Genomic DNA, 108995 nt, shown 5'->3' with positions numbered 1-108995 from the left:
TGATCTCTCTGTCTCTCTCGTGCTATTTTGTAAAAAAAAAAAAAAAAAAAAAAAACAACACCAAATGCAGCAAGTGAACATGGCAGTAAACAGGGTTTTAGAACTCGTGACTTAGATCTTGCTCTACTTCTGTCTGGGTAAGGTATAGTGTCCTTTTTAAACAAATATGAACTCACTTTGAAAATTTTAAGGCCACTTTTATCAGAAATAACTAATCATACTGGAGTTTTCCTACTCTTGTATTAATGTAAGTCTATTCATAAAGTGAGAAGTGTACTGTTTTTAGAAACATGGAACACTGCAGTTGTCAGTGTGGCCAAGTGCACAGAAAAAGCTTTAAGCCTTTTTTAGCCTTCATAACCTCTGAACTGCCCCTAGCTGTAGTTATTACATTGTGTTGGGTGGAAGTTATTTGCAAGTTGACTGGCTCTTTAGTTTTTGTTGTTGTTGCTGCTAGCTTCGCTTAAGGGAACCACTGATATTTATAAATGTATCTGAAGGTACAGTTTATATTGAAGAAGCAACTTAAGTAGTTTTAGAAACGAATGGAAGAATGCAATCATTGGTTCAGTTCTCTGTTATGTATAATGCATGATCTACTCTGACGTGAATTTGCTGCTGTCAGTGTCTGTAGCCATTACAGCAATTCTGACTGTTCAACTGTTCTTGACGTTGCAGTGGACTAAAGAGGATGGACATAGAACTGCCACCTCTGCTGTCCCTAACCTGTTTGTTCCGTTGAACACTAATCCAAAGGAGGTCCAAGAAATGAGGAACAAGGTTTGTAATAGCAGTATTTTTTTTTATTTGTTTGTTTGTTTTGGTCATCATTACGTGAAGTAACATACTTCTGAAGTAGCATACTTCTAATGAACTAACTTACTTCCCTGTAAGGGAATTTGGGGGGTTAGATAAGACAACTTTGGTATTGCCTCCCCCTTTATAACTAGATACTGAAACAGTTCCTAAATTTTCTGAACTCATCTTGGAAAAAGCTGGTATTACTTGTCCACTATGTGAAGACTTCCATTGTCATGTTTTGTTACTGTCAGACCAGTTGCTAGATGCCTCTGAAACAACCACCACCATGTTTATGGTAGTCATTTTATTCTCTAAAGCCACCCTTTTACGTGAGTGATCTGTTTTGACTTCATGAGTTGAAATTGTGGCATAGATGAAGTCTACCAGCCTATCTCTGTATTGTGTTTTATTATATTACGATATGCTGTGATTGTTGCGAAAACTTTTTTGTCCTGTGGAGCTGCATGTCATTCTCTTCGAAATGACCTAGCAAGTAATTTTCCAGTCTCCAAATTTCAGATCTTCTCGTCACCAGTCTTCCAATGGGAAAGCCTTGAATACATAGAATTTTTTTTTCCACTTCATTTCTTTTAAAGTGTAAAATAAGCACCGGCATCTTGTTAATGCTTAACTTGTTCTTGGTTGTTTTGCTGACTTCTAACTCATGGCCATATGGAACACGGGAGTTAGCCATAATGCTATGACACAGGAAAGTCTGTGTAGCGTTACTGACAGGAATACTAATTTGTGCTAAAAACTTGTATAAAGCTGACAGAGCTTTTGCTTTTCCTGACTCAGCACTGTAAATTAATGATCACTTGAAATGAGCAGTCTGGTGAAATTGCCGAGCACTTTCTTGGTGTTTGAAACACAAACATTGCTGTATTAAAAATGAAGTGGCTAAAAGGAGAGAAGTAAAACTTTACAACTTCTTGCTCTCCTCATGACAATAAGGGCACTAAATGACAACAAATATATTTTGAATTAGTTGTTATGAATTCTTTGCCATTGCAGGATATCTAATTTAAATAGATAATACCTAGATTTAAATACCCATTTTCTGTTCCTATCTTCAGTTTTGGAAGATCTGGGGGTATTTAGAAAGCAAAAAAAGAAGTTTGAATACTCTCAGAAGAGTGTCAGTTTGTGTAGGTAAATATTTTTATGCCCTTCTAAGAATATGGGCCTGATTGGATGCAAAAAATGGAACGTTATACAATGTTACAGTAAGCTTGGTAGGAAGATGAGATTATAGGTTTCTGTCACTAGTCTGTTATAACACAAAGGACAGATTGGGTACAACAGACTTATAAAAATCACCTCTGCAATTCTCTTCTCTCCTTGCTTTTTTCCACAAATTGGATTTGTCTGTTACCTGATCTCTACAGTTTTACTATAAGCCAGTACCAAAAAGTGAGGGACAGTACAGACTGGTTCACTCACCCTTTCAAATTAAAAAAAAAAAAAAAAAAAAAAAAAAAAAAAATTAAGTACATCTTAAATTTTTTTTTTGTGTTGTTTATGTGACTGTATTCTGCTGCTTTCCTTTACAGATCCGGGAGCAAAACTTACAAGATATTAAAACTGCAGGCCCTCAGTCACAGGTTCTTTCTGGTGTAGTTGTGGACAGGAGTCTTGTACAGGTGAGAGTATAAAATGCCTAAAACCATTAGCTTAATCTGTGATGTCCTCTGCTTTCACCTAATGTGTCCCTATAAAATTATTCTTTAATTGGCAGAGGGTAACTGTTTATAAGGTAAGTCTTAGAGGTAACACTATTGTCTTTGCAAGAGTGCTCAGGATCAGAAATTTAAGAGGCTTCCGTCATGTAGCTTAAGCATGTCTGTGGAGGATGCTTTTTTTTTTGTCTGAATGTAATGCATGAAATTCAGAAGGCTTATTTATATGGATTTAGATTCTTGTTCATAAGTAGTTGGGCTTTGTGATAGCTTTTTTTTGTTTGTTTGTTTTCCAAGTTTATGTATCTGTTTAAGTATGAATACTGGCCACAGCAGGCTTACTGTGGGGCAGTAGTGTTGTGTGTTAAATATTATGGTAATACATTTGAGGAGCAGTTTGCAGAAGAAAAACCTATTATACATCAATAAAACTTCAGAGCAGTATATCTGGATATACTACAGATACTAGCTACGAATCATAGCTCAAAATAAAGTACGACTTAGAGCTATGCAGTTATTCTGTTAAACACACCTGAAAGACTTTAAAGCTCTATATATCCGAGTGCTTTAACTGCCTCCGATATGCGTTTTATGATACACTTTGAAAAGTTTAACAAGTTTTATCGTGACCATAGCATTACTTATGTTGGGGGTCATATTGTGTGCATGTCAATTCATTGTCATTGCAATTTTATCTACCAGTTACTGTTTCTTTGCATGTTTTTAGCAAGTGCATAATGCTCTTGGTTGATGTTTTAAAGCCCGGGCTCGGTTTGCTCTGTTTACTCAATTTACTGTTGCAGGATGCTCCCCTCTCAGACTGTACGGAATCTATTGAAGGGCTCGATCTCACAGAGCAGGCCTTTAGTCCCGCTAAATCTCTGTCTGTTAGAAAGGTACTGCCCTGTCATACTGCTCTAAATACTGTTGTTCACCCTTCATTTTACCTCTTCCTTACCCTGTGACCTCTTCCCTCTGTTAGCTAATGATTTGGCTATAAAAGAAAGAAAAAAATAGATGGATCTCCAAATTATGTATTTGTGATTATACAAGCAGTTAAATTACCCCATTAAAGTACATTGTAAGGATTTTCTTTTACCTTGTCTGTAGAAGCTGATGAGGAAACACTTTTGATATTAAGCTGTTGATTAGGTTCTGCATGTAGTGGGTTTCTTTTCGCATGCTATTAGTATTAAATTACTCTAATTTGAGATCCATCTGGAGTTAGCTTAATGTCAGTTTAATTACATCAGTGTAATTCCGAAGATATCCACATGCTCAGCGTGTGCAATGTCACACTGTTAAGCTTTGATCCTGCATTTTGTTTCCTTAAAACTTCCTCCGATAAAGGTTGATCTACAAGATGACTGAGTAATGCCCCACACATCTAAAATGCATTGGCATACTTGTGCTTAATGCAATATACCTTAAATACAGAATAAATTCAAGAAATGCTTGTATGGTTGTCCTTTGAAGCTGAGTAAACAGGTACAGTTTGCATAGTGGAAACGCTCTGTCCTTAGTTGGTTTTGTCTCCCAGGTTTTGGAGGAGTTTCTTAGAGGTGATCTAACACAAGCGCAGTGCAAGCTGTGCTTGATAAGCATCACTGTCTGATCTGCTGCAATGTTTGATCTAACAGATTCTTAAATCTCTGTGCCTAACATCTTATCAGAATAGTTTTCCCATCAAAAAACAGAATAATTTGATTTACATCATTGCTGCAAAACTCATGACTTTATAACATTTTCTAGTGTAATCAGTCGGTTTGTATTATTGATAGATGCATCATACCGAGAATTCGATTAAGTTGTTTTTCAGATTACAGTTTATTTTTCCTCTCAGAATATCGATAAAACAATAGAATTATTTCCAGGTTTAAGAGGAAAAGTAAAACAAAAAATCTTCATGGTAGTGCCTGCCCCTTATTCGGGCAGCTTCTCTGCTTGATAACAATACCTTTTGAAGTGAAAATTATTTTTATGATAGGCATCCATTGGTTAGCACAACAGTTTGTTTCATCAGGGACATGCGTGGTATCTTTCCAGTATTACTTTTGAAAAATGGCATCATCTTTCTATAAAACTAGTCAAATATTTTAAATGGATTTTTGTAAGTGTCAAGGAACTAACGAAAGGCCTAAAGGTTATGATATTGCCTAGTAGTGTAATGGCAGGGTTTAGACATCATTTGGATGTCTTTCTGCTTTGGGGTGTCATTAAAGTGCTTTCCTCCTGAAATACTGTCTAAAATTATATCAGAATGTCAGTTACAGTAGGAGCGGCCAATTTCATTCTTTCTTATCTATGTATGTATTACAACCTGAATGTTTAATAAAGAATTTCCTGGTGGGGGCGGGATTTAGAAAGATGATGCTGAAATTTAGTTGCATATTGTAGAACAAAGGAAATATAAGCAAAGTTATGATGCCCACGTAAACCTCACAAGGAATGAAGCTGTAAGGAGACCTATACACCAAAGACTTAAGGACTTCTAGGTAGCAGATAATTAGAAGTCTTCAGCTGACATTTTCTTAGACACTCAATTACAATTAAAGTAAAAAAGTTCCATCTAATTGCAGTAAGTCTTAAAATGTATTATGTTTTCAACTAACATTGAGATTGTTATTAAATACTAATTCACACTATTTCAGATGGAAAAAATCCTATTTGTGTTTTGTATGCATGTAATGCTTTGAGTTTCTTGTGCCTATGCTGCATTAGTAAATTCTCCGTTTTGCCTTGTCATTTGCTTTTTCCATGTTCTGAGAAGTCCTGGCCATGTTGCAACACGAACTCCTTATGCATCATGAAACTCTATTCATGTTACAGACTTGGTTAAGTAAGATTCTTTGCTGAACCAAGAGGGAATGCTTGTTATTCTTACCAATAACAATTCTGCAATCTGATTAAAATGTATGTAAATTTTCATCCAGTGCAGGGGATTGTCTGTTTCGTGTCTATTCCTTCGAAATGAAAACTCTGTGGCTTTGCTCTTCATGAAAAGCCTCCAAGCTCTGTCCCAGAGGGAGGTGGCACTGTGTTTTAGTGGTGACTTCTACATGAACAGGCCTTTAAGAATCTTGGCTTTTTGGAGAAAAGCACTGCGTTAACATCAGATTGTATTACGTGTGATTGTTAACTTTGAAGTTAGACAGCTATGAACATGCTGTCTGATTGAGAGAAATTGGCATGTATAAAGGGCTAATTCTGCTCTGTCGCTGAGAACAAGAAGATGAAGTGCTTGCCTGTTGCATAATAGCCACCTCAGAGTAGGTTTGATTTTGTCTCTGAAAGCAAGATTTCGTGGAGAAATTGCAAAAAGACTTGGTAATCTAAAACTTCCAGGTAGGCTATGTGAACTTCCAAGGCTAGAATGAAGGTATATTGTATATCGTTAGCCATAATTGACTTTCCTTTCTTGGATTTCTTGGATCTTTCTGGGAGAGTGTGCTCCTACAGAATTCTCAGGAGTGAAAACATTCTGTTCTTGGATATAACTTATCTGCTGTTTCTTCTGGAGGAGAAAATGTTGATATTCAAATCTTTACATGAGCAATCAAGCTTCTGTCATGGAAAATAATACTAGAATCAGCATAATCCAGATTAATTCACTACAACACTAGTTTTCTGCATGTCATCCTTTGTTGCCTTGCTTGATGTGAAAGTTTCAGTCCTTCTATATGGAAATCTATTCCTTCTCTACAGGCTCTTCTAACATTGGAAGCAACTCCAGACCAATTTTCTTGTTCAGTTTTTCTGAATGTTCATAGGAATCTCCAAATAACATGGACAGGCTAATAGCTCTGCAAAGTCTGTCTACTTCAGTGTCACATATAAAGATCTAAAATATGTCTTCTGTTATCAGATAGTCCTTTGTATTCCCTTTCCTTCTTTCCTGTTGGTCTCTTAACTTTCTGTTGTATGTTTTTATTAAAATTCTTGGAAGACTGCTCTGTAGCCAATTTGTGAAGTAATGCATCCCTTCTACTTGGATTTAGTGATGTGCATTGCAAAACTTAAGTTACTACATGGATTTACTTTCTCTATTAAATTGAGTTCTCTGCTCTTACAATTTTCATTTCTGGCATTTGAACTGATCATATATTGTTGATAACTGATCAAAACTGGATGAGTTAATCTGAAAACACATTTCAGCAGATGATGCCTTTCCTGGTGTCTTACCTAATTCTGCTTTTAGAATCCAAAAACACAAGTGCTCTTCGTTCACCATACGTTATCTAATTTCTGTTGTTGCCTGATCTTTTCCAGTATTATTTCTGTTGGTTCAAAGATACTCAGCTAGTACAAATACTGTTGGCATTGTATTTTTTTTAAGCGAAAGTGACAAACTCAATGCGCTGCTTTTATTCCCAGCAGTTTAAAAAAAAATGCATTTAAAGAAGAATAGACAATACCAGTGTATTGATCATCTTGCAGCAAGGTGCACATTTTGCTGTTTGTTGTTACTACTCAATCAATAGGCATGCAGCAAAACTTGGTTTCATGTGAGAGCTGTGCTACCCAGTCATTTTGGGTTTGGGTTTATCTTGCAGACTAGGTTCAAAGACATTTAAATGTTTGAGGGATACCAGCGTGCACTGTGTGTCTTGTTCCTTCTCTGTTGGCTTTTGTAATTTTAGAAAACTCTAGAAACTTAATGCCTGAGATCGGTGCTTTACAAGCCCATTACTTACCACTGAGTGTCATGGTTAAATCTATGTACGTAGTTTGGAGGGTGGGCAAGAAATAAGGGGGGAAATCTAAAATTACCATGGGCACCAATTTTCAGCCACTATTGAAAACTCAGACCTGTTTTGGGGGATGCTTTATGATTTTGACAAAACAGTTAAGATTTGTACAGATGATGATGTTCTGTGACTTACTTTAATGTGTTATCCTGTGATAAAAGCCATAGCTATCAAGTATGTTTTTTTTTTTTTTTCCCTGGCATTAAGACAGCTGGTGCTTAATGAAATGCGTTGAGAACAGGCTTTTGACATTCTACTAATACTGTGTGTCTGATACAAGAGTTCTTCCTCTTATTTTATGGAGTAAGGGAGGCAATTTGTAATATTTTGTTTCTCTCCTGCTGTTACCTTCAGGATCTTACAGCGGAGAGTTGTTATGCTGTTTGTTCTTCCGTACTTCTTACTGGCTGACGTTTGCTTTCTGAAGAGAAGCACGGATTCTGCCAACAAGCTGTGCTTATTTCCCTGGGTTGTACCACACCACATTTCTGGAGCTCTCCACAAGGCTTTCAGAAATACCTAGCTGTTCTTGTCTAGCACCTTTTTGGTACTGACAGTTTGTCCTAAGTGCTGTTAGCATCCTGAGGAGTTCTCTGCCTCATTTCACCTTCAGTTCTGCAGTAAAGATCTCACGCTTGTCCATTAAGTGTGCACATGGAATGCTCGTTTCTTCTTTCAGGTGCTATTTATTTCTGAACTCTGCATTCTCATGATTTAAGTATTGATACAAATAACATTTGAATGTGAAAGTGACTTAAGCAAATCAGCCCATGCTTCTTTGGTAATGGCATTCAGGTACCTCTTTTCAATAACAAAGACGTTTCAGACTTCACAAGGACAGGAGGCACAGACCACATGTCAGTCATTTCCAAACTAGTACCACATAAACGAGACTTGCGTATATCCACTGGAAAGACAAATGCTTAAACAAGTCACCTGAAAGATACAACAGCTACCCAGGCAAGCATCTTCTGTACCTGAGATGACGAAAAGCCAATGGCTTTAGTCTTTGCTGTACGGTTAGAGAAGACAAATGTAAAACCTTTCTATTAGAGAATCGCTGATGCAGCTGCTTTTGTCCATTATAATTTACTGTACATAGAATTGCTAACATTTTATTTTTGTTGGTATAACATTTTATGTGGCTTTTATGACCAATGTTATAGATGTAAATATGCTAACTCATAAAAATGACAGTTAAGCTTAGTTACTTAAAAATTGCTTGTAGTTAAGTTAATCTGGTGTACGCAGAACACTTACAAGATGGCTTTTTACTCTAACATCTGTTAGATGTTATGTAGTAGCTAGCAGAAATGGCTTTTCTCTTATTTAAAAAATAAAAACCAACCTATGAGCTGAGTCCTGTTAACTTCTACAGGTATTTTGTACCCAGATTGCCATGCAATTGGGCCTAGTATCCTGTTTCTTTTGTGGGGAGAAAAAGAAACGCGATACTTCTGTGAATTCAGCTAGACTGGCTGCTGTTTGATTTACTGCTTTGATGGTGGATAGTCCCTGGTGGAAACACTGATGTGTCTGTACGAGTAATTGATGAGACCTATTTTCTCCTTAATATTAACCTGATGTAGATTTAAAACTAAATTCTACTATAGGATTTTTTTTAATTACTAATCTAAAAGAAAGTAAGTGTAACATTTTTCAGGATATCTTTTTGTTTTGTTTTCAGTTGCTTTGTAGCCGCTGTACTTCTCAGGGTTCCGCGAGTTACTGCTGAGTTGCAGATGTATCTTAATTTTCTTTCGTCAGGGCGAACTGGTGACTGCATCAAAGGCAATAATTGAGAAAGAATATCAACCAAAAGTCATAGTGAGCACAACAGGACCAAATCCCTTCAATAAACTCACTGATCGAGAACTGGAAGAATACCGCAAAGAAGTAGAAAGGAAGCAGAAGGGGCCAGAAGGTTGGTTGTTCTGTGTGTTGTTTTTTTGCTGTAATAGACTTCAATAAAAGCAAGCGTGCTACTAATTGGAATGCGAGTTACCTGCAAAGGCCGTAGGTTATTTTGCTTGTGTTCCAGTTTTTTCCAGTGTGAATTAGGAATTTGACAAGAATGTTGGAGATAGGGAGGGCAATCCAAGTGCTGTAGAGTATTCTGTAAAATGCATTGAGTTCATTTGAAAAAAATATCCTGAGGTGTTCAGTATGGCCAGTTAATGCTCTTATTAGGAAGCTGAAAGCTTAAAACTTCAGTCATAAAAGTGTTTAGGTACTGCAGAGTATCCCAGGTTGTTCTGCTGTGTTTTCCTTAGCACTAGAGATCATCTGGGGTGAGAGAGAGATGTTGCTTTTTAGTAACAAAACTGCATTTTTCTAACTCACTGAAACCTCTGGATTTGAGAACTTTGGGAAGATAACAAAATTTGATTGCTACTTGGAAATGGCACATCAGGGAGACTTCCCAAGAAAAAGACTTTCTAAATTATCATAGAATTAGGAGAGAATCTCTGTAAAACTTTACAGAAGTAGGGCAGGATAACTACTTCAGATGCAGTAAAGTTTTACAGGATAATACTTCCAACACTTACAATTCATCTGTGGTTAAGGTTTGAATTGAATGGTGCAGGAACTGTATGATGCAGGAACTAGAAGTGCGGTTTCTTTTGCACTGTGTGCTCCCTGCTGCTGCTTCTTGATAAGACAATGTAGGAACCACTGGAGACTGTATATGTTCAGTTACGCAAGTTTTGAAGTGTCTGGGGGACTGGGATACCGTGCTGTCATGCCTGTATAACTGCATACCGTTATTTTCTCGGTAACATTGCTACATCCGTCTTAGATAAGATAGCAAAATATGGAGAGACTGTGTTAGTGAGACAGACTCCAGCTGGGGAACAGAGTGCTTTGCTTAGAAATCAGAACATCAGTGAGCAAAACACTTCTCATAAAAAAATCTCTGGATTTGAAAGGCAGGTCAAAAACCTTTCAAGGAACAGATATGAAGACTTTACAGGATCGTGACGCATCATCAGTGTCTAAATCTTTAGATAACACTCAGTTTGCTGCTGCACGGGTTTCTTGTCAGACCATGCAGCCAGTCATCACACATCTTAACCGAGAAGAGCCAGCTGGGCAGAAGTCCTCCCAAAAGGAATTTCATACTGCAGTGATCAAAGCGTTAAGGTCCAATCCCGACCTTTTGACTGAGGCCTCAGAATATGGTACAGTTGCACTTGCAATCTAAGGAACAAACTCTGTCTTCATCGTTTGGAGATTCTGTCAGTTGACTCCTATCTGTGGGACTGATTTAACTGTTTAATTGTCTAGATGAACTGTCTGGAACAATGATTCTGTGTTGTTCCTGATGTATGGTGTACCCTATTAATTATTCCTTTGCATCTAGGGCTATTTAAACCTGGAAGCAAGGGGGACCTTCCTTACTAATAGCAAATATGCAAACCACTGTGAAATCTGTTTTGAATCATTCAATTACTGCATGTTTCTCTGATCAGCTGTGCAGTCTTTCATTCTTTTCTTTTTGTATGCAATTTTATTTACCCTGAATTTCAGGAAAACAATTCAAAGCAAGCAAAAGAGCATTAGCTTGTGTTGGTCTGATAGCACACACCCCTCCCCCCATTTATTTGTATCTTCCTTTTGATTTTTCTCACAACTTTTCTTAGGACAATATTCTGTCCTAGCTCATAAACCATTATATTATTCATATACTTTTAGTTATAAAAACAAAAAATACAGAACAGCACAACTGTGACTTGAACAGTGTTGTTAATACCAAGCTGTCACTTAAATTTCTTTTGCTTGTTTTGATATTATTTAATACCCTGGCAGAATTTTGATTCAGAAAAATGTGTTCAGATTTCCTGTGTTTGAAGCAAAAGGACACTTGTCTTTTCCCATGCTGAAGCATTTTGTCCGTCTCTTTAATTTCTGTTTGTCTACACCTGCAGAACCTTCAGAAGATGGCAGACAACAGAAAGAGCGAAGTCCCCCTGATCACACTTCAGCGCGCACTCCTCCCAGCACACCAATTAAAGTAGAGGAAGGTATGTTCTTCTGATTTGGGGGCCGGGGAAGCCAGTAACTGCATCATTAGTGACTGACGCATGAAAATATATGTGCTAGTATCTAATAAAGGTAAATTATTTCTTGTATTCTGTTTTTATACTACCTAAAATATACTACTCTGAACTGTGTGATAGGAGTTCTGTTTACAATAATAAAGAAGTGTGCATTAATATAAAGACAAATTTTCATCTCTTCAGAATTGCCTTGTCATCTCTTGGTGTTTCTCAAGTGATTTACTTGTTTGTGCACTTTCTGCAAGAAAGACTTGTCCTTATGAAATGAAACGTCTGATGGTGAACCAGATACTAATTAGTTGCTTTGGTAAATCTCCTTCACTGATTGCACATTTCTTAAACATTATTGTACTTGGATTACACCTCAGTAAATGTTTACCAACTCAACTTCAGTCTTAGTTTCATTGTTTGCTAATCTGACATGGTAATTTTGATTAAAATGAGACAGGGCTGGGAGAGTCTATGATTTCCTCAGAAGAAAAAAAAAAATCTTGAACAGGTGTAATCTAATTTTTGTCTTGTTTCCTTTACCTTGTACATTGGATATATCACTCGTCTGTTAGTCTTCCATTCACTACTTCATCTCATTCTGTTTCTATAAGAATGGTTGCAACCATTCTTCTAATTTAACACAATGGCTGTGATGAATGCATAGATTCTCTATTTGTGCTTTTTTCTTCTTGTGGCTGCGTTACAAACAGGAGATGGATATGCTAAAGAGTACCTGTTACCATAGTAAGTATCATTCCATACTCTGACCTGCTTATGTGCTTTGCTTCACTCTTGCTTCTTTGTTTACTAATTTTTTTTGTTGTACTGCGCTTTTTAAAAGGCAGGCTTTTTCAGTTGAGACACTGATTTCCGTAGTTCTTGATTTCATGAAACTCTAGGTAGTTACAGATTATATGTTAAAATGCTTTCCCCCTTTGAAAGAGACTGCAGAAGTGACATTGTGTGTTTCCATATCTGTGTCTGACTCCTTATAGTTTCAAAAGGGATAGTCTGAAGTTGTCCTTCAGCTATAGCTGAAACAGGTCTGGGAGTTTCTGCCCCAACAGTTCGCTGCTGCCTGCACAGTTTATACTTGGTGATGAAAGTTCCTAATCTATTCCAGTTCAAAAATGATACCAGTGATGTAGATCTGAACTAATCCAGCACACACCTACACGGAAGTGGAAATGGAATTAATCCTGTTACATGTAAGCTGTAGGGAAACTCAAATTCCAGCCAAGGAGTGACAGCGAGTACTTGGTGGCAGCAACTTCCGCAGCTGTTTCAGCCAGATCTGCAGGGCTACATCAGATTATACTTTAAAGTAATAAGGATGTTTGGCCCACTCCATTTGTATGTCCTGTTGTATCTGAAAGCCAGTGTTTTTGTCGTAGATGTAAACATCAGATTATATCATAAACAACTGTGATAATACTAATAAGGTTCTAAAATCTGAAAATTCTTCTATGCTGAGAACTCTGTTCCACAAACTCATATGGGTATAAACTTGACAGGACAAATGTACAATGCTTATTTTAGAGACTTGAGTAGTTGAAAATGCACATCATGACAACTCTGACTGGCAGGAGTTCTGCTGAATGACAGTGTTCTCTGTATACAACCACCTCTCAGTTTTTTTCCTCATATTCTTTCTGTTAAAGTGTAGCTGAAGTCAGAAGTGTTTTATGTTTGAGTTATAGCCTAGTTTGTATCTTTGTCCATATGTTTAAAAAACAAGCAAGTAAAAAAACCATAAACCTTTGTTTTCGTAAATAATGTTAATTGTAAACACAAGTATTAATGTTACTTTTCAAAGCTCTCTTATGCCACAATATATTTTATATACATAAATATATATATATTATATATTATATATATTATATATATTATATATATATATATAAAGGGAGAGCATGGATGTAGACTTAATTATTCTGAAGGGAGGGAAAAAAACAGCATGAAACTTTCTGAGGTACTGTTGAATTATTAAACTGTAAATAGTTTTTTTGCAGCAAGATATAATTTGAAACCTTCTGGGCTACATTACGGAAATCCATCAAGTAAAATAACAAGCCTTTTACGTATTGTATGCTTTTTAGTCTAATATAGAATTCGTTAATCTCCATAATTCTGTAAAATATTGCTCTTAGTGAGCTAGATAAACAGACTTTTGTTCCATTCTGTCTTAATGTTAATCTCTTCAGTAGAGATGAAGGTAATTTGACAAACTGGGAAGGGTTGCAGTAAGTTTAAAATAAACTTGTTTTAAAATAATAATAATAAATCTGACCAACAGACAAATACGGTGCCTGTTCTAAAACCAACCCTGCTAATGTTCTCGATTAATTCCTGAAAAAGTAAAATCCAAACCAAAAAGAGTGTAGTGGTAGTGAAGAGCTGTAGGTAGTACTTGTTATGTGTATATATATGATGGACATTTGTACTGGTTAATCTAGAGCTTTAGGAGGCAGCTCGTAATGTACATAATTGCTTTCTCTTTTTTACTCTGTTTTAAATCCTGCCTGCATTATAACTTTAAAACTTCTAACTTGTGCATTCTCTGTGTTTGGAACTGAATACTAGTGTGTTTTGTTTATTTAACATATTAGATGTTTGTGGTGCTCTAGGCAGAACATGTTGGTTTCCTACCAGGTATTCACAGAACAGCCCTGTAAAGATATTACAGGATAGTAAGTCCCATGTGGCAGAAATAAAGTCACTGTCCTTTCCATAAGAAAAATTGGGAAGTATCCAGTATTTTCTCTAAGTTCTTGTGAAAGCTGTCAGTGTTTTGGAGGGAAAAAAAAGATTTTAACTTTTAAAAGGGGAAAACATAGATGCAAAACGTAGATGCCTTTCTTTTGTGCCTAACAATGAGTATGGCCTCGATTTTGTTCTAAATTCCTCCTTACCTAACATCAGTGGAGATATATTTGACACAGCTAAGGAGATACTTCTCAGCTTCAGTGCAGTGTTGAAAAATGCAGGGAACTTGAAAAGTGATCATTGTTGTGTATGTATGCACAAAAGAGCTTTCAACAGAACATCTCTAAAGCATAGTGGTGAATGAGAAAGGTGTTACAATTTGAGAGTAGTGGTAAAATTCACCTTTGGACATTAAGTTGCCACTGAATTTTTGATGGTCCATTTTTCTGGGGTGAGATTTGCTGTATTGCATAACCTGCTGAGCTTATTTAATTTGATAAACTACATGGATTTTACTTATAAGAATCCGTAATATATATATTCATATATCTTGCAAAAGAAGTGAAGCCTTTGTGATGGGAAATGATATTCAGAAACTACGTGTGTTAGACCTCATGCAAGAACATTATGGAAATCCATGTTTTGCAATTAAAAATTGGCAAGCCAGTGGTTTAGAAATTAATGGATTTGCATATATCAGCTACAAATCAGCACTTTCTTTTAAACCTGCTGGGATAAAACTGAAAAATTAATCAAGATTCTGAATGTCGTGGTGCTCTCTTCAATGCCAATGAAAACTGTAAGTTTAATTCCTGCTTACTCTACTAAGATCTCACGTTGCCTGCAAGTGATGCACACTAAACATAAGAGAAATCTAAACAGTTGCTTTCTCACTGGCTTACACCCACAGAATGGAATTGAGCTTTATCTCTTCTGTGGTAAGAATCCCAAAAACAAACAAAACTTTTGAATATCTTATTTCTATCTCTGCTGAAAGCTAAAGAAGGATAGACCTATTACAAAGGCTTTTATGCAAAGTAAATACTTTAGTTTATTTTATAGAGTGCACTTACCATCGACTTGCTTGGCTCTCCCTGCCCGAGGGACACGAGTGAACTAACTGGGTCATTATCTGTCCGTCCATTAGAGACACAGCAGGACCAGACTTACAAAGATGACAGTGATGCTGCAACTTTCAAGCAAACCCTCCCAGATCTCACCCCTGACGAGCCTTCAGAAGCACTCAGCTTCCCTCCCTTAGGAAAGGAGGAAGGGAGATGTGATGAAGAAGTGCCCAAAAGCCAAACGGAATCACCTGCAGTGGAAAATAAGGAACCCCAGTCTCAACCTGCTGAAGAGCCGGTAACACCGACAGCTGAGGAGGGGACAGCAGCTGATGCAGGTAGTGATGAATCTCCAGGAAAGTCCCCATCAAAAAAGAAAAAGAAGTTTCGCACTCCTTCCTTCCTGAAGAAGAGTAAAAAGAAGAGTGACTCCTAAAGGCCAAACACACTGCAGAAACACTGTCATATTTTAAAATTCATTAACCACTAGAATGTACCAGATTGTACTGAGTGTTTTGTCTTATTATGTAAATGAATGCAACAAGTAATCCAACCAGCCCCTCGAGTTATGGCTTGATTGTTTAAGGTTATAACCAGAAATTAACATCTGAAAAGGTGCTAATCCTGTGTTTTCAGCAGCTACCGCAGATCTGATCCCTACTTTCTAATCAAATACCAATGATTTCCACGCAGAAGTCATTGAACCACTATTTATACTTTAAAGCCCACACCGCTTTACAGGAGAATAAGTTTTCACAATTAAAAATGCAACACAAATTGCTTACCACAAGAAGCTTTCTCTTTAAATATTCTGCTCAGAGTCCCAAGTAAATTTCTTCTTAAATGTTGACTTCTAGAGAGGATGCTTTTGCAGTGGTGTTTTCAAGGGGATGTCTTGAACTGACACGTAGGCTTCTGCAATCTTGTGATTACAGATCATGTTTTAGTAAAGCTTTAAGACTATCCATGCCTCCTCTCTTCTGACTATTGTAACGAAATGAAGGTGTGTTTCACTTTATTTTACGTCTGGCACTTGAAATCATCTTTGTCTAGGAGGACTGAAATAACTGGCGTGTTCCACTCGTGTGCGTTGAAGGAGCCCAGCCTTTCCAGTGAGTACAGCTTGGGGGAAATCTGTCTTTCAGTTTTTGCCTCCCTAGGAATCAGTCATATGGTAACTGGGCTGTTAGAAAAGGTTAAAGTGACTCTGCCAGAAGCTTTCCAGCTGGTGATATGAAGCCTGGGCAGCTGTATTTTAGGCCTTAGCACGGGTTTATTGCACCTGCTTAAAAATACCTTGGGTGCACATGCAAACCTGTTGCATATAAACCCTATTCGCGGCCTTTTGTGTTTATTCCTTACCATGATAAAAATGTAAATGTGTTACGCTATTGAACCTTCTTTTGATATTATTTTCACTTAAAAAAAAAAAAAAAAAACCAACACACACTGGCATTTCTTTATTTTTGTTGTTGTTGTTGCCAGCAGTAAAGTACAGAAATCCCAGCTAACCTTCTTAATGATGTATTTTCACAGATGTTTGCTATAAATGTTTGTTTAATATGTAGCATGGTAAAGAAAATCACTTTCACTACTGAATTACCTATTTTCCAGTTATTGCCATGCTTCTGTCTATCACTAATCGTAAAAATAGTTTCCAAATCTGATAGGTAAAGCTTGCAAGAATTCTCCAGAAACCGTACGTAACTTACCCCAGCCCCGGGCGGGGAAGGTTGTGAATCGTGTGCGGTTTCCAGTATTAGCATTTCTGGTTGTAACAGCAGAAACCACTGAAAACTCCTTCGTGTGCGGGAGAGGGAGATGCTTTGACGTGCAGTAAGGGTCAGTAACAGAACGTGGATGTTACCTTGTAGGATAATGTATTATTAACCATTGTGATTGGTAAAATAGCAGGAAATTAATGCCTTACAATTAATTCATGCAGTAGAAGCATCGAGTAAGAGGTGGGTTCAGCAGCTGGGTGCAGCTTCGGATCAGAAAGGCCTACATTAGGCCTGAGGCGTGGTGATGCCTTGGACTGGTTTCAGACAGTGAAGGGAAAACAGCTGAAATGGCAGAGCTGTAAGGCTTCAAGTGAGGGAAGAGGTTTGGAGGTAGTATCGAGTACCACGAGAAGTGTAACTTCACCTGTTCTGGGATGGGGAGAGGTAGGGCAGGAGTAGGAGCAGCAGGAATCACTGTGCGCGAGCCCCCTGAACAGTACTGTTTAGTCAGGACTGCATGGCACTAATGGCTTTGAGCTTGTACTTTAACCTTGTATGTCCTCTGTACACTAGGAAGCATACAATACTTATTTTGCTAAATTGTGTTTTATTGCAGGGTCGTAATTAAATTACTAATTGCTCTATGTTTCAGTTCATTAATGGAGTCCCTCCATTTATCTTGACCACATATGCAATGACTCTTAATTTCTAATTTTGTAGTTTGTTCTTTTAATTCTTTGTATTACAATATGAAATGTAGTCATGTATGGTATGGTTACACACTTTGGGGCAAAATAAAGTCCTGTATTTTTCTTTTTCTTGTATCATTAAGTTCTACTCACAAATAAAACTCTTTAAAAAAAAAAAAAGTCTCTTCCCCTTCTGCTTTCTAGTTTTATTCTACAGTGTTTAATTAGCTCTGTTTTCTGTTAACGATTAGTATGTTGATTAATGACTGATTTCATGTTTTCTCAGAAAAATACTTCAATTGGCTTCTGTAGGGCTTCCTTCCTAGCCATTCCACCTGAGCAGTAGGCTGGAGGGACACCAAAAAGCAGCAACAACCGGGTTTAGGCTGAAGGTCTGCCTGGGGGAAGGTGGCAGGGTCCTTTCCCCATAGCCCCTCCTGCCCCCTCTGCTGAGAAGCCTCCGCAGCCCTGCCTGGGAGTTCTCACCCTGTCGGCAGTGGTCGGCTCCTCGGGGAGGCTTTTGGCTCCTGCTGTGGAACTCCGGACTCCAATCTTGCTCAGCCAAGTAGCAGCAGTGATGTTTGGCTTGGATGAAGCAGTGACTACGTGTGTACAACGTAACGGTTTATTTGTAATGCAAAAGGACAGCGGTTGGTCATCAAAAACATACCGTACAGTATTAGAAGTACGAAACATCTCAGTTGTGTATTAAAAACAGTCCACCTGTGCCAAAGTACCAGTCAGGCTCAGGAAGCCTGTAGTGTGCTGCTTGTTTTGGGTTTGATTGTCGGGCTTTAAGGCAGTTGATGCAGCTTTTACGAGGTCCGCTGAGAACTTGTGCAGATCTCATGAGGTGTATAGAAACTTCCCGTTAGCCAGCTCTTGTAAATTTGTTGTCTGGTAACGCGAAAACCAGGCAGAACTCCTTTTTGTGGTGGCTTTGGGCAGTGGGGTTGCTCTGGCTCGTGCTCATGACCAAAGCAGATGAACAAAGAGCAGCGCTGTATGCACTGCAGGGGCATGGTTAACAGCACTGGGTGCTGAACTCTAACTTTGGGCTATGCCGCGCAGCACAGTGCTGCTGTACTGCCACTCTCAGCTGGCCCAGCTTTGTCCCATGATCTGAATACTTTACTGAGCTGCATGTTCTTGGTTTTTTTTTTCTTTTTTTCTGTTTGCAGAACTAGCCAAGCCAGCTGGGAGGCCACAGCCAACAGAATTCCTGGTGGAGGCTGCAAGAAATCTGAAATTTGCTGTTGCTGCATCTTTGCATCTGGCCTTCCAGAAGATCTTCCGCTTTGGCTACTGGAGTCAGGTAGCAAGAATCAGGTCTTGGGGAGATCTTAGAAGCTGGTGACAGTTCTGTGGTTACTTGCTACCTTTGTCTACTCCTCCTTTGTCTGCTGTTTTATAGAACCAAGTAAAATGAAGGGGATGAGGAAGAAAGCTCCACAGACAGTGAAGCAAACCTCTGCCCCTGCCAGCCAGTAGACTGAAAAGGAAACAAATTTGGTTCTTTAGCACAGTTGTCCATGCATATAAGTGAGCAGGCATTCATAGCTCCTGCTCTCCATAACAAAGGGAGAACACAGGTGTCGGTACAGCTAAAATCACTGACTTTTTACTGTATATCCTTGCACGTTACTATTAGCCACCTCCTGCTTGTATCACCGGTAATAGTTCTCTTCCAAGGGAACAGCATGTTAAAGGTGGTTATTTTACGCAGGATATGTTCATTCCTGCCAGTATAGAAACTGGGGAAGTTCCTATTCACTTATCCCACTTTAGTCACTTGGAAACTCTCTTAACTCTTTGCCCCAGCACTTCCTCCACGGCTGCTCATGCGAAACACAGGTAAATCTAATGCTGGGGGGCATGAAGGGCAGTACGAGTGCTGCACTCTGGAGCTGTTCTGCCATTTTGGTTTTGCTGTTAAGTCCAAAGCTAGTCTCTTCCTTCCCGGACGTTCCCTGCACACAGTGCCCTTGCTGAGGCACAGGGCAGTCGTTTGTGCCAGCGTGAGCCAGTTTGGCCTTTGGGTGCAGTGAGGAAATGGGTGCTGGCTGTGCTCAGAGTTAACTTTGCTCAGAGTTCAGGCTCTGGCGTGCTGCATGGCTGCTTCCCCCGAGGGCCACTGGTCACTGCCCCGAGCACCAGCAGCATCGGCCTTGTGTGCCTGCTTTAATCTGGTTTAGGAGTTGCAGGAGCTTTTAACGCAGGAGAGTTCTTTTCATGTATTGCAGATTATTGACCGTCCCTGCCTAATTTGTACAACATGGGGATGGAGCTTTGTGAGCTGTTAGAGCAAAGGAGCCCTTGATTGATCTCACTGACTTGTTTTCCCAGAGCCAGCCCTGGCACTGAGGTAGCCCCATGCAGCAGGCTGGGTTTCTTGCCAAAAAGGCTGAAACTAACCCCAGAAAAGGTAAGAGCTGCTGGTCAGCTGCTGGCTCCTGCTGCATGCCAGGGTGTTCCTCTGCCTGTGCAGCCACGTACTGGGATGGGTTAGTTTGATGCTGCTGAGATGCCTAAAGAATCAGGCACTACCTTTGGCTTAGCGTTATCTCCGCTCGTATGAACCTTTCAGTTCATCCACGAGGCTCCTGTTGATGCTAACGGGGCCCTCGCCCTGCCCTGGCCCTTGCCGTGCAGCTCTCGGGGGCATCTCCTTCTGCAAAGGCAGCTGTAGGGCTCTGAGCTGGGGGCTGGGGTTTCCCTTCCTGATCTCCTCCCCCCCTACCCAGGCTGTAGGCTCCCCCAGGGGCCTTGGCAAAAGGAGGAAGGCAGAAAGGCCCCGCTCACCTGTGGCTGACAGGATCGGGCCCAGGGCCCTGGCCAGAGCCCCCAGGCTCCTCAGGATCCCCATCACTCTTCCTTTTTGGCCCGCGGAACCTGTGAAGGCAGAGAGTCATTAACCAGGCTGCAGCGTTGTTCTGCCTGGGGCAGGGACAGCCTGAAGGGCAGGGCACTGCTGGGGCTCTTGGAGCCGGTTCTTTCGGCCGTACTGCTGCCCACGTGTCTGCCCCCCCTCTCATTTCACACTCACTGCCCAAGCTGTAGTTTTTTTCTCCCGCAACAAGGTAAATGTGACTGCGTCATTAAACACTCTTCAGAACTTGTCAAGCATGCGTGTGCATGGACAACACATAGCTCACCCCCCACACACACACCAAACAACACTTAACAAAGACCAAAAAAAAAAAACACAGAAAAAGGCTAAAACTTTACCATGTATAGAAGAGCTAAATCTGCTTCCCTAGATTTTAAAGTAGTTAATATTTTTCTGCTGTGGCACAGGCATGTAAAATAGAGGTACATGGATGCAAGTTTAAGTAAAAGCCACATAAAAGTGCTGGTTAAAAGGAGAGCCCTACTTTTTCCCCTCAGCAAGCGCTTGTAGTGCTGGCGGCCTTGGTAATGAACCAAAGCTAAAGAAGGAGCTGGCTTCCACGGGTGGCAGCTCAGCTACATCTGCCTTACAGGGTTACGTAGCAACCAGCACCACATCCAGCTCTTTTCCAGGGAATCAGGAAGAAATGACTTCACTGCTGGCAGATGGCTGGTGGCTCCTTCAGAGACCCAGGCTCTTCCTTGCTCGGTGGTGTTTGTGCTCTTTGCCCAGGAGCCTCACTTTTTACCTCCTATTCTTGATCCTCTTCATCATGACCAGCACGGTGGTTGCCTCAAGTTGACCCAGCGCATTGGAACAAACCAGGTTCCAGAGTACTTTCCTGTACTTCATTGTGGGATGCTTTAGAAGTTCTCAGGGTTGGGATATTGTCTTCCCAGCCCCAGGGGTCCTATCTAGAGTCCTATCTAGCTTTCTTTTGGTAAAAAGAAAGAGGCATTATGGACAAGCCGCAGCCACAGTGCCTAGTCCAGCATTCAGACCTGAGGCAGCCCTATGCCCCAGCTGTTCCTCCTGATGCATCACCAAACTTGAGGTCACTCCCACATTTGAGCCAAGTGCATACAAAGTCACTTTGCCCAGGGGCTGCCCCTCCAAGCAAGGACACTCACCATAGCCTGATACCACCGCAGACAAACATGGGATAACAATGGCAGCAGCTGGAAAAACACACAAAAGAGACTGTCAATGACCAACAGAGAGTTCAGCTAGAAGAGCAATCGCGAAAAACACGTGGCCCAAACTCATTACTACTGCAGAGAAGTATGCTGAGCTCTGGGGCACTGCACCAACAATGAATCATACCATTTAATCCAGTCCAATAACAAAAACATCCCCTCAAAGCCAACCTGCACGAAGAGCCATGTGCTCTGAGCAGGTGTTTCCCATTAGTGCCACTCGTTCCACGAGCCCAAGGGAGAGGGGTGGGTAGGGCAGATCAGCTCAGGGGCAGCTTTGCAGAGGCGGGGGAAAGGAAGCGCTCCCATTTCCACCAGGCAATGAGCTGCCGTACACGGAACCCCGCTGTCCCCATGCACAAGGCTTTACTCACAGATGAAAGAGGCAGCTTGAGAAATAAGACAGTTAAGTCCAGCAAGAGGTTACAACATTTTTTTAAACAAAAAAGCCAAGAGCTGCTCAGCAATCACTGCCCTCTTACTGCAACAGGGACCTTTTCTGCCAAGAGGGAAGTGCTTTCAGCATGCAAAGCAGAATCTTTTCTGGGAAGGGAAGGATGATTGGAGAGCAGGAATGATGGATTTGTTACCTTAACTGCAGGCGCCCTAATTCCTTGGGGAGGGAGAGAATGGGAAAAGAGGTCCCTCCTGAGGCATTTCTAGACGGCTTAGCTAGGGAAGAGCCAGCGTCTTCCACCCAAGTACACAGACTGGGAACTTTTAACTTAGAAGCACAGTAGGACAAACTGAATACCACCTCTCACGCCTCTTCAGCAAGTGGCTTTCAAAAGCAAGGCAAGCTGTAGGTAAGAGCTAGAGTCTGAAACCTGTCCAACACATGGCTGTTCCTAGGCAAGCAAGCTACTAAACAGATGCAGTTTGTGGTTGGGAGTTTACTCCTAAATCAGTCTGCATCGTGCAAAAGAGAAGTCTCCTTTCCTAATTAGCCTTATTTGAAGCTTCTCAGCAATAGCAGTACTGGGAATATCTGAAATCTTTTCTCAGATAGACGCTTTGGTATTGCCCCGTCACTGATGAATCCAAGTTCATTCAGAATTGTTTCCCAGAATAATGGCTTAAGTTGTCAGAGTACCGTTTATGTAAGCAGTTATGCATCTTTGAAAACCATCTGCACTCGTCAAAAGCAACGGGGAGTTTAGCTCCCTCCCTGAACGAGGAGCTTGCAATGCAAGAGAGCAGGGCAGTGTCCAGCCAGCACAGCCCTGAGCCACGACGTTCAGGACAAGGCCGATTTGCCCTCACTCTTGCTCAGCCTGAATCTTGCTCCAGCCCTCCACCTTAATATGGTGCAGCTCTCGTCAGCCTGTTGCCTAAGAAATAATGCAGCCACTTTTGAAATACAAAGAAATGTTCTCTTCTTTTTCTGAGATGAGCTATTTAGTGAATATGTTGCTTCTAAGGTCTGGTGATGGGGGGAAAAAAAACAAAACACGAGCTCCGCAGTGAGATGGGCCAACAGGAGCACTGGGGATGCTTCCAAATATCACCATGGCAACTTCCTTGGATACAAACAACACGAGGAAGCAACAGACACTATTCCTTCCAGTTTGTATAAACAGAAACATCAACTTCTGCTACTAATACCTTGAAATCAGAAGTGTGCCTTTCTTAGTTAATGAATAAATATGCAAAGAAAAATTATGTGTGCTTAGAATTCAGGGCGTTTTGACTAGCTCACCAAAGGAGTACAGCAACAGTCCAATACTCAGCAGGGTCACATTTGCAGCCCATCCAATTAACAGGAAAGCTGGAATCAGCAACATAATAGCCTGCAAAAATGAATGAGTCACACTGTTACATTTAAGCCAGACTTGTTAAAGCCTCACTCCAGGTGTCCTACCAGGTCTTTTCCCCTGATGGAATTAGGCTTAAACCAGGGCGTCCTTTCCTCCCAAGCAGACATTGCAAATTCATCTGGACGGCCACACATAAGCACAATTCACTTCTCTGTTCTCTCCATGCCACATGACTGCAGACCACATACGCACTGGAGTCACCTGTAACACAGGCGATAGTTCCACAGCTCATCTCCCAGCTGAGGAAAACATTGTTTTCGCAGTTCTCTCACGTGATCTGCTTTCTTTTCTGCCTCATTGTGTGTGGAACTGTCTAGAAATTTAGTTTCATCTCTTTATCTTGTGAGCTAGCACAAGAGATCAAAAAGCTTGTGTGCTACAGCTCCTTTAATTTTTCACAGCAGCACTGCCTGATTCTAAGGGTTGTGTCAAACCCTCTTGAGCTTTTGGAGCCCGTGTTTTCGGAGCCAAGAAGAAAAAATGGAGGAATTCACTAGGAAAAAAAAAGAAAAAGTTATTGCTCTATTCAAAGGGCCTGGATTTCAGCTCCCCTGTGATCTCTCCCTCACACACATTTTTTTTTTCTGTGAAAACCGATCAGTTAAGACCTGCTGCACGGTTTTAATTCCACTCCCACAAAATGCCTCATTTTGAAAACTCGGTGATTAATGACACACTGTAACCACTACGCTAAGAGAAGCCACATTTGCCATACAATCCAGATCCATAAACAAATTGCCAGAATCACCGCAGCGAAAGGAAGAATTCCCACAAAAGCCACTCAAGCCACATGCATCTGCAGAAAACATGCCCAGGGGCCTGCAGGTTTCGGCAGGGAGCACGTGGGTGTGTACGAGAAGCAACTGGACAGTTAAACTAAATGAGTATTTCACAGTAACTACACTTCCCTGTGCAGGAAAGAGGAAAGAATATAGAGATTCACAGGGTGAACCACAGTTTGCATAAACTGCAGTGCAGTGACAGCGAACACAGAGAAAGATGATGCAGAGGACAGAGCAGCACTAGTGCAGCAGTGTGTTTTCTTAGGGAAATGCTTCCCCTGTGACACAACAAACACATCGTTAGCTTTTGCCTGCCAGGGAGCCGGGTGGAGATGATTTCCCTAGCAGAAATAACTTTCAAGAAAAGCCGGGTCAGTTCACCAGGCTGCAGTGCGATTTGCCACTGTTGAAATCACACTGGCCTCAAAATAACGCATAATAAATTGATGGAGGCTTTAGCTGTCCAAGCAGACGTGTTACCAAGCAGCAAGAGAAGTTCAGAAATGCTGGAAACCTGCTGTCTTTAGTTCCACACACAAACGTAAGTGACAAGACACATCTACTTGTCCCACAGCCATATAAGCTGCGTGAGCCATTCCCTGTCATCTCAGTGCAGTACCATCATCTCTACGATGAAAGAGGCAAACAAAGCAAAGAAATGCACACTTCTGTCAGAGAAACTTCTGCCTGTATGTCGGTAAATGCTGTTGTAATATGGAAGACCACAAGTTGTAGACTAGAGGAAGAATTCTGTTTACCCCTGCCCACCACTGAAATGAGACAGAATTTTCTTTTGATCCGACAAGTACAGCTATAGCCTCCAACCACCGCTTATTGCTCTTCAGACTGAATATATCAGATTTAAGGGGGGAAAGAAAACAAAGATTTTTATATTTTTTTTTTTTTTACCCTTTTTACAGCTCTGATTTCATTTCCTGGCTTGATTCGGCGAGCATAACCTCCCTGGATCGCAGCCATTGTTATTCCAATAAAGAAAAACATCTTGCCCTGCTGCATGCTATAAGGGAGGCAAAAACACAAGTTACAAAGTCATGCACAGAGCATTCCAACCTGGGATGCGCAGGTCCAGTGTAGACCCTTTCCTGAGCAAGAGAGAAAATGCCTTTAGATGCTCACGTGAGCAGTGCAAGTTCTTAATACGTGGACATTAATTTCCACGACAGGCAAACGGAAAGAAGATGAACCCATTACTCAGAGACAGGGTGGCTGCTGGCAAATACTGCAGTGGTCTCTAGACTGCTGCGATGTAGCTGAGTTGTTCCTAGGGTGGCCCACAAAGAGCCCACACGTTACCTCGTGCCATGGCAAATCCCTGCCCTACATGCAGGAGCCGTTGGTTTCCGAGGAATTGGCACAGGCACAGTGGTGATGAGGCACTGCACTGGGAAGCTTACACTCCTTCCACCCTGAAATATTTCAAGTGTCCCTTTCACCTCTTATCTACTGGACTATGTGGATGTTCTCAGCTAGAAGTTCTCACCTCTGTAACAAGCGTGTTTGACACACAGCCTGTACTGTCGGCATAAAGTCGAGTATCTCACTATGTGGCTATCCTGAAAGGACTGTGCAGAAGCAGGCTTAATGCACCAGAAGACCTTTCCTTGTTGCACACACATTAATTAAGCCACAAACTGTAATGAAAGACAGACATGAAGAGATGAGACAAAATCCTGAGAATCACTGAAAGGAAAGGACGCACATACGGAATCAAGCTGCAAGATCATGTTCCTGGCTGGGAATCTTCCTATGAGCTGGCAGGAAAAATATTTCAAGCTGAGCTTCTTTTAGTGGATTCTGTTCTTTCTGCTCTAGTGGTTGACTAGAGGAAATCAAACTCTCAGATGTAATGACTGTGCATCGTACGCAATGCAATCACATGGCTATCCCTCAATCCTTCGCCTTTTTTTTTGAGCCTCAAGATTTGTCTTGATACTGAAAAACTCTTCTGCGGAAGAAGAGAAAAGATTTTATGCTAAGCAATCAATACAACTAGCCCAGCTACAGATATTTCAGAAGCTTTAGTTTAATCTTGTGCATTGATTTTCTTTAGGTCTTAGAAGGCGTGCATTCAATGAGTATTTCCTGGGGTGAGAAGCGGTGTGCCTATTTTTTCTTAAATTCTTCCCACAAAGCCCAAGTGCAAATGAATGCAGTGGCTGTTTTTTGATTCTTACCAACTGATGTTAGTAATAGTCTTCAAGCCTCTTTCTTGAAAATAAAAGACCTTAAATTAAGCTTTTGGAAAATAGCCTAGATGAAATACATGACATGTATCTTTTAAGCATGCTGTACCTGCTGAACTGGAATCTCTGGTGAGTAAGAAAACTCAGCGTATACTCCAAACCAGAAAACAGGAAGAGGTACAGGAAATAAACCACGCCCAGCATTTTCAGATTCTGAAGATCTAAACAAAGAAAACACCACAAAAAAAAGGGGGGTGGGGAAGAGAGAAATATGGTGGTCTTTTTCAAGCATTGCTTTAAAATATAACAGCAACAGTTATATAATAGCAGTAGTTATAGCTGACATCAAATAACTGTACAGGGAAAAGGTCTTTCCTCAGATGCTCATTTTAAATAGAAACGTGGCAAGACATGCCATGAAATGGATTCTGCTCATTACCTTCCCTCTGGTGAGAAAAGAGCCCGGAAGACTGATCTTTCCCTGTGTCTTTGCGCTCTCACTCATCCAGTCCAGTCCCTATTCCTCACATTTGTACCCTCTGATTTCTTTATTTTTAATCAGTTCCTGTATTCAGTCTAATACCTTGCAATGTTGCTTTCAGGACTATATTGGCTAAAATACAGCATCCCTTCTTCTAGGCCATCTATGGTCTTTGATAGATAGTCTTACTTGTTTTTCTGTGAATGCACTGTTTAACATGTTTTCTCACGAGGCAAGTATTACCCCTTTCCTGATGCAACAGCAAGGATGATTAGTTGGTGGACCTGACAAATGTTGATTCATTTTCTACGGCTTAAATAATTTAATGTAGTGAAATGTCCGGCTCAAACCTTACATCTCCAAATCCTGAAACAAGAAATAAAATTCCAGTCTAAAATTTCTTGTTTTGCAGCTTGGACCTGTATATTAACATGTCCCTTACTTATGCCTTGAGCTGTCTTTTTAAATCACTTCACTTCCTGCAGCCAGTGCCTGAAGAATAAGCGAGTAGCAAGTCAGAAATCCTCAAAACACTAATGTCTAAAACCTGTTTTTTTCGGGAATATGAGGGTCAACATAAGTTTATAAATTAATAGGGTGGATTTTAAAAGAGTACTTTCTAAAAAGTACTGCTTCCAGAAGGGTGTGACTAAAATCTGCACTTAGAAACCATCCCCACATACAAAAGACATAACGTAATACAGAAAGCAAGTTAACACTTACTCTTCTCTGAAGGGGATTCCTTTCCTCGGGTGACTGCAGAGAACTGAAATAAGGCCAAAGGACTGAGCAAGTCAACGGCTGCCTGAAATCCAGATGTCACAGAGGAGACCTAATGACAGAAAGAGGTTTATTTAAAAAAACTCATGTAATTCCTACTGCAAGAAAATGACAGCAACAGTCAGAAGCGCTTCAATACCTACAAGCATTACCTGCGATGAAACAAGACCACTGGTATTGGGGTCTGAGCAACCCCCAGTAACATCCCAGACTTCCTGAACTGGCTCCAAGACTGTAACTAGAAGGTAAAGCACTGAAAGCAGTTTTCACTGAAAACAGATTCGTTCCTGGGTTGCTTGAAAAGCAGAAGCAGCTCATTCTGCACAGACTGAAGGTGGCTCGGTTTGGCTCCCTTTTTGCATCACCCCTCCTGTCCAATGAACATTTAGCGGGTAAGGAATGGCACACCTGCCTGCAGCCTCGTGGAAAGCTGGGGATTTGTGTGTGCTACAGGTCTGAGAGCAGTAGGTGCAGCAGCACATCAGGTGACAGCCTGGTGTGGTACTGGTGGTTCTTTTAGCCAGCCAGTGACACCTCCTGGGGAAGCAACGGAAAATACCATTTCTAGAGAGATTCCTTAGAGAGATTTCTAGAGAGATTCTACACACCCACATTGTGTGGCTTTTTAAGGGGAAAATTTATTTTGTAGCACTTCTGGTCCTCCTACTCCACACATCTCAACCTAATTATGCATCTGTTGACACCATCCCTGCTCTTCATCACCAGGAGCTTAGGAGGTGTTTTTTCATACATCTGTAGGGAATTAAATTTTTTAAAGTTGTTTATTATTATTCTAAAACATGAAAAGCAAATATATATATATATATATATACACACACACTGTGTAAATTCTTAAGGAAATGTTTCCTTTCAAAGTAGGAGAATTAAGGCTGTTACTTTGCAAGACAGTCACAAGAAGATATTAAGAGGGACTCAAGAATCCTAAATAATCGCATTTAGCATTTAATGCCCTCAAAGCACTGCACAGGCTTCATCTGATGCGCTTCCTCCTCATCCCAGCTGGGGAGGGACGAAGCTGCTGCCCCCTTCGATGCTGAGATTAAAGGGCAAATTACCAGCGGAACTTCACTTCAGCGCATGCCTCGAGGATACGTATGGACTGGGTTTAAAAAAAGCTGTAAACAAATCCACCTTTAAAATGGTATTAACACAACCTGGCTTGTTTTGACAGTCTTCTGAGCATCCAACAGCCCAGCTCTGGAGTCCGTTGGTCTCCCACCATCAGTCAGATCAATATACCAGGCTGTTTTACATAAAGCCACGAGGCTGCTGATCCACATAAAACAAACTGGGCTATTTGTTTCCCCTTCCACTGCATGTATTACAGAGGGTAAAAAGACACTCCCAAGAAGAAGTTTGCTCGTGCTTTTATGAGGTCTGTTAGAGGATTTCCTGAAGCTGGCTCATAGCAATCCTCAGTTCCTGTGTTTGTTGGCATGATGGTGTTTGTAGTGCAGCACACAGAAACTGGTAACAAGCAACTCTCTTCACGAATGTCTGCGAGTAATAAAAAAATCTGCAGTTTGTACCTGTTTTGAGTTATTCGTGTCAGACAGGGTGCCAAGCTGCTTTTGTACTAAAAGGCTGATTTTATTTATATAGAAATATATATTATTTTTTTTCTTTTAAACGTCTCCTACCTTTGCCCTAGAAGCAATGATCTAGAAATGACTTCACCCACTGATTGATGAAAAAAACATAGTAGAACTGATGAAAGCATTTCACCAGCCCCAAATAACAAAGCACACACTGCCCATTTCAGGGCATGTCACCAGCTATGTGGAGTTTAGATCCTCTTCAGGTTCAAAATCTACAATGTCGTGTTTACTCTTCGTGCTTATGACTTATTATTCAAAAATCGCTCAATTTCACTTCATAATCACCCAAAGCACCTTGAACATCAGACATTTCTCACAGTGTCTGTTTCCTGTTTTCCTCTAATGCAGAGAGATTAAGTAACAAGCCTTGAAGTCACGGAGTCTGTCCAAACCAGGAATGCAGCCTGGGCCTTCCAAGCTCCAGCACCAGCACTCAAACCAGACACCAGAGAACAAAGTTGTAAGACCCTCCCTTCAGCAAGCCAGCCTTGATCATAGCAAGCTCAGCTACAAATTGACTCAAACAATCTTAAGGGGGCTAGACTCTACTAGACGTGCTTCTATTCCTCCCTGCTACCAAGCAGGTCACAGCAGGAGCTGTTTTGGCAACTCACATAAGACCAGCGTCTCTGACAGGTAAAAGATAAAATGCTCCTGTCACTCTTCACCTAAAAAACTTAGGGAAGAGTTGAAAAAAGGGCAAAAAGGGTAGCAAAAACTCTGTTATCTTTGGATGAAAACTCATCCTTGCTCCCCCTGACCTCCTTACCTTCCCTTTTCTACAAGTTAGTTCCAACATAAATGAATGAAATACTTGCTCTTCTCTCGAGTCTCTTGGACTCAATGATCCCTGTGGGTCCCTTCCAACTTGGAATATTCTACGGCTCTCCAATGAAAAGGAAGACTGATAAAGAAACACGAATATCATGAGAACACAGCATGTTTCAAAGAACCAGATGTCCGATCCCGCTGACACACCTTCCTACCAGTTATCGTTATCATTTCCCCTTCTCACAGTTACGTCCTTCCAACATTTTCCACCACGATACTGCAGCAGCCCCTGCTCCAGCTCAGCCCAGCCAGGAGCCAGAGAGGCAGCCAGCACACCTGCCCTTACCCAGTTGTCTGGAGGCCAGGGAAACTGCTCCTCTTCCACTCCAAGTGGGAGAGATTACCCCAAAACCAAGCAAAGCAGCCTAACAAGAGCAATTAAAAATACCCTAGACCACACGAACTGTATGGGTCCACTACCTAAAGGCAAGCTGGAAGGAAACAGCACAAAAGCACTGATGCTGATCCCAATCATAAGCTCCAATGCCAGAAAAATCACCATCTCATCAGCAATTAAACAACTTGTCTACTTAACATGACCTCGAGAGGCACCTATAAACCTGCCTCACGCAACACCTACTGCTGCAGGGAGGCAGAGTCCCCCAGAGCAGGAAGAGAGCGCTTATTTTCTTATCACAGTTCAGTCACCTTGATGAGCACAGATTAGCTTATCTATCTTATTGGAAGAACTCCCAAGAGGATAATGAAAGGGGGAGGGTGTTGGTCAGGGATCGTACAGGAAGGCCCCAAAACCATTTATCCCTCCACAGCGAAGGTGGAATTGTTTTCAGAATACAGATTCACCCTGCAGCACTTCCTTACATAAACACGTTGCCATCACCCCAGAGTGCAGCTCTAACCAGGGACAGGATTTTATCTGGAATGCTTAGAAGCAGCCAAATAGGAAAGAGGAACAGATGACACATGCAAGAGCTGTAAAAAAATAAAAAAAATAAAGCTGTAGTGTTTGGGAACACACATAAGCAACCAATTCCACATCTGACACACCCTGCTGGGAAGCACTCAAGGAAGGTCTGAACCTTTGCCTGGCCAGGAGCGTCGCAGACAAGTTTCCTGAGCAGCATTTCTCTGTATCAGCTAGGTTTGGCTGTCCAGAGACTGAGCATGAGTCAACGTCTGGGTGCTGCTTAGAGGCAAAGGACGACAAGGAAGATCCAGTCCAGCTGAAAACCCGAAATCAAGTGTTTCATCCAGACACCTAGGACTGAATTCAGGCTCTCCCACACCACCAGTCTTCCAAGAGACTTTTTATCAGATAGAAATATCTTGGACAGTGTCTGATCACACGGTATTAAATCATGATGCTAATACGTGTGCTGCCCCACAAATCCTAACAGTTACTGGGATTTTAGACTTTTTCTCTCTGAGCTGTGCTGTCTTTCACAGATCTAAGAGTCATCGCTACTTTAGTGTTCACAATAATCAAGCACAGACAAAATAACAGTCAAAAAAAAAAATCTAACGTACTGGGCAACTGGAAGAAAATCCACGGCCTCTGGTGGATGTGCTTTTATGATTAGCTAAAAATCCTCTCTGGGGAGTCAAAATGATCAAAGCTCCCTCCCAGGTTTCCAAGAGTTATTGGAAAATTCACACTTAACACACCAAAGGCAGCAATTCATCATCACGCTAGCTATAAACAGTTCTCACGTTACCCTGGGCTAGGAGGTGGGGCCATCATACAACCACCTTGATATCAGCCTGAATAGTATGAAATCCTGGTCCCAGGAATGAGCTAAATTCTTGAGATATTGGCTCAGCCCCTTCTTCAATACTTCCACTATTTCAACAGTTCTCAGACCCTGTTTTTGCAAGGAAGACAGACCTTCAGATTGAGAGCTCATTTACCCGTTTTTCTTTGGGAAGTGTCTCCGGAAGCAGGAAGAAGATGAAAATTAAATCAGCCACAGCAAACGTGAGTGCTAACAATGCGGAATGACGATAGAAGACTTCTCCTTTCTCTGGCTCCATGGCTAGGTAAGCTCCAATCATGGGACCCAGGGTAAAACCAAGGGAGAAGGCAACACCAATCATTGCCTGCAACGATACAAATGCACGACACGTAGTTTTAGTCACCAGTCTGTTCAGGTAGCTCAGTTCTAAAGCAGTTTGGATTCCTGGCATTTGCCTTAAAGAAATGCAGACACATACACGACGTAACCAAAGAGCACTGAGTGTGAAAAACCTGTTATTTCCAAATATCCCATTTCATTTTCTGCCTATCCAGCAAAGCAGCAGTGACAAACTGCAACATGGTGAAGGGATATCTTAGGGATACTATTCCTTATACAATGATGAGTGAAAGGAAGTTGGGAAAGGGAATAACAAGTTTCACCTCAGGGATTGTTGAGCCAGCAGATCCTTCAGCCATAGAATAAACTTTTGTAGTGTAAAACTGTTTGGAGAAGACAGGACAGCACCATGGTAGGAATTCATAGTGATGTCTATAGCTTCTAAATTGCTTTGGTAATTTCAGTATTAAGGGATATATTTCTGATCGAGCAATATATTTCTGATAGAGGCTGAGAGGCTTCCCAGAACAACCTGAATGCAGTACAGGTACTAAAGAGGATTTATTAACTCGCTGTGAAACCAGCACAGAGGAAAAGAGGTAGAACCTGCACATAGGAGATGGGAGTTTAACAGAGAGAACATGGATTTGAATCATTTGTCTCAGTTTGGTTGCTTAACAATACAACAGTGCAGGATTTGGCTCATTTTCTTTAAGAAACATTCAAAGACATATACTCACACATGCAGGACCCAGAACTGTGCCATCCCAGAACACAATCCTCCTGCTTTTCAGTCTGTTTGCCTTTACCTTTAGCACTAAACTAAAGGAGGCCAGGACACACTCAGGTGTCCCAACTGACCCCCATCTCCAGCCCTGTTTCAGCCTGCCCAAGCAGCATTCTCTCAGACAATGCCCCAGCACACTTTGGGAACAGCACCAGTCAGGACTCTTCCCAGAAAGCAGAATGAACATGCCTACTCTGCTTTGGAAAAGAAGAGGGAGTTAAGCTGTATGGATATGAGCCCGAGCTACTTGCTCTCAAGCCCTAAAAATAAGCTATGACCCATTTTATTTCCTAGTGCTGTATGGCTATCCTCCTCCAGAAATATATCTTGTCTCACCAGGATTGTAATAAATTGTTTGGAAAATTCATTAGCGATCACTGTGAAATCCCCTCCCAAGACGCAGCTGCCCCGCACGGTGGTTTATAACTCTGTTAATAGAAGTTTGGGCCCCCAGGCTTTTTTTAAGATAAAAGATCTAACTGGCAATCCACAGGCAAAGCTCAGCCTGCAGGGTGTTTCCATCTGGTCTGCTGCCTTTTGGAAGAGGAAAGGGCAGCTGTTCAGCCCACTTGCTGCTCAGTCAGCCAAAGCCACATCCATCACCTGCTGAGCTCAGATCCTGAAGGCACTGCATCATCCAAGGAAGGCAGGGGCATGCTGGGCACTGCTGCTGCGCTGCCACAGCTTGGAAAGGTGAGAAAAAACAGTTGTCCTATAAGCGAGCTCCAGTTACCAAAACTGGGCCATTCTGAGATAAACGATCTTTCAGTTTCTCAGCTATTATCATCAGGATTAAAGTTAGCAGCAGGAGGAATGGTTTTACCAGTTAGGCAGGTAGCTTTTCAACCTCTAGGACATCTGCATTTCACTTGGAGGTGAAAGCCACTGACAAGGAAAGTGCGAGAGCTCGCCAGCAAAGCCGTCTGGCACATTTTCAAAAGCAAGGCAGTATAGGAGGTCGTGTTTTCACTTATCAATGAACACGCTGCTGAGGAAAATATTTGGAGCACCTGAAATCAATTAAAAGTTAGCCAGTAAACCCAAACATCTGCCCCACAGGTATAACTCACCATGCCCTTGCTCCGTGCTTTTGGAGAGTGCAAGTCAGCAATTACAGCTGTGGAGAGGCTGACGTTCCCTTTGCTTATTCCACCTATGATCCTGGAGAGGAGAAAAACGCTGAAGGACCTAGAGGCAGCCCATAGTGCGTAAGACGCCATCAAACCCATCTGCAGAAGAAAGAAAGGGTTCTTTATAAGGGGTGGGAAAGTTTTTCTTATTTCTGCCCATTTCGCTGCTAAACATTTGAGTTTCTTTTTCCGTTCTTCAACAGCTGCTCCAAAAACTATACGACAGAAATGCCTGAATATGCTGATACTGTGCTGTGTCCTGGACAGTGATATAAAAAAAAGTAGAACCAAATCCATAAGAACTTCATATATAATATAATGAAGTAGTGAGACTTAATAAAATAAAAAGTGTAAGAAAAGCTCAAAGGGAGCTAAATCAGCCCTGGGCACAAAACCACTTTTGTACATCCTGCTCCACTTGTTTCCAACAGAATTTTGAGTTCAAAATAAGAAGAATTCACACTTCTAGCCCTTTGATTTCATAATCAATCATAAGCACACATATATTTAGTTCACTTTCCACAGCCCAACAGAATAGCAGGCTTTGTACATCATTCACTGCCAAGTTCCACCATACTTTCACTGCTTCTGTAATTAGAACCCCATACTCTGACTAGCAACAGAGAAAACTTCTTGGGGAATGTTCATTTTCATAAGAAATCCGTCTTTTTTTCACTGCTACATAGCAATGTCTAACCAACGCCAGGCTCTGTGAAATAGGTCATGTAGCGATCAGCGCTCATTGGACACTTGGGGAATTAAAATTTACAGGGAGTAAATCCGTCATTTGTGAACTGTGCATCTGAACTCAGACTCTCCTTCACAGGGGTGAGGGACTTTGGAAAATCCCAGATAGGTATTTTGGTGCCTTCTATGTACAATTATGGAACCTCAGATTAAGCACTCAATTTCGGAAGCGTAGCCAAGTGACTTGGCAAGAAGCAGCCCACAACCATCACACCTGGAACACTCAATTTCCCAACCCTTTGTGCCAACCACAAGACCGTAGTGCCTTCAACTGTGCAGTGAGGTGACGTGACTGAAGTCAGCACGAGACATACCACTGTCAGCAAGATGACGGGCCTTCTGCCCCAGCAGTCTGACACAGCGCCAGTGAGGGGAGAGGAGAAAAACTGCAGGATGGAAAACATTGAGCCAATCAGACCTAAAAAAAAAAAAACCATACATAGATATCATTGCACTTGCTACTTTAATCTTAAATACAAAGCCAACCTGTTCCAGACCTACCAGTCTGTTAGGTCTGTTAAAAACACACAATGAAATGTAAAACAACAGCTATAAACAACAGCTTGTCTCTGAAACCAAACCACCCTCAAAACACCGATCTTGCAGGGTTATTTGACTGAGGAGGCAAAGGCACAGACAGGCCAGAGCAAAAGGGAGAAGCTGGATGGGTCACTGGTGACTTCACTGCTGAGAAGCTGTTTGAAACTCACTGGTTATAACGGCATGTAGTCAGTTTGGGAAACATTGGAGAATCTGCAAATGTTTTCTGTTCCTAAAGCAGAGGTAATACAGCCTCGAATAGTCACAGTTCTTTTAAGAATTTTTTGATTGTTTGAACCTGATTCTGTCAAATATAATTAGCTTTTCTTTCCTTCTTATCATGGAAAGAAGGACACGAGCACTGCTGTTTAGCGAGGCGCACTAAGAGGTAGGAGTGATTCCAACAGACTCCAAGAGTCTTTTGAAATCTGCCTCCAGCTTCTGTGATGTTTAATTCCTCTTTTCTCTTGCCATCTCTAGCTTCACACGCTCATTAATTTGCACTACACTCTCAACAAGCAGGCAGAAAAATGTCTTGCTGCCATAGTTTTTCCTCTAAAGGAAAAACTGGGTTATACATCTCAGATCATCCAGTTATCAAAGCTAAAACAGGCTGAGGAGACAGAGGCCAGAAGCACTGCTCCCATCGACTTTAAGGGAGGCAGAATATTGATACCAAACACCTTGGGGAGAAAAGTTCCTCATGATAGCTCAAAAGCCCACAAAAGCTGGTCCAGTTAAACATTGGTGTCCTCAGGGCCTCAGCATGAACAGGGCAGGTTTCTGCCCTGCACAGGCGGCAGTCTAAGCAAAGATGAAGGACAGCAGAAAATATCCTGCACCGGCCTCTGCTTAACATCCCAAGTGTAACGAACCTTTCCACTACAACCATTTAAGGTGCAACCAGAAAAGATGGGCTGAGACAGCAGTTGACTACAAATAAGATGGTTCCTCCATCCTCCCGGGCTCCCGCAGCCTTGGTCAGCTCTCCGGTGAGTTAACTCCACTCAACCTGGCAGCAAGCTAATCTAGGAAAAAGTGTTCTGCTGGTTTAGGAAATTAGGTGGATCACTAAGAGGAGCTGTCATCAGAGCCAGCAGAAGAGATGGAGTCAAATGTGGCAGATATCAGGTCAATGCAGCCACCTCGTCTACACCCTCACTGCCTGTGGATGTCAGGTAATTAGTGAACATCCCATCATTGCTCTATACCGCTCCTAAATGCTTTTCTCCAAGAGAGAAAGCAGCAAGGGACACCAGCTTCCTTCCTGAGCCAGTTTATTTGAAAGTTCCCAGTTACATATTATATTTTCTTTGAAGAGCAAAAGGGTCAGGTGGGCCCCTCTGGAAGGAGCAGGGAGATTTCTCCTTCCCCTTGAAAGCAACTGAGCCAAACCAAGGGATACAGCGCTCCCAGGGGTACAGGACACAGCAAGAAAAAGGAAAGGCAATGAATTGGACATGACTGGGAGCTCCCTGCCCCTTGTTTGAACAAATTCTGAGACTGTGAGGAGCCAGGAGCCAGGTCCCAGAGGAGACAGAAAGCGATTTCTGAGGGATTAAGGAAAACTGTTTCCTACCATTCAAAGCCAGTAATCCAACTGAAAACGAGCACTGGATTTCCTGCACTGCTCCTACTGGAGCTCACCCACACCAGAGTGTTCTAGTGACAGCAAATGCTTCTTGACCCTACAAGTCAGCAGCTCTACCGCGTTTAATAGGACTAATGAGATTTAGAAGCAGTGCTGCACTCTAGCTGCCCAGGGGGAGGTGGGAATTGAACTCACGAGCTCCTAATTCCAGTGTTCCCTACTGACTGGTCTCCAGTCACATACAGATCAATTGTGAGGGGAGAAGAATTTCTGTGACCGGGAGGGTAGAGCACAGCAGGCTCCTGACCCTCAGCTGGCAGTCTGACAATACGGAGCAGCAGGCCTGCATTTCTGAAGAACAAATTAGGATAATTCAGGTTAAAATGGACCTCTGGAAGGCACCTACTCCAACCTCCTGCTCACAGGGTCAACTCTGAGGTCAGACCAGAAAACGGTCAGGGTTTCATCTGGTCAGAGGCTGAAAACCTCTGAGAATGGAGACTACAAAACCTCTTATGCTCTTTGTATGTTTTTTATTTTTGTCAATTTCCCCATCATTCCTCACAACATTAGAAATAACTTGAAAGCAACGCAGATTTTGTTTCACCTGTTTAAATTCCGTACCTCCAAACAAGACACTGTTGTATTTCCGCTCGGGAGGCATCCCAACCATCACCGCAAACCAGTCCACGCCACGTTGCAACGACAAATACAATCCATCCTGCAAAACAGAGAGATGGGAAACAGAAGCAGGAAGAAAGTTGCTCTGCTTTATTTTCGAAGACAGCACCAGAGCTTAATGAACTAGACGTGATGTAAGATGATTCCTTCTCTCCTTATTCCCCCATCAAAAATTTCATAGAATCACAGAATGCTTTGGGTTGGAAGGGACCTTAAAGATCATCTAGTTCCAAGCTCCCCACCATTTCCTGGTTGACCAGTTAGGCTAAAAATAGCTTAAATTGGGAATGCTAACAAGCAACAGGTAATTGGGTGTATGTGTTTGGGTGGGTGGATGTCTGGATTAGATCTTTTTAAAACTATCAGGCCTGCTACTTGCTAAAACCAAGACTAAACAACAGTGGCACGTCCCGCATCCTTCACTTAATAAAGCAACCTGAGAGATGCTCTATCCCTCTGTGTACAGATAATTTAGACTGGGAGCGCCAGGGGCCTGTAGCTCCAGAAAAAAAAAGGTGGTGAGAAAAAAGAATGGTTCCAGAGAAGAGGAGGGGGACTTGAAAAGAAGGGGGCCCTATAAAAAGGGTGAAGATCCTGGTGATAGGAAATACTTTGGAAGTAAAAGATTCTGGAGGTCAGAGTCCGTGGTTAGGGTTAGAGACAGAGTAGGAGAAAAGACAAAGCCTACAGCTGCAGTTGGAGGCGGCCTGGGTTCTGACATAGAGGTGTGGGCTGAAAAAATAATTCTCCCCGACAACTTCTTCATCTTGTCTGGTAACACCTGAGAATGGCAACTGTGAGCAGCTGCACAGCTGGGAACCACCACGACCTTCTGCCCCGAGTTCCCAGAGCAGCAGCCACCTCCCTGCTAAGAACGGAAGTTGAAACCTGGTGAACGTGATGCTGGGGGTGGGAGCAAACAGGATTTCCCAGGAGGGAGGCCCCACAACCTCTCTGCAAAGCTTGTGCCAGGGCTCCATCACCTGCACAGCACAGAAGGGCTTCCTGAGGGGCAGAGGGAACCTCCTGTGCTCCAGTTTGTGCCCAGTGGCCCCCAGCACGTCCTGGTGCCTGGGGTTGTTCCTCCCCAGGTACAGGATTTTGCACCTCTCCTTGCTGAGCTTCATGAGATCCTTGTCAGCTCCCCCCTGCAGCCTGTCCAACAAATCCAGCCCTTAGCTATCTCTGGTGAATGAACTATAAAAAACCCTTAGGGATTTTTTGCTGGTACCACTGCCAGCAGCCAGATGACAAGGGTTAGATTTTGCGCACGATTTCCATTTAGAGCACAAAATGCATTTAGGCATCAGTGTCTAGTTCTTTGTTTATCAAGACTGGGGGAATCTAAGTTATCAGCTAGATACAAACACATATTTTTCTTCAGCCAGATCTTCTGTATCCCAGTTTTCAGAACTAAACCTCAGCTTCACAAAGCAACACACACATCATACATGAAAGCATCTTTTAGAGATGAAAGCAACTGCAGCACATGATCAAATAAAAAGGAAGAGACAGGGCCAGCAGAAGGTACGTACAAGGAACAGCCCCTAGGAAATAACTGAATTTTCCCCCAGAACAAATCCCTCACTTTAATGAAATAGCAAGAGGGAGGAACCTTATACAAGTTCACAAAAAAAAATCACTTTTCAAACAGTTTAAATGGGCTAGATGTTATTATTCTGCCTACAACTATTTGAGTTGCCCCGAGACAAGGGAGTTTTCTTCCACCCTCCCCTAAATACCTCATACCTAGCACTTCCAGCAGGCTGACCTCCTCTGTGACATACCTCAGTCCGGCTGTAATAATCAAGGATGGAAGGAAACAGCGGCAAGATGAGAGCGAATCCCAACAAGTCGATGAACAGTGCCAGGAAGACGATTGCAATAACACGATTGCTGTTCTGCTCTGGCTTGTCATTGACGGAGCTGCTGCTGGTTTCTCCCTCTCTCAGGGCCATGTTCACAAGTGCTTTGATTCTAAAAGATGACATTTATAGCCAGTTAACAGGAAGAATTTTGCAGGCCTTTCATAAAGGTATCTTGCTGATTCGTCTCACTTTCTGCAGACCTCAGAGCAATAAATGTAAGCTATGGCTTTATTAAGTTACCTCATTTTCAAAGGGAAGAGGGCCTCAACTATCTCTTCTTGGTTCTTAGCTCAACACCAAGTTTGCTCTCATAAAAAACAGACAATGAGGGCAATAAGATTACAAACTCTATTACAGGGGCATCCCAAATAAAGCAAAGAACTAAGAGGCCTTCAAAGTTTGTTAACATGCAAGTAAACTTCCCCAAAATGTTCAACCCAGTATTACAGTAAAACAGATAAGAAAGAGTGCTCGTTTTGATTATCCACATTCAAGTAACTACTTGAATGTGAGTACCTTCAATGTATACTGCAAACAACTACAGCAATATCACTTTTTTTTTTTTTTTTTTAAAAAAAAGGTAAACTACTTAACTATTGCAGGAATGCTGCCCTCAAGATAAATCCTGGAGGGCAACAACAACTCCAGAACAAAATTCTGAAACTTGATTTTTATTTTTTTTTCAATTTCTGGCTGACAGCCACCAATAGGGTTTATGAGCTGAGGAATCAAATGACTGAGGCAGCATTTTAGTTTGTCTGAAATATCAGAACTACTAAGAGGGAAGCTTTCTTTGATAATATTCCAAAACTGTCTTAAAGACCTTAATAAGGATGCAGGCCATATCACATTCAGTATTTAACAAATGAAGAAGTCAATCAACACTCTGCAAAACTTCCATTTCAACAGATATTAAAAACAAGGTGCAAAACACAAATCATGAATCTGCAAACTTCAGGTTTGTAAAACATTTTATCTCAGCCATAAAACAATGAAATCGTTTCCACTGCAAAAATCCCTGAACATATGTTACACTAAAAGAGTAAAAAGGGAACCAGAATTTCATCCAACTGAAAGTCATTCAGTACCAAAATATTCTTTGACTCTAATAAATCAGGACTGAAAACAGGACTAGATTTTTTTCAATATAAATTCTGTACTAGGTATGACATACCATATTACGTATACAAGGCACTGTGCATGTAAAATCATGCCAGACTAACTGAAGATCATAACACTTTGTTATGCTAAGCTATAAATTGCTTTGTTATGCCAAGTTATAAATATTTTCATGACATTTCTCTACTTGTGGATTAAGTTTACTAGTGCTGAAGCAGCATGAAAGTTCAAACATGATGAGGTAACCATGGAAGGGGGCCACCTGCAATCCATTTATTAAGCTGTTGGCATTATGCTTTTAAATCTGCCAGAGAACAGAAGGGTTTGGTTATGTTGAGGAGCCTTTTATTTAAAATGGTGTGTCCTCACCACTACAAATATTTAGCGTTTTTTGTTTACCCAAAGAATATAAGTGTATCTGGAACCCAGAGCAGCCATTTGTTTAGACAAGAAGTCCCTGGCCCTAGGTCTACCTAGCCACACATTTAGGGATGGGTTCATTATGGAAGTTTCTATCCTGTTTCTCTCACAATTTGGGTTTTATACCAAGGTAAACTTTATTCCAGGATTACTTACGCAGGGCAACATCCTTTATACCTCACTCCCGCTGCCGTTTCAGCTAGCGTGTGGCTTGAACCTCTTGATGCTAGCACTGACCTTTCAGCTAGCTCCAGTTTTGGCAATGTGGTTGCAGTTTCTCTTATGCAACATCCCAAAGCACTACATGTTTCTGCCTTTGTGCTCCATCGGTTTTGTTGTTCAAACCTCCCCATATTTTTCGTTAGGCAGGAAACCACGAAACATTTTATAGACCCTGGCACCCTGTCAGCAAAAACAAAACGCTTCACCTCCACCATGACATCTGAGTTCCGTGGGATGCGGTTTAAGCGGGGGGAGGTTTTGGGGTTTGGGGAAGTTGTTCCTTTGGACGTGAAGTTTCCCTGACCCCCTCGGCTCTGCCTCTCAGTGATTCCAGGCCCGTGTCCTGCTGGCTCCTGCCCTGGCCCTGTGATGACGCCCGGCATCGCTGCGCCTCTTGGGAAGCGCTGAGCGGCCCTGCCCTGCCCCACGAGCAGGGATGTGGGCTCTGGCAGCAGGGCGAGCTTCATCCTTCTGGTGTTTTCTTACCGGCGCTTCCTCCTTCTGAAATCGCCTAGGTCTGGCTTCACCTGCTTAAGCCTTGGGAAGGCTTCTCTGTCTCCTTAACAAAGTCTTGAATCAGGTTAAGAGCTGGATTTTCAGCCAGGAAAAAAAAAAATTAAATCAAATCTCAGATCAGAGAGGAAAGAGGGGCCTGCGAGAGAGAAAGGGGCGGCCGGGCAGGGCCGCGGCGGCGGAGGGCGAGGACCCGCCGTCCCTCCCCTCCTCCTCCTCGGCGGAGCCCCTGGGACCCGCACCCCGCTGAGGCGAAGCCGTGCCGGGCTCTGCCCGCCCCCCTGCCCTCCTCCCTCCGCCCTTCCCTCCCGTGCCGCCGGCAGGGCCGGCCCGGCGCCGGGCCACCTACCGGTCCTCACGGGGGGAGCCCTCCCGGAGCCGTCCCCTGGGGATGCTGCGGGGCTGCGGCTCCTGCCGGGCTCGCCCCGGCGGCCTTCCTCTTCCGGCAGGGGTTGGAGCCGCTCCCGAGGCCCCGCAGCGGGCGCCGCCGAGGAGGGAGCCCGCCTCCGGCCGCCCGCCTCCTGCCGCCCCGCTGAGGGGAGCCCGAGGGGCCGCCGCCATCTCCGTCGCAGCGCTGAGGGGAGGCGAGGGGGGCTGCCTGCCAACATCGAGGAGGGCGCCTGGCCGCGGTGGTGCTGAGGAGGAGCAGCACTTCAAGAGGCTCTTTGAGAGACCCAGAATAATAAAAGACTGCCCCAGCTCTAGTAAATTATGAGTTTTGCACTTAGGGGCGTCTTGTACTACACACTGTAGCAGTTCTTTCTCGTATCAAAGAGATATTTTTTTGTAGTGAGAATCATAGAATCATTAAGGTTGGAAAAGACCTCCAAGATCATCTTGTCCAACCATCCCCCTACCACCAGTATCACCCATTAAACCATGTCCCCAAGCACCAAGCACCTTTCCTTGAACACCCCCAGGGATGGTGACACCACCACCTCCCTGGGCAACCTGTTCCAATGCTTGACTACTCTTTCTGGGAAGAAATGTCTCCTCATTTCCAACCTGAACCTCCCCTGGTGCAATTTGAGGCCATTCCCTCTAGTCGTATCACTAGTTACCTGTGAGAAGAGGCCGACCCCCAGCTCCCCACACCTTCCTCTCAGGTAGCTGTAGAGAGCAATGAGGTCTCCCCTGAGCCTCCTCCCTCTTCTCCAGACTAAACAACCCCAGTTCCCTCAGCTGCTCCCCACAGGACTTGTGTTCCAGGCCCTTCACCAGCTTTGTAGCTCTTCTCTGGACACGTTTCAGGGCCTTGATGTCCTGGTACTGAGTGGCCCAAAACTGAACACAGTACTTGAGGTGTGGCCTTACCAGAGTTTAGTACAAGGGGATGATCACCTCCGTGGTCCTGCTGGCTACACTATTCCTGATACAAGCCAGGATGCCGTTGGCCTTCTTAACCACCTGGGCACACTGCTGGCTGTTGGTCGGCTGCATGGCATAGCACTGCATGGCGTTGTTGTGGCCAAAGTGCAGGACCCAGCACGTAGCCGTGTTGAACCTCATCCCATTGGCCTCTGCCCAACAACCCATCCTGTCCGGGTCCCTCTGCGGGGCCTTCGTACCCTCTGGCAAATCGACACCTCCCCTCACCTTGGTGTCATCTCCAGACTTACTGAGGGTGCACTCAATTCCCTCATCCAAATCATCAATGGAGATATTAAAGAGAACACACTCATTCTAAGAAGAGAGGAACGTTATTTCATTAGTTGCTACATAGCCATGTTGCACAGCAACAGTTAGTTGTGGCTTTGATAAACCCAAATTTTCTGGTATCTGACTAACAGAAAAAGGTAGCTGCAAAGTTCAGTTCCTTTTTGAAAAGAGATGTTCCTCAAACTAACTGCTCCTTTGAAATACGAGGTTTTGAACACAGAGTATGTGAACAAACTTGGTATTAATACCACTGTCTAATGCTGCATCTGGTGTCCAACCTGCCTAAATAGAATGTGTGTATATGGTTACAAGTGGACTGAAAGCATCCACCTTCATAGTTTTAAGTACTTAATGATTTAAAGCAAATTAGTACAGGTTTTGAAAGGCCTTCTTGTTCCCTTCCAGGTAATATAGTCTGGATGGTGGTGTGGACTTATTAACACACGCATGAGGACCTCATGTTTGATGACGTGTCTGCCACGGATTCCCCAACAGGTTAGATTTGGAGGAGCTTATCTAAATGTACCATCAGGATTATCATGCTAATTAGGTCAAATAGTGAGCTGCCATTCCCTTGTGTATGTGAGTATTTATGTACCTAGTTTGGTGGGAGGAAAGGAATTTGGTATGTATAGCACATATGCTGTAAATTTAAGGATTCTGTAAGGATCACTGCTGATTCAAGATTCTGTTTTAAGGTGCTCTGGGGTAAGTATGAATTATCATTCATTGTCTAGAAAATACACGTAGCATTCTGGCTCTGAACCACTGCATATAACTGAGAAGGAACCACCTGAATTCAGATATATTTCAAAGAACAAAAGCAAAACAAATGAAAAAAACACAACTGTTCCTGTTACTAAACCTATCAACCTGAAGATTTTCTGAGCACCGAGTCCAGCTGCGTTACTGCAGTCAGCCATGTCGCACAATCCTGCATGCAAGTACACAAAGGAAGCTGTTTCTAGAACAAGACAGGTCATTGGACAGCCCTATCTCATTGGAAGGCCATTCCAAAACCTTGCAAGTCTACTAGATAAGAACTTAGTTTTAGTTTTCAGACTTCATTTATTAATGTTGATTTTTTTCTTATGTCAGTCTTATTTTTATTTTTTTTATTTTTTCTCAAGTAATGCCTCTTTCACTCTGGATTTTACTTCTCTGTCACTAAAGAGCAATAGTATTAACATAAACATTAACAACTTAAAAGGATTTAATGCCATATGGGGTTTAGTTTTTTAAAATTGAAGTCTTCATCTTAGTTAATATTTTATACTCAGGCAATGTTCAGATTGCATGGAAAATTTTAGTTATCTACCCCAGACCTAACTTACTGGATAAAAACAGACAAATACCCCAAAACAAAACAAACAACCCCCCCTGACCCCCCCAATCCTTACAACTAACTAGTCATTTTAACTATGTAAGATGGCATAGCCAGTAGGTTTAGGATTGGAAAACTTCATTAGTCTTTTGTCTTAGAACAACTGACAAAATGAGGACGATCAGAAGTAGACACATGATTATCATGTCAATGAATAATACCCTTCTTAACACTGCATTCTCAGGGGACTGCTCAACGATTTCTCACATTGTGATAAATAAACGTAGAATATATCTGTTTGGCTTAGGCAACGAACATCAGAGAACAAAAGGAGCAAGTCTGTTGTGAAAATTTTGGCCCTGTAAGTAAATAGCACCTCACAGTCTCAGACTATGAGTAATACTATAACGGTTAAGTTGCCAAATGTTGTTTTTATTTTTCCCAAATGCCCAGAAAGAGGAAAGCAGCCCCAGCAGTTCCTATGGCTGAACAGGCTGCACTACTGAAGACATCGGCCTCTGTCCAGTAGGGCTGTAGGAGCTCAGGTTTTGTTTCACAGTAAACAATACGTGCTGAGCTTAGTGCAGCCCCGGTAACTCCGTACAGCAGAAGCTGATGGCAAAGAGTGACAGCTTACACAGAATATGGTTATAGCAAGGTAGATAACTTCTGCAAGACATGACTGAGAACATCAAAAACCACACTAACTTCCAGCTGACAACCAAAAGACCGAACTGATGATAAGGAAGCCTTTCATACTGTCTTGTTCTTGCTCAGTGGTTTTATTCTCACCCTGTTCTTTACAGTATTCAGTTTCAAGGTAGCTGTTCTCTGGGACAGCTGATGTTGACAGACAAATTACCTTGAACAGTCAGCTGAACTAAAGGCAGGATGGTAATTTTCCTTTTTTTTTTTGTGTCTCATGACTTGATTGTAGTTACAGAATAGTTTCTTTTTTTGAGCTAATTAGTAACAGATTTATAATTCATAACAGCTGTGTCACAAAGGGCCTCTAATGACAATTCCTGCTTTAAGAGCAACATTGCGACAAGAATGTAATGGTGAATGCAATTGTGCTCAAGAAACTTGATGAGAAAGGGTTTGGCTTTGTTGTCCAAATGCCCAGACCTTCTTACCACCTTCTATGGTACCAGGGCCCCGCATCTGCCCAGCCGTGGTAGACTATTGGACCTTACTGATCATTACAGAGGCAAGACAAGCTAACCCTGCATTCCTGTTCATGTAAAACACCACATGTTATGCACCACTATCAGTATCAGTTTTAATATATCATAAACCTGTGAGTAAATATTGACAGTCATTTGTAAAAGTGCATGCTGTGATTTTCATTCAGCAACTCAAACATATCTGGCATTCCATAGCTGTCCTGTGAATTTATCAGCTGAGGTTTCTTTGTCCTTTATCTTTTCTCCTCAGCATCCTAAAATATTCCTGCTCATTGTCCCAATAAATGTCCTCTTCCACAAACACCATCATCCCATCTTCTGTCTCTCCCGTATTTCTTTCTTCCCTCCCTTACTGAGGAATAAGCAGCTGCAAGTGGTATCAAAAAATCACCGCCCTGGGATCAAAATGCAGCTGTCAGCCTCTCTGTGATTCTAATACCCTGCTGGGCAAATCCTCTGAAGCTACTTACTGTTGGAAAAATAGTCAGATAAACTGTAATACTTTTTGTCAGTTTATTTGTGCCAAGGACAAATATACTAGGACTAAAACTGCGAACTGAAAATGCTGATTTATAGTATGAAATAAGAAGTTAGTTCCTTTCTCATTGTTTCAGTCTTAAGTTCTTGGCTTGAGCCAAGAAGTTTTGTTTTTAAAGATAAAGTTAATCTATTTTATTATTATCTTTTGCAAAGGAGGAAAGAAAAGCTCCATACTGTGCCAAATGGAAATAAAACAGGAGGCACACTAATCTGAGATCTCTTTGAAGTTTAGCTTTACTGATGTTGGAAAGGCTAACTGAAAATATATTTTGTTTTCAGAAGAGTGAATGGATTTCAAACGTAGAAATTTTACTTTTATGTGACATGACTAGCTCCCCCACTGGTACTTAGTATTCAGACTTTTAACACTTAATACAACTGGTTTTGTAAGCCAAAAAATCTGACGATATTCACACATTAATTACCTTGTTACAGTTGTACTGTATTTTCTTCACATAAAGTGCCTTTTTCTTTTTAAGGAACATACACAGGAAAACCTTTGACAAGTCTTGTCTTGCAAAGAGAGTTTTGTCATTAGTTTAATGTAAAGCTGGAGTGTTTCAACTCCTCCCATCCTAGTTTTAGTCCTGCTTCCAAGTCTCATTTGAAAAAAAAAAAAAAAAAAAACCCACCACCACGAACATCATGTTCTAAGCCAGCCTGAAACAAGCAGTCCTATCTGTTAAAACATTTACTGCCAGTGTTTGTGTCTTTCTTCATGAACAGTAGGGTAAGTGTTGCCATTTCTGAGTTGCGCATTGGCCAAAACATAGGAGATCAGATCTAAGAAGAGTGTTTGAAAATGGAAGGATACTTTTGTTTTTGTCTGTTTGCAAAGAACCTTGGCCAATTATTTCATTCGTTCTAAGATTTTCTTCGTAGTTTGTTCTTTACACTGAACATGGAACGTTACTCTGAAACGGGGTTTCATTTTTGTAAGTTTTGCAAGAAAATATTACAATTTTCTTCATTGCATAAAAGCTGTCACTGAGTTTATCAAATGGATTACCGTTTATCAACGGATGCCTCAATCTTAACCTAGTTTACACCAGCACCTTTGAATTGAAAAAAGAACATTACAAGTATTTATTGGCTCTACCCAAAGAGCAGATGTTTTCCTACAGTTGTGCTGGGCTCACGATTCTCAGTAATTCTCAGTAATTACACATAAGTGATAAAATAAGTGGAAGAGAATTAAAGATGTCACTGTCATCGTAAATCAGACTGTTATGTTTATGCTGAAACAGTGAACTGCCCTAGATTATTGAGAATTTCAGAGCTAAACGTGATCCCAAAATTACTGAAGACAAAAAATGGATGTACAACTTCAGCAAAGGACTTCTGCTTGAAAACCAATGCCGTTAGTCCACCAAAACCAAGAATTAGAGTATCCCAATGCTACAGACTAATTAAAATGTTACTGCTGAAGTTACAGGTATACTACCAGTACCTGAGCTGCTTGCAGTTATTATTAAAGAAATACCGAGGATTTTTGCTGTACATTTCTTTTTTATTCAAAATAGTCTAAAACTTGTTTACACACTCTTGAGAATTCTAATTATTTACCCAAATATACTGTTGCTAAAATAAACAGAAGCATACCACATACAAAAATGTTATTTTATTTTTTTTTCTTACGAAAACCTGTGGATTTATCCAATAAGCAGGTTCACTTTTTCAGACAGACCTGATGATGTTGTTTTCCTCAAAAGGAATACATCCAACCAACGCAACTAAAATCTGTGCAAAAGCCATAGAATTGGGTCATTTTATACGTCAGTAAAACCAAACTTTCTGTCCGTAGATAGTCCCAATTAATTCTTCATTTTTTTCCTTTTCATTGCTTTCCATTCACCCTCCTGTGTAGCAAGGCTACTAAGAAGCTCTTTCACTTTTCTCTTTCTGGCTGAATCTCTGTAAAGCAAACAATAAACATGTTAAATATTTCAGGGAGATTATATTAGGGAAAATAAGTAAGTACATTTAGACTGTAGTCATTAATTTATAAAAAGCCCCACAAATCTTAAATTTCACTGACATACACTTTACATAACAACTTTCTGCATATTCTTAACTAGCGAAATGAAACTGCGAAGTTGAAAGTTAATATAATCTCTGACAAAAATACCCGTTTTCCCTAAATTGCCAACTTTTATTTATTTAAAATTTTGTATTAATCGTTCTTGTCAGTCTCATCACACAGCAAAGAAATGGACAGAAGAACAACTCTTAAACTGGTGCTGAAGAAAAGGCTATATTACCTCTCCATGATTTCTGAAAGTTGCATTCTAGCCAGAAACTGGTTATCCTTCCGAATCTCACGAACAGCTCCCTTAAATTCACGTTTATGCTTGTGAATCAACCGCTTTCTTTCTTGCTCCTTCTTGTTGCTTCCCTGCTTTCTTCCAAACTCTAAACTGAAATGAAAATGTGTATATGTGAGCACAGAACACCCTACCAAAAAGGACTTTATGTATATAAGGAGTGAATTTTTGTCCAAACACTAATGGTATTTTTATTCCTGCATATTATGTAATCGACTTGCAAAATAAGGAGCTGCCTCAGAGAACATACTGGAAAAACGCTCACCAGACTTTCTAACCGCATGTCATCATCATGCAGATGACAAGCAGATAACATTTTCCAGAAAACAGATACGCTTCAATCCCCCCCATATGTAGCCTGCATTTTGTTAAGACTGAAAAGCTAACGCAGATAAATAAAAGATGTCTGGAGAAAGATGGAATCTCCCAATGTATCTTAAGTTTTTGCAGACTTCCTCTACAGACGAATTCTGAAGAAACGGTCTCATCAGTTAACTTGGTGATAAATGTGTATGGCAGAGGAGAGCTGTCCTCTTCAATTAGCAGAATAAGTAAGACGCAGTTATGCCCTTGTAGATAACAAACAGGCCTAAATGAGTCAGCAGCCAATATAAGGCAGACTTCCTGAATCAGAACACAGTTCTATTATCTACAAAAGGAAATTAGTGTTATTTAAATTTAATTCCAAACCAGAATATAAAAGTGCACATGATCACTGTAAGGTCTATAAAAAGAAGAAAGCTCCATGTTTTTTTGTCATTGCTACTGTTGAAAGGTAGAAAATTGCTTGCGAATGAGGAATGGGGCAATCGAGTATGCCTAAAGGAATGCTTAATCTGACATATTATTTGTTATGTTCCGTGATACAGAGTACAGGAGTATCTTGCCTGACCTACTGCACCCGTGAAACAACCCTCAAAATTTCACCACCCATCTTTACCTTTATATATTTCAGCATGATTTTTACAAACAACTCACTATTGTTCTTGAGACTGAAATGCTTTTACAGAGCACATGGTAAAACATCAGATAATAACAACCCCTTCTCAACTGGAAATTTATTAATTTTTAACTGATTATATGGGCAAGAGCTGATTTCCAGTGCTATTTTCTCCTCTCAAGATAATCTTTGCTCTATTTCTTAGAATTCCTCCTTCCTTCTTCTTTCCCTTCCTACCACCCAAGTAGCTGGTCCTTTGCAGTTTGTGCATAAAATGCAACACAGAAACAGTTAGCTGGTTTAAGTCCTGTTTTCCAAATCTGTTTAGTCTACTGAAAATCTCAATGTTTACATACACTTTTTCTTTCGCATACACTTTTTCTTTTGCACTAAGCATTGCTTTACTTACACTTTCACAATCTTAGGCGTATACTGTTTCAATGGCACTGGCTTCTTTTTCTCACAGACCAATGGAGTATAGTGCTTTGCTTTGTTCTCTAGCTCTTTCAGAGCACTGTGATACCATTCCTGAAAACGCAAATCAATTTACAACTTTAAAAGTGTTTCAGACACACCATAATTCACAACTTATGGTAAATTTAATCAAAAGTAATGTCCTCCCCACATGTTCGTTTTCCAAGTAAAATTATTGCTTTTCTTTAGGACATTGCTAACACTGAAATGCTGTAAGCCTTCCAGGCTGGATAATTTTTAAACACTTCAGCAATACTATTAAGATGGTAACATGGACAATAAGAAAGGTCTGCAAACAGTTTCACCTAACAGAGGAATAAGGAAGACTGAAGCCAGTTAAATTCAAGAGCCTGCCTTTCAGAGTCATTCTAAGGATGACTGTTAATTTTATTTTGATGATAAAAAAAAAATAGGCCATTTTGCATCACCTATATTACAAAATCTTGTTCTCTAAGGACATTTCATGATGCCTCTTTGAGGAGAGGACAATTCTGCTATATCCAGAAAAGACAGATTAAAAAGTATACTTAAAACTCATTGTTAGACAAATAAACAACTGACCTCACTTAAGTGAGGTAGCTGACCAGGTATATTTAGTTTAATTTTTCTGAGACAGTTACAAATACTATCTCATCGTCTTGGTACGTGTATTGGTTGTAGTAAGGTCTTACATCCTCATTACAAAAGTACAGGAGCAACTGGATGACCAGACTACTAGTCTTATAAATTAAGCCACAGAATGCTACATTATTACAGCTCAAAGTGCTATTCTCCTCAATTAGAGAGATAAGATATACAATGAAAAAGATATTTTCTTAATATTCTCCACTCTTCTTTGGTTTCTCCAAAGAAACATCATTACGATTTCTGAAGAACGATTAAGGCAAATGCTTGACCCTTGTGACCATCTCACTGATGCTTATACTTTTTGTTGTTGTTTAACCACAGATGAAGATCACTGAATTTATTAACGAACCAATCAAACCAATTATTTCATTCTTAATTTCATTCTTAAGGAACACCTACCTGCATTTTTTCAGGATATTCATTCACTGGCACATGTTGCGTAAGAAGTATTTTGACAGGATGCATTATTTCATGGAATGACGGTAAAGACTCATACAGAACTGCACATCTTTTAATGAGATCAAAACACAGGGCTAGACAAGATAACCTGTTGATGTACAAAAGAATATAAAAATTTCACTTGCAAAAATTGCACTGGATTTTCTAATAAAATTAATCAAATTAATTAAATTTGGCAGCATTAGCAGTGTCTATTATTAAGACTGCCTGACCCAGCCACTTACAAGGCTGTTCCTGGTTGTCAATTCAGACTAAAATTTCACTTTTACTGCAAGCAAATACCCAAGAAATCCATTAGCAACAAATCTTTATGTCAGCGCACAGAGCACAAGCCAATGCTGTGTCTGCTGCTTGAGTAACAGGTTTTTATACTGGTTCTAGAACCGTCACACTTCAAAACAGAATTAGTAATTTTTCTTTTTAAACTTCGTAACAAAATCCTTACTTATCCCTGAAGCAAGTTACGGTATAACAGATGCACAAATTAAAAAAAAAAAAAGAGGTCAGATGTGCTTAATGAACATATTTAATTGTAGTCTTTTCTAACTTTAGGATTTGATTACTTCAGTGTCTCTTCTAACATGATATTTGTATGTAAATACAGTATTTGCTTCAGAAGAGCATGACGGTTCAAAGTACTGAGCATGTCCTCTGTCTCTGCATCATTTCATCAGTCCACAGCTGTACAGAAAAGGAATGGAAGGGCTGAGCACTCCAACAAATGCTTTGTGTAATGTTCTGACAGAAGATTAATATTTCCTATGCATAAAAATAAAGCAGAACATCTCACTGCTCTTACTCTTACATACCTGATATGATTCACTTCTGTTCTGCTGGCTTCCTTTAATCTATTCACAATACTCAATGGCAAATTTTGCTTCTGCCAACTTTCCAAATCCTTCTTATCACACACCAAAAGCAGTTCTAAATTCTTCCCCATTGGTGTGAACGGATGCACTACAGTATAGCCTAATAACCAAGAATAATAATCATAAACAAATCAATTCTCAGCATTACGTCTGAAGAAGTTTTTAACCATGCTGCCTTAAAACAAAACAAACAAACAAAAACCACCTTTATCAGTACAAGGCTTTTCTAAAATAATGGACCACAGGCACAATCCTAAGTATGTACGGGGAGAGAGAAGACTAGAGAAGATGCCTGCCCTGTGGGGAACAGGATGGACACTTAAACTGCCAGTGAGGGTGAAGCATTGGATACGCTTAAGAGGAAAAGGCAAGGAACAGGACTTTCCATTGGAGTTATGAGTAGAAGACTTTGACCAGAAAGTGGGCAAGCAGCAGAGCAAGCACGAGAAGGGAAAGCTCCCAGTTACTGCACAGCGCTGAGCCTCTCCAGTGACCTCTTGGCAGGGACCCTCAGATGCATGCTGTAAAGTCCCCTCCCACTCCAGCTAAGCAGTTTTAAGATGTGAAGTAAATGCAGAATACACACTGGGGCTGGCATTACAGAAAAGACTTGAGAATCATTGTGCTAAATAAGCTGATCTGTGCAAATGGTACTTGCAGACCAATGTGAAAGAAATATTTGTGGAGTTTCATGTTTAAGGTAGAGTAATTTGCAGTCCCTGCGCTGGAGTTTTTTTTTTCCTTAAGTCCGGCAAGCTTACGGTTGAACTTACTTCAAAACTTTATTATTATCAGCTTTACTTGTGAGAGGACAGCATCTTTCATTACCAATTCCATTAGCTGAGGCTATCAACAAAGACAATTCTTTCCCACTCCCTCCCCCTTCAGCTTTTCTACTTTCTTTTTTTTTTTTTTTTTTTAAAGTCGAAACCAGGTCAAAACCTGTACTTCAGTCTTTTACGAAGTTCTATTCTCTATCGTTTCTCCACGTGAGAAATTCTCCATGTGAGAAATGGCCACACTTGCAAAATGAAATCAGAAAGAGTTCTATTTGCTAATGTTATGTATTGTCAAAATTGAACCCAAAGAAATTTGTGGTGTGATAGTATATCAGCATTCCAGAGAACTAGCTGTCAGCTCATTTTAAAATAGTCTGTGACGACGGCAAAACCATCACATTTATCAGCAACAGTTCCACCACAGATACTTAAAAACATGGTTGGATATTTAGTAACTTTAAAACATCAATATTGATTGAAAAACTCTCAGAAAGAGAATGCTGTGTCTCTAGCATATCTTTTATTGTGCTTTTCCTCACTGCTAACAGAAACCAACACCATGCAAATTTAAGTAGTGTAAAAACATTAGCAGAAATACAAAGGAAGTTAACAAAAAATAGTTAAATCATCAACCACTCCTAAATATTTTAAAGTAGTTCATCTGACTTAGAAAATGCTGTATGTCAACTGCACCCAAAACCTTTATAGAGCATATATTCCTAAGAGGGTAAACAAAGGATAAAATACTTTAAATGCTGTGTAATGCACCCACTCTAACCTCTTCCCACCTCTGAGAGTTCAGCTGTCGGTGTTCTGAGAATCCAGGGCTTTAGCTCTGATGCAGCCCAGCTGTGTAACTTTGGCTCACACTTCAGAGGAAACGGCTAAGCTGTGAGAAAGAGCTGGGTGAGTCTGCAGGGTACAGCCACACAAGATAATAAAGGTGAAACTGCAGCACTAAGCTTGTTGAGAAAGCGATCAGTCGTAGCTCAAGAATTCACAAGAAGAAAAGACTGTCAGCATGGAAAGGCATGAAAATCCTAAAGGACAAAAAAAGGGAGCTGCAAGACAGCTTAGTACCGCTGAAAACATACTGGAATGCTGCAGCAACAGAAGCCGAACCTTCCTCACCTAACTGATGACTACCCTAAGCACAAAGACTTCAGGTGATGAGCACAGTAATATTTAGCCTGTAGTTCATTAAATCCCAGATGTCTTCTGTGAGGATTTGCCAACAAATCATTGAATTTTTCACTTAAGAATATCCTGCCTGCAGTCTCCTCATGCATGCTGACACTCAGAGTGACCCAGGGATACTAGCACATGAATTAGTTCCTATGCTCTGACAAAGCTCTTCTAAGTGAATTTTTGTCACTAACCTTTTCAGTAAGAAGCGTCAGATCTGGAATAACTTTAAAGCTTGAAATGAGTCGCCACAGAAAAAAAAAATCATAGAAAGACAAAGACTGGCAATTAAAATCATATTGGTTAGCATATATGGCTAGCATATGGATCCCATTGAAAAGACAGCTTCATTCTCACTGTTGTCTGCACAGACTGCTAAGTTTGCAGTTATGTTACAGCACAGCCTAATCCTCTGCTTGGGGGGATAGCTGCCTTCTGTTAAACTACAATTCCTCGTCAAACACATAAAAAGGAAAAATACCAACTCAGTGTTATATTTCTCTCATTTATCTGGGTGATGTGGCTATTAGTGGATAAGGGAGGCTATTTGCAGGGTGCTCATTGGGAATCCCATAGGAACTGCAAATTTTAAGTGCAGTCCAATCACACAGACTACTTAGAACAACAATATTACCCAAATACTGCACTCTGGGCAATGCTACTTTATTTCCCATACTAACTTCAGTTCTTTCTTTCCTACCAACATTAGAGAATCTCATTCATAACAATATGTCTGAGAATCAAAGTTGTGGATGGCCAACCTAGCAGATGATTTTGGTCTTTTGTTCAAAATACTAAACTCAGTGTGAAAGATAATTATTTAATATAATACCTAATATAAAAAATAATTACTCATTTATTCTAAACAAACTCACCCTGGGCTTGCTTTTTAGGGAGCGATATGTGAAGTATTCCAACAAGAAAATTGATGAGTTCTGGTACAAATCTTCTGGAGAGAGAGATGTATTCCAGGAACAAACAGCATATAAATAAACCTTTAATAACATCTTGCAGTGTTGTGATGCGACACTATAAAAAAGAAAAGAAGAAGAAAGCACATCATGTTAATTAGTAAATGTCTATCCATCACAAATATAGCATCTCCCGCAAAGTAGAAATATTTAATAAGTTGTACACATTTAAGATCTGTAAAATGATACCCTTTGGACTTAAATGAAAACATACTGGCTTTCCCTTTCACACATGAAAAAGTATGTGCAGAAATGAGCAGAAAGTCTGTCAGAAGAGGTTTAGCCACTAGAAGGTGCTAAATCACAAACAATAAGTTCTTTTTACTTGTTTGTTTCTGCTATCTGACCTGTTCATGCATTTCAGTCCTACTTATGCCCCATATCCATTTCAGAAGCGAAAAAAAGAAACATCTGGCTGAAAGCAACTTGGGTCTGTGACAGTAACAGAACTAGCTCAAGACTTTCAAAGCATATAAACAGGACATTTGGATAGAAAAATTAGGACGTATTTTAACTGCACTGCAATGCACTGTGCTAGATAAGATTTTAAGGAAAATGAACACTGACGATTTTTAAGTACAGATCTCTCTTAAGTAGGACCAATTGCAATATAACTTATAGTTGGGGTCCTAGGAAGAAACAAGGAACAATATGCTGAGATTCAACATCACAGACATACCTTAGTAAGTAGCTGACTCATGTATATAAGAGCAGGAGTTACAACTGGATGCCAGAAGTCAGATGTTGGAAACAGTAGAGATGTAATTTTCAAATAAATAAGCTGACGGTATATAAAACAGAGTAAAAAGGCAAAATATAGTAAGACACAATTCCCAATTGATTTTACACATATCTAACTGTGATGTGTAAGTAACTGCCATGTAGTTGTCTAAAAACACTAAGACACACATCACTGAGAAACCTGATATGATACACAACCTATTTACTGCGACGACTGTTTAAGTTACATGAGAAAATGGACTATCCATTATATGTCTAACACTGCATTAGTTCAATGAGGCAGCTGGAGGAGCAACCAAGAACTATGCCCACCACGCTGACCATTTATGCCATGAGGAAATGTGATAAAGTTCTGCCCACCACAACCACACACTCTCATCTCACATAAAGAAACGAACAAGTGGCCACAGAGGACCTGTGACAAATCTCAACAGGTCCTCAGCACAGACAATTAAGTAACCAGGATCCTCAGGCACTAGCAGGTAACAAGTAGCAAACACAGCCAAGAGAACTAACCAGCAATTACGTACACTCTTACTGAAGGGAATGTCAGGGAGCTGTGAGTGACCTCCTGTCATGACTACAAGAATCTTAAACATCAGCCGCAGGGTAATTCTATAAATGCATCTAAGTGGACATTTACACAGTAAGCTAGACACAAGTCAAGTTTTATTGTTTCAGCTCTGTTTTCCTCTATTAAGTTTTTGTTGTAAATAAATATTCTCCTGAACTGTTTAGTTACTGAACACCCCTGATCAAATTAGATTAACTGTAGCCATGTGTAAAGTCTACTAACGCAACTGGTCTAAGGAACCTTCATTCAAACAAGTGCTTTGGCAACAAGACAGTGATGTAATTCTACCCTAAAACACAATGATGGCTTGAAACCTCAAAAAGTTCACTGAATGGAATGAAACTCAACAGTGCCACTGGTGTCTGGAGGGTGACAGTGATAAAGTAAAAAATTACAAGCTCTCTACAACACGTTTCCTGCAAAATGTAAAACATCCTGAATAAAGACTCTTCAAAAAAGAACTCAATATAAATGTTGTCCAAGCTGTAAGAACCAAGTCAGCCAAGTAAATCCTTCAGTCTATTTTCTTTCAATACCCTAAATCTACCATTAGGCAGCATTTCTCTCCCAGCTTGATGAAATAAAAACAAGTAGCTTCCTTAGGATTACTAACTTATGGTGGCTCTTTGAAACATTTTATTATAATAATCAAATACTCATTTTCCACATGCTCCACTTGTCAATTCCCTAACAGCCATTTACTTAGACACTGAAAAAGGAGTGTGTTCAAATTTAGCATGGCCACTGAAATTTTGAAATATTACTAATATAAGATGGAAAGGTCAGTCCCTTCACTTTGAGTCGTTAATTTAGCATCACTCATATCAATAGTACCAAACGTCGTATTTTATATCCAAACATTATTTCCCTGTTATTCTTGTGAACCTAGGAGACAGTGAACTCCTATGGAACACTTTTTAAATATTTGCACTTAACATAATTAAAGAAATCAGGACATAACTGACATCACTTTTTCCTAGAAATACCCATTGAAATGCCATCAGGAAAACAAAGAATGTTCTGCTACATAAACTGGAGCAGCAATTTTAAGATCTTTTCCCTTTATTAACATTGCTAAGTCACACTTCCACTCTGTAGAACGTTTTGTTATCTGCAGAGAGGCAATTTAAAATGTAAGAAACCTAAAAAGACATAGATGCTAATAACTTATTATATGCTTTGAAATGCAAAATTACATTTCCTATCATCTGGCATTTATTAGCATTTCTGTACTCATGTAAAGAGCAAGAGATTTTCTTAGCAGTAGGTGTTTGTTACCGTGTCTAAACCTGGAAATGTTGCACGGCCTTTGACTTCAATTGCTTCTTCCATGTCATGCGCGGCGTCTCGAAGGACAAACTTCATACTGCCACCGGCTGCCTCAGGAAACATCTGGCAGAGATTGTACAATGGCCTATTAACAAGAAATCTAAGTCACGATCAAGTTACACCACTGATCTTAACTAAAAATCTGATTTTTAACCACTTTTAGGAAGATTTCTTGTGTTCCATCTCTAACAATAACATATTCCCCAAAGCAAATTATTCTTAGAGAAAGAGCCACCCTGTATAGATTATTATAATAATACTTTTGGTTTACAGATGTATTTTCCATTGGGCTGTACAAGATGATCTCTGATTTGGTGGTTTCTAAATCTTAAATAAAAAATTAAGAAATTAAAAACTTTAAAATACACTCTCAAATCATTTGATACGATCAAAAAGGCGTATCTTTCTGAATCACCTAACTCTTCATTTTACTGTACAAAGGTAAACTGGCACATAATACTAGGCAGCTCTCTACTCAAAATACTCTCGGGCAATGTAAAGCACTTAAAAAGGCAGCAATGTAATTAACAAAATTGTTACTTAAAACGAGAAAAAAATACCCACAAAGTTAGGCCAGTTGCTGGCCCGTGGATGCTGCCTACAGGGAGGTGCAGGCAGGAGCCTGCATCTGCTTTTCAGTATTTTCGTTTGAAATGATTGTAGTGATATTAATAAATCCCTATTCTATAAAGCAATCAAAATGCGTTTAGACATTTTTACAAAGGCACAGCATGTGTGACTATCAGCAGGTCGGTGCTCTTGCTGATGAACGCAACAGAGCAATGCATGCTAAAGCTGCACATAAAAGATCTTTTAAAACTATTTATTTTTCAATATACTTTTTTTATTTCATGCTACATACAAATAATTCATTGAAAGAAAGTTGTCTAGCCTGCAAAGCCTAGCTAGGAATAACAGACTAGTTTTGGGTGGAAGGGAACTTTGGAGATCATCTTGAGGAAACCCCTGCTCCAAGCATGGCTAACTTCAAAGCTGCCCCAGGTTGCTTGCAGTTTTGTTGAGTTTTGTGAATCTTCAAGGGTGGAGATTCTACAGCCTCTCTGGGAAACCTGTTCTGATGTCCAACACCCTTGTTGTGAAGGATTTTTCCTTCCACCTAATTGGAATTTCCCTTGTTGCAACTTGTGTCCATTGACCCTCATGCTTTGCTGAATACCCCTGAGACAAATTTGGCTCTCTTTGTCCATTACATGTTTGAAGACAACAATACCAAATTGACTAATTCCTGCAAAATGCCTCTTTGGAACGTTTACATGGGCTTGCTTTAACACTCTTTATTTCCATTTTCCTCTAGTTCCAAACCTGAGTGAATTACAGAATGGAAACCCATGTAAGGTTGCACAGGCAACAGCGCACTGTCATTGCAAAGCTTGAAGTCCTTGATCAGCAGTATAAATAACTTCATATACAGAAGTTTGCATGCACACATGGTATATCATTTATTCACTAACCATGAAAAACATTTTACAGATCAAAAATTAATAAAAATCAAGAATTTGAAAATGTCTTGGTACAATTAATAGCTCAAAGAATACGTGAAGCAGAGTTAAAACACTAAAAAGCCAGAGAATCACCAGTTGCCTACGATCCCAAGAGAACTACTTGAAATAAACTACATTCAAAATGCCTCACCCTATGCAGCTTTTCTCCTAAAGCCATAATGTAGCAAAAGTCAACAGGATTTATTACTTACAGGATGAGTTTGTCAATTGCTTTGAGGTCTGGTAAATCCAGGTTTGCTAACTCCCCAATATAGTCCAAAAGGAAGCCAAACAGTTTCTGCAAGAAGCACAGCATGTTACAAATTATCAATGTTCTTTCACTGCAAGTATTTTTTAACAGCATAGGAAAACAGTGATACCAAACTCAGAAAACAAACACACGGTACATTGATTCTACTGCTATCCACAACATAGGAGCATATATATTTTATACTGCTTCCCGAATACTTACTAAAACTTACGCAGGAATTCAAAGTTAATTTCAAACCTTAAAATGCAAGACAAAACAAAACAAAACAAACAAACAAAAAACATACTTCCAACTTTGTTTTGTTTCCCACTGCAAGGCTTGGATGATTGCATTTCTGAATCCTTTCCAGAATAATAAGCTGTTGCTCTATTGTTCTTCCAGCCAATAAAGTCTTAAATTTCTCATAGGATTCGGGAACTACAATGTAAAAACAAAAATTGACCAGACGAAACCTCAAACTTTGGATATTTAATTAAAGTGATCATCTAATAAATTTCCAATTTGAAAGTGTTACTTTTAGAAAAAAAGGTACCATACAGTCTTTAAATAGTAACCTTTTAAACACTAATAACCTATCAATATGTATGTAACATAACCTATGAACATAAGTTAGAAAATAAGGTAAACATTTACCAACAATTAAGATTCAATTCATCCTGTATTTGCTGCTTAGGCTGAGCATAACGATGCTGACACCCACACAATGCATCAGAATTAAGCTTAAGCATACATTCAACCATAAATTTGCCATACTGCAATTAGCTCCATGGTTAATTCACATCTAACTAACTTTGGTATGAAAAGATATTAAAAAAACAAGAAACTTGCCACTGATGGAAAATAATTGTACAAAAAAAAAAAAAGACCTATTTTCAGTCTTCTGCATGAGTTAACATGCTATAAAGCATCCTAACTGGTTCCGTTTTTTGAGTTATTTTAATGTGACTATTTTCTGACTAAGACAAAATCTGAATGCTATTTAAAGGGTTTGTGTAATGTATGTTATCTCCTTTTGATGAAAAAAACCATGCATTTATGGAAGCTGTTTGAAAGATTGTTCAATCTTGTAATGGCTAATTTTGTTAGAGAAACCTATACTAGGACAAGAGCTAGTTGTATTAGCTACTTAATATTAATGAATGTTTTGTGTAATGCTTGGAACAACCCTACCTCCTTCCTCCTAGGCACAGACGCAAAAAGAGTCAAATTTCAAGTGTCTCCATTTAAAAATACTGCAATGTTATGTCACAAGGATTACACCTGAGAGTCCTGCTTCTCTAAGCATCTTCTCTGACGAAAATGCCAGTCCAAACACTAGAGAAGGAAACCTCTCCTCATGTAAATATAGATAACAGAATACTATTTAAGATTCCCTTATGCAAAACACTAGCATTTTGAATTGGATGCATTGCTGGCCTTCAGAAATGAGCACAGATCTTTCTGCTTTAACCCCCAATACGTATTTGTCAATTCTATGGCTGCTAGAAGCAGCAGAAACAGCTCTGGGGCAAAACAGATCCGTTTTCCACTGCTCACAGCATCATCAGTGCTAATCACTAAGAACAGGAGCTACTGACTCCTCTTGGAATAGTAGGAGATGGTTACAAAGCAAAATGTCATAGATGAGCAGGAATATTTAAGATCCTGCAGGAGAGAGAAAGAGACTGGTTATAAACCCCCTAAAGACAATATGGATCTCTGGGTCCGTCCTTTGCTTACCAGCAAATGTATAAGGAAGCTCTGCTTTGGCAGCTTCCATTTTTGGATTCAGTCCCTCCATATTCTGTGACTCATTTCCAGTTGTCTCATCTTTCTTCTCTTCTTTATTTCCTGCAGCTTCTTCTTCACTCTCAAGGTCAGATTCAAGATCAGAGTGGTTGTCTGCAGCAACATCCTCCTCATCTTCAGCAGCAGACTCTTCCTCACTTCGGTCATTCTCATTATCCTCCTTCCCACCTTCCTCTTCTTCCCCTTCCTCCTCCTCCTCTTCCTCCCCCTCCTCCTCCTCCTCCTGTTCTTTGTCCTCCTCTTCCTCTTCATTTTCAATATTGATTTTTCCATCCTGCCAGTAGAGAAAATAAGCCAGTTAAAACACTGATAAAGTAACAGCACTTTGCCAGAATCACCATGGAAAACTTTCATTAAAGGTCACCCTGACCAAGCAGCGAATGGCAGCCGTGCCAGCCAAGAAGGGATTTTAAGGAGAAAATGTGCATACAGGTATAAGAACAGTGGGGTATTTCCAAGGAGCTTAAAGGAACTTTAAGAGGTAATATCTGAGGACTAAAATAATCAGCAGGAAAGTAAAGAACACTAGCAGATGATATAAAAAAAAATTGAAGCATTCTTGGTTAGAAAATATATTTTTAAAATTACTTCGATGTATTAAAATAGTATATCAGATAAATAATTGTTCTCATCCTGATTTTCTTAATTATCAATTTAAATTCACATCCACAATTTGCATCCTCTGCTTTGAGGACAACAGCAATTCCCTTGCTACTCACATGTAAGAAAAGGATCAGTATGTGCACGTGCACCACAGCCACGGTGACTCTTACATCAGCTTTAAGGTTGTATTTGCTCTGCCACCTTAATCAGAGCAACTTCACGTGGAAAGGGTTCTTTCAGAAACTCACTCATTCTCAGGCTGAAATTCTGTGAAAACTGCACTGAATATAGTGCAAATTAAAAAATAAAAAAAGGGCTAGAAGGGCTAAGGCTCTCTCTTCAGCCCAGAAGCCTTCTAACAGTATTGAAGGGTACTTTGATAACAGCAGTACAGAGGGAAACGACTACTCCCCTCTCCTCCCCTCTACTCAACACTTCTGTAACCATATAGAATACAGCGTCCAGTTTTTCGGCCTTCAAATACAAGAAAGGTATTTATAAACTTCTGCAAGTTCAGCAGAAAGCCACCAAGATCATCACGGGGCTGGAGAACCCACACTTTGAGCAGAGGCTGAGGAACCCAGGCTTGTTCAGCCTGGAACCAAACAACGGCCTTCCAGTTCCTACAAGGGAGGTCACTGAAAAGGCAGACCAGAGGCCTTCACTGCAGTACATGGTGGAAGAAGGAGAAGCAACAGAAACAAGAAAGGTTCAAACTGATGATACAAAGAGAAATTTTTCCACAGTAGGGACAATCAGGCTGTCCACAAAGATTATGCAGCCTCTGTTCCTCGAGATTTTCAAGACAAGACTGGGTAAAGCCCTGAGCAACCTGGTGATTTCATAGCTGACCCTGCTTTGAGCAGGAAGTTGGACCAGAGTTCTCCAGAGGTCACTTCCAAACTAATTTTCCTACCTTCATTTCAGAATTCTGAGAAAGCTGAAATTTCAAATCTTACCTTGTAAGACAATAAACGTCTGTCATCTTTGTCCAGGATAAACCCGTCAGCTAGATCATCAGCTGACACGTGGCTGGGTTTCTTTTTAGTCTCTTGTTCATCTATTCCACGCATTCGACGTAGCCGATCTGCCTGTGTTTTAAGAGAAATACAATACACAGATGTGAGCCATCTAGATGAATCACGTCATTACACCAGAAGCGAAGCTCCCTCAAATACTACAGCTAAGAAAATCAGAGGAAAAAAAAAAGTTAACTAGCATTCTCCAACTACCCAATGAAAAGAAAAGGCAGTGACTTGACATACTATGGGCAAAAGCTGATGATAGCTTATTTTTATTGCAGAGTACGATCTGATAGCCTAATCCAATAATGTAAGTGATAACACTCACTTGGAAGGGTTTACATTGGGTTTACAAAAGTATTATGTTCTCACATTTTATTTATTTTTTATCTGCTTGGTTTATGAGACAATGCATCATTACTACGTAAGCTTCTAAAAGCAGTTTATGATTCTGCAGTGTTTATCTGTTTCCCCTATGTGCAACAAGTTTGCAGTAAACACAATCATGTCTTAGGATTTTAACATTACACTGAATTTGTAAATAGACTCAATGGGCAGTACCTGAAACATCCATTTTCAAAAGCATTTCTGCCTACAGAACCTGCCTTCTGTCTGCTACAGAATCTGCCTTCTGTATGACGGACAGCTAGACTGTCCGTCAAACAACAAGACAAGAACAGAAAAGAAAAAAATCTTCCTGTTCTGCTGTTAGCTACTGAGCTTTCTGAGGTAACATGAAGGTATCACATGCCTACAGTTTTAAATGTGTCCCTAGTATCCCAAAAGAAAAAGGAGAGAAACATTTCTTGACTAATTCACTCTTTCTAAAGGACTCAGAGCTCCACGTGGCAGAAGCAGCATGCAGCATTTCCCAAGAGAACCCTATTCCTATGCAAAGCAAAGCTATACGCATGCTACCACTGGGAGACTTGCGACACCAGAAGAAAGCAGAAAGTGACTTGGCTGTGCAGTAATTCTGTGCAACAAGGTATTTCCCCTTTCTGAAGGGCACCTCAACTCTGAATAATTTAAAACATTTATAGGCAATTCAAAGTGATACTGTATTTTTATTGAAGAAATATCAACTCATTTCATAAACCTCACTAGTCATGTACTAAGTTCTATGTTTTTTTCTTTTATATCAGATTGCAAACAAAACACAGAGATTTCCTGAATTCGTCCTCTGACGAACTGCAGTTTAGTACAGCCACTTTCAATCTAAGGTCAAGAAATGAATGTAAGTGGTCACTCCCAAAAGACAGGTTACAAAACAATCTAAAGCCATAAATGGTGTACCTCGAGCTTCTGGAGTCGCGCCTGCTCCTCTTTTGCCAATTCTTCTTCTGTCTTCATCCTTTCTGAAGGTTTTGCTTTCATCTCGAATCCAAGTTCTCGAACAATCATATCATATTCATCAGGCTAAAGAAATATTTATATAGTTGTTTATTAACTTAGTTTTATTATTCTGCTTTGCAGCCACCCCTCTGCCAGACATAACAACTAAAAAGTAAGACCTTTAAGAAATAAGGCAAAGACGATGTCCAGAGAAAGCCACAAGAACATTCAACTCAGTATTAACATAAGGAACAGAATGAATGATTGGACAGAAACTCTCCCCTCCATTTAAGTTACTCACAACTGAAAAATGTACAAATAGTATCATAAATGACAACTGGTTTACTTATTAAATGAAAAACTTCAAATATTTTTATTAGTAAAACACCATTTTCTCAAAGAGCAATTCGAATTAATAAATTCATAGTTTACATTTCTCTTTATAAATACTGTCAGACATGAGCTAAGTCTCTGCCATCTTATTAGTTACACAGATGTCTACCTCAAAGAAAACAAAAAGGGATGCTGATATTCAGTAAAGCTTAAGCAGCGTACATGGCAGAACAGTTACTAGCAGAGATTGTACTGGACTTATGAATACAGACTTCCTGACAGATGTTTAGATCTCTAAACCATACAGTGATATATACTAAAATTCAGTTCTACTGATTTTTCTTCCTACGTGCCTCTAGATGACTTTCTTCTATCCAACGTTAATGTTATAGAGCGTTACTAATTCACACTCTGCATCTCTGATAAATGTCAAATTGAGATTCATATGAAGCAAGGGAATCTAATTTTCCTTTTCAGCAAAGTACACTGACAAATTTTTTTGTCTAGTATATCACATTACCAACATACTGGAGTATTCAGCATATTACGAAGCATCTCAAAAATCAATACATCAAAATACAACCTTTTGATCCAGTATATTCTGTTCATTATTTACAATCAATTTTAACATAAGATCAGTTCATGAGTTCAATCTTTTGAAAAATGAATTCTACTGCCAGGGAACTAATAAAATATAATACAAAACGTGGACAAGAAAAAAAAACAGTGCAACACATTACAGTGCCTATTCTTAAATTTAAAAGTTTATTTCTCTTAGTATAATGTATCACTAAGAGAAAAAGTTTTGAGGCCATAACAAATTTATTCATTAGGTTAATATTTAAATTCCTTTTTTGTAAAGACAGTACCCAAATCACAACAAGGAAAATTTTGTTGTCAAATCAAAGTTGTTTTATCCAATAAACATTGCAAAGGCATTCAGACTAAGTCAACATTCTCAACAATTTTTATTCTTCAGGAAAATGTATTTGTCTTAATAACCTGCAGCTAACAGTGTTTGTTGTTCAACCTGCAACCTCTCTCACATTTAATATAAAATAAAAAGCAACTGGTAATTGCAAAAAGATAAATCATATAAATCCCTACATTTTTCCAGTTAACCAAACTGTCTTAAAACCGTAAACTCCCTTAGTGCGAACAGCAGGCAACATTTTATTTTGTGAAGTGATGAACTTGGCCTTACACATCAGACACTAGGACAGTCAAAACTACAAGTCATTAGAACAATAGACAGTAATCTAGCCAAAACCTTACCTTGGGTTTTTCTACCTCTTTGTCCTTTCTTTCTGACTTTGGCGTTTTGCGAGCCATAAGGGTTTGGATTTCTTTCCAGTCATTGTCAAGCTTTTCTGTGAGTTCTAATGCACTTTCTCTCTGACTTTGCCTCACTTGCTAGAAAAATAAAACACAAACGCAGCAGTTACGTTCAGCTGAACATGACAAAGCATTTAGAGCACAAAACCAAAATGCCGTCTCTAGCAAATAATTTAAAATATTAAGTATTTGAAAGGTAAAAACTCTCTGTGGCAGAAGCAGTACAGTTATACTGAATGCCACACAGGCTGCATACAGAAAACAAGTTATGTAAGTCAAGAGGAGAGATTTGGAGATACAAAAGAATGGTAGATATCCAATGCATTTCCTAAAACTTCGTCAAGGGCAGATGGACTTTATGCAAGGACCTCAGACTCTTTTCCTCAACAGCTATCTACCTTGCTTTCCAAGCCACTATTTTACTCTGCAAAGACAGAGATCACAATGCCTTCTTAACCATGCATAATTTATACATTAGGGCTAAAAACTCACCTTTTCTTGTTTAGATTTGGCTATCAACTCTTCTATGAGTTCCCTTCTAGATTTAGGTTTTTCCTCCTCTTCATCTTCCTGCCCACTTGATGCTTTTTTACGAAGGAGGCCTCCACCCCCTCCAAAGTGAGCAGCGGTTAACTCAGCTAGAAGAGAAAGTAAATTGTGAATCCTTTTCAAATCCATACATCAGTGCTGATGCTGCTGGGACAATATCTCCCTATTACTTGAGAATGGGAGCAATTGAAAGTATTTAATCATCCATGTACTATTCTCATCCCTATAAACAGCCATACCAAGACAGAGAGATGCTGGCCACATACCTCAGGCTGACAAACATTTTGTGTGAGATAGGAATATGTGTTTTTTCAACATCCAACTAGTAGTTAGGTGCAGAGATGCAAGAAAGCAACTTAAACTTCAGATGCTACCCAACACCCTCCAAATATTGGTAAAAATTGGTATTGGTTAATGCTGAAAAGCCCACAGATTAAAGAAGCTTGCCAGGAAGGTCGTTCCAGCTCAACCTCTGCTAAGATCCAGACAGCTGTTCCATGTGTGGTTAAGAAGTAATCAAAACTGGCTTAAACTTCCCAACCGATTACATAATACTCTTCCTCAGTGAAGGACAGTACAGAACAAATGATGAACACGTACCACCAACAAAAACAACAATGAAAAAAACAGAGCAGTGGGATATTAGCTGACATGTCCTACCTGACAACGTTCCTCTTTCTTCTGTGTCACTATCACTATCCACAATATCATTCAGTTTTTCAATTTCTGCCAAAGACTGGCCATAGTGAGTCAATTCTTCATCTTCATTAAGGTTATAGATATTTTTCTTTCCATAATTTTGCTAAGAATAGTAGAACAAACCAATTAAATAACAAAAGATTTCTAGCTTCAGGCAACAAATTAATAAAGACAGTACTTTCAATGCTAATTGAGGAGATTCTTACTCCAGTTCTCTGCTGTTTTAAGAACACTACCAGATCAATCTTTTCATTCAAATACCTTAAACCTTAACCGAGGGAGCACGACGCATCTCATACTAACGTAGAAATGAAGTAACTCAGAAAACTTAAGGAAGCTTAAGTTTTATCCGTATACCATTAACATCAACGATTCAGTATCACATTTCTGACCTAATGAACCTGACTATAACCTACAGAGAGCATGAGTAGACAATGATATTGCACTGTTCGATGTTCAACTCTGGAGACTGAGTATAATGAGGTGGAAATGCTGGTACTGCACATACACTGCACATTACAGAATGACAGCAGGTTACAGAGTTCCTCTAGTCAGCAAATGAAATGGCCGTTCTCCAGCAGTTATAGTGGAATCTCAAATTGTACTTGATGGTGGTTGCCTTTTTCTAAATCAATTCCCGAATCATAACAAGTCTACAACAAAGAAAACCAATCAATCAAATTAGAACTGGCTTTCTTCATAGAATTGTAGAATGGTTTGGGTTGAAAGGGACCTTGAAGGCCACCCAGTTCCCACCCCCCTGCCATGGGCAGGGACACCTGCCTCTAGCCCAGGCTGCCCAAAGCCCCATCCAGCCTGGCCTTGGGCACTTCCAGGGATGGGGCATCCACAGCTTCTCTGGGCAGCCCATGCCAGGGCCTCGCAACCCTCTGAGTGAAGATTTTCCTCCTTATATCTATCTAAATCTCCCCTCTTTTAAAGCCATTCCCCCTTATCCAACCACTGCACCCGCTGACAAAGAATCCCTCCGCAGCTTTCCTGTAGCCCCTTTTCGATATTGGAAGGCTGCTGTAAGGTCTCCCCAGAGCCTTCTCTCCAGGCTGAACAACCCCAACTCCCCCAGCTGGTCTTCATAGGAGAAATTCTTGCACATCAGTGCTCAAATGTCCTCAAATAAATTTCTGCTTTAGAATGTTGTCTTGCAAAACCAGAGAGATTTAATGGAAAATTCTGTATTCCCACGCGTGCGTTTTTTTTTTCCCTCTTAAGAGTTCCTAACATATAAATTATAAAATAGAAAGCATTAGCCTGCAAAACTCTCTGTTAAGGGCGATCCTACCAACCTGATTTTTTTTTTTTTCAAATTCCTGTTGCTATACTTTACCTGTCTTTCCAAAGTGAATCGTCTTATCATCTTTTCCTCTGGACTTATTGTAGTGTTATATTCACCAAAACGTTTATCTTTAAACACATTCGTCTTTTCTTTTTCTTTATATTCTTTCAGTAATGTTTGGGTACGCTAGAATAAAAAAAAGGAGATTAAATTAAAAAATGAAGAGAATAAATACTTCCAAAACCAAGGCAAGAAAGGCTCTAAAGTATCCTGGCAATATCATCTAGATGATAAGAACGCAGTGAAAGAGAAGTGAAAACTGAACAACGAAAAGAGATGAGAAGTTCATACGACATACTCAAGAGTCATTAACTACTCTTACAAGCTGCCTAGAAGAAAACAAAACATGGTACACTGTACTTCATTTTGTCACATACAAAAACTGAGCTTTGCTTCTGAAGAATTCTAATTTCAATCTGAAGCTTAGTATAAGAGAATAACATATTAAAGAAAGCAACAAAACCCCAGTGCCAGCTGAACCTCTTCTGGTCTTGTCATCTAAGACATAAAAAATGAAGAAAAAACAAAAGGGTACATACATTTAGTTCTCTGCTTTAGTGTTGAGCCCAGGGAGGTTATGCATCACAGAAGTAAAAGGAAGTTAGCAGACCTATATGAGCTTGTATGTGCCACACTTCTGGCACAAGTATGAAGACAGGTTTACTTTTCAGTGCCAGTGATCTAATTCATTACAAACATTTGATTTACCTCACTATTAAAACCCGAAGACCTTCGCATGTGACATTAAACGCTATTAAATTGTCTCAAATCTAGACAAATGGTAACGAGGACTGAAAGCTAAAATATAATTTCATGCTGAAATTACTACACAGTTCCTGAAGGAAGAAAATACTGGCTGTGCTTAGATTCAAAAAATCCGTGTTCATTTAGACCATGTTAACTGAATCTGATGGACAGGTATCTTTGCTACTGATAGTGCAATGAACTTGCAAGCTACTGCAGTGAAAAGGCTGAGTTTCCTGCGACAGGTTTCTGCAGCCCCACTGAGCATCCCGAACTCGCAGACACCCCCGTAACTGACAGCAGAAGCCAGGCTTCACTATGACAGTTCTACCTTCTGTTTACTTCCTACACAGAATACTTAAACGATCATGCAACTTTAACGCTGCTCAAGTCCATTAAAGTATCTTAATACCTTGGATATGGAAAAACACCTTTGTTTATAAATTATTTGACATCCTCTCTCATTGATTACTTTTATTCGTAAAACTTTATTTAATGCATCACCTCCCACAAGGCATGTAAAATCACAGTTTCCTTCTGCTGCACTATTTTTTAAAAGAACTTCTCTTTTCAGTACATGCTTCAAATTCTGTTTTGTTTTCATAACCAGATTCCATAGCCATATCAGAGAGAATCTCAGGGACAAACTTTTAAACTACAGTTTTTCAGTGTTAACAGAATCTACAGAAAATGTTACTTCTTTCCTGTTTTGTCTGCAGAGACAGATCAGAAACAGTTTCAGTGCTTCACTAAAGGATAGGGCAGATGGCTGGAATCGCAGATGCCTCGTATAAGACAGTATTTTCCCTTGCACAGCATGGATTTTGGTCAGGTAGCTAGTGATGCCAATAGAGAAAGAAGGGGAGAGTTTTAAAGGCATCACGGGTGGAAGACAAAAGATTTAATCTTCTGAAGTTGTATGAACACTCTTTTGAGATCAATGAGGACACAGCACTATTTTGCATCCTAATGTCCTTCTATAACATAACTATTTAACCACTGCCCAAAAAGCAATCAAGTTTTCCAAATCACTGGTAGTTTTTGCATGTCTACACAGTTCCCACTGCAGTAAGGCCCTACTCCTCTTCCAGGCTTTCACTACTACAATAATATTGCACCATTAAGAAACTTAAAATCCTGCAGCATCGAAATCTGACCGAGGTAACAAACACTCATAACTATCTGTTCCCTAGTCCAGTATTTGCATCCTGACCACATGTGCTGCTGTGTTCTGGTCCAGGGACATTTGAGAAGAGGCTCATTCCCACACACGTGATGAGGGCTTGCATCGATGAACCATGTGCAGTGCACTGGGGAGGGACATTTTGTCAGGCTCTCCATCGCCATCAGAGCAACGTGAGGAGAGATGAGGCAAGGTGAGGAACCACTTGTGCCACGCAGGACGGATTTACCTCTCACCTCCAGGCTTATTGCCTCTCCATCACAGCTGCTGTCCTTCCTCCCCAGTTTTGACCCCCTCTTACCTTCTTGATGGCCTTGGAGCGCGAGACGCCGGGCAGGCCCACGTCGTTCTTGGTCTTCCTGCCCAGGATGTCGAACTTCTGCCTGTTGACCTTCACCTCGAAGGGGTTGCTCCGTACCATGGCCATGGCTGACTCCGCGGAACCCTTGCCCCGGGTGGGCGCGGAGGCCTTAGGCCTCCTTTTCGCTGCCTTCCCCATTCTCGGGCAGGAGGGGGCTCAGAGGGGACAAACAGCTGGGCGGACAGACGGGCGGACAGACCTAGCAACCAAAATGGCGGCGGGGCAAAGCCCCCCTCAGCCCTCCCAGCCGCCCCCCCGACCAAATCGCGCGAGACTTCCCCCGGAAATCCCGCGAGATCCCCGGTGCGGCGCGGCGCTGCGAAGGGAGCCGCGCGGTGACCGCGCTCCCGCACCCCGCGTGCCCCCAGCGCCAGCCACGCACCGGCGGCGGCCCCGCGAGTCTCGCGAGAGCTTCCCCCAAGCGTCGCGAGACTTGCCGCCCTTCTTTCCTCCCGCTTTGCGATGACCCGCGGGGAGGTCGGGAGGGGGCCCCCGCGCGCACTACGAATCCCAGCATGCAAAGCGCGGCGGGGCGCACGGGAGACGCCGAGCTGGGCCGCGCGGGGGCTGCTGGGAGTTGTAGTTTCGGCGAGGGGGAAAGGCAGAGGCGGAGTTATCGGAGGAGGAGGAGAAGGGCGGCGAGCTATGGTCGGGGCGGGCGGGTGCTGCCTGCTCCTTGCCTCCGCCCTCGGGGAGGGGGAGGCCGGTGCCGGGCCGAGCAGCGGGTGATGATGGGGAAGAGGCGAGCGCAGCGCTGAGGGGCCGCGGGGCCGGATGAGCGGCGGCGCGGCGCTGGCGGGGCGGGAGGAGGAGGAAGAAGAAGACGGAGAAGGAGAAGAAGAGGGGGCGACGGAGGCTGCCCTGAGGGGAAGGAGCCCCCCCGACCATGGAGATCGAGAACATCGTGGCCAACACGGTGCTGCTGAAAGCCCGGGAGGGTGAGAGCTGAGGGGGGGAGGGAGGAAGAGGAGGGGAGGGCTGAGGGAGGAAGGGGGCCGGGGTGAGGGGAGGGAGAGGGGCCGAGCCCTGCTTCGCACCACGGAGGTTTTAGGACCCTTCTGCTGTCGGGCTGCTTCTGAGAGACTCGTCCGCCTGCGCCTGCAAAAGGGCCGAGGGACCTCAGGCTTCTGTGGAAGACCCCGACCCTTCGTCTGCCCGCAACGCCTGCCTCTGGGAAGCAGCCGCCTGAACCGTGCAGATGAGTTTTTCGTCACGTTGTGGGTTATTTCCATGGGGTCAAACCTGCCAGTTTATTCCCTAGAACATCTGGACCTGAAGATTCGTCTCCCACCTAACAAACGTCTGTAATAGATGCAAAATTCCACTTACTGCAACCATTTTAGTAGATACAAAACTTAACATAGCAAGCGATCATTGTTTACAAAAACCTCCTGAAATAAGATTATACTACTCCTTTTTCGCATATATAGCTTTCCATTAAACGGCCACTTGAAAGCCTCTCCAGTTTACCACTGTGCTCTGTGTGGAGTCTGTTTTTCAGCTACAAAATGCACAGATTCTTCTTGGATTGGATCCTGCTTTTCTTAATTGCCTTGAGAAGTCCCATTAGTTTAGTTGAGCTGTTTAAAGTGAGTAAGAACAACAGAATCTTCTCCTGTATGTTTTGCAAGTTCCTCCAACTCTAAATGGGTTTGGCACTTACGCCATATGTGTATCCAGTTAAGTTTGCCTTAAGCAGCAAGAGAGGAAAATCAACTTTCTGGCTTTGAAGTGGGGTTTAAAAACCAGAGCAGCGATCACAATTTGGGCTATTTCCCAACTTTAGCTGAAAAGACCACCTCAAACCGTAGGACATGTTTTGGCTGGTTTCACTGACAGTACATGTCTGTGGTGCTGCCTGGATTTGGAGTTTGCATTGAAGTGATCTGAGAAATGAAGGGAAAGTGGAATCTGGCTCAAAACTTTACTGTGCCCAAACGCTTACCACAAAGAGTGGAGTGGTAGTCTGGAAAAGCTTTTAAGTGGCTGCTTAATGTCAGGTTGCCTCTTTAGTTAAGGTTTCACTATGTTTAAAATAAATTACAGTGGTAGAACTGACCAAACAAGATATTTTAATGAACTAAATGAAAGTCTGACAGGAGAAGATCAGCTCTACCTGATGTGAAGCTTTAAAAAGTAGTGGTAATAAACTGTTACTCTTTTGTACCTTCAGATGGCCTGGGCTTTTTTAGTGTAAGCATGCCCAATAATGCCATTTCTGGCTTTAAAACCCCACTGGGAGAGGGACTTGTACCTTTTCAAGTCTTGTGCTTGGGGTAGTTTGCGCATCATGTTTTTCAGAATGCTCCCTAAAATGAAAGTAGTTTCTGTCTGTTGCATTGCCTTTGCTGGTCTGTCTGGCTTACTCCTGTTGGGACCATCCCATAAAATCCCTGTCCCAGCTCTCTTCTCATGTGCCTGGTGTGCTTTAAAGGAACAAAATTTGTAAAGACAGTATGTGAAGTAGTTTATTTTAGTGTAATGTATTCATCACTGAAAGGGCCTCACAACTGGGACAGAAAAGCAGATTTACAATTCTTTTTTCTTACCACTTCCATTTAGTCTTACTGTGTAGTGTATGGAGAGGTGCGAGGGAGTGAAAGAGTGCAGGATTACTGTTGCTCATGGAAGAAGGTGAAATCCTAAACTAGCATGGAATAACAGTTACCTGATTTTCATGTGCAGGTTTGAGGCATATCAGTAATTCTTTTTCCAGTTTCTCAGTGTATTGCAGATGTGAAAAGTGTTTACCTGTATAAATATATCAGTTGTATAAGCAAAAGTAGTGAGATGGAAAGTACTGAGCTCTTGTTTTATAGTTACCAGGGACATGCTGAAAGAAATTAATTTAGGCTTAATTGTGGTTTGCATGGTTCCCTGTCTAACTTGAGGTGCCTTCATGATGAAGATGATGGTAAGAAAAAATTGTATTCTTGAAAGCATCTTGCTAAGTCTTTTAGCCCTAGAGGTAACTTAGCTTCATTTTACAAATACAGAATGTGAATGAATGATGTCGTGTCCTTGCCCTCATCTGGTATGGCAGAGGCTTAATCAGAATTCAGAAATGCCTGGTAAATAGTGTCACTTCTAAAGAAAATTATAACTGAGCACTTAAACCAGACCTGACATTCAAAATTGTGATCCCAAATTTGTATTCCTCCGTTTCCTCTAATTTTAGGCAGTAATGTTTTTGCATGTGAATGTTGTTTGCATGTGCATATCATTAGGGTTTTGCATTTGTAGATGCACAGAATTAGCACCTCTTGGACAGCTAGGTGCATGTCTAGTGTCTAAAGCTGATCTTACATATATAAAGCTTGCTGCATGTAACTGGAGAGCCAGGAACTAATAAGTGTTCTTAGACAGAATGTAGTTTTTCTGCTACTTTCTCTGCTACAGAATAAAACCCAAGTGGTATGGCTGTCTGCCTTCGAGTTAACAGTCTTGCTGATAATTTGTTTCAGTAGAGGCACTAATCATCTAGTTCACTTGGTGTGATGATAAGGTTGGTTTATACAAGTTTGCTAGTCCCAGTTTTGAGGTCAGATCAACCCCCTGCTTTCCCCCAGCCTCCAAACTTCCAACTCTGTTTTGTTGCTGTTCTCTGAGAGGATTTTAAAAACGCTTCCATAAAATGAGTTATTTTAATAGAAGCCTCGCACTTTCCAATAATGGCTTGTAATAATATCTCTGCAGCAGCTACAACACTTCTTTATGCGAAGGAGGAAAGCTGTAAGAATTACTTAGCTCCTTTTAATGTGACCTTGTAAACAATCAGATCATCACACATGGGTGTTCGTGGTGGCTTGCAATGACTTTTGTAGGTACCTAGTGCCAGAAAATATTGTGATAATATAGAGTAAGTACGCTGTGGTGCTTTACAGCTGAAAGATTGAAGAGTCGGGAGCTGCAGTGGGAGTTTTCTCTTTCTTCTGCTTTTCCAGTTGACCTGCTTGTGCTGAGAGACTGTACTGCTTGTCCGCAGTGGGATTTGCCTCCAGGTGAAAATTGTAGTGCAAGGTGCTCTGGTATTCCCTGCCCCAGTTCCTTGGGATAAGTGGCCTGCGCTAATCCAGCACCCTTCCTCTTCTGCACACTTTGCTTTTTAAGGGTAATCTCTGTGAAAGAAAACTTCCTCTATAGGTCAGCCCAGTGGAGGAACAGCACAAGTGACTCAGTAGAAAAACAAGAGATTATAAAGCAAACCTGAAGTTGATTTTGTGAGCGCTGTAGTGCAGGAACTGAGATATAAAAACGGCTAAGTGATAGTGATGTGTGAACTGAGAGACAGGCAGTGAACAGCCTTGCAGTTTCATGATCTCCTTACTCAGGCTTCTCACATACAGGGATTTTTATGTGTAAAAGAATATAGCAATATAAATTTTAGTTTTGTACAAGAGCAGAGGAATTAACAAATTCATTTTTTCCTAGCAGAAACATTTTTAAAATTAGTATCTCTTAAAAATATTGAAGAATTTAACCCAGACATATGACCAAATAATAAATGTAAGCTAGGTTATTCTGAAAGAAATCTAAAAGTTCAGGAACAAAACTGCATTTTGTGTTTTATACTCGCTTTCCTCTTTATTTATATTGGTAGCTTCTGTTTTTCATAGCCATTTCAGTCACTCTCAATAAATCCTTTGAGCAGATGTAAGCTCCAAGTTCACTTTAGCATCCCACATGTAATCGGTGAGGTTTTGAAAGAAGTTCATCTCTGGATATTTTAAACTGCTTAAGAGCCTTCCTTTTTTCATTGCCTGAAGTAATATTCTCCAGAAATACTACCAAAGGGTAGGTCTGGAGGTCCTTTGAAGTCAATGGCAGTTCGCTCCAACTGGGGACCCGTGCCAAGAGCACATTTCAAACATACCTGCTCCATTTGCATCCACTTGCAAATGCATTCCTACTGCCCTGGCAGGAGCAGATTGCAAATGAGAACGGAGTCTGCTGGTAGGCATATAACGTGCTGCGTGCCGCGATTAGGTTAAGCTGAATTAAGATCATGCCTCAATCGGAAGCGGAGTTTCCCCCAAGCTCTTGGTTGTGTTGGTTCAAGCCGGTGGTTGCCGAAGGGGTCCGATGGTTTATAGGTCCAATTGGAAAGTAATCATGGGTACGTGGGTTGTTAAGGTGTTTGTTTTCCCCTGTGTTGTTGGGTGGTGGTTTTTTTTTTTTTTTTAATTCCAAAATTAGATTTCAGATGGATCAGCAAGCTCCTGTGCGTTTGGTAATTGTTCAGTGCAACCCGAGGATGGAGTTAGCAGGAACCTTTTGGTAACAGAATGCGATCGCAGTTTGGTTTCAGCTAATCTCGAAAGATACCTGCTTCAGAATTGAAACTTTGTTGGGGTAACACCTCACAAAAAATAGACAGTCCACTTAAATGGTGTGTTTGATCTGTGTAGGTCTAAAAGTAACTGAAATAATTCTGCAAGCAAAATTAACCCTACTTTTGCTTGCAGTAAAAGGTAACAACTCCATATAGTATTGGTGATGATACGTGGGCAAATATCCTGTAATGAGTGTGGTTGTAACTAGGAACAAGATCCGAAGGAGAGTGCTCAATTCACTGCAGCTTGGCTATCAAACTGAACTAAAATTGATAATTATTTAAGGAGTATGAATAAGTGGGAAACCAAGGCACACTCATACCCAGGATTGCACTCTTCAGAGTCCATTCACCGGCAGCAGATACAAATTTTAACGTGAGAGCGCTGCGAGTTTTTGCAGTTGCTGTTATTTTTGTCTGTTCTTCCCTTATTTGCCTCCTCTGTTCTGTTGCGCTCCCTTATTGCATTGTGTTTTAAATTGCTGTAAACTCATTGTGGCAGGAAGCATGTCTTCCTGTGTTTGTACAGAATTATGCACGATGTCTGCCTTTTTGTCCTTTATTTAATGAACTGTAAGAAGAATGCATGAGGGCATGTTGGAATCTAAATAATTACATTTACTAAATAAACACAACATGAGAGGCCTAGTTATTGATATACATTGCTGCTTTGCTGCTTTCTAATGTGGCAATTAGAGCTAGAGGCTTCACGATGTACGTTAAGGAGTTACGGTTCTTCCCTGTCTTCTACAGTGCGTGCCATCGTGATAAAGAACCCTTGTTCATCAAGGAGTTATCTGTAAACTTGGAGATTTCTTGCTTTTTTCTGTTGTTTCTTTCCTTGGTAAACCCTGCTTATTAAGCTGTTGTGAAAGACGTGCTATGGATGTTGCACTGTTTGACTGCAGGGTTAGTTTAATAAAATCTAGGTCAGATCAGCCTTTACTTGAGTCGATACAAGACTTTGATACCTCGTTGCTGAAGAAGTGCAGAAGCTGTTCAGCATAAAATCACAGATTCATTAAGGCTGGAAAAGATCTCCAAGATCATCTGGTCCAACCACCAGTATCGCCCACTAGACCATGTCCTTACACATATTTACTGGAATTGTATGTAGAGCTGAGGGGAAGAACCAGTAGCTCAAATGGTTGTAGCAGTGGGAACACTACGTGGTGGGGCACGTACACAACCTGCAAAAGTGTGCACAGAGACACGTGTGGTTTTTAACCGCTTCCAGTGCTACTGCTCTATCAGATGAGTGAGAGGACTCCAGGTTTACCTCGCTGAAGGCCCACTCTAGGCATCTGAATACTGGCAAGTGAGCAATATTATCTTTAAAACGCCATAAAAGTCTGTAATCTGTTGTAGTCTTCTAGGTGTTTGTGTACTGACCTCTTGCGCTTTTGCTTCTGCTGGTGTTCAGAAGCGCCTTGGCCGTTTTAATGCTGAAGGGTTAGGCGCCTACCTTGTGCTGAAACCTGGAACTTTCAGCTCCCTGTCTCTATATCTGTGTGGTGCATCTAAAACTCAGAAGGAGAATGGCGCTCTGTTCAACCTAGCTGTGAAGCTGTGACCAGGCTTGTGTTTCTTGACACCTCAGTTCCCAGAAGAACGTCTGGCTGGTGCCATGAAGAAGGGTGCAGGCACCCTGCAAAGTGCTACTGAGAGCTGTCTGGAATTGTAAGCATCATGAGTAAAGTGACGCTGGGTGTGAACTCGTCTCCTGGCCTGAAGTTAGCAGTAGTCTTTCACCACTTTGGAGTTTACTGTTATGATATATGGACCTGAGGAGTTAATTCTGTGGTGCTGTGTGCCTTGAAGGTGGATTTTGCATGGTCAAGGCATACCATGGTAGGTCATTACTTAGTGGACAATGCTTACAAACATCTTTGTACTGTAAGGCCATCACCGAGCTTGAATATTTTGATTTCTTGGTGAAAGGTTTCAATCCTTTTCATGAGTGGATTGAAGGAAAATGTGGCTGCGAGTAGGAGGAGCTCATGTGAGTTTAAAATTTTTTAGGAAACTTGTCTGCAACTTTTTCTGCTGTAGGATGGGTTTATTCTAAGACAGTGTATGTACCTGGATTATCCTTTTGCCTCTCCGTGTAGGTGATGTAGAGCTCCTGAATCAATCCTTTTGCATTTTGAAGTGAACCACTCGAATGACTTGTGCAGGAAAGGGCATGTGGTAGGTCCTTGTCTTGGTGCAGTTGGGCGCTTTCAGAGCTCGTCTGGGTGTGGTCTGGTATGAATTTCTCAGCCGGTATCTGATGATCTGCTTTGTGGACTCTGTTTTGCAAGAGTGATGTTGTAGCAATCGTGCACCCCTGGTGCTGCGCAGCTGCGTGCTTCTCAACCACAGGGGTGCACAGGCAGGGAAGCTGGGGCTCGGAGGTCACCGAGCAGCTCGGGAGCAGAATGTCAGTGACGGTATCAGCCCCTGAATCTGTGCACTCTGATTAACCAAAGACAGGATGATACTTCTCAGTATTTTCATTCGGTAGGACAGAAACCAAATTTTCTCTCTCTGTCTACCTTGAGGAAGACTGGCTAGCAATGTTCCTTCAACGTTGTGCTCAACGAAATGAACGTCGTGCTTCTTGTCCATAAGGGAGGTCACTGTGGCACTGGGCAGTCTGTCTGCTGGTTTGAAAAATATTGCAATCTGTGTAAATCTGTTTCCACGCCAGATTGCTTTGTTTTACCGCAGTAGTTTCTTTTTTTGCAATTATTTTTGTTTTTACTGATGAATAAGCCAGCCACTTTACGTGTTTACACATGTTGCTTTGAAGACTTTTTTTTTTTTTTTCAAGTTGGAAAATGAAAGCATCTTAACTTCCACATACCTGATTTTAGAACGTATTCTTTTAAGAGGCAAAAACATGTAAAGAGGCAAATGCTGAGATTCTAACTCTGAGAAGTAATTCGGGAAGGAGGAGAAGGTTCTTATGTACTTGAAACTGTAATTGCAGTGTTTCCTCATTGTCATGGTGGATTGCTGCATCCACCCTTCTTTTTATAAAAGATGAGTCGCTTCAACTTGCACATCGTTCTAGCCAACAATCACATCTGAAAGAGGTGAGAGTGGTAATTCATCTGAAACACACAGGTCAACCATAAAGCAGACTAGTCTAATGGCTTTATTGCTGCCGTGTTGGAAAGTAAGCCATTGGTCTTTCCACAAGAATTTTATCTCAAGTATTTTAGAATGAGATCCAGAACAGAAGCTCTGAAATCAATATTAAGACACTCTCACAAACCACAGCTGTTAGAATTTAATTTCATACTTGTTTTGAACTGCCTCAGAAATGGAAAAATATGCTTTTCTGCTGTTAGGGAATAATATGACAAATAAATTGTTCTCCATAACTTTTACCAGAAATGGCTAATTTATCTGTAAATTATGGAGCTCATACATCCTCTTCACATTATTGGGACATAAAGACCTTCTGTGCTTTCTCTTGGAATCTAAGAACAGGCAGTTCAGAGAACAAGAAAGCTTGATGATTTAGTTGATGCTTATGAGCATTTGATTCTTGTGTATCATTAATAAATTATGTAGCCTTTATTGAATTCTCTGAGATGGGAAATGCAACTGTATTAGAGTATGTGGTCTCTTGTAGAATGAAGTTCACAAAGGTCGCACAGGAGCCAACTTGCCAAATATTTGCAGCAAAATACAGCAGGTTGCCTTGAGCTGGTCTTGAAGTATGATGTACAAATCCTCATTTTTAGTGCTAATTTTTTCTTTTGCTGTGCTTTAGAAGATATATATCGCAGTTTGGTTTTACTTTTTTCATGCAACATTGTGGTGTAAATTTGGGTCAGTTTGTCGTTCGTGGTCTATGCTCGTTGTGCTGGGTCATGCACAAGAGTCGTTCTGAGCAGTTTCTGAAAGAAGAAATTTAACTTCAGTGGACCTTGCTGCTTAGAGTAAGTTTCAGTGGCATGGTTAAAAATAAGGTTGATGCTTCCGTCCAATGTTTTTCTTCACGTAACAATCTATTCTCAGTCCTTTTCTACTCAATGCACATGTGCAGGCTATCAATGTTTAGTATTCCTTGATTTTGTCGGTGTTCAGCTCTATAAGAAACACATCTCTTGGCTGTGTGTGGTTTTTTGTTTTTTTTTTCAAGTATATATTCACCTCTTTTTCTTAAACATCAAAAATATTTTGTTAATCTATTGGAAGATTGCTTTAATGATGCCGGTAATGTTAAAGCTTCACATATAGTTCTGCTACTGCATAAAGTAGGTGTTTCTGTTCTAAAGTATTTTGGAAGGTGGATGACCTACAAAGCAACGTGAGGAAATGTTGCTGTAGAAGGCTGTTAGGGAGTATGTATCAGTTCAAAGAGTCTCTGCAAGCCAGCTCTTTAAGGTTTTGTATTTCGTATTTGTTTACTTTTCTGCTGATAACTAGAGTTGAGAGTTTTGTTGCAGCAGCACAGTGAGACATCAGTGTTCCCATTAGCAAAGATCATTTAAATTTGATTAGAGCTAAGGTACGCTGAGCTGGAGCTGCTCTGGCAGCAGCTGTGGAACCCTTCAAGAAGACACAAGTTTGAGTGAAGTGTTCATTTAGATCTGTTTTATTATTCTGAAGGTGTTAGTTCCTTTCTCCCTAACAATTTTGTTCTGAAAGACCTAAGAGCACTGTTTGCTGCTTGGTTTCTATTCGGGTTACATAGGGTAACTCCCTTCCTCCCTCTCCCATTGTGGTTAACAGTATGCAGTGCTTTGATACAGTTAGAAAGTCTCTGTGCACTTTTGCTGCTGTTCTGTCATGTGGAAACGCATCTGGCCGTATCACTTAGTAAAATCTTCTTTTAAAATATTCCGCAGCACAGAAATTTCTCTTCCGCTGAAATGTTTTGCAATGAAAAAGAAATGTGTTCCTGTGTGTCCGTCCGTCTCTGCTTTTTCGATAAGTATGCAGGTCTTCTGCAAATGCAATTGGCTTCCTCAGGTCAAAGTGATGTGCTAAAATTCCATTTTTAACATAGAAAACGGAGCACTAGTGAATTTTTGCAAACCAATCTAAAAATATTGTAGCTTCTTTTAATCACTTCAATACAAGTACTAAAAACTGAAGCATTGAAAAGATCTGGACTCGACAACAATTAAGTTCTGTCTACTGTTATGTATCTTAACATAGCCTAGAATAAATAGCGTGTATTTGATCAGTGCCCACTCATTTATCCCTAGGGGTCTACTACTATTATCTCTACAGCCTTTAAAAACAAATAAACAACTTGATTATTCAAAAAATGCATTTAAAAACTTGATGTGTTTTGTTACTTGACTTTAATGCCTTCCATTCCTCACTGGTTGAGATGTAACTCCCAAATTTTTTTGGTTTCTGACTTTGCTGATGTTTCAGTTTTGTTTGCAGTTTTCAGAATTCCTAGATATTTGCCTTTTCTTTGCAGACAGATTCTGTATGCACAGCCAGAGCCAATGTTTGTGTTGCAAAGAAACTTTCTGCATTTTTAGTGTTTTGTATAAAAGTTTCTCTACATAAAGTTTGTTACTGATTTGGATATCCTTGTCGATGGATTTCTTTTTAGACGTGAAAAGCAGCCTGACAGATCTGTGCAGAAGTGACTTAATTTTATGCTGCTTGGAATCAGAGTTTATTTTGACGTGGTGTTGTGTTTTACATTGCTTTTTTGTTTTTCTTCTAGGCAAACGAAGTGGGCGTAGCAAAAAATGGAAAGAAATGCTGAAGTTGCCGCCTGTTAGTCATTGTGAAAGCATTAGATGCTCAATCGGTAGGTATCCTCTAGAGCAGTCTGTCTGATCCTTGAGAAGGAAGAGAGTAAGTTTGGTGCTGTTAAATGGAAGACTTCTATCTGCTCCGAATGCAGAGCATTTGGACCTTTAACATGACGGAGAATTTATGGGAAAGTAAATTTACAAGAAGATAGAAGCTGCATCGTAGCTCCTTATTTATTAAAGGAAACTGCTTCTGAAAGATAAATTTACAAAGCTATGAACTGGAAAAGAGAATCGTATTGTAAATTGAAAGGCATGGAAATAAATTTCCTTTTCTTTTTCTTAGTCTTGTAATCATTTTTTAGTCTTTTCTGTTGTTAGTCTATATTCCTTCTTTGCAAACAGTCGTGTTTGCATTGGTGTTGCTATTTCACAGTATTGTTGATTTCCAACCTCATCCTAAGTGAAACTTAACTAAATCATTCAATGTGCTTTTGGTTTTTATAAATGTGATAGTCTATCAGAGACAAATGTGACTGGAAGAGTGTGTTTCACTATTTATCAGGATGATTTCGATGATGTCTTTGTTAAACATGTTAACGTAAAATCTTGATGCTTTAGTGTTTTTTTCTGTCCCATTCTCAAATGGGAATAAGGATCTTGCTGTGGCAAAGATAAAAATAGAGATATTTACTTCTCATCTGTTTCTCAGAAAGAGATTATAACCAGCTTTGCGACAAACAGCCAATAGGAAGACTTCTCTTCAGGCAGTTTTGTGACTCCAGACCAGACTTGAAAAGATGCATTGAATTTCTGGACGCAGTGGTAAGCAGTGAGAAATGGGACATAGATATCCATAGGCAATAGCTTATACTCTTTTTTTTTTTTTTTTTTTTTTGAAAAAAAGTTTGAATTTTTGTATTAGTTTTGGCTGAGATGGAGTTGATGTATTTTCAGAGTAGCTTGTACGGTGCTGTGTTTTGGATTTGTGACCAAAGCATTGCTGATAACACCACTGTGTTAGCTATCGCTGAATAGTGCTTACACAGCATCAAGGCCTTCTCGTTTCTCACTCTGCACCGCCAGTGAGCAGGCTGGGGGGCACAAGAAGCTGGGAGGGGACACAGCTCGGATGGCTGATGCCAGCTGACAAAAGCTATATTCCATACAACATCTGAATCTGACTTTCTTGGTTTCCTCTTCAGCTAAACCACTCTTTCCTTTTTCTTGTATTAGCAGGTTTGTACTTGCCAGCTATAAAACTGTAACTTTTGATGGACGTCAATAAATTCTGGCTCTGCTTCTTAAAGGAAGATGTTTATTCTAAAATCTCTGCCATCTTGGCATGGTCAGAAGTATAAAAATGGCATGATGGGAATAAGAGAAATAATTCTAGAGAGACCATGCCATTTGTCTTCTGGAGCCTAAAAGAATTTGTTTACAAGGAGTATTACGTTACTCGGACTTGAAAATGTTATAAACATTTCAAAATGCTGCAACTGGCATGCAGGCTAGTCTAGCCCTAGGTTAACTGGCCCTAGGCTAATCACAGTGTGCTATTTAAAAACTACAGTGGAGATGGAAATTTAGGGAACTATGGAAGGAGGGAAAACAGATTCTAGAGAGCAAGGGAACAGGAAGTGTTTTGATACGTTTGCGTTTTGGTATCTAACTCTAAAGAATGAGGGGAAGGAGGAAGTGTGCCCACAGCCAAGTTTGGTAAAAATCCGTAAACTAAGCCCACAAGGGGAGGGGAAGAGTGATGGGAAGAGTAGGCAGGCACACACCAGGCCTTAGGAGAAGAGAATAAGAGCTCAGAGCATTTATTTCGTCCTTCTCTCTCGTAGTTAATTCAAGACCAGTAAGATATAGTCTGAAGCTGAGACTGCTGCCAAAACAACATTTTTTCTCATCCCACCCATTTTTTGTTCTAATTTATGTTCAAATGAACGAAGAAGAGAGAAGCAGGGTATTAGTGCTGCTTACACGCATGCTAAAATGCCATCTTAGAATGTGGGATGCTTCTGAAAGGTGCAGGGTGTAAGAAAGTACATGGGTTTATTGCTGTCTCTCCACCATTTCTCCATTCCCCCCATCGGCATATAAAGTAAGACACTCCGTCAGCTAAAAGGAACTTTTGGTGTGAAATGGAAAGTAGAATCGCCTTCTGTCTGTGGTCATGTGGTACCTGTTTTAATTTTGGGAATCCAGAACAATATTTTTACTTTATTGGAATAAATATATCTCGTCTGCATTCTGCATGGTGTTGCAGCTCAGAAGAATCAACAGTAGTGACCGTTTTTCTGTGGTTAATGAATCTTTGTGTAATTAGGCTTACTCTCCAGGTGCACTTCATCATACTCTTCTGACATGTAGGAGCTATTTCTAATACCAAATTTCACAGACCAATTTGGCAATGGTATATGTAGAATGAATCGAATGGAAATCCGTTTGGTAGAGTTAAATATCCTGAGGTGAATGCAAATGAGTTTTTGCTGAGCCAGACACAGCAGGGAGACCACTGACAATGGCAGATGTAGCATCATTGTTTACAATTTCTGTACGTTTTTATTCCCTAAGAGCTTATATAGAAAGTAGTAGAATCTTAAACAGCACAAAAGAGGAAAAAAAAATCGTGTGCCTGACTGTAAGACATAGGTGTCTTTGCAGATGTTATTTTTCAGGTGAAATTGTTTCTAAGAAGCTAGTGTCTTACACTAACCGAATATATTGAATTGTTTTAAAATATGCAACCTATAATGTTTTGTGGGTTGCGACACTCGTATGAGTTCTAAGAAGTCTGTCATAGTTGAAATAATCTGACATAAGAGATGATTTCATGATTTACTTTTTTTTAAACTTCCATTTGAAAAATCTTGGTGAAGAAGCACACTTGGGAATCATTGAAATGAGAAGACTCTGAAAAGCTAAGATAACTCTAATCTGAGTCTCATGATCCAAAAGCAAGCATGCTCCCTTGATCAAGGAAGTGAGATAAAAATATCCGCTATCTCTTCCAAATGGTTTGGGAGCTAGCCTGATTCTCCTTTCTGGACTGAACTTCAGCAAGCTTGTTCAAGTGTTTTTTTTTTTTTTTCCCATTTGTTCTTTTTACTTTTTCTGTAAGGTGGTGATGTGAAGGGGAAAGCTATGGCTGTGGAGTCTTTATATCAGGTTGTGCCGTATCATGTTGGCTTTTTTTTGTTTATTTTTGATTTGTTTTTATTTTAAATTGTAGACTTAATCCTTCTGAGAATAAACTTTCTGGCATAGAATGGCCATAGTGTCTTAAGAGCCTGACGTATTAACTTTAAGAGTTTTCTGATTCTCTTATATGAAGCAATGTGGTTTCAGCGTCATGATTACGTTAGGAGGCCAAAATCAAGGTGTTACAATGCTACTTCTGTCTACATGTTTTGAGCAGTAAGACTGGTAAGTTTTAACTCTTGCGAAGGTGTGACCTTAAAGTCTGGTGTCAGCTTGTGGCTTTACGGAAGACGAGTTGTGAAATCGTTGAATAAAACTAACAGAAAAATTAAAGCGAAGAATTAAAGTTATCCAATCATCCAGTGACTCATTTCACTAGCTGGGGACAAGGTTACTCAAGTATGAAAAAGAATGGGTGGCAACTCAAACTTCCCTCTTAACCTCAGTGAGTAACAGAGCTTAGCTGACAAGACTGTCTCTTAAACTTCCTTTTAAATACAATATCTGTGTAAAACGGTATGCCAACGGCATTGGCAGAGTTGAAAATGTTAAAAAGCGTTAAGTGCACTGCTGTGGTTGATTAACTTTTCTGACTTGGTAAGGTTGTTTGGTAGATGAAGAAGAGTTGTGTGCCATTAGACTGGTTGTTGTGGAATTAAAGTAGCAAAACCAATGGCTTGGAGTTGTTTATGGATTTGAGCACTGTGTTGAAGTGGTTGATACCATAATGTTTCAGCAGAAGATGTTGATGACGTTGCAGTGAGTCACTGTGGCTTAGCTGATTGATTGCAGGACTCGAGATGAAGGTTTCTGTAATTTCCAGTATTGTATGTTTGTTTGGCTCTTGAGCTGTCATTTTTATTTAATGGCTTGCTTTATAAAGGTATACAACTTCTTCTCTACTGATTAGATCGATTACTTGGAACTTCCTCTGAGGTTTTTAATGATTGTTGTCCTAATATGCCAGTGTTATTATGGGTGATGCAGTCCTCCATTCTGGAGGTCTGCCCTATATTCTTTGTTCCTGGGTGCATGCATTTACATTTTGAGATAGAAAATAAACTTTGGTTGAGTTGGCCCAGCTTACCAAGCTAACACAGGTTGCTGTTGGAGATTGTTCTATTCCAATTAATCTTTCCTCAGCTCCTGTGTTATCTTTAAGTGTCATAACTTCTGATGTCTGCTTCTAGATTATTCCTTAAAATTATTAATAGTAACCAGTCCGTGGAGCTTTTCAGTACCAGTGTGTTTGATGTTTTCTTTCCAAACATAGTTACTTCTGGAGCTCTATCAAACTGCCAGTTTTTTTTATCTGAAAAACACCAAATGTCACAGTGTTCTTTTTCTACATCTCAATCCATTTTTTACTAAGTCAAAAACTTCACAAGATGTTCTATCTACTCAGTTTTCTTATCTCAAGGAATGAAGAATGGTCAGTTTTAGATCTCATTTTTTTTCCAGTTAACACGGCCTTATAGAAAGTAGTAATTTTATTTCAGTCTTACCTAAAACTGTAATAAAAAAAGGGGGGGGATGATTTACTTAGCATCATGTGAAAGACTGGAGTGTTAAATATCTCTAACATAATTTAATTTTCAATTCTATTCCCCTAGGCTGAATATGAGGTATCTTCAGATGAAAAGCGTATAGACTGTGGCCTGAAAGTCTTAGAGACCTACTTCACTAATGGGGTAAATACATTGTACTGCAAGATATTGTCAAATGTGTTGTAAATTTCAGATACGCTAGACATTCAAGTTGTCACGATGTTTTTAGAAAACTGATGTTCAAACTTTGTCAGTCCAATTTTTGGCTTTCTGAAATGTGTACTGCCTTCTAAAATTGTGAAATTTACCTGCTTAAGCAGATATTTTGCTGTTAAAACTATTGTAATTGTGACTTACTCTCCTATGCTTTCAAATTAAAATACTGGTCTTAGGTAAAGATATATTTTTAAACAAATTTGTTTAGCCTCCAAGGAAGACTTATTAACAAAGAAACTCAGTCTGTTCTTTGATGTCTGACAGAAGCTTTTCAGTGAATATGTAATTACATATCTGCTTTGTATGAACAGACTCTCCTGCCTCTCTTACGTCAGTCACCCTGAAAAAGGCTTTACCCCATATGAATGTCTTTCAGCAGCCTTAAAAGCAGATAGACTCCAAGTTTGGAACATCTTCTCAGATAGTTTCTTTGGAACTACCATAAGTCATATGCCCTTTTGGCGAAAAAGAGATTTGTTTGGGCTGGTTTGAAATAATTTCCCAAACTGTGTGGGTGTTTCTTTCTCCTCCCTTCCATCCTGCCAAAGCAAGTAGATAATTTGCTCTTGTGGTAGTAGACCTATCGAAAGAAAAAGAAGGTTGTATTATTGCCAAATCTGTTTCCCAGGATATTGAAATAGAAATGCATTGAATGTTCTTTATGGGGAACAAATAGAAATTTTGTCTGAATCTGACTTCCGTAGTTTTCTCATTAGCCAAACCATTCTTTTCCTTTTCCCATAGTAGCTGGTTTTATTTTCAATTTAGAACTTTCACTCTATTAATTCAGAAAATTGTTTTCATTGTTGTCTTTTGTTTGTTTGTTTTAAATAATGTGAAGTCTGCAGCACACTTGCCAGAAATACCTCAGGAAACAGTAAATGAATGTAAAGCAAGACTGGAAAAGAACCCTTCTAAAGACCTTTTTGTGGACTGTACCAGGTAAGTTAAAAATGCGTACTGCTGTGTTTATGTATCTCAAGAGAAATTTATGCATTTGAGACAAATGAAAGGTGAAGTTATTACACCAAGAAATATTTGGTGTCTGACCTGAGTGTAGGTAAGATATTTGGAAAAGATTAATTGAAAAGACTAGGTTTCTCCTTCAGAAACTGTGCTTAACTTCTGCAGAACTTTCTCTTTAATGCTGTTTTTGCTGAAAATTGCATTATCTTCAGGTGGTTTAGCTGCTACCAAGTATTCTTTACATTAGAATGGTATTTCTTTATTATATTTTTAACTTTTGAGGGAGTTCTCCTCTGTGATAAAGGTACATACAAAATCTAAAATTAAGTTAAGGATTGGGACTTGAAAGGCTTGTGAATGCTGTTACACAATTTGTGGTTCTTGATAATGGGTTGAACTGAGGCCAACAGTTATATTCCACTAAGGTGGCCGGTTAGAAGATTGATCGTAGTAATTAACACAAACTCGTTTTGTTCAGAAGTCACGCAGTGATATTTCACACAGCTGCAGCAGGGAAGGCTTTTCTTGGAGGGACTGTACCTGTTTACAAGTGTTGCATGTCTTTCTAAAGCCTTCATGCGTCTAATACTACTGGTTTTTCAAGGCATGCTTGGTCATGTCGGAAGGCTTACAATATGTTTTGTCACTGCTTGGGTCATCTCCCTGGCAACAAAAATCGGCATAGTTTATAACCACCTGAGATTAGAAGATTGAAAGGGATGTGTGAGAACACCTAATAAAACATGTCTCAAATGGAAGAAGTTCTGTCTTGTAGTCATGCCCTTTCCTCCATCCAAAAAATACCTGAATACAGTTTGAGTGACTTCCTTGTTTTGTTTCACCTCGTTGTGTTTACTTTAAGGAGAATGATAAAGATGCATGGAGTTCAGGTTTGGATGTGTTATTTAGCATTCCAATTTCAAATCCTGGAATAAAACTTCACCTACCAGCTTCCAAAGAATGTATAAAAGCTTATAGATCCTTTCTTGTAAATACCTTTCAGAGGTCATATTTGTGGGGCCATAGTTACATTGCATAACTGCTGATAGGCCAATGTTTAGGGGTGCTCGAAGACAGTGAGAATACAATGGTCAAACTTTCTAGTTGCTGTAAGTAACAGTAGTTTGGCAGTCACTAGTGTTTTGGCAGGAACAGTTTTCTGTGGCAGCCACTCTGTGAGATATCTAGGCTAAAACCATTGTAAAGCACAATGACCGGGTTTTTCTGCCTACAATTTCATTGATTATGTTGATTTTAATAGATTGATCTGCTGCTTCATCAGTTTCTCAGTATAATTCTGACTGAGTTTATTTTCCTGTTGCTAGAATTGTCCATGAATACCTAAGCAGGAGACCTTTTGAAGCTTACCAAGAAAGTGTGTTTTTTTCCCGTTTTTTACAGTGGAAATGGCTGGAAAAGTAAGTGTATTTTTTTTATAATGTTTGTAGGATAATTTTGCTTTGCTTTGTGACCAGTTCTGCTTGTTAGGCTATAAATGCTGTAGAGCCCTAATGGATACCGTTGCTTATTTGAGAAATTGTGATCGGAAAGACAAGGTGTAAATGATCATGTTCATGGGATAGTGAGAGAGCCACTACTTTAACTGAAGTATCTGTTCAGGAGTCTTTATGTAGTGAATTTGTATTACGTAAATGCAAATTTATTATCATGTTTCTGTATGTTTGGCTGCCAAGTGTGCAGTGGGATAAAAGTCTTTCTTGGGAATTCTGTCAGTCTAGTTTTAAATGTAGTCTAATTAGTAGTTAATAAGTATGTTATAAAAGTAGATTAATCTGCTATGTGACTGGGTAACTAATCATTTTTTTCAAGGTGGTAGAGACAGATCTAGTAATTAAGACAGCTAGATTTTTCTTTATCAGAAAATAGTCTTTTGAATCAATACTAAATGAATGTCTAGACTTTTTCACAAGGTTGAAATTGGTACAAATTCATTCTTATTCAGTGCTTTTGGGAATTGTGATCACCTATTCAAGCATTAAGGTGTTTTGAGCATGAATTTTATAGTAAATTCTAATTACCCTGTGTCTCTGACTGAATTAGTAGCAAAAGCCAGGAAGAGAACTAGGGAAGTTACTCAAACAATTAAACCAAATGAACATCCATTTGCTGTATTGAGAACAAAGCTGCATTAACAGTGAATGCTCCTTAAAAAAAAAAAAAAACCTGCTCACCACCATGAAATAGCCCTGCCCTGATGCATGTTTAGCAGTATTTTAGCATAGAATGGCTGACGTATTTACTGCTTCCAGTTATCTCTTCCTCTTCCACTACATCAAAACCTAAACAATTTTTTAAATTGCTCTTGAATCACTGTTGCATATCACAACTCTCTTTTTTATTTGAAAAAGTGAAACAGCAAAGCAAAGAACAGTTTACCTTTTTTAATGCTGCATTGTAAGCATGATCTTGCTGAAAAGCAGCCTACATGTCAGCGTACTGCAACTAAGGAAGAAAACTGGAGGTAATAACTCGACTGCTGATGAGATCAGATAAGGCTCTAACCCTAAATGACACAGCTTTTTTTTTTTTCATGCTATTTTGAATATCTGGTGACCACATGAAGGGACCCATGGTTCTAATCAGTGCACCCCTCTCATTTTAAGTTCAGCTTATAATGCTGTCTTAATGAGGTCAAAGCAACTGTTATTCAGCCAGATGCCATTGAACAGGAAGGACAAAATGAGGACAGACCTCGGGGTGGGGAGGGATTACAAACTCTTATAATTCTTGTTACAGTAATTGTTTCTTTCTGTTAATCAGGCAGCCAGTAACCAAGCACACATTTAGGCATTACCGAGTACTAGGCAAAGGTGGATTTGGAGAGGTGAGTACAGAGGTATCTTACTGTAAGGTACTGCGTTAACCTTAAACTTTAATACAGAGGAAAAGCAGTTTTGTTTGTTCATTTACTTTTTTACTCTTGGCTCTAACAATCTACATTTTGACATCAGCTGGCAAACTGTCATCAGCCCAAAGTGCTTTCTTTTAATGTGTTATTACTGTAGATCATGCACAAAATTGGAGAAAACTTCCCCTGACTATGACAATAGTTGCTTCTGTTTAGAATTTTTACTTGGCATTGAGAACATAGTTTTGTTTCTACTTAATAATTACATAGTGTATTCATAAATTTTATGTGAAAATCCCTATATTTATTTCATTCCGTTTATAATTCACTGTTCTGTTTTTTAAATCTTTCAACTGTATCCCTGTATTGAAGGGAAAGGAGGGTTACAAAATTACAGAAGGCGTTAGTCCTCTGTCCTGCTTTTCTAGATACATACTGTTATCACAGTTGGGTGTTTCACCAATACAAGACCTGCAGTTTTACTGAACTATTCAATCCCAGCAAACGTGCCTTGGCTCCTATATAGTGTTGTTTCACTTCTGTTATAGCTTTTGTGACACTCTTAAGTTGTTCTGTGGGTGAAAGTGCTGTTTTGATACTTACAGGCCTTCATTTTCTGAGATCATTCAAGAGTTTGGGGAAAAAAAAGGAGGATACATATATTTTAAGAAAAACAAAACTTTATGTGAAACTAGTGTCTCTGACGCACCTTCTCTCTTTTTAGGTGTGTGCCTGTCAAGTACGGGCAACAGGAAAAATGTATGCATGTAAGAAGCTAGAAAAAAAGAGAATAAAGAAGAGGAAAGGTGAATCAATGGCTCTAAATGAAAAAAGAATTCTGGAAAAAGTGAATAGTAGGTTTGTAGTAAGTATCTAGTTCTGATCTTGTTCTCGTGAGTTTGTCTTGCATTGTTTGCTTCATTTCAGTCTTTTCCAGGAGCTTTTGGCATAAGATATTTTCTAATTGATTTAGAGAATGTGTGACAGATAAGATAAATGATTGATAGAGTAACTAGTATGCTTTATGTGATTATTAGTAGTTCAGTGCAGAAAGTTTTTATACCCAGTATTGAATTAGTTTTAGTCTGCCTGTTAAATTTAGCATTATATTACATTGTATTAAAATTGTTTTTCTTTGAATGTGCTTTGAATTCCACTTTAAAACTCCAAATGCACTTTTAAAGCATTTACCTGAAACTGAAGGAAATAAAACTGTGGTGTTCTTCCAGCCCCATCACCACTTCATTCCAAATACAGCGAGAAGAAAGACTATAAGGAGCTGTACTAAATCTTTACTGTTGGCAAATTCTAAGCCAGCCAAATAAGCAGTTATTTGAAAGAAATGGAATAGAAATTACACATTTGTTCTTAAATATTTTTTTTAGTTTCTGTAGCGTAGGGCAGCTTTGAGCCTTGTGTAAGCTCAGGAAGATGTTTTAGCAATGCATAACTGCTGAGGTATTAATAAAATAAGGTATACATGTATGTTATTTTATAAAGTGTAGTATAGATAACATGCAGCTGAGGGTTCTCATCAATAAATCTGTTGTCTGGATGGGGCTCTATGGGTATCTAAACAGATATGTTGCTAAACTGCTGCATGTGGTGATACAGGGTTTGTTTATACATGCAAGCTAGTCTGGATTCCTTTGTCTTGAAGTACTTTACTCCAGGAAGATTAACATGGTAGGGTTGCTCAAGGTGTAACCTTACTGGACAAGAAAAAATTCTCCGCTTTGCTGGTTTCTGTTTTTTATTTTTTTTTTTTCCTCCAATGAATTCATATATTGCTTATGTTGGAAAGAGGAGCTGTGAATTGTATTGGAGTTTACGAGCAAATAATGGTCATCTTCTCCTCCATCCCCTTTTCAGGTTAGTTTATCCTATACATATGAGACGAAAGATGCCCTGTGTTTAGTACTAACCATAATGAATGGAGGGGATTTGAAATTTCACATATATAACATGGGAAATCCTGGCTTTGATGAAGAAAGGGCTATTTTCTATGCTGCAGAACTGTGCTGTGGTCTGGAGGATTTACAGAAGGAGAGAATTGTTTACAGGTGAGTATCATCTTTAGTACCAGCTCATACCTTGATATTTCCATGTCTTTTTGGCATTAAACATATGAATTGTTTTCTATTAAAGCATACTTGTATTCAAACTTATAGTGAAAGAAGTAAAAAAAAATCTAGTTGTTTTTTCACCACGTGTCCCTTAAAATTATTGCTCTTATTTGTCTTCTTACTGTTTATTCTGGTCTAGGTACTTGCTGAATTCTAAAACATTTTTTAAAAAAGTTTCAAGATTTGTTTGCAAACTGATAGAAAATCATGATTTGCAAAGCAAATTGATTAGCAATTCAAATAAATAAGTAAGCTTTAGGAAAATGTATTTGCATTCCTGTCCACTCTGATGTAGATGTTCACAGAAGACTGAAGTCCTTTGCTGCGTTGCTCATTACACCTGTGTCAGTCATAATCTTGCATAGCTTCCATATAGTGAGTCTTAGACATTTTCCATCCTCTGTGTGGAAGTCTAACATACCCACACAGCAGTCAGTCTCAGACATCAGCAGAACCACAGAGTAAATTGGACTTACACATTGTTCCCTAAAGAGTTTGGCCAATCTTGTGATGATATGCAGTGTGTTTTCGTGTGTGTGTAGGAGGGAAGCAAGGATAAATTGAAGAGGCATGTTTTCACTCATTATTCTCACATGGATCAGCTACAAGTATGTAATTTCTTGCTTTCCAAGTGAAAACAAATGTGATGCTTTAAAAACAAAAACAAAACCCACAGCCCTTGTGTTCAAGTTCAACTTGTTAGCTATTTGCATACTAGATCTTCAAGCACGTATGTTAAATCCTAGTGTTATCTGAAATTCCAGACTTCAGAGTGGTCATGGTGTCTAGATCTGTCCTTTTTTGTTCTGTTATTTCATCAGTTTCCAATTATTGGGAGTTTTTATGGCCTGCAACATAAACGTGGCTTGTGAGCAAGCAAAAAGGTAGTTTCACAACCAACTCGTGAGTAAAATTGCATCTTAATGAAAAAAATGGGAATTATTTTTAGTTCTCTGTTCATAATGAAATGATGGACCAAGAGTCAGTGCACGTGCTAGTACCAGAATAATGTGTATGCTCAGGGTGAAAAAGAAGGAGCTTAAATTTAATCATAATACCTGAAGACGTTATGACATTATTTAAACAACTCAGTAAAGGACATACTAAGGGAGTTACTGCCCACTAAATAAATGAATGAAAGGAGACTCTAATTATACCATGTCAACTCAGCTGCGCTTGAGGACTAAAACTAGAAAATGTTTGGATAATTTTACAGTCTCAGTAAACTTACTTTTGGCCCTGCTCTTATTAATAAAGAATTTCCTGATGATCTGATTTTTTTTTTTTCCATATGTATTTCTTCTTGTATAATGTATTTAGGAGCATAGTTTTACATTTTCCATTTTTACAGTCAAGAAGCCAAAAAAGGTGGTCGTAGAAGTATTCAGGGTGTCACTGCTTACAGTGATATGTTACATGATCAAAATTGTCTGTCAAGCATCTTAAAGGAAGTGCATTTAGGAATCAATACAGTGACAATGTATGATTAATGAACCAGAAAGACTGGAAGAGTTGTCCATAATTATTTTACTCTCACCAAAGAAGTTTTGCTGGCAACCTGCAGTAATAATGTTTTTGTGGGGAACAGGACAACCTGAAATACGTCTTCACTATTTCTACAATTTATTTTTCCTAATTGTGATAACTAATATTTTTCATTTTCTGGAGCAAGAAGATACAGAAGGAAGGTTCTTTGTCTCTTGCTGACATTTAAAAAGTATTCAGTACTGAAAGGACCACTGAATTTCCAAAACCAAAGCTAGTTCTTATTGTTGCCCTATCCCAAGAACTATTACAACTCTTCCCGGTGGAAGGGACTGAGCCAGGTTACGTGTTCAGTAGCAGCTTGTGAAACTATCTGTAACTTGCCGTATGTTGCTGACATTAGAAAAAACAAGCAAACAGACAGGAACGAGTAGTGGAGTTGTTCTTCCGTCTGCTGCACAAAACGTTTGATATGTAGATCAAAATCAGGATTCGCATGGAACAGGGTGGGGAACAAATACTACCTCCTTTCTTAAAGGGACTTCGGTGCTGCAGTTTTACTGCCGGAGTTACCTGTCTCTGCAAGGGTGGTAGTGGTTTTTTTTATTAAATAAGCTGTTGTGAGATCTAGATTTGGCTCTCAAACTCATGTAGGTGCCCAAAGCTCCACTGCTCAATGTGCCTGCAAGGCCAAGATCGCCTGTTGAATACACAGTGTATAAACAAAATAGCTCCTTGCCCATCTCCTGCTTTTGCTTCAGAGCAGACACCTTTACACTGAAAGCCCTTGAAGGATTTCATTCAGTGCTGTTCAGTGACTGCACTGAGTTCCAGTCCCTACATGAAGCACTTCTTCATCAGAGAACCCTTGAATTAGCAGACGATGGTAATAATTCCAGATAATCTTGAGAGTATTACATTTATTTCACATCTTTGTATCAAGACATTTTCAGTGCAGGAGGGCTGCTGTAAGCTATAGCAAAAATAGACCACTGCATGCCTAGTCCAATTAAAAAAGGATATATTTTTAAATCTATTTTTTAAATGAACCTCTTAATTTGGGGGGGGGATTCGAATATCCCATAACATGTTTGTTTTTTTCTTTTGTCCTTAAAGGAAACGTTTACAAGATGTCTATAAAGTGCACAATTGCAACACAGCAAATTAATTGCTCTTTTACTCTTTCTTGAGTCTTGCTAACACTTAATAGCTAAGGAATGTTTCATGTGAAACTTCTGTTCCCAGGAAAAAAAGTAGCAGAGACTCTTAGTAGAAAGTTGATTGCAAACAGTCCTATCTAGATGCAAGTGCCTAGCAAGCTTTAGAAGCTGCATGTCCAAAATAAAGGAATTGAGTTTGAATGGATGATGCTTAAGTGTATGCTTTTAGTTCTCTTTGTTGATGTTCTGCCACCATGGGATGAAATGGGGCACCAAATTGCAGCAAGTACTGACTCGTCTTGCTGGTGTGGGTTTGCATGGCTAATTGCTCAGGAGAAAGGCCTTCCACTTGTGAGCACAAACTTGGTTGTAAGATGGTGGTTTTTCATATCAGGATTTTAGTGTTGTGTTTCTCTCATCCGTGAAATTGTTTTCTTTTATTTATTTTTTTTAGCATAAATGGGATAAAGAGTTGGGAAACTCAACAGTTCTGTGGTTAAACTGTTTGTATTACAGGTCCTCAACGTTACAACTTTTTTGTATACAGGTGAAAGCTGGAAAAATACCTTTTATCAGAGCCATTATAAGAAGTCCTGTATTGCCTCAGTTACCGTTCATGATGGCCGATAACTTTACCTCTATATAATTCATATTTTTTTTCTGTTTAATTTGTAGAGACCTGAAACCTGAGAATATACTCCTTGATGACTGTGGTAAGTAAAAATTTTAAATTTGGAAATCAGGAATTACAAAACTAATTAACGCTGTGCCAGAAATCAAAGGAATTAAATGGCATCTTCATAACAGGGGGGACCTGACTGACAAATGTTAATATTCTAACGTGTTTTAATTAGTAAATAAATAGATAAATAAAAACAACAAAAAAAAAAAACCTGTCCATGCTTTTTAGAGAGTATGAGAAAATAATGTGGCTGCGGAAGAGGAGAACAACACATAATGTTGCAGGGGTCAGTTTCGCACCTCAGAATGACTTTGTTTCCCTTTTACTCCTCCTCTTCCCTCCCTCTTTATGTAATTTGGCTAAAACTTTTGCATGGCTTTGTTCTACTTTTACATGGATTTGTTCTTTGTTTGTCTTTTCATCTTTTCCTATGAAAATGTAAATTGTTAGAAGCAGTGCCAGAATTACACTTAATAAGTAAAATATAATATTAAGTAATAAAGAGGAAAAATCCTGAGGCATGAGTGTTTGTTTTAATACTTAACTAAAACAGAGGGTTTGATGGTTACTGGTGTAGATTTGGCTCAGGAGAATAAAGGAAGTAAAGAAAAATATGAAGAAATGTTTTTTTTTTTTTAATTTTTCTTCCAAAAGCCAAATTAATTTTCTATAATGGCTTTGTATTAAATCTATCAGAATCTTTTGAATTCACTGTAGAACACGTGCAGCAATCACCTTCTTCTAAGCTATGGATGAATATTACCAGTTTGTTCATGTAATTGCTGAGTATTAAAGGAAACTTTGCTTTTGGAGTCACTAGCACAAAGCTTAACTTATTTTTTTTAAAGTCAGCATGTTCTGACTGATAAAATTCTTATTTAAAAAAAAAAAAAAGCTTATGAGAAGTCACTTTGCAAGAGCTAAAGCTTTGCTAGACGTCAAATGCATTCTTTAATTTTTCTCTCCAGCAATGTCTTGCAAAAGCAGGTTTCTTTGAGAAAAATGTAGCCTTACAGTACTTCACGAGAATGTTTTCTCTGTGCCAGGGATATTCTGATCTTGTTCCAGAGAGCAGAGGGGACTAATTAGAAAATCACTTCAGGAGCTCAGATAGTGCACTTGACAAGGGGTTCATCAGATGTCAGGGAAAAGAAGAGCATCTGCATGTATTTAAAATAGCATTTGCTGCTCAAGAGCATGTAGTTATTTCTAACCAACATAAAAAGTGACACTTAACTTTTCTCTCCCTCTCTCCCTCTCTCCCTCTCTCCCTCTCTCCCTCTCTCCCTCTCTCCCTCTCTCCCTCTCTCCCTCTCTCCCTCTCTCCCTCTCTCCCTCTCTCCCTCTCTCCCTGATTAACTAGCACATGTAAATAAGAAATGGATATGCTAATATCTAGCACAGATGCTGCTGAGCTTTTTGAATGACAAAATATTTGCAAGGAACTGTGTCAAATATTTGAATAGGCTACCCAGAGAGGCGATGCAGTATCCACTTCAGAAGACTTTTTTCTAGAAACAGATTTTTTTAACAAAAATTTGGAGCAGACTCTGCTTTATCTGGAGGAGGGTGTGCTAGAGACCTGAAGTCCTTTTCATCCTGAATTATTCTGTGAATCTGTGATGGTTCTGTGAATAACACTGTCCCTGACAACGTATGTAGTATTAGAAATGTATTGGGATTTTTGTTGTTGCTTTCACCCCTAGATCTTTCTACTACAGTTGAAGAGCAATTTTCAGTTTGAAGATTCAGTGGACAACGAACTTGTCCTTTTTTCTATCTAGCCTTTTGTATTTTTAGTAAGAAAATAGGTTTTGTATTTTCAAATTAGAACAATATCAATACAATTCTTGCTTTGAATCGCCATAAATCATTTTCTGTTGAGTCTGTCCAGCAAAGAGCTGTATCTGTTCATGGAGATGTGAGGGAGAGTGGGGTGAACTTGTTTCCTTTGCCCTTCCTTTTTTATTTTTATATTTATTGCTCTTTCCCCGTCTGAGCAATATTGTCCATGACAAATCACAGTTCTCCATAAGTCTGCTTTTACATTAGAGGTACTAGTGTAAATGGCACGCATAATAGGAGAGGCGGTTAACTTGAGTTAGCTTAAATTTGGCTGATAAATTGAAATAAACGCTGAAGTTTTCTGCATTAGACTGAGTCATGGGAAGGGGAAATCCTAATAATGAATTGGCATGTTATAGGTAATTCTAAGTAGATTTGGTTGGGCAACTTTTCTTTTTGGGTAGGAGTGGGGATAGCAATCCCGATTACTTGCACTCAGCATTACTAGGGTACTTTGTTAGAGGAAAACCTGATGTTTCAGTAGAGGCTATAGCTTTGTTATATTCGGAATAAATGGAGAAAATTCTGATGTTTTGTTAGGAAGTGAGAAAGCTAGGTGTTTGTGTGTGGGAACACAGCATGGAAAAATACAAGTATCTATTACGTAGATACAGAACTCAAAATAAGCAGTAATAATTTCTTTGATACTAGAGTTGCAGCCTATGCCAAAACTAGGAACAGAGTACTTGACAATATCTTTGTGTGTGTGTGTGTATGACCTTCAGGAAATGAGTTAGATCTCTACCTCTCTTCCTTTACGTGTTTTTAATTAAAAAAAAAAAAAAGGCTGTGGGAGGGACAAATAAATCACTCCTTTCTAGTTAAAGAAACTTAATGCTATGAGATATATGAATGTTTTGATATTTTGGGTATCTTTTTATGAGGTATGCAAGAGAAATTTGTTTTTAAACACGATTATATTTTATTATTTGGTGACCATATTTAATGTCTTTTAACATGAACAGGACACATTAGAATTTCAGATCTTGGATTAGCTGTGCAGATTCCAGAAGGAGAAACAGTCCGAGGACGGGTTGGGACCGTTGGTTACATGGGTATGTGAAATATCCTTTGCTAGTTATGTTTTACCAGCAAGTTGGGTTAAACTTCTGCAAAAATATGAATGACTTGTACGAAGAACTATATTGTAACTGGGAAGAAAGGTCACAGTACATAGTGGAAAATGTTAGTAGTCAGTTATAAGCCTTCCAGTAAACTTGAAGAATTAACTTCGGAAATTCTAACTTTAGGTCGAAGAGAGCACTTAATTTCTTCTGAACTTAAGCATTAAAAAACTTAGATGCTTCTCTTGGATACACATAGAGTCCTCACCATAGAAATTAATATTTCTTCAGAGTACAAAGGAGTTGCTTAGAAACTTTTTGCACAGAGTCAAAAGAGTACCTGAGGGTTTTTCAGTATTTAACGAATTAAATTGTCATGGTTTTTGTTTGTTTTGTTTTGTAGCTCCAGAAGTGCTCAAAAACGAAAAGTATACATTCAGTCCAGATTGGTGGGGTCTTGGGTGCTTGATTTATGAAATGATTGAAGGACACTCGCCATTTAGGAAGCATAAGGAAAGGGTCAAACGGGATGAGATTGACCGGAGAGTAAAGGAAGACCAAGAAACATATTCAGACAAGTTCTCTGAGGAGGCAAAATCCATCTGCAGGATGGTGGGTGAAGAGATATAGAGGTTTGAAAATTAAATTTCTAATTCTTTTTAAGAGATGAACTGCTTTATTTTAAAGTCTTCTATTGAAGAAGACTTTTTATTTTTTTAAAGCTGGTTTAGTGTGGAATAAGAGTTCTTAAATCTTTTTCTGGTTCAGATGGACATTTCTGGTGCTCTGTGAGTTGCTTGTTTATCAGACTTTGAGAATTCAGAACTTTTTTTTCAAGACAAAGGGAGACTGCGTAAATGGATTCCTCATTCATGTGAATGAAAAAATGCAGCACCTCTTAGACCACACGATTATGTGACGGAGCAAAATAACATCTTCAACTTTGATACTGTATGGGGAGAAATGGCAGAGTAGTATAATAGTTTCCTTGCCTACAAGGAGTCCCTACAAGACAGCAGCTTTTTTTTTGTCTTCTGTGTTCTTAAAGTTAGTAAGAATCGCACCTATGCAGAAAGCTTCAAAAGTTTTCTCTACTAGTTTATGCAAAATGGGTAAATTACTTAGCCCATTGAAAAAAAAAAACAAAAAAAAAACAAAACGTAAATCTGTATTTCCTGAAAGTAACATCAACTACAAAAGCCTGGCATCAATTAAAATAAATAAATAAATATATGTATATATATGTGTGTGTGTGTGTGTGTATATGTATATATATATATATATATATATATATATATAAAAAACTTTGGGTCTAATCTTGATTACCAGGATAAGTGAGTCTTTTTTCTTTTTTTTTTTTTTTTTTGTCTTCTGAAAATCTTTTTGCTCCTGGAATGCTGTAGTTTGGATTTCCAGTTCATTTTGATACCACAATAAGGTTCACCTTATAAAAGGCCAAGTAAAAAAAAATACAGATTTTTTTCTTTAAATTTTGAGATGATATCACTAGATCAGCTTTTTTTATTCATATCTTTGCAGTTACTTGCGAAAAATCCAGGTGAACGACTGGGCTGCACTGAAAATGGAGCTGCTGTTGTAAAACAACACCCTATTTTCAAGAATATTAACTTCAAGAGACTGGAAGCTAACATGTTGGAGCCTCCATTCTTGCCAGATGTAAGTAGGTGAGACAGATTTGATTAGTATCTAAAAAAGGCATGAACTGTCATAATTCTGTGTCAGTAATCATGTGAACTCCAGCGAAACCTTTAAAGTTGTTTACATTGGCAGAAGAATGTCATTATGTAGCTGTTGATGGCTAGTTGTTTTGTGGCATTTTATCTGAGATTACCACTACTGTAAATTGTTTTCTATGGCAATGTGGAGCTTTGTAGCTGATTTCTTAGCCCTGAAAACTCTACTTTCCTATATCAGATGCTGAATAAATAAAGATTAGCTTTGAGGAAATTACTTTGGAGTTGAAAGGAAGGTAACAGAGGACAAGTGAATTATGACAACCAGTAAGAAAGTCAGAGATGCTGCATCCTCTTTCTGTTTTCAATATTCCTGTTGTGTTATTTGCAGGATGGATGGAACTTCTGAGGTGCATTATGACGAGATTATTTAAGTTTCTGCATTTCCATTATGTGTATAGTGTAGTTTGGTGATCACCAATGTTAATAAAGTAAAATATAAAATTGCAGATATTTCATGCCCCTCTCTGCTCTCCTGGGTGGGGGGGAAAGAAAAAAAAATACTTAATGAAGCAATCTTGTCTTGTACTGCAGCCACGCGCCGTGTATTGTAAAGATGTTCTGGACATAGAGCAGTTCTCAACAGTAAAAGGAGTGAACCTGGATACTACAGATGATGACTTCTATTCCAAGTTTGTTACGGGTTGTGTCTCAATCCCTTGGCAAAATGAGGTATTGTATATTTCATAGAAGATTTTCTTTAGCACAGAAAATTTGAAGACTTAGTAAGGGATATAATCATGATATTTACTTTTGTGGAATATGAAGAAGTTTTTCCTTTAGACTTGTTTGCTTAGAGACTTTGGAAAAAGTTTTTTTCCGAAAACATTAATAAATTACTAAAAATGGAAGAACTCACATAAATTTGCATAAAATAAAGTCTGGCATCTTGTCATCATGCTTGCAGCTTACGGAACGGTATTCAGCATCAGCATCACCATACCTTCCTTGTTCTGTCATATGTTATGGAGTATTGCAGTTCATGCCCAAATGTCACTAGAGTATCCAAGTGACATAGTAATATAGAACTGCAGGTTTACCTTTTCTAAGGTTTCAAAACAAACTATTCAGCATCAGTCAACTCAGACTTTCTATTAAGGTTCTTTGATCTGACTAATGAATGAGCAGTCTGGGATTCTGTGTAGATAATTTCTCCTACTCAGTCAAGTTTATTAATAACGTTCAGTTCATGCTATAAAGGTATTTCTTAGGCTCGGTTGCTCCTGAAATGAGCTGAACAAACAAAGAAAACCAAGTATGTAACAATACAGAAAGCAACTCCACTTCTCGTTCTAAAAACTGCTTATTGCACTATAGGCAGAAGTGCCTTCCCAAAGTGAAGGAGCATCACGGGGTTTACCTGCATATTGGTGGGGTTTTAGTTTTCTGGGTGCTAAAGGTGAGTGCTCAAGGTGAGTGTAGACTGTGCCTTCCTTCCTGTAGGTCTGCAAATGGTGTTTTGGTAGCAAGTAGCTAGGAGTACCCAGTCAGAGTAAATAGATGATAAATGGGACATGTCTGAGAGGCTTGTATGGATACCTAATTTATTTCATGTCTTTCAAAGATGATTGAAACAGGATGCTTTGAAGATATTAATGCATTTGAAACTGATGGTACTGTGTCACCAGACAGAGAGAGGTCTCCTAAACCAAAGAGAGGCTTCTTTCACAGACTTTTTAGTGGAGAGGTAAGGGTATTTCTTTTCTTTGATAAAATTACCAGTGAGACCTTAACAGCTATTCACCTATAGCATTTAAAAAAAAATGTGATAGGAAAAACAGGTTTTCCCTGAATACTGAAACTAATGAAACCTGGCTTATTGTGACTTTGCCCCTCACTGCATTTCAGAAACTATAGCAGTCTATAACTCCAGGAGTTTTTCCTCCCTAAGCATTCTGTGTTCCTCTAGTATCTGCTAGCTGTTGACTGTGGGGTAAAGGTAGTGTATACTGCTAACAACTGTCTTGTATCTGAAGGTATTAACTCGGATCTTGTTCCTTACCTATTTTGACAGTTTTTTGTAGAAGAGTAGGTGATTTGAGAGATAATTGAGGGCCCCCTGTGTAAAATCTTAAATAGAACTGGCTAATGTATTCAGAAGTGAGTGTTATTGGGCAGTACAACTCATAGTACTTGCTCCTTTAGAATTACTTTAGAAAGGAGTAAGTACTCCCAATGAATCACAGAATCATTCAGGTTGGAAAAGACCTCTAAGATCATCTAGTCCAACTTTTAACCTAGTACTGAATCATTCTAGTGTATTAAGCTAAGCAAAGAAAACCCCTAAATGAATGAGTGTGAAGAAGCGTTACGAAACAAACATAAAAATACTTCAGGAAGTTTAATGCTATCACCAAAACAACAACATAAATGTTTACATAGCTTTTGATAATGCACAGCCTTTCTTACAGACATGAATTCTCCTCTTTAATAAACATTTAGATGTACATGAATTGAATCCCCAAATGTTTACCATCTAAAAGATAGGACGGTGTGCTTGCTTATAGGTGGTGAGAAATAGGCTGTTTCAAAAGTCTTTCTGTAGATGTTTCTCAGAATTCTGCTTGCTCAGTATGCCTGCACTTAGAGTGGAATTATTTTGAGAAGCATGAGTGTATTCCAGTAGAGAACACTTCTCTAGAAACTACTTTTGCTTTCAAGCGGAAATGGAATTTTAAATTTGCTAGGAGCATATCATTAAGTAGCCACAACAGGGCCGTGTATTAAAATTGCATGATGATGATTTTTGTCATCAGCTGGTAATTCACCCCTGTAAAATGGTACGATGCTAATGGCATGTATAATAATACTGCCATTTCTAATTCACGTTTCCAAATTCACTTCATCCACTTTCATAGTAAGAGAATAGAAGGAACGATTAAGTGTAGAATCATAGAGTTTCAGAGTTGGAAGGGACCCACAAGGATCGAGTCCAACTCACATAGCTAAAGTTAAAGCTTGTGTCTTACCTGTGGTCATATCAAATGGAATCAGCAGGGTTTGTACTGTCCCAAGATATTGTTCTTTGTACTGAGAAAGAGTCCTAAAATATATGTTGAGAGCTCTTAAGGTAAAAAGACTGCAGTTATTTGTCCTGTGAAGTTAAGAGAAGTACACAACCTAAGGTTAAATGAAACTTTAATGACTTGAGCTTTGGGGCTGGGCTGTGGTTTCCTTTGATACTCCCAAAGCATTTAGTCAGTATGGAGCAAAATGTTCTGGAAACAGATCCAACCCCCTCCCTGCCACCCAGCCTTTGTGCCCCATAACACATACAAACCAACAACAGTGTTAGCTCTGCAGCTAAATTGTCCTTGTCTTTTCTTACAGGTCTGCTTTAAATCTGATTGCAGTGATGACGAACAGGAGTCCTCCAGACTTTAAGTCATTTTACTGTCATCAGAAAGGATGAGCAAACTTTAAATGTTTTATATCTCTGTAGCAAAGTGTATTATATATATTTTTTATCTGAGTTCAAGAATTTTTGTACATTTGTACTTCATTTGTTTTAAGATGTATATTTTCACTAAAGCTTAATTGTACAAAAAACGAGTGCCATTTGAGTGAGTGTGTTTCTGTATGTATTTCTTTTCTTTTTTTTTTTTCTCCCCAGTGGAATGAATCTAGAAATACTAAAAGGATTTTAAAGCACAGAGATAATACCCATGGCATAAATTTAACTTGACTTTATGCTTCTGGTAAAACTCTTCTTGTTCATTAGGACCTTTATTAGCTGTTTTTCTTAACAGCAAAGTTACTGTACTGATAAATTTTGTAATTCTGTTGTTATCTGGCATCATGGCAGTGCTATAATCTAATGCATCTCTCAAGAAACTGCTAAGGGAAAAAAAGGAATTCAGTGCACTGTGGCCAGCTATTATGAAATGCTCTTTACTTTTCAGATCTGATAATTGCCTTGGTCTGTACTTACTTTTTTATAGAATTCTGGGCATTTAGCTTAATCTTGTAACAAACTGTACTTACTTATTCTTCTTTCTACCTGTCTTATACATTCTCTCCATACGTTTACCTTCTACATGCAAGTAGACCTATGCCAAAATTTTTATATTTTTTAGTACTTTGCCCTTACTAAAAGGATTTCTTTTTACCCGTGGGGACTCATTTTTATTTTCTCCTGCAAATGAAATTGTTTACAACTCCATGTAGGATGTTATGGTTTTATGACGGGTCAAAAAACAAAGCACAGGCTCTTCTTTAATACCTTCTTCCCTGCTTATTACATTGTAATGTGCAATGTTGTAGCATTGGCAGTAATCACTGCCACTGAGGGAAGGACAAGGTAGTGTTAAGTATAGAATTTAATCATGTAAATAATCTTTACTTATAACCTTTAAAAACTTACACATTAAACCTGCTTTTATGGTCACTTAACAGAGATGTGGAGCTGGTATTGAAGTTTTAGTTAAGATTACCTTACGTTCATTTGTAAAACTGTTTCCATTTTCTTGGAAACTTGTCAAACATTCATTCTTCTGGGCTCAAAGCATGCCAGACTTTATTTTGTAAGGCTTTGAGTAAAGCAATTTATCTGTGTATGAGAATAAATTCAGGGAACACATATAAGAGCCTTGTCTGTTTTCAAAATTTCAATTAGAGTATTGAAATCTAATGGAATGTTCTTGGAGTTGGAGATAAGACTTTTGTTATATATTATGTTCTATATTCTGAAGATTGTCTCCACTGAGCAGGCATTTTTTTCCCGTCTCTAGAGCTGCGGTCAGACTGCATATGTTTTATATGCACAGACCAACTGAATATCTCTCTACCTCAATAGGTTTTTGCTTGTGATCCACTGACCCACTGGGAGAAACTTAAGCTACTTCTGAAAGGCTCTGATGATATATTTGATCATTAAGCCTATTGTCAGGTGTAAATTCACAGTATTTTGTCTCTAGTGACAAATGTTTTAGTTTGTTACAATTTGAAATAAGTTGGAAAACCAGTGCTGTACGGAATTCTGCTGGGATTGAGCTAGTATCAATCTGAAATTATTCCTCTTGGATATTGTGGCACAGAAATGCAGAATGACTCTTCTCATGTGTATTTGGTGCATGTTTCCTGATGTCTAAAATGGCACAGAGGACAGCAAAATGACTACCATGGCAAGTACAAAGAGAAATTGTTGGGAGGGGAGTTTGAATAAATTACTGGATGACAAGTCTGATGCAATAGTGGAAGGATGGGAGACTTCACAAAAAAGAAATATCTGCAGTAAGGGTGTTGGCTAGAACCATTATGTGTGAGACAGTGAGTTGCCATGGTCTGACCTGACCCTCCTTATTATGTACCCCAAAAAGACCTGACCCTCTTTATTATGTACCACAGTAATAGAAGGAATCTAAAAAGATGAGAATGGAGAAATAGAGAAGTAACAAAAGTGTTTTATAAATACCTACCCAGTTGGGCTATTGATCATGTTTCTCTTTTCAACAGGCTTTATTTTTTAAGATCTTAGGTTTACCGTTTTGAGGCAAAGGTGACAGTGTATTGACACTAGACATGTGGAGTGACAGTCTGGATTTAATGCCCGCTTAGAGCAACTTGAAATTTGGTAAAGAATACCAAGGACACAAGCTGGGTAATTTTTATGAGGAAAATATAGGAATTGGCTTTAACAAATATAGAAAATCTGAAATTAAATTTAATGTGCATTTCAAACCTTCTTTTCATTTTGGAGAGAGATGGATTTTAATTAAAGAAAAAAAAAGAGCATGTGTGTGGGGAATCAGCCCACCATTTTGGAGTGCTGAGGCTTAACACTTATTCTCCAGGGATCTGTGAAGAAAAGTGACTAGATGAAGAGAAAAGGCAAGTCATTCCTAAGAGCTGGTTCCTTCAATTATTTATACATCTGCTGTTCTGGACAAGGTACTCTGACCATGCAACAAAGTGTTTTTTTGTGTGTGTGTTTTTATGATGCTTTCATTTCACAAGTTTTCCCTTGTGTTATGAATAATACTATTGATTGGTTGGTTTGTTTTTGAGGGTAACTACGTTTGCTATTTTTTTTTTTGCCAGTAGGGTCAAGATGGCATTTTTCAACGTAAAAGTTTGTTCCTTTTGTCATTCAAATGACCTTACTCTTTGCACAACTAACTAACCTTATGTAATAATAATAAACACATTAAAGCTGTTGCCATCTGTGCAAGTATCAAAGTATTAAAATATAATCAATTAGAAAAGACGTACAAGCACATGATGACTAAATATTGTCTAATGTGAATCCCCTGATGAATTAGAAAGGACAAGAAAGTAAAATCAACATCATTCTCTTTATACGGTACATAGAGATTAAGATGTTATGCTGTGTAATCTAAGGCGATTAATATTGCTTAAATGTCTTTACTGGAGTATTATTAGCTTGGAGATTCATTTTGCAAGTGCATAAAGGGGTAAGGAGAAGGGAGAGCACATGGAAGTGAAATATTGTGGTTTGATAAATGTAATATGAAGTTTGCTCTTGATTTTTTGTAGGATGCAACTGAGACAAAAAAGGGGGAAGGCAGCAGGCTGTGATTACTCATGATGTAGCCTTTTATTTCCACGAGGCTGTAATTAAAAAAAAAAAAAAAAAAAGTCTTGTCATTCTGTATGCCTTCATTATAGCTCCATGAATTCAGGTTCCAGATCCATGTTACAATGTTCTGATCGCAGTGAGACAATCCCACAGCCCAAGTGCTTTGTTCTATTGGTGCAAGATACGGAAAGATCTATGAATTTGATGGAGTTATTTGCATGAGATCAGTCTCTCTTTTCTGTGGCTTGTGTTTTCAAGCATTTGTGTATGTAAGTCTTAATGTCTGCTTGCGCATACCTCATCAATCTATATAGAGAGCTCAAAATTGAAACTGTGAAACAATGTACCAGGATATTATTGGCTTTCTTAATGCTTTTAAATGTTGTGATCAACAGAACAGAATCTTCATGCCTCAGGGTTGATTTCTTTCTTTAAAAGAAATTGTCACCTTTTTTTCCTCATTGTTGTAGTGTTCATAATAAAGATGTTATAATCTAGAAAGGATACCAACAAAAGAGTCTCAGTTGAAGAAAAGAGGACAAGAATAATTACTGTATAATCATAAATAGGAAAACTGGTGTGTCAATAACAAAGAGATAGTTCTTAGTATTAGCCTTTAGAAGATGTTGCATATTCAAATAATCTTTAAAACGATATATCATTTTTTAATTTTAAAGCAATCTCAGAATAAAATTGTCTGATTTGAGAAATCAGTGATAGAAGCTATTAAAAACAAATAAAAATCCATTTTTATAGTGCACTTTGATTATTTTTCCAAGTATACAGATGTAAGAAATTTCTCATTGCCATTTGTACACATGAAGAATACTAGTTCAGTTGCAAAATTCTGATTTATCTGCCGGCTCTGATGAATTTTAATAAGTCAGAAAGTATCTTTCACAATTCTCAGACAAAATCTGATACAGATTATATTTGTAGTCATGATAAGCAAGAGATCTTATTTCACAGAAGATTCGATATTCAATTGTAACAAGTTAATAAAATAAGTCAACGGAAATAATATTATTTACTATGGTTGACTACTTGATATTATACTAATTTAACATTGGAATTATCACCTTCATTTTTGTGTAGATTTTCAGAAAGTACATACTTCAAGACATACTAAAAAGGGATTTAAAAAAAAGAAAAGTAATGTTAAGCTAAATTTATGTTTACTTTACTTTGATTTGATTTACCTGCTTGACTCATTTTGGTGATGATGATGTGTCTTCTGCTGAGTGTACAATTCTTTTATTTCATACTTGTTTTTATGGTATAACTCAAGTTTTGCACATGGCATGTAGGTAGCCTTTCTCTCATGTTCCACACGTGTCCAAAATACCAGAATTCTTTCCAAGTATAACGATGTTGGCTGTTAAATGTGATGTATTAGTTTCAGAATCTCCAAACCACTGAATTGTTCTTGTATGAGCTGTTTTCCTGGATGTTCTATCACTGTTATTCCTGAAATAAAAGCAAAACACTGCCACATATCTCAACCACAGGTATTATTGTCTAATGTGATTTATTCACCATGTCTATCATGGTAGCCGGGATAGATAAAGGAAAAATGGTAATAAAAGAAAAATCACAATTTGTTGAAATAGCAAATGTTTTACATGCTCTTCATTACTTGTTTGTTTGTTTGTTTGTTTATTTATTACCAATGTGTGAGTCTGTTGGATCCAGGAAAAAGTACCCTGGCT

General features: G+C 39.6%; 4 protein-coding genes across 28 annotated transcripts in view; 2 read left to right on the top strand and 2 right to left on the bottom strand.

Annotated features, from left to right (window-relative positions):
• Positions 1-17637, top strand: part of ADD1 (adducin 1) — a 60722-nt gene extending 43085 nt beyond the window's left edge. For 2 of the 15 annotated variants that reach the window (XM_035547216.2, XM_035547219.2), the window contains exons 11-17: positions 679-780; positions 2355-2444; positions 3284-3376; positions 8996-9152; positions 11158-11253; positions 11991-12024; positions 15134-15434. In XM_035547216.2, the coding sequence (XP_035403109.1) occupies positions 679-780; positions 2355-2444; positions 3284-3376; positions 8996-9152; positions 11158-11253; positions 11991-12024; position 15134 (573 nt within the window). In that variant the 3' untranslated portion in view covers positions 15135-15434. Of the gene's footprint in view, positions 1-678; positions 781-2354; positions 2445-3283; positions 3377-8995; positions 9153-11157; positions 11254-11990; positions 12026-15133 lie in introns of those variants that run through there. The other 13 variants (XM_035547209.2, XM_035547210.2, XM_035547212.2 and 10 more) reach the window with 8 other exon arrangements.
• A 439-nt stretch (positions 17638-18076) lies between these two features.
• Positions 18077-42207, bottom strand: MFSD10 (major facilitator superfamily domain containing 10). 8 transcript variants are annotated; one of them, XM_050710473.1, is made up of 14 exons: positions 42064-42154; positions 41688-41789; positions 39360-39549; positions 37516-37612; positions 35075-35178; positions 33954-34112; positions 31933-32121; positions 27557-27665; positions 26462-26573; positions 25058-25166; positions 23249-23339; positions 21484-21531; positions 20266-20355; positions 18077-18955 (listed from the first exon to the last, which is right to left on the bottom strand). In XM_050710473.1, exons 3-14 carry the CDS (start codon positions 39528-39530, stop codon positions 18849-18851), a joined length of 1386 nt encoding a protein of 461 aa, XP_050566430.1. In that variant the 5' UTR covers positions 39531-39549; positions 41688-41789; positions 42064-42154; the 3' UTR covers positions 18077-18848. The 8 variants fall into 8 exon arrangements, 6 of the variants coding, with proteins under 6 accessions (XP_050566430.1, XP_035403120.1, XP_035403118.1 ...); XM_035547227.2 differs by lacking the exon at positions 41688-41789 and having other exon boundaries at positions 42064-42207; XM_035547225.2 differs by lacking the exons at positions 41688-41789; positions 42064-42154 and adding an exon at positions 41408-41633.
• A 5716-nt stretch (positions 42208-47923) lies between these two features.
• NOP14 (NOP14 nucleolar protein) lies at positions 47924-71217 on the bottom strand. The gene is made up of 18 exons (XM_035547414.2): positions 70716-71217; positions 68479-68613; positions 67095-67236; positions 66378-66523; positions 65826-65963; positions 64179-64301; positions 62820-62951; positions 61189-61531; positions 59756-59886; positions 59411-59496; positions 57646-57781; positions 55732-55833; positions 54957-55110; positions 52058-52217; positions 51189-51336; positions 50098-50216; positions 48686-48841; positions 47924-48338 (listed from the first exon to the last, which is right to left on the bottom strand). Exons 1-18 carry the CDS (start codon positions 70911-70913, stop codon positions 48239-48241), a joined length of 2649 nt encoding a protein of 882 aa, XP_035403307.1. The 5' UTR covers positions 70914-71217; the 3' UTR covers positions 47924-48238.
• A 52-nt stretch (positions 71218-71269) lies between these two features.
• GRK4 (G protein-coupled receptor kinase 4) lies at positions 71270-108788 on the top strand. Of its 4 annotated transcripts, XR_007708215.1 has the most exons (18): positions 71471-71713; positions 81797-81883; positions 82540-82652; positions 86648-86725; positions 87639-87739; positions 89089-89181; positions 90545-90608; positions 91357-91497; positions 92505-92695; positions 96079-96116; positions 98896-98985; positions 99398-99606; positions 100534-100671; positions 101283-101420; positions 102313-102435; positions 104079-106347; positions 106541-106637; positions 107244-108788. XR_007708215.1 is itself a non-coding variant. In XM_035547304.2 (16 exons), exons 1-16 carry the CDS (start codon positions 71662-71664, stop codon positions 104130-104132), a joined length of 1710 nt encoding a protein of 569 aa, XP_035403197.1. In that variant the 5' UTR covers positions 71270-71661; the 3' UTR covers positions 104133-108788. The 4 variants fall into 4 exon arrangements, 2 of the variants coding, with proteins under 2 accessions (XP_035403197.1, XP_035403198.1); XR_004778747.2 differs by having other exon boundaries at positions 106541-108788; XM_035547304.2 differs by having other exon boundaries at positions 71270-71713; positions 104079-108788.
• The last annotated feature ends 207 nt before the right edge of the window (positions 108789-108995 follow it).

This window comes from Cygnus atratus, chromosome 4, assembly GCF_013377495.2.
Source record: "Cygnus atratus isolate AKBS03 ecotype Queensland, Australia chromosome 4, CAtr_DNAZoo_HiC_assembly, whole genome shotgun sequence".
NCBI lineage: Eukaryota > Metazoa > Chordata > Aves > Anseriformes > Anatidae > Cygnus > Cygnus atratus.
This window is presented reverse-complemented; position numbering and strand designations above follow the sequence as displayed.

Coding starts and splice junctions, on each gene's coding strand:
- NOP14 (XM_035547414.2), bottom strand. CDS start 70,913: ATGGGGAAGGCAGCGAAAAGGAGGCCTAAGGCCTCCGCGCCCACCCGG. Junction 50,217..51,188: donor AATATCCTGAAAAAATGCAG/GTAGGTGTTCCT, acceptor TTGCGTTTTCAG/GAATGGTATCACAGTGCTCT. Junction 48,339..48,685: donor CTTTCAGAAATCATGGAGAG/GTAATATAGCCT, acceptor TTTGCTTTACAG/AGATTCAGCCAGAAAGAGAA.
- GRK4 (XM_035547304.2), top strand. CDS start 71,662: ATGGAGATCGAGAACATCGTGGCCAACACGGTGCTGCTGAAAGCCCGG. Junction 71,714..81,796: donor GCTGCTGAAAGCCCGGGAGG/GTGAGAGCTGAG, acceptor TTTTTCTTCTAG/GCAAACGAAGTGGGCGTAGC. Junction 89,182..90,544: donor CAGTGGAAATGGCTGGAAAA/GTAAGTGTATTT, acceptor TCTGTTAATCAG/GCAGCCAGTAACCAAGCACA.
- MFSD10 (XM_035547224.2), bottom strand. CDS start 41,332: ATGGGGAGGTTTGAACAACAAAACCGATGGAGCACAAAGGCAGAAACA. Junction 35,179..37,515: donor CAACAGTGTCTTGTTTGGAG/GTACGGAATTTA, acceptor TTTTTTTTTTAG/GTCTGATTGGCTCAATGTTT. Junction 25,167..26,461: donor CAGAGATTCCAGTTCAGCAG/GTACAGCATGCT, acceptor CCTCCCTTATAG/CATGCAGCAGGGCAAGATGT.